Source organism: Tauraco erythrolophus, chromosome 3, assembly GCF_009769465.1.
Source record: "Tauraco erythrolophus isolate bTauEry1 chromosome 3, bTauEry1.pri, whole genome shotgun sequence".
NCBI lineage: Eukaryota > Metazoa > Chordata > Aves > Musophagiformes > Musophagidae > Tauraco > Tauraco erythrolophus.
Window position 1 is genome coordinate 49,336,484 of NC_141467.1, and position 144,179 is coordinate 49,480,662.

A 144,179-nucleotide genomic window follows, 5' to 3' on the forward strand; every position below is an offset into this window, starting at 1 on the left:
AGATTTGTAGAAGGCAGTTATGATTCAGGGTGGCATTTATATTTCTGATAGTACTTAATAAATAGGAGCATCGATTCTTCTTTGAGTCAGTGAGACTTTACCTTATGCCCAAGGTAAACTCCTGCTTAAATCCTTCTTGGAATTAGATGTTTCATGAAAAGGAGACATAGAAGAGCTGAAGATAGTTTTGTAACTAAAATACAAGACTGGGTTTAATGACATGGAAAGGGGGAAGGAAGTTATTTGCTTTCCTGTTTAACACCCCACAAGTAGGACAAAACTGCATGCACTGTGAGAATGAGGACAAAAAGCCAGAATTTCATGGACTAAAATAGATGGACTCAACGGAAAGCACACCAGTAAAGGAGAATGGTCTGTGGTGACCTCGGTAGAGGTGGTCATCATCTAGGAAGCTCTCAGTCCTAGAGCTGCCAATAGAAAATGAGAGTTGTCCTTGTCTACCTTGTTGTTAGGCTGTTTAGGAGCGTTATTTAAAATAAATTTGTGTTAACTGCATATTGCATATCTTCTGTGTTTTTCATTTCCTATAGTCAATGTATATTAAATCAGTACAATTAAACCATATTAGAGATTATGCATAGACAAAATAAATTAAAAAATTAAAACCTTAACTGAGATAAAAACCTTCAGTTTATGACTCTATCTGAAAACTAATTCTTGTCTGTTTTGGGCACAGCCTCAGGTACATCCCAAAGCATCTTAAATCCATAACATTTGGTTACCTTTGGTTCATAATGGGAGCTGGAGAACTGCAGCAGGAGATAATCGCTTGATAATCTGGTTAATGCTCCCAGTCAGAAAGTAGCTACAGATATGAAAGCAGCAAAGGGCAGCGCTGAGTTAATTGCAGTAAATCTTCTATAGGCAGGATTTCAGTTGCAGAAGCACTGGGGCCAAATATACTGATTGTTCCTTCAGTAGTCTTAAAATGAGGTGGATTTGGCACTGACAGGCAGAATGAGACTTAATTCAAACGACAGACCAAATAAATCCCTGTACTGAGGTCAATAAACCCGTGTCAAGAATAAATCTGACCTGCTGCGTCATTGGCGTTGCACTCAGGGATAGCTCACCTGAAAGTTTACTTCTTACATATTTGAAGGCAATGATAATATTGGCCAATTAGAGGTCTGTGGGCATTATGTTTGTAGTGAGGGAGGACAGAAATTGAAGATATGGTCTGATTTCTAAATCTTACCTTCATCTGCTGTCTCACAGTGATCGCTCTTAATTATGAGAATTTTGTTTCATTGCCATGCGGAAAGCTAAGCTGCATGAGTCATGGCCAGAACAGTTTGCTTTTAATATATTGAAGTGGATACGGTAATAAAATAAAATAAAAAAAAAAAAATCCGTTTGACTCCAAACCCATCTACCCGTCTAGACAGATAGTGCCAAGCTCCTGTCTGCTAAGAAATATCTTCTTAATAATGCTGTAATAATGCTACTACTTTTACAGTACTTGCTGGGTTTTTTTGAAGTGCTGTACCCAGCTAATTCATTGTTGGCTGGGCTTGAGACGGTCTTTTGCTGAGTTTGATAGCATTTTTTGTGTCTTGCTTTTCTGTAATGTGCTATTTTGAATGCCATGTCCAATCAATTAGGGAATCACAAGAATGTTTTAGGCAGCAGTTCCCAGGGCTGGGCAATAATCCTTGTCCCTGCTCTTCCAGGGTTGCCTATTCATCCTTTCCTGGCAGAGACCGCGTGTTTCCCCATTCCCCTCTCCTGTAAAAAAAAGCCCTCGTCATGGCCAAATATTCTGCACGGGCCCATTTTCATTACGGCTGCCCTGCTCTCACTGGTACTCATGGGGAAGGGGGGTGCGTGTGTTGGCACCTTCTCCTTCCCCACCTCTAATTTACCTGCTTCATGTCAGAGGCTGTCTTTGTGTTCATTCTTCCTTGGCTTTTCATGCCAGGAACTCCTTCTTTCCTCCCTCCCTTTGCAGGGCTTTCCCAAGAATGGCTTTAAACTGAAAGAGGGTAGATTTAGATTAGGTATAAGGAAGAAATTTTTTACATTGAGGGTGGTGAAGCACTGGAACAGGTTGCCTAGAGAAGTTGTTGATGTCTCATCCCTGGAAGTGTTCAAGGCCAGGTTGGATGAGGCTTTGAGCAATCTGGTGTAGTGGAAGGTGTCCCTGCCCATGGCAGGGTGGTTGGAACTGGATGATCTTTGAGGTGTCTTCCAACCCAAACCATTCTATGATTCTATGAAGAAAGTTGCCTGTGTTCACCAGAGGGAAGAAACTGGAAAACTGAAAGCGATGGATGGATGGATGGATGGATGGATGGATGGATGGATGGAAGAGAGAGTGGAGGGCAGAGCTTGGCTGCGTGTTTTACCCATTTCCCCAACCTAGTGTTGATCTCCTGGCTGACTCTGACTATTGCTCATACAGTTGAGTCCTGGCATCTCACTAGCTGTGTGCCTTCCTCCCCAAAGGATGGGGTGCTGGGAGCATCCTGGCTTCTGGATCAGCACGGAAGCAGTTTGAATGCGCATCTTGTTTCTTGCATGGGTAGGAGATGGATGATCCTGGCCTGGAGAAAATGCAAGGAAGGTATATGGCACAAGGGGAAGGAAGCTGCTTTGGAGAGGAGGAAGATGAAGACATACCTCTTGTAAGGGCAAAGAAGGAATAGAGAATTGGGAGGCCTCTGGCTGAGAGGTAGGGTGGTAATGGAGGGAGGGGGAGAAGGGGCTGAGTGGGGATGGAGAATGAGGCATGCTGGATATGGGAAGAGGAGAGCAGATAACCTGGCAGGAGCAAGCTGGGAGAAATTTTCTTCAGTCACTGAAATGGGGAGGAGATGATGTGTGGGTAGCAGCACACAGGGAGCTCGTGTCTAGAGCAGCAGGATGTGAAGAGTTCAGAGGCTGCGTGTTCAGGGCAGCCATGAGCATGTGCCATCCCACATCCCACCCAAGCTGGTGCTGGTTTTAAATGAGCAGACTCATAGAATCATAGAATGGTTTGGGTTGGGAAGGACCTTCAAGATCATCTAGTTCCAACCCCCCTGCCATGGGCAGGGACATCTTCCACTAGATCAGATTGCTCAAAGCCTCATCCAACCTGGCCTTGAACACTTCCAGGGATGAGGCATCCACAGCTCCTCTGGGCAACCTGTTCCAGTGCCTCACCACCCTCAGAGTGAAGAAGTTGTTCCATTTGTCTAATCTAAATCTACCCTCTTTCAGTTTAAAGCTGTTGCCCCTTGTCCTACATTCAGAATGTAGGAGTTAGTTAAAAACTTTTCCGTGGCAGGCAGCAGGGACTGTGACTGGCCGGCAGGGCATTTCATGGAGACGAGAAGGAACTGCCTTGGGCTGCACTGAGCCTCATGTGTTGGGAGTTGAGACAAACAGAAACTCAGATTGGGACCATTAAACTCATTTGCTCTTGAGGTCCAGATCCAGCGAAAATGAAACTGTTATCCCATAGCAAGGAAGGAGATCAGTCTCTTCTAGTGCTGCCTGGACTTGTTATCCAAGCTTCCTTTCATGTAGGTGGACACTTGGATAACTCCAGTGATGTGCGGGGAGATTATTCACACTCACAGCTGTGTGAGAAGAGTATGGATATGGGCTTGCTAAAAATTACTGGAAGAACAGTTTTTCTAAATAATAATTACAAACTGCTGATTCGTGGAAACCCTAAATTTCCATGGAGCTCCCATCTGACAGGAGTCAGAACAAGCTGGCCAACTAACCCACTTCAGAATTAGAAAGTAACATTTGGAAGAAAACGAAATTAAAAATACTGTGAGTGTTGAGAACTCGGAAATGGAGGCCCATCTTGGTAACCCAGAGGTACCAGCTACCTTGTATCTTTTGCAAAGATTTCCTGCTTGTAGGAGCAGGCTGTTAATACCACTTGATGTTTTGAGGTTAAATCACTGTGCTGAAAGCCTTCTAGATCCTCGGATGAAAGATGCTATTATATATGCAGTATATCCACAAAAGGGATCACAGAGTATATTGTAACTGGGGGGCAAATCCGCCCGCGGTGCGCTCAAGGACAACACGTGTTGCTGTGAAGCGCTAATGTTCCAGCAGCGCATCTCTGCTTAAAAGCGGTGTCGACACCTTCCTCTGTAACAGGCAGGACAAGAGCTGCAAAAGGTTGAGCTGGTAAATCTTGCATTGTTTTTCAAATAATATTTCTGAAGTCTCCTAGCTTGCTTTTGAGACTCGATTCAAACCAACTCAGTCCTTTTCTTACTTTTTGTCTTTTTTTTTTTTTTTTTTCCAAATCAACCCTTGTTAACTGTAATGTGTGTCTCGGATGTCAAGTCCATTCCCTTGTGATTCACGATGACTTCCAGAGCTCCTGGTGGAGGAGAGTATACAAGTCTCTCTATTTCAGCCGCGCGACTAGAGGTATGCCCTCTCTTAGTTGATGGCATGCATTGTCCTTTTGACGCCTCTCTCCTTCTTACGTGTGTTACGGTGAGCCAGATCTGCTAAATAGCACTCCTGCATAGCGGGTCAAGGGGGTGTGTGTGTGGGATGTGTGTGTGGGGGGGGATGGGGTGGGGGGTGTTTTTCTTGCTATTATTCTGCATTAGACACAGAGCAAGGCCGTTTTGCAGATCTGAGAAATGGTACATTCGCTGCTTACAGTCAAAACCTCTTTCCCTTCTTAAATCCCACAGAGATGCTGCTAATTAAAGGAGGTCTTCCTCCCTCCTCCCCCTCCACCTCGATTCATAACAGAGGCCTGAATATAACTTTGATCTTACCACTTTGGGGAGCTCTCAAAATACATGATCTAAAGAGAGAATAAATTGCCTCATTTATCCACTGTGTTGCAACAGAGTTGAAGGTGCAGCATGAGAGCGTGTCAGTCTGGCTACCCTTCGTTCGGCCAGTTCCTCCGCCTGGAAAAGAGTGAGTTCAGCCGCTTCTGGTCCCCCAGAGAAGCGAACGAGCAGTGCCTCTGAGCACCGTGGCGCGGCAGAGTCTCGGATCCGAAAGCTGCTCGTGTCGTGTGTAGTTAGAGGCTCAGTTATGTGCGCTAAGAGGAGCTACGTATTTACCAAAATGAAACGGTGAAAGAGGAGGATTATCCCCTCCCGAACAGCTTCTGTATGCGCTAGGAATTTTTGATGCTTTCTGACATGTGGTGTGTTGTAGTGAAAACTCAAAAGTCATTTTCAGTTTTACGTTACCCTTTTTGGATCAGGAGCCAGTGTGTGGCAGGACCTCTATTTATTTCTGGTTTGCTGATGTCGCTGAGTAAAATAGGGTCCAGATTTTAAGAGCATGTGGTTTGTCATTGGAAATTAAAATCGAAAAGGCTGCTGATACACCCTCCTCCCCCAGCAGAATCCCCACGGATAAATGAAAGCCAGACCTTGCCAGCACCCAGCTCGCTGCTTTTAAGTTCGCAGGGAGCCTCTCCATCGCTAGGGCTTGGTTGCAACTGCAGCAGCTAAACTCATCTGTCTAAATAGAAGAATTCATTTAGCTGAGCCAAAACCAGCCGGATCCCTCCGGACGCAGGTGGGGATCCCGGTGCCGGGCGGGGGGAGGCCCTCCCTGCTGGAGCAGCCGTCGACTCAGCCTCCTCGCACCGCAGCAGCGGGGTGGGGGGGGGACTGGCTCCAGAAACCTGCCGGCATCCAGCTTTTGCCGTTCTCCGCGGCGTGGGCTGCTCCCCCCCCCCCCTTTTTTTTCCCCTTCTCTCTCCTTTTTTTTTTTTTCTTTTCCTTTTTCCCTCCCTCTCTCCGGAGGAGCCTCCGCAGCCCTGATTTGCTGGGAAGCGGCGGAGGCTCGCTCTGGGCAGAGCCGGGTTGCGCTGCCGCTGCTGACGCGTGGCCGCCGCCGGGAGCAGCCCCGCGCCCCGGTACCGCCGCCGCCGCCGCCGCGCTCCCCCGCCGCTCCCCGCCGCCGCCACCAAGGTATCTTCCCGCCGCTCTCGTCCCCAGTGCGTGCAGTGTCCTCCCCGCAAGGGGAAACGGAGGATATGCCCGGGGGGGCGCGGGCAGATTGCATCCCCCTCTCCTTTCTTTTTTAATATATACGTGTTTATATATATATATATATATATATATATATATATATATATATATATAACCTCATTCCTAGGAGCCATTTTTAAGTTAGCAGCCGCGGAGGGGGCCGGGATGTCCGGGGGGGGGCGCCGGAGGAGGCAGCGAGCGGTGCCCCCTGCAGAGCGGGGAGGCCGGCGGGGGCTCCGCGGGGAGCGCTCGCTGCGGCCCGGCGGGGAGGAGGACACGGCTGCGCCCGTCCTCTCGCTGTGCCCGAGGAGTAGGTGGAGGGGAGGGGGGGAGGGGGGGTGTGTGTTGCAATTTTATTTTTTTTTTAGGGCGATACGCATTTCTGTGGGAAACTTCTGTAGGCGGCGGGGGGGGGGGTGTCTGGGTTGGCCAGGCACACCCCAAATCCCCCCTTGGGTGGATGCCGCCCGACATGTCCGCTGCCGCGCTCACCTTGGGGGGCACAGCACCTGGGCGGTGCAAGGGACGCCGACCCCTCCCCTCGCTCCCTCCTCTCCCTCACCGCCCGGCCGGGGCTGCGCGCCTTGCGGTGCCGGGGGGGCTGGTCCCCCCCTCCCCCCCACCCGGCCGTGGCTTCTGCAATGCGGTGGGTGTGGTTATGTACGGAGCACATCGCAGCCCCGGACCGCTGCAGTGGCAGCGCCGCGCCTCCCCCCGGCCCCGGCCGGCAGCCAGAGGCCCCGCCGCCCGCGGGTGCCGGAGCCGCAGGGCCGCTCCGCTCCGCCCCGCGCTGCCGGGGCCGCCCGCGGGAGGAAATCGCGCGTGGGGCGCGCCTGGCCACCCGCCCGCCCGCCCGCCGCGGCGCCGGCTCCCAGGTGCGCTGGAGCGGCGGGCCGGGCCCTGCGCCCCCCTCCCCACGCGTGTCCCCGCGGCGGGGAAGTTGCGGTGCTCGGGCAGGTCGGTGGGGAAAGGGAAATCGGGAACCCAAGGGTGTGGCCGGCAGGAAGGGTGCGAGGGTCCTAGCCTCTTGCATCCCGCCTGCGGCCCCTCGCTCCTGCGTGACCGAGGAGGGGCGAAGGAAAGAGCATTTTGTCTTTTTAGGGTTTTTTTTTAGTTTTCACTCGGAGTTGAAACTTTGTCATATACACCGACAAGCTTGGAAACTCGCACTCCCGCGATCGCTGCAACGTATAGCCCATCTGGCCTTGCGGTTCCTTGGGTTTTTTTATTTCTCTCGCGGCTGCGCTGGCGGAGGAAGGCGCTGGGTAATTTGGAGGTTATCGCTCCAAATGCTGTTCTGCAGCCTGTGCTGGTGTCTGAGGCAGGGATGGAAGGTATTTCCTCAACCCAACACGCGCATCGCTTGTAAGTCGAAGGGAAAGTGCCTGCGAGGTTTGAAGTCTTTTCTGTCAAACTGCGTGCAAGCCGGAGGCCTGCTTGCTGAAGAAAAACTCTGGGTTAGGTGTGTTCCACGTGCATCTGTCTTTTTAGAGCATGGAGATCCGAATGTCTTTTGCATTTTGCCTTTAATATTGCCAGCATTTGCATGTGTCCACAGAAAGCTGAAAGATTTGTGTAAAGAAAACGAGTATAACTGAGTCTCATAGAAAATGAGAAAATAAGCAAACTATGTAAGTTTTTGACCAGTAAATCTTAGTCAGATGTGATGGAGTGTATGCTTTTCCTTTAAATCTGTGGAGAACAGTCCTTTTGTAGAGTATTAAAAGGTGAAGATCGTCCTGCTGTGTGACCAGTGTGGTTAAATTCACGGGTCTTTCTGCACCTGTGTGTGTAAATCCATAATATATTACAGGCAAATACCGCTCTGCTGGTCTCCTTGGGTTGGAAAGTTTCAGCTCTAACATGAGGATGAGACCTGCATGGCAATAAGGGGAGAGGAGAGCACGCGAGCACCGCATTAGAGTAAGAGCCACTGGAAGTTTATTCCTTAGGGTACCACTGGAGCAGGAAGGCTCCTTGAGCTGTCGGCGTGCTGCAGACCTGCTTGCTGCAGCAGAGAGCACGAAACGCATCGGGAAGCATTAAAAATACATTGGTTTTATTTAATCAGACTGGTGCAGCCCGGGCCACTCCCTGAACTGATTGCGCACAGTCGCATCCCTCTGTTAATGATGCAGCTGATGGGCTTTTCTCCCCAAAGGCCGCCCCGTATGACCGAGGAGCTGGTCGGATACATGTTAGGAGCTCATCTGATGGGAGCCTGCTTCTGCGGTGGCCAGGTTTTGCCTTTGGGAGGAGGAGGAGGAGGAGTTGAGGGGGACGCAGGGTGTGGCACCATCCCCAGCACCCCCTCCCCTCATGCCTCCGCCTTGGCGGCTCTTCGCAGGGTAGGGCTGTGCCTGTCTGCTGGGGAACTGCAGCAAAACTGGAGAGGTCTAATTTTAGTTGGGGTTTTATTCTCTCTTCCGAGAAGGAGCAAGTGAAGGTGAAGCTACAACTTACGTAATTTTTGAATTAAACAGGGTGAGGTTTGTTGGGGTTTTTTTTGTCTGTAGTGGAAACCTGCTGAATGTTTACTCTTTGATGAAAAAGAATTACTGTTCACAGGTTTTTCTTTGAAGACTGGGGGAGGTTTATGGGTAATATGGGCACTGATGTTAAGTTTGACCCATAGTAGCATGCTCTCGCCTGTATTTGTTAGATTTGTTGTTTGTTGCAATGGTTGTGAATTCCTTGGGGGTTACGCATGGTTATCTTTTTAAATATGTAACATGACACTTCCTTGTATTTCGGGCATGATCTTGAGTTAACAGAAAGTTCTTGAAATGTGTTAAATGTGTTATTCACGGCGGGTGACATTCAGACTCGTTTCATGGAAATTTCATGTACCAGTAAATGAGTGCTTGTTGTCTCAGAGCAAACATCAAACCATTTATAAGCGGTTATAAAAGAATACTTGTTTCTCATGAGATGAAGCATCAGCTTTATCTCTCCAGCTACAGCATTCTCAACATGAAAGTATTAATAACTGTGTGACTTTTTCACATTGAAGTACATCCTTGGGTGAGAATCTATGTATGTTCAGTGCCCTTTCAATGCGTGTCAGGCTTTCAAAACAAAGGGTTGGTCTGTGCAGGGAGGAGTGTTGCGAGTCTGCAGGATTGTGCTTTTTCAGTGTGTATAGTGTGGCCCTGGGATACTGTGTTTTAGGACCATATTTATCACTTTTTAAACTGGAAATATGTTATGACTGCAGAGTTTGGATTTTCAAAGTGTTTTGTTCAGACATAATTTCTCTCTAATCAAGTGAAAATAAAGACGTGAGTATGACTGAAAAATATGATTGCTGTCAAGTAAGCTGAAAATTAAGCTGAAAATGTGTTCGTTCCAAAGGATCATGATGGATTGTTTTTATTTGGTACAAAAGTCACAGAGTATATAAAAGAGTGTTACCCAGAACTAGATGTAAATAAGCATCACTAAGTAGTTTAAATCATTACTGTAAAGGAAGCCTTTAAAAGAGATGAACTACTGAAATTATGATGGATTAGCTAGGTTTTATCACGTTTCTCTTAATTTTTAATCTCCAGTATTAGCCATTTCTAATGGTTGGGGAATGGTCCAAGTCTAAATGTGTGTATGGACACATAGTGCTTCCTCTTGCATTAGCGGGCTAGAAATAATCAAAGAGAAACATTTGTTTCTTTGGAAAGATCTCGATTTCTTAAAATGAGCAGCACAGGTAGTGGAGAAGAGTGTAAGCACTTTTCTTGGCTTCAATAGGAGAAACTCTACAAGCCCTTTGCTCCTGCCCCTGCCAGTCTCAATCGTTGTCACTGTAAGCATCGGTGCACAGGAAACTCGGGAGGATTGCCAAGGACTAAATATCTGTGGAAAAGCAGAAATGGGTCAGTATTTGGGACAACTGAGTTAATCTGAGACAATGTGCTGTATAGACAGCAAATCTACACCCTTCCTGAGTAATTGGTGTAATGCAATTTAAGTAATTGTCAGCTTTTTGTCTCTGGAGGAAAGTGAAATCTTTACTTTTTACTTGGTCTTTGACTGTATTAGCAGAGCTGGTTCTTTAATAAAGCGGACAAAAGCAAAAAGGAAATTATAATAATCTTCTAAATCACTTGTGAATCTATTGGCACGCTATGGGATGCAGAATATGAAAGGGTAATACATAAATAAAAGTTTAAAAAGTACGCAGAAGCAAAAAAAAAGGGGGAGAACCCCTTTTTACATAAGACCTCTTCAATTTTTACCCTTTCCTTTATAGATCTTGATAATATTTTGCGTGCCACAGACAGAGAATCCTTTTCAGTGGCTTCACTACCTATCAAAACTGATCCGTTGGCAAGCTGAGAAACAAAAGAAGTACCGAAATCTGCATGAGGATCACGTACCAGATGTTTGATCCCTCTGAGAAAAGTCTTCATAGTTTAAAGGGTTAAAGAAGAATGTAGAAACCAGGGACTCAGAGCGTGTGTGGGGGGTAAAGGGCTAGAATAAGTGGAAAGCATATGTGAATATAAAGAAGTATTTCGGGAAGTGGGGGCAGTGTAAAGAGAAAAGAGCAGGATACAATTTTGGATACATGCTCATGTGCATGTATTGGTATGAAATGTGTGTTTACTAACAAACGTGACAGAAGGGAAAAGTCGTAGCACTGCTTTAATGAGTTAGAGGTGGGAGAAGAAAGCTCCCGCATGGAATAGAGAATGGTTGATGTCTCTGTTTTTGGGCTACGTTAAAATCTGAACTACCAAGGTATAGCGTGTGTCTATTGCTTGGCTGTTACTGCAGCCTTTTTCCTAAAACAAGGGCTGAGTTTTGACCCCAGATGGGCTGCAGGTAGCAAGTGGGTGAATATATTTGAGGTGGGAACAGCCGACTCTGGCAGGCTCTTGGTTGGAGCCCTGTTGATGGACGATAGGATGTTCATGGGAGAGAGGAGGGGAAAACATCTGTCTCGGGCCCATGTCAGACCAGAGCAAGCCGCACGCTTATGCCTCTGGTTTTGCTCTTCTCTTTGGTTGTGTCCTGCACTCCCAGCCAGCCTCTTGCCTGTCACTCGCCCGGCATGTCCGCTTCCCCCCAGCTGCAGTCACTGGATGGGTGCTCCTTCCCTTGGGCTCCCTGTCAGAGTCCCTGCAGAGGTGGGAGCCTCTGGCACCATCCATCCTTCCCATCACCCAGGCAGGTGGCTGAGCACCTGCCCCCCTTCCCTTCCTCCCAATTTTGGATTGTCCCGCTGTGTTCCTCATCCTCAGAGCTTCTTCACCCCTTGCAGTGGCTTAGCCACTGTCCACCTCTCCGGAGGAGCGGAGGAGGTGAGTAAATGCCGGGAGGCAGCCCCGCGCCAGGGCACACCAGCAGCCCTTCCCCGGTGGCAGGAGGTGACGCTGCTCCCAGCAGCGGTGGAGCATGACATTGCTGGTGGCGGTGGTGCAGGAGGAGTCCCTGGTTGTGGAGGTTACTTTGTTTACTCCTTATGAATCTGAGGGCAATTATGTGTAACACCTCCTGGTTCCTTAGGACGTACTGGCTGCAAATAAAAATCTTGTTTAATAAACCAGCAAATGCAAACAGGCTGTGAAGAGGGAAAAAAAAAAAAGCTCTTCCAGACCTAGGAAACATATGTTTATGCTAACTGAGAGACCTGTTCTTGCACCCTGACTCGCATCGGGGAGTGTCTTTATCTGCTGGTCTTCCCACGGAAATCAGTACGCCTGTCTGTGAAGCAAGGCTCGATTCGGTTTAGATAGAGGTATCAAAATCTGACCCTACCAAATCGTAGCTTAGGTCAGGAAGCTGTAATCTCTCTAAGAACCCTGGAGATGATGACTTCACCAGGTCTGCTGAATTCATCACTGTTTTCTTTCAATTAAATTACCGCTGTTACAGAGCAAGGGTTGGGGCAGGCAGCGCTCAGCCCCTCTGCTCCCCAGCACGATGTGATTGTTGCACGTGCCCCACAGCTGAGCTGGTGTCAGTATATGGACATAAACATCTATGCAGAGAGAAAGATTGCCGCTTCCCTATGGGAATTATTTGCAGCAAAAAAACTGGTACCTCTGGTTCATTCCTAGTAGCGGTTCTTAACTTTACATATGAGTAAATACGAGGTTTGATAAACGTAAAGATGGTGTGTGAGATATGAAAGCGTGCTCTCAGGAAAGCAAGGTCTTTTGGTTTAGCCACATGGTCTTGGTAGTCCAAGCACTGGTTGCACAGAGCCCTTTGCATGGGACATCTGGCACTGGTGTTGGCTAGGGAGGTTGGGGAGGATGATGGGCAGCTGGCTTTTCGGAGGTCAGGACGTCACCTTGTCTCAAAGCAGGAATAAAACCCACCTGAGGGGCTGATGCAAAGTGGTTGCCTTTTTTTGTAAGAAGGTTTTTTAATTGATCATTTTATAATGGCAGTACGTGGCTGGTTTAATCGTTCATCTCGCTAGGCAAACGCCAATGTAAAATCTTGAGAACAGCCCTGGAAGAAGAGGCCCAGCTGCGGGGTTGAAAGGTGAAGTGAGATGTCAGGTTTTTTATCTTGGAATCTGTCTTTTCCACTTCTTCTGTCTCTCTCTTTTGGATCATTCCAGAAGACTGAAAGTTTTGGTTAATTATATATGCTTAAAGGGAAACACTGTAATGTAGTTTCCATGTACTGGAGCATTATTCTTGTACAGCTGGAGCTGGCAGCCTTTCATTCCTTTACCACCTCCTTTTTCTCCTAAAAATAGCAGCACACTACAGTGGGATTACAGGAGAGGCAGAAGAACGTTTCCTGAGCAACAATTTTTGCTGGATGGTGGTTGTCGTAGCATCAAGAGCTAGATTTTGGGGAAGTTGACGGGAGATATAAATAGGAACAGAACAAAATGGGACAGAGGCAAAACTGGGATGGAGAGGACGAGGCTGGAAGATGGGATGGACGGCAAGGTTCACTGGGCTGTGTAACAGCCTGCCTGGGGAATTGGGAGAAACCTCGGCACTTGAATCATTTAGGAGTTCCCAAGACAAAGCACTCGGCAGCACCGTACGGGTGGCAAACTCACGGTGCGGATAGGAGGCGCGGGCAAGATGACCTAATTTCCATCTCTGATTTCTATGATTTATTAAGGAGTTTTGCAGGCTTTCTCTTAGCAGGCTTAGAGCTGGAATTTGAGGCACGGCAATTAGGAGAGTCCTTTAATACTGTGCCAGCATGCTGTCTGGGTTTGGTGACTTACTTGTAAGGACAGTGAGCTAAGTGTGGGTAGTTCTCCCCTCCAGCAAACGGAGGTAGCGGACAGGCTCTGCTGGTGTGACAGTGGTTTATATTGTGCGTTCAGTCCTACCCTCAGTGCCACTAATGCTGTACGTAAGTTGTGTGCGTACACATAATGATGGTAAATAATATGTTACTGTGCTATGGTAGATATCTTGGAAAAAGTGAAAAAAGGTAACCACCACCCTCAACCACTTCTCGTGCCGCCCTATTTAATGGTACTCTCGAGAACAAGACAATAGTTAATTTGTCTTAGTTTATTTCAATCTTGAGAATCCCTTTCCACCTGTAATGGGTTGGTGAAGAACAGCCAGCAGACAATGCTTCCGCCCCCACTGGCTGTCCAAGTCAGGGAGAAAAGACAGCGCCCGCCTCCTTCATGTGTACATTTAAATATATTCAGCTAGGCTTTCCATCTGCATAAACTGTGTGCCTACTGGCACTTGCACGTAACTAAATATGCCACGCAATTAACTATTGTGATGGTGAAATACTGATACCACTAAAGTTACTTGAAAAACCTACCTTTCTCCTGAAAGTGTTGGTGTTAAGGTTATTATTTCTACTCTGTACCCACTGACCACAGCTTTTGCAAAGCCAAATAAAACCATCCAGAATTTCACGTTTAAAGTTTCAAAGAGTTTTATCCACATTTGCTAGTGGTATGACACTGATTTCTTGACTTGTTCTTCATTATGCAAACCCAAAACTATTTTTTTTACACTCACATCATATATAAACCGTGAATATTGTATTTTACAGCTTCTCTACTAACATGGTAATACAAAGCAGTAAAGTTAGTCCTTTTCTCAGCCCAAGGGGACAGTGATTGAATTAAGGATGCAGAGCTGAAGAATAAAAACAAGTTCCTTCTTTTAAAATTGTTACCAACTTCCCACTGCTGTGCTATGGGAACAGACATAGAATGTCTTTTGCCAGTATAGGGCAAATGGCGTGGGGTTTGGGGTTACTCACAGGGTCAAGGTCATTGTAGTTTCTGGTTTACACTGGCCAGAAGGATATCAGCAGCTTGTCTAACAGGAGTGTCTGTATTAAAGTAAACTCTCTGCCTGGTTTTGGACTCCCTCCCTCTTCAGCTCCAGTTTTGTTTTTACCTATCTGCTATGCAGATCTGATCACTGCATTCTCTCCATCCCTTGTTCTGAACCACCTCGCCTCGCCCCAGTGGCAGTTTGGTTATTGCACTTAATTTTGCTGTTTGCTCATGCCCTGCATTTTGCATCTTCTGAAGCACCTCCTCCTAAATCTTGCTGATGTTTCTTCTCTCTAAAAGCGAGGTAGCTGGTATGAAAGAAGATGCCCCCCCATGACCTTCTGATCCTGTGCTGTTGCTTTCGGGAACGCAATCGGTATAGTTATGCTTCCTTCTTCTAACCAGTTTGTGGAAATCAATACAAGTGTTTAGTATCTCCCTAGATTTGTAAGAAATCTCGCTGTGCCTTTTTTTCTTTAGTAAAAAAATGCTGGCATGCAATAGATGATGCAGCAACAAGCCATCGTGCTATAAAGCTACAAATTGCACTAAGAAAATATCTGTCATTCTCTAGCTTCCAAGCAGTCATAAAGGGATAAAACAGGTATATTTGCTACATACTGCTTTACATAGTTCACTAGAAATGCTTCGCTACCTTCTTTTAAGGCACATCAGGGCTTAACTGATGAGTTAAGGGCAGAACTGCAAGTCTACTTTATTGGTAGTGTCCTCTGTGCCTGGGATCTTGTTGTAAGAAGAAAAACTGCTGCAGGATGGGACTTGGCAAACAAATCAAGGTCTCGGCCAAGGAAGTGCATTGTCTGTTCATTTTCTAAACAAAAGTAGTTCAGCCGAAGGCGAGTGTTTTGTATCTGGTTTCCACTGGCTGTATTTTGCTTTTGTAAAGTAGACGTGATAAGCAATTACTTCTGCTTACATGCTGTTGTTTAAAAAATACTAGTGGTTAAATATTTCTTAATTAAATGTTGGCTGCTGAGCCTGAAAGAAACTGTCCAGAAATTCAGAAGGGATAGCACAAACATTAACAAGAGTCTGAATAAGTGTTTAAATGACGAATGGGATTATTTCCTACTTAAAAACATACTAGTTTGAGAAGTGGGCTGAGCCGAAGTCACTCTTTGACTAGTGGCACATTTAAGCCCAACATCTTGAGATTTTCAAGCAAGCAATCCTGCTTTCTGTTGGTGTTTGGCCTTCGTTTTAAGACCTTGTATAACCTACTGTACTTTAACCTAGCATTCTGAAATTGTGGCTTATGGAACACTATTTTAAGTTACTCTGTGGAAATTTTTAGAACTTTATTTCTTTCTGAACTCTGGTTAGACACATGATAAGGAAATTATTAATCAGTAATATTAGAGAGATACAAAACTAGTACATAAGAGTAATATTTAATATCGCTTAAGATGACAGCTCTGCAAAATGCATGGTATCTTCCAGAATTGGGGTGGCAAGGCATCAGGACAGGCGCACTTTGTTAGAAAAAGGCAACTCCTTGAAAACTTAGCAGGAGCTTGGACTATTTATTTGCTTTTGTAGGGAAATGAAGTAGTGACTGGTAATAGGTAAGGCTTTCATTCAGGCATGAGTGAAAAGCTACTCAAGCTCCGTGGTCCTCCCTGCCAGAGCTGCCAGCACAGAACAGACCGCTCTTTCCAGGTGCAGATAAAGCCCTCAACTTTCTCTGTCACCTTCCTTGGAAACCACAGCTTTTCTTATCGGTGAGGCCGCCCAAAGTCCTACTCTGCTTTTGAAATCTGAAGTGAGGAGGCAGCAGTGGGGGCAAGGATAAACGTCCTGGGCCGTCCCGACTGCAGTGCTTGCCAGGAGAAGTTCTTCACCCTGGGGTGCTGCAAGACGCTGCTTCCCCAACTCAAGGCTGTTCTGTAGTAGCTCCTGGGGCTGGCAACTGACTGACTGCTCCGCTTCATCCTTTGTTGTAGGTGCCGTGAAGATTAATAATTCAATTTGTCAGGTGAAAATTTAAATTGCATCAGTCACACCTCTTGTAGAGTTATCCTGTGATTAAAAATGACAAACAGCTTTCAATGAAAACACTGTTTTTATGTTCTCCTAACCTCTCAAAGCATACGTATTTGAAGCTTAAACATGTCATGTGCACTCTTCAAAATTCACCTTTAAAATGATATGTTTAATGTAAGAAGGGAGGAAAGTTTCATCTATGGTCTAGATGGAATTGAAGGCGTTTTCATTTCCACTTAAAATGTTGACCCTTCCTGCCTTGCCGCTAGGAACAAGCCATAGCTGTCCAAGCTTTGAATTTTTGCACCTGTCTGGTGTGATCGCTGAGCAGCAATGCTTTCAGACTTGACAACACTCAAATGATTGATCTTCTGGTAGCCTACTGAAATAGCCTTAAGGTAGCTGGTGAATCCCGCTCATTATTGAAATATTTTGCAACATTAAAACATTAATGTTAAATCTTTAACCTCGACCGGCATGATAAAATTGGAAACAAATGCGTTCGTTTCCTGAAGGTGCCCCTGCTTTGTTTAAATAGCGGATAACTTTCAGCAAGGCTGCAGCCTTCATCCCCTATGAAACCAGCCCGGGGTTGCAGAAACGCGAAGGCCGGATCTAAGCACCCAATATATCTCTGCCACGTGAGGCAAAAGGCAAAGCCAAAGCATGCAGCGACTCCTAAGAGGAGACATTGGGGTGGCTGACCTCGAACATCCCTGCGTCTTCATCAACAGGTGACGGGATAGCTGCGGTGCGCAGCCGGGATTTGCTGGTGGACGCTCGCCAGTCGTGTTATGAATGGAGCCCGCTCGCCTTTTGTCATGATAGTGCTTCGGCAGTCGAGCAAACGTTGCCCTACTCTGTAACAGATAATGTTTGGAGGTGTTTGGCGATGTTGGCTCCTGTTTCGCAGTGCACGGAGCTGCAGAGCCCTGGGATGGAGGATGCCGTGTGTGGTTATCCAGCCTTCATGTTTGGGGTGGGCAAGCTTTGCGGACTCAGAGGCTCAGCAGGTGTCCCAGGCATTTGGGGAGTCACAAAAGAACGATGCATTTGTGGCTGTCTGGTGAGGTTTTCTTGTCCTGGGTCTGCAGGGCTTGTGCATCCTCCTTCTCCTGTAGCCTCTGAGGTGCGTGCACCAGGCGTTTCGCTGCCCCGACCTGCTCTGTTCAGCTGTGCCCCAGAGCGTCGTGTTATGTGGTGTTACCCAAAAATACAGTGTTTGCTTCAGACATCTTCTCCTTTCCTTTTTCAACTGTGAAGCCAGTAATTTTCTAATACAATATCAAGTCCTCTTGAACACTGCAACAGTGGCATCAGGCAAAAAAGTTGCTAGCCATCTCTACCCTTCATGTAATGATCTACATGAATGTGAAAAACAGGTTTTCAAGATTGAAGTGCTAACCCCAATTTACTGTTGCGATCTGAAGATCTTTGGTCTTTTATTACATTTGTTCAGAAGGTGTTTCCAAATCCTAATTCTTTTGTTGCAGAGCTGCTGTTTAAACTTTGGGCTTTGTAAGTGATGGTGGTTATACAGTTCTTTCCACTGTATTTTCCGTGCAAAATATGGAAGCACTTGAAGCTTTTGCCCATCAGTTTTCAAGCCTTTGCACTCCACCCATTGGCACTATAAAAATGCATTTGTTTAATTACTAAGATAATACTACTTGGCCTTTTAATTTCCCTGGTAAAAGATGGGACACTTTGTAAGTGATTGGAAGGTTTTTAGCCTAAAACCTGTAAGCGTAAGAGGCTTTGGTCCTATGCCATGGTCTTGGAAATCGGAAAAACAGCTTTTTAGGGACTACTTAGAAACAAACGATGGATATTGGTGCCATCTCCGAGTGCAGCAGCTGGAAAGTTTAATTATAGGCTGGGAAGTCAGTTAGGGATTAAGGAAAGTGTTAGCAGAAGGGGTGAATGCTAATGACAGCTGTTTGCTGTAGGCTTCAGGGAGGCAAAGTATGTATAGAACATAAATAAAGTGTAGAGCCAAACATATGCTGACTCTGAACATTCAGAAACTTCAGGTCACTCCTTCCTTGAGATGTGATACAAACCTGGTTTGTATGAAATCATTTTCACGACTTGCACACACGGAGAGATGTGTGTAGAGGGGGGGAAAATTCCTGCCTTTGTTTCAGAGCCCTCAGCATGGATGGGCAAGCTTGTGTTCACTGCTGGAAAACGTCATCTGGGCCAGGGATAAATATAAACCCTGAGAGAAGCATGTGTCTGCGTCCCCGTCAGGCCAGGCGCATTGGCCTGAGAGAAGGAGGTCCGTACCATGAAACATTTGGGGCTGAGGACCTGATACCCACATGCTTTGCATTGACTTTACTCCAGTCCCAGACAGCACGCTGCCTGTGCCCGCCGAGACCTGCAAATTAAAACGAGTTAGGAAACCCATGCCACTGAGCGTGGGGTTTGTAAGCACACTGTAGCTCGTGTTGCAAACCCGCGCTGGTAGTTTGAAGGAAAATTCCACACCCTTTTGCATTTCAAAGCATATAGGTTGGGAAATAGTTTTGAATGTGCTTAGGGTACCTGTAAATCCTGTTGTACAGATCAGGCACTGCTGCTGAGATTAGCAGTGGTGCAAATTGCTTGGACAGTTATAGCCAATACAGCATCTTCCCTTTCTGTCATTTGTCTTAGGACTGAGTTTAGGTTTTTTTCGTTCAAGTATGTTCGGTCTGATCTGAAAATAGCTTTTTTTTTTTTTTTTTTTTTCCTTCTTTGGCACAGGTTTTTCACTATATAAATTTTGTTTGAATGAGGAGGAGTTGGAAGAGATGTGTGCCAGGCTTAAGCTTGCTATGTTCATATATGACTTAATGAATCTGCTTTCTAACCAGAGGTCATCCTCTCAGAGGACAAAGACTGATAACTTGAGCCATCTTTTGAAATAAAAAAAAAAACAACACAAACCATAAACAAAGCCCAAAATTCCCAAACACTCCAAAACAAAAAAACACATAAAAAAAAACACAACAAAAAAAATCCACCCTTTTTGTTTTGAAGAGTGTTTAAAACAGACATGCAGTAGTGACTTGGTGGAGTTTCTATACTTATGTCGAAGGATAATAGCACATACGGAGAAGTTTGGATTCATTCCTGTTGGACATGAGTTTTAAGATTGCTTTTTATTCAGCTGCAGTATTAGATCTGTTGTACCTTAAAGGCTGTTGTGGCCTAAGTGTTAAAGGAATAAACTAAGGCAATCATCTTCCCTATAAAATCAATCTAATTTGAACATGTGGCATTATTTATAATACATTTCATAGATTTATAGCTGTACATGATCTTCCTTGACAATTAAAAGCTTGTTGAGCACAAAAATGTGTCTAGTTTAATAAGCTACAAAACTGTCCCGCATGAGACTTCTGGGTGTTACAACACTGAGGTGGTTGTGAAAAGGTAATAATTCAGCCTTTCCATGCATAATTCAATCTGACTGGCTGTAATGAATGTATATATAGGGTAGTACAGCCAGCCGCTTGAAAAATATGATTTTCACACCAAAAATCAGTAGGTTGTGGGTACTTGCCAGTTTCGGTTACAACCGGAGCTGGTTGGCAGTGGAATGACACGGCTGGTTATCCCACTGATGGTATTTTCTATTCTTGCTCGTGGCTGGGGCATCACCCAGCACTGGGTGAGTGCCGGGGCATGCTGGGGCTGCTGCCCCCCTCTCTAGCCCAACTGCTTCTAGCTCGCCGAGGAGGGACAACGAGATTTACACCTCTCTCTCTTGGAGGGCTTACCATCCTTGGGAAGCTCTCTGGCAATGGAAAGTACTCGTGTGATATTTAAAATGCTGGACAAGAATTCACAGCAGGCATTTCCTCTCCTCTGAAGTGTGAGCGGAGGGAGAGAAAAAAGGAAAAACCCTAATAAAATACGGCTGACTTTAGGGATGGTGAAACTGCATACTTGAACCTGTTTTACTTAAGGTTATGTCAGCGTAAGTCAAGCAACGCACTGACCTGCGGGTGAAATAATAAGAAATAAAAAGAACCCTCATCTTCCTGAAGGCAGCACGCTTTTAGGAGAATGTAAAGGATTACAAATGGGGTGAAAGAGGGAAGAGCCTCAAGTACATGTGTTTTGGGAATTGTGCCCTTTATTGTATGCTTGCATGTGAGTGTGTATGTGTGAGCAAGAGAAGAAATCCTTAACTTGCCTGGTCTGCAAGCTGCTGGGGTGTTTTCATTTAGTTTTTTTTCCCAGTTGATTCTTTTCCCCCCTAGCTTGGAAAATCCATTAATTACAGCTGTAATTCTGAGGCTTAGATGCAGTTCTGGGCACGAAGGACCCTGCCATGTTTCTGGTCTTATTTAGTACTAATGGATTAGACAAAAAAAAAAAAAAGAAGTCTCAGAACCCCACCCTGAAATATTGCAAGCTGCTTTTCTTCTTAAGAACTCCTAAATATCCACGTCCACACTTGCATCTACTTAAGCCAGCTTGAACTAGCTTCTCTGCAAGCTTTCAGTCGTCTGAATGCCAACCATTGTCTAGCAACTGGTTTGAATGAAACGGTATCCTATATTGGCCTGTCAGCCCATTCCTTGGCATCTTCTCCCCGTGGCATGCCTACTGTTGGTACCAGGGATAGGAAGAGTAAATGTCCTTCTTAGTGGTGTAACTAAGGGGTTGGGGTTTTGTTCGCTCTTAAGAAACCAATATTGAAACTGTTCATAAAATACAGGTTAAAGGAATCGTCCTCAATCAGTCTTTTGATTTTTCATTTTTCATTGGCGAGGCGTAGCACGTAGTTTATTTCATGAGTGTATTAAAATGCCCAGATTAACCTGAAATTGCAGGGTTTCCTCACCATTTAACTTTTGGTTTAGTAAGTGTTGAGGCAAACATTTGCCAGCATACCAAAAGGGACCTGACACTTCTGTTTCAAATAACTTTTCCCCAAAAGCACTGCTTATGTTGAAACAGTTTGGGTTCTGGCTTGCAGCCATGGGTTCACCTAAGCATGTTACAAGAAGTGACAGGTAGACAGAAGTAATACATATTTTAATGTGCTTGACTCAGCTAGAGACCATAAAATGGGGTAGACTAGACTTTCCTTTCCTAGCAGATGTGAGCTGGCTCCCAATTTATTAATAAGTTACAACACTGCCAGCATTGCCGCTTGGGTCACCTTAATGGCCCTGGGGCTCTTGAAAGTGAACTAGAATGTTGAGTTCCTGCATTTTTTGGAAGATGTTCTCAGCTCCTGTGAAACTGCTACAGAAAACGTGCTGAGGGGTTGGCCCGGCCAAATTGCTAATGCCCCTAACACCTGCTGGAGACTGAGGTGACTGTTTCAGCAGTGGCTGGAAGCTGTAAGTGAAACTGGACATGTTTACAATTGGTACTCCCTAATATTTTAATAAATAGTAGAGTATCATGGCTTGAATGTACTTCGGATACAGGGAGATACAGTTGTTCTAATATAAATCATGTGTGCTCTGTCACTGAAACTGTATCTCATACATTAATAAATACTTTACTTGTTCGAATGATAGTCAGCACAAGAGGAGGAACTTTAAAAATATAAAATGAAAAATATCAAGTAGTATCTACCTAGGAAGTGCGTTTTTTTCCCCCTTATTTTTCACTGAATGTAATATAGTTAAGATAGTTTTCTTCCACTTGAGATATCTTTAGGCAGGAGCTTGGAGAAAACAGTGTGGGATTATGAACAAATCAAAGGTTAAACCTAAGCTGGTAAGTGTTGTGGTATGGTGAAAATACTGAACTCTTTGCTACCAGGAGGTATAAAGAGGAGTGTTGTTTTCAGACATAAAGCCATCCTTGCAATCCATTAAGGCACAATCGATCTTCAGCTGAAAGCAGGGGTTGGATGCTGTTGCTCAGGGAAGAGGTGGACTGATGGGAAGGAGAACAGAGGAGAGAGAAGAGAGCCTGAGAGAGGACTAAAAATGGGACTTTGTGCTGGGTTTATGTGGTGGGGTTTAGGTAGCGGGGCAGGGGCTACAGGGATAGCCCTGTGAGGAGCAGCGAGAAGCTTCCCCAGCTCCCAGACGGACCCACCTCTGGCCAGGGCCGTGCCGATCAGCGCCTCTGTGAATGGTGTATTTAAGAAAGGGGACAAAGAAACCTGTGCCGTGTGGGACCTGCAGTGAGGAGACAGGAGGCGGGGGGGCCTGGCCATGGCCTCCCAGGAGGGCGGGTGACTGCCTGCACCGGGCTGGCACCACTCGGCTGGAGGTGGCCACGGCGGTGCGGCTTGGAGAGCTCTGAAGTGCCCCGCTCCCGGGGCGCCCCCTGGGCAGAGTTCATCCTGCTGAGGTTCCTCGGGCTGGTCGGGCCTGGCACAGCTGCAGCGGAGAAAGGAGTGAGATCTGAGAGAAATGGCTACGCAGACACCAAGGTCAGCGAAGATGGAGCGGGAGGAGGTGCCAACATGGAGATTCCCTGGCAGTGGCCCCTCTGCTGCCCGTGGAGATTAACAGTGGAGCAGAGATCCACCCGCAACCCATGGGGAACCCCACACTGGAGCAGAGATGCCTGTGCCTGAATGAGGTTATAGGGTATGGTCTCCATTTGCTGCTGGAGACTGACGACGAGGCAGAGAGGCATCTGAAGCCCGTGGAGAAACCCACGCCAGAGCGGTTGGCAGCTCCCTAAGAAGCTGTGACTCTGTGAGGAAGAAGCCGGCACTGGAGCAATCCGATGGGTAAGGATTGCATCCTGCAGGAAGGACTCACGTTGGAGAAGTCTGTGGACTGTCCCGTGAGGAGGGGATCCGTTGGAGCAGGAGAAAAGAATGTAAGGAGTCCTCCTCCTTTAAGGAGTCCTCCTCCTTTAAGGAAGGAGCAGCAGAAACACCGTGTGATGAACTGACCTGCATCCCCCCCATCCCTTGTCCCCCTGTGCCACTGGAGGAGGAGGTAGAGCCGGGAAGAAGGGAGGGGTGGGGGGGAGGTGTTTTCAAGATCTGGTTTTGTTTCTTGTTATCTTCTCTGAATGTGACCGTTAACAAATTAATTTGATTTGTCTCCAAGCCAAGTCCAGTTTGCCCAGGACCGTGGTTGGTGGGTGATCCCTCCTTGTTCTTGTCTGGATCGTCAGCCCTTTTGTTACATTTTCTCCTCTCCACCCCACTGGGGGAGGGAGGAGTGAGCGAGAGGCTGCGTGGTGCTTAGTTGCCACCTGGCGCCAAACCATGACAGACTCGCAGAAGAGGCAGAGGAGAGAGTGGTCTGAGGGGGAGTGGCAGCCGTCTGCAAGCTGCAGAGCCATGTTATGCATCCGGTGTCATCAGGGAGAGGAGGAGCATGCCTACATATGAAGTAGCAAGAATTAGGTCAAACATTTGGGAAAATTTTCCTACACAGTAACGCTATGGAATCAACGGCCTGCAGGAAACATGGAAACTTCATCGTTGTGTGATTTTAGTAACAGGTGACATAAATACATACCTGGTAGAGTTTAGACAAGGGGGTTGGAAAGAGGACCATATAGCACTGATGTCAGTATGCAAGACACTTTGAAATAATGAGCCCCCTAATTAAGATCCAGCATTGTATCTGATGTGCTTGTGTTGTTAGTGGTGCTTTTGGCATACTTGCATGGCTGTATCTCTCCAAAAAGTTTGACAGCTGCTGCTATAGGGGTAATTAATGCTGTTCTGGATCTGGGGGAAGGATTAGTTGGATTCTTGCTTCTTTGAAAACCTTTAAAAAATTTATTTCTTAACGGTAAGGTTTCTGTGGCCCCAGCTGTGGTGAAACACATGCATATAGTGAAGGCGAGAGAGAGCAGAGTGGGTTGGACCCCAGCTGCAGGATACGGCTTCCCCAGGGCATTCATGACATCCAGGGAGGGGGTGGATGACTTAATTCATTTTTTTGTTCAGATGTAATGGCCATATGAATATTGGCATGGAGATTTCTGTCCCCGCAGAAAACAGACTACAGAGTGAAGAGAGGAGGGGAAGGAGAGGTGAAATGCAACTCTGTTGTTTATCTGGCATCAACCATAGCGACTAGAAGAAGTTTTTGGTTGTTGAACCACAGTTCATGATGAAGTAGAGAGTAATTCTCTGTATTTTCTGCGTATTTGTTAGCTTCTGAGAAGGTTGAATTGTGCACTAAGATATCAAAATTGATAAGTTTGATAAGTAAAACTTTGAAATTATAAACGCCTTCTTGAGCAAAGTTGTCTGGTAAGGAGCGAGACAGTTACCTTTTGTTTTTCCCACACTACCATGTAATGTAGGATATAAATAAGCTGAATTTTACATGCTGTGATCTGGAGGATACTGAAAGAAATGAATTGATATAAAATAATCAGTAGATACAACGCACAACAGTCCTTTGTCACATGTGCAGATGGTCTTGCATTGGGTCATGCACAGTGTCAGGAGGAAGGATGGAAAAAGCCATCGTTTATGGACCTGTTTCACTGGTTCGGCGCTTTCCTGGTTAGCACACGGGACAAGTTTGAAACTCAGCACATCGAACAGGGTCTGGTATTGGTCTTTCACTTTGTTTCTGAATTGTAGGATTCTCCCTTAAATTAAGGTTGATCGTTTAGATTATCCACTAGCTACCAGATTAGTGGTTCGTAGCCTTAAAAACACACTGTCAAACATTTAGCAGAGCTGTGTATAAGAAAATGTGGGGAAGAAAATAATTCCGTTTGTAAAGTCATTCATTCCTAGGAAATAGCAGCGTCTAGCTTAATTACCTTCACTTTTCCTTTCAAATTATCAACTTGATACAGAATAGAAGGGTTTTTTTTAAATACTCAGTTCCTGGTGAGTAATCTGGAATTATTTACGTGACTTTCTTTTTTGAATTCTCAGTGATTTAAAAGCTGCAAAGAGCTTTTCTTCCTCTCTCTGCTGCAAGAGCTTGTGCATTCCCTCTTACTCTCATTTTTGTAATTAAGCTGCATCACTACCACTTTCTTCTTTCCTACTCTTCCTCTCCTCCCTTCCTCACCCATTTTTTTCTGACCACTGTCTTGTGGGGACACTTTGAGCCACCTGGCTGTCCGCATTGCCTCAACCTCTTCTGTCTTCTCTGAGCTGCTGTCACTTCTGTGCGTCCAAGATATCATATCCAAGACAGTTATACACATTAAGGAGTAGTTGCCAGATCTGAGGAGCACCTCTCCTGTGAAGACAGGCTGAGAGAGTTGGGGCTGTTCAGCCTGGAGAGGAAGAGGCTTCGGGGAGACCTTCTAGCAGCCTTCAAGTACCTGAAGGGGGCCTACAAGAAAGCTGGAGAGGGACTTTTTACAAGGGCATGTAGTGATAGGACAAAGGGTAATGGCTGTAAACTGAAAGAGGGTAGATTTCAATGAGATCTAAGGAAGAAATTCTTCACTGTGAGGGTGGTGAAGCTCTGGAACAGCTTTCCCAGAGAAGCTGTGGATGCCCCATCCCTGGACGTGTTCAAGGCCAGGTTACTTTAAGCAGCCTGGTCTCGTGGAAGGTGTCCCTGCCCACGGCAGGGGGATTGGAACTAGATGACCTTTAAGGTCTCTTCCAACCCAAACCATTCTATGATCCAGTGACATCCATCTTCAGAGACAGCATAATCCAGTATCATACTGGGTCAGGAGTATGTCATGTAATTACTACGTAGCTGTTTATATAGCATTTCAGAGTTTAATAGGTAAAAAAGGTTAGACCCTCCTTAAAGATAGCTAATTTCTTTGTCAGGCTGGATGCTGGTCTTCAAATCCTCATAGTTTAGTGTAGCTGCACAGATGGTGAAAGGTTTGGGCTTTTGTTAGAATGTTACATGAAAATACAGAAAGCTTGCTCTTAATTTCTTATAGATCTTGTCATGCAAAGGACTTAACTACTATCTGTTGGGACAGCATGTACACGAGCTTCTCGTGCCTGAAAATACGTAACTAAAGTGATCCAAAAACACATAACTCAAACAGTCCTAAAACACATACCCAAAGTGTAACTGAAGCTGGGAGAGAATCCCGCTTACTCAGTGATTTTTAAGTGAGATCGCTCTACCCTTCAGACGCCTGGATCCGCCATAAATATTCTTCTTGTCCGTGCGTTTCCACTCTGACCAATTTGTTCCTAGAAGTCCCTGCTCTCACACCATCTGTAGGTCTTGGTTTGCATCCAGCACATTATTTAACAGCTGGTGGCTTTAAGGCGTCAGAGCCAACTGCTAGTGTTATGCGCGCTTAAGTTTTGGGGGGGACATGTTGAACGGCGTTTTCGGAGCTGGCAGTTTCTCCCGGTTGATGGTCTGGCACGGTGTCATCTGTGTAGGACTGGGAGGATGGTTTTGGAGTGACAGTATAACCTGGAGCACGGGTGTCACGAGTTAGCTGCCCGTGCCAAATGAACGGTATTTTTGTAATCTGTAGCAGGTAATTAAAGCGCTGGGGAGCGTGGGGATCCCAGAAGAGTTTAAGTATAAAAAGCTGACTGTCTGATGCCGCGGGTTTGGTTGTTTAGACTCGCAAGATTTTAATTTGTTTGGGGAGCCAGTGGTTTCCTGATGTGGTGTTCCAAACTGGAAAGCCTATTACTTGATATTGCAGGGTGTGTTTTACGTTCAAAACTGACGTGAATGCCCAGGAGATTAAAACCTAAATACGAAGTGAATAATCCATTTCAGAAAAACAAAAGTTATTACAACTAAATATGCTGCGATGCCTCATAACGTAGCCTTACTGCATCAGACCTGTTTAATGCCTTCAAAAGTTGAAAAATGGGATGTAAGATATTTGGGGAAAGAAAAAAAAAGAGGAAGATGAAGTAGAAGCAGTTTCGGCCCCAGGCCTCAGCACAATCTCTCTCCTCGCACAGAGCTGCTTTTATTTAACTAGGACCCAGTATGGATTCAGAGGTGATTCCTCTGTTTTTTCGCTGCCTGTGATGTCGTCCTTCCTTTCCTGTCTATCTGAGTTTGAAATTTTCCCAATTATTTTAATCTGGCATTCAAGAAAACCTGCAGCTCCTCAGTGATGAAGGGCGGGTGCTGTCTGGGGTGCCATGGGAGAAGCCATCACTCAAGCGCACCTGTCTTGCACAACCCGCGCCGGGCTGGTCACCCCCAAGAAGAAACGACTGATAAGCACTTAAAAAATTTAAAAGACTCGGTTTTAGTCAGGTTTATGGAAAACACTGTGGCCTGCTGAAGCTGAGCACGCTGCAGGGCAGCAGTACATGTGAGCCTGTGCCGGGGCTGGGAGCTGGGAGCAGATCTCTTGGCTGCAGTGTCTAATGTGTGTCGTGCTGGGATGGAGCAGCAGCGGAGGATGGAAACAGCAGTGGCTGGCTGGAAGGGGCATTAGCCAGGTGACTGCAAAACGTCTGTCTTCTCTGCCCCAGATGCTTCCTTTTTTCCATCTCTAAACCATGCTGGAGTGGAGAAAAGGCTACAAAAATTAAAAAAAATCCCTTCCAAACCATAAAAATGGATGAAAAGTATCCATTCACTGCAAAAGCGAAAAAAAATAAATAAACGTAATACTACATCACTTGTGCAAGTAATAGGCTGGAGAGGGTTTAATTCATCAGTGAGCAGTCCTTTGTGACTTTTTCAAGCACCACTCAGTAAAATAAAGGAAAAAACCAACTGTTTCTTTTCTGAATTCTAGTTAGTAAGATGTCCAGGAGATCAGAAAAGCCGTATTGATATTTTGAACCATAGTTGATAATTTTTGTTTTACTTTGTAGGCTTTTATGTCACCTGAGCTGGAAAGATAAATGTTCGGTGGGAGGGAGCAGGAAGGCTTCAGAGGAGATGGGCTTGATGCTCTGATCTGTACCTTGCCTATCTGATTCCCTTGTTTCTATGAGGTTAGACAGGTCACCAGCTTGGGAGCACTGCAGCAGAGTCTATTTAGGTAGTGTATGAAACAGAAAATATTGTTCACAGGTGTTACAGTATTTTGGCCTGAGGGTAGTGTGATAATGTAGCACACCTGCCATGTGTCAGCAACTTGTGTGACTTTTTTTGGTTTTAATTTTGAATTGATTCTATTTTCTCCTCAATACAAGAGAATATGAACTTTAACGATCTGATGCCTGAAGCACACTCAGTCACTGTAGCATGAAATACAACTTTTAAATAGTGAATGATGTGCAGGGGACCCATGTGAACGTTTGGCTCCAGAGTGATTCAGAAATGTCAAAACGTCACGTAAATGTAACCCAAGTAATCAAAGTCACTTGTCTGCAGAAAATCAGGGTGTGCCATTGAGGGCTCTTGCCTTTTCAGTTGCCGAATGAAACATTTATCAATCAGTTGTAATGACAGCACTACGAGCAGTTTTGTCTGTGTTTTCTTTAGCCCGGATTTATTTATTTTTTTTTAAACTGAAATGAGGAAGTGGTGAAGTTGGGCATGTTTCTATGCAATTCTGTCATGGCCAGCATCTGTGGGATGCTGCTGTAGTCTCCATTACCAGTTCCTTCATTTCCTTCTTCTCCTCACATCTACCTCTCCCCTGTAATTCCCTGTTGCTTCTCAGCATAATTTATTGAGTTATTTGTGTATTGTTTCTGCTTCCCCTAACCTTCCTGCAATCGCAGTATTTGTGCAGATTGAAGCTTTTCAATGAGCGGACACTTTGCTGAAGTCTGTTAGTCTGTTGTAAGATTCTTGTGTTTCTCAGAAGTCCTCCTTTTACCTTTTTTTTTTTTTTTGTGTTGTTAGTGGGGTTTTTTGTTTGGGTGTTTTTTTTGATTTTTTTAATGAATGAAATAGCATCAGGCTTGGGTTTAATTGCCGTGCACTTCTGTAGTTTCACCCAGCACTCCCAGGAAGGTGTGTGTTTGCCAGCTTGTGTGTGCAGTTCCTCCCAGACGGGAACCTTCTGCAGGACCCACGGCAGTGGCCGCAGTCCTGTTTTTGGAGCTGGTGGGTGAATCCTGGCACCCGGGGGCAAGGGGGGCAGAGCCAGCCCCCACTCAGGATGCAGGGAAGGATGTAGCAGCAACTGCACCCCGTGCCTGGAGACCGATACAGAGTTCAGAGGGAGAATGCAGTTCCCTTCTTCCTCCGGTAAATCTGGGTCTGCCCATGGGGAAAACTGCTTGAATCAGCAGGGCGGGGAGAAAAAACAGCCAAAGTGTGTTATGGTGGCCTGATTTTTTCTTGACCTGTTCAGAAATTAAGGTAGCCTTGGGGTTGATCTAGGTGATATGACCTCTAAAAAGTGATCTGGTGTCTTCAGGGAACCTGGTCAGTCATAATCTTCATAAACCTTGCGTGCAGGAGGGGCAACAGAAGTTGCAGTGATTCTGGGTTTTATTGCTGTGGGCAGCCACCCATCAAGAGAGGAAAACAGACCTGGGTAATTTCATTGAATCATAGAAATGAAAGGTAAACAGGAAATAAAAATGTTATTCTGTGTATCCAGATGCTCTGAAGCAGAAACAAACATACGCATTTTGTGAATTCAGAGTTGCCAACCCAAGTGGAAGGGGTAGCAAAATCAACAAAAATGTAATTGCTTAGGCTTTATAAAGTTGCAAACAGATAATTTTGCTGCTGCTGTTTATCTCTGCTTGTCTCCAGTGATGACTCCACATGGCTATAGATAGCCTGTTCTTGACTGTTGATATACCATCAACTCTAAATCCCACTTGATGCCAATCAAGTTCTTACTCCACTGTTAGCAAATGCTTCATTGCTTTCTGTCTGCAAGAAGCTTGGATGTACTGCAGGGCTCTTACCAGCTCCCCTCTCTCTCTTCCCTTTCCCAGGGTAAACAGATTCAGCTCCTAAAACCTTTTTCCACTGATCACGTTTTCTAAACCTATTCTCCTTCTTCCTACTCTCTTCTTGACACTCTCTGATATATATTTTCCAAAAAATATGAATCCCGAACTGAAATACAATATACTGTATACTTCTCCCAGATGCTGCAGAAGGCAGAACAGCTCCAGCGTCACGTCCCAGACTGAAATTCGTCTTGCTTAATGTGTGACTTCAGACCCTCATGCTGCTTCCTTCCTGCAGCCTAACCCATAGCTTCCCCATGGCGTTTCATTTCTGAGCTCCCCACTCCTGTTGCCATTACCCTCATGAGAATGTAGTCAGATTGAGTGTATGTATGGTTTTCTGTCAGACTGCTTTTCTGTTCTTTAAGCCTGGTGAGGATGCCAGCAGCATGCCCCAACATCCACAGTGTGATGCTGAGCATGGATCAGGCACTGTCCCTTCTTTCACTGATGCTCAAAGGGCTATGGTTCTTCAAAATTCCTAAGTTCTCACAGGTTGTCATTGTGCTACTGATAACTGTTCATAGGCTAGAGTTTGGCTTTTTTAATGACTTGTAAACATTTTTTTCTTTTTTATTTTTCTTTTAATCATTTAAGCTGTTTCTCTGGTTCACTCATAAAGAAGTCATGTGGGGCTGTTTTAAAAGCCTTTCTAAAGATAGGCTCTGTCATCTGTACCACTTTTTTTTTGTCAGCTGGGACAGATGCCCTGTTAGAGAGCAAGAGAGACATTACACTAGTTTGACATAACTTTTTGATGTATTCACGTTGATTGTGGGTTTTTTTTTTTCCTAATCTCAGTATTTTTACAGGATTGGCAATCCTTTAGCGGTGTGCCCCAGTAACTTCTCTGGTATTAAAAGTACACTGTAATTTCTGACTTTCCTTTGTAAGATCAGGTGCTGTTTTGGGTCTTTCCGGTTTTTTTAGACCTTACCTGGCCACTCTGACATCTGCAAGGCAGCGGCTAACAATTTAGAGATGATTGCTGTAGTTCCCCAAACAATGTCCCAATGTAGGGACGTTTCCAGTGGCTCCTGCTGACTTGAAACCACCTGGCTTGCTGATGTGTGTGCTCTGTTCTCCCCTTACTCCATCCATCCTCCACATCGGGTGAAAGATGCCCTGAGTATCTGGTCTCAGCTAGCTGCTGGGAAATGAGACACTGAATAATTCAGCCTATCCTGTGTTCAGTAACAGGCCTGGTTTTCCTTCTAACATATTTATAGACTCTCTTCTTATTGTTTGCTGCATCCCTTGCTAATTGTAAGTCACTTTGCATCTTAGTCTTTGTTTCTCCTTTTATGTTGATGATGGTCTTTTATATTCATCCCTGAGTCATGTGTCCTTGGTTCTGCTTTGGTGTACAGTCCCTTTTGGATGTAGTCCTCCTTGTCATTTGAAAGGTCCTGACGCTTCCCATCCCCACGCTTCCTAGGCAGAGGATAATCTCTCCAGAAACACTCACCTGTGTTTTCTTTAGACGTTGGAGCCAGAGAGGTGCATGTGTGCCTGGGGTGGGGGAGTTTTGGGTCCTTATGGGTAATTCAAGTCTGCCATTGCCGTTTTGTCCCCTCCGAAGGACGTTTGTTGGTTTTAAGGTGTCCCTTCCATCGCCTCCAGATTACATGACTCCTTCCTCAGATGTTGCTTCTGTTTTTCCTTCTTTCATCTTTATCAAGAAACTTTAAAGAAGCCTGTACTATGCACCTTCCTAGAAGGCCAAACAAATATTTTGACTCATGCTGTGTGTTGCAACACCTCTAACCAGCCTTTCTTTATTACAGCTTGTTAACACCTCCCTGTCCTCCCTGAAGTGTCTCTCCTGCACCTGTGCTTGGGCCCATGGCTGGTGCCACCAGATCCGTTAAGTCATTAACCTGCAGTGCGCTGTGCTGACACGATTGCTGCTCATCCTGATGCTTAGCAGCTTTCTCCTTTGATTTTCCTCTTGTCTCTCTTGTTACTACTTTTTTTTGACTTTCTTTTCCTGTTTTTTCCATGTGCTGACTCTAATGTGTTTGTGTTTATGCTGTATGTATATGTTTAAGGTGCAATGCTAAGCTCACAGCTGTGTTAGACAGATAGGGTGCCCACTGATGCCCAAAGGAGGAGGGCTGTTTCCCCCTCCCCATGCTGGGGGCAGGTTCAGCCCTCCCAGCTGAGCCGCCTGCCCCCTTGAATTACGCCAGTGCTGGCTCAAGAGAGGTGACAGGACCATGTGGTTGGGAGGGGGCATGCAGTTGCCCTTCTTGAGGTAGTTTCCCACCCATGTCTGTTCGTGCCACGTCTTTGCAGTCACTTTGGCTTGTTGCTGTTCACTGGAGAAACTGTAACGCCAGGGAGATGCCTCCTCCAGTTGCTGCCAGTGCTGAACGATAACAATGGGTAAAGAAAGAGCTGATGTTAGCTCCTGGTGAAGCGCAGCAGAGGTCCTGCCTCTCCCAGGACTCTGCGCCAGGCTTTTGTGGCTTTCGTGCCTCCCACACCTGAGGGCAAATTCACCCAAATTAAAGGGGAGCAACAAAAAAATGGTCGTTTTCCTAATAAGCTACCCAACTGGAATGAACCGAGCTTGAGACTTCAAGCAGTTTGATGAAAACAGTTTCTATTTCAAGCTTGGAAGTCGATGTTCTGGCGTGTATTCTTTTCTTGAAACATATATTGACATTTCTGTTTCTGCTCGTAGCAGCAATATTGCTCTCCATATGCTCTTCTCATCAGCATCTCATCATTATTGGATAAATATGTCTCTCGTTATGTGGAACATTATTTTTGAAGTATGGAATCATTATTTTGTTACATAACTTCCAAATTTGGACCTTTACAATGATTTATAACAATCTTCAGAAATTATTGTAATTAAAGGAGAACTTTCCACAAGGAGAATTAATTAGATCAAAGCAGCATTTAAATGTAAATCATTAATCTGTGCATTACAGGAAATAGTTAGTGGCTATGTATAGCTCATTTAATTATACTTGGTTCAATTTTGTTTTGTCATTACATCACAATTTATTTGGAATTAAATTGCAATTTCTTCTGTAATGTGATTTCTGTTTGCTTAATATAGCAGATATTTTCTCTAGCATGTATTTATATATAAATAAAGGTTTATTAATGACTGCTGGGGTAATTAAACTGTGGACTCTGCTGTCAATTAGCTATGAATTTTCTTCCTCAGTAGATGCAACCCAGAAGGTCTGTGCTCTGAGGAGGCAAGGAGTCAAATAACTTGTTGAAAGTATGAATATATACAGAAGATTATGACTGCCACTTGCTGGAGGAGACCAGGTGACATAGCCTGGGCTTTGCCTGCTCAGAGAATTATTAACAGAGGACAACATGATTTTGGTTCCCATATGGAGAAAAGGAAATGATGTGCTTTAAGTCCATAGCAAGTAGTTGGTAATAGAAATGGTAATCTCCCAAGCTGTAGTATTCTGGTAGCTGTAAGTAACAAGGACGAGGTGCATCGGAAGGTTTTGGGATGTAGGCTTCGGGCAAGTGGTTTCCAGGTTTTGCAGTCTGTGTGCAATGTCTTTACTTTGTATGGTGCAAGGGTATGAAAATATTTATTTTCTGTGATTTTGTCTAATAAAAATTATTTTTTAAAATGTCATGTAGCTTTAAAAAGTTGTGTTTTAATACCTTGATAGTATATTAATGTTTATCTTCCCTTAATTATTCTTCTGCAGCACTCTCGAACACTTGTATTTTAAACCTTTACACTGCTGAAAGTATATACATTTTTAACTTAAAAATTAAGTAGTCAACACAGATTAAAATTAGCTGGTTCTTGGTTGTTTTGTTTTGTTTTGTTTTCCTTTTAAGTAAAAGACTTGATTTTCATTCTGATTGAATTCTGTAGCCAAATTGACTTTGGCCTTAGACTATACAGTATTAGCAGCATCTGTGTAAAGTTTGAACTCAGCTAATCTTTTGGAATCTTTGAATATTGGGTTGTAAACCAAAACTGAACTATCCAAGAGCACATCTGGCTTGCATAGTATTACCTCATTTGTATAAGATCGTGCTCTTAGTTTCTTTTCATTAGTTTGTTTTCTGTTTGCTGGAAAGGGGAATTGCTGGCAACACAAAAAGTTTAAGGAACTTCAGTGATTTCTTCCTGTAATGAAAGTCACATCAGAAGTCATGATTTTGGTACCTAGCCAGGTATAGTAAATAATAAGAAAAATAAATTTGTAGCCAGTTACGTGTGTTTGACAAACATGTAGACACTACTACATATTCTGTCAGATTCACTGCGTACAAACAAAAGCAGAGTAATATTTATGTTGTTAAATTTCTTAAGATTGCTGTTATTTCTTCCAATAAATGAAACTACCTTTTCCTAGGAGGATTGCTGTGTCATTTATGAAAAATGAAATGCTTTCAAAGTTCTTTTGGATAAGCAGCTATTTGCTGAGGAAGGCAAAACAACCTATTCGTTTGCACTGAGAGAGGAATGTTGTTTTCTGTCATGTAATTTCGGTATTTTCAATCTGCACTAGATGGAATGAGATAAATCTTAACAATACAATCATCGAAGGAGTTTATAAGAAATTGGATTCAAAATATGTTTGCTTTGCTTCTATTTATAAGATAACAGCGTGAAATCAATAGTATTTCATTCTCAGTATTTGTTATTAAACATACTAGTATGCGTAGGGAAATATAGACGACGTTTGGAAATGGGTAACCTTGGGTTAATTAAATCCATCTGCTGTCTGACTAATGACAGGAATATTGTATCCAGGGAATCACTAGTGCTAAAAGATTTGATAACGCATGGAAAGTTTTCTAACAAAGCACTCTTAGAGCAAGCAAGGACTCACGTGTAACTGGAGAGAAAACTGGTCCCAGAGAGTAACTCCCAGTATTATATGGCTCTGCTTCATGCAGGAATGTCCCAGGAGAAGTTAAGAACCACATTTCTTGTTCCTTGAGATGTAAAATTATAACTGGCAAGAAAAGTAAAACTTGTTTTCATCTCATGCGACATGAAGTTGTGTTTTATGGGGCTAATTTAAATGGCTGTGTTTCCATGCTCATGAACAGCCAGGATACAAATGTTAGTTAGGAAAGAAGATATATAGGGTGCAACAATGAGCTTCCAGAGACGCAATGATGGCAGCTGAAGGAAGACTGTCTGATCCTATATAGATTAATACCTTAAGATACTTGGGGTGTCTGTTTCCAAACACCAAGTATGATAGTTGCTTTCTATTTATACTGCTCTAACTCATATCAAGAGGGGAAAAAAACCACTTTGTACTACAACTTCCATGTGTTACACTTTGTACTGGTCATCTATGCTGTTTGGTACTGTTTGATCAATGATTTTCATAGGTGTAGGTTAGTTTTTTGTTGCTTCCTAATTCATAGTTTTTGGAAAAGAAAATCAAATACATAGTTTGATTTTTATTGAATTAATCATTTGATTAATTTGCATTTCATATCTTCATATACTTGTACAAAACATGGTTTGAAAGTAGAGGCAAAAACTTGCGAAGTTTGTGGAGACCTGAGGTCTTTTAAAGCAAGGCAACCATAATAGCATCAGATGAAGAATTCCATGTTGATCTGACAGATGGGCAAAACAAAAATCTGAGAGATTACCATCGTTCTACAATTTAATTTTTAAAGCGTACAAAAAATAGTGGCTTAATAGAATTGAAAAGGGAGGATGGGTTTGTTTCATCTACGTCGAGGAACTTGTTTAGGCTTCCTTCATAGCGAGTCGGACGAAGTCATGCTAGCATGTGATTTGTCTCAGCTTAAAGCAGGCATCTAAAATAGGTCAGATGAATTGTGCTCTGAAACATCTGGTTTTCTCCTCTGTGTTTAAAGTGACCATCTCAGATGTGGGCTTCTGAAGTTTGGTTAGATGAATGCCTTTCTGACTGTCGCATTTTAAAAGACATGAGTTAATTATTGCTGTTTGTAGATGCTAATGACAATTTGTTAAACAATACATTTTAAAAGGTATTTTTGATACAACTGTGCCAGTTTGAGCATGGAAATTTATGATGTATTCCTAAACAAGTGTGTCACATGTAGGTACTTTGAAAATGTGGCCTGAAGCATAAATCTGCCATATATGCTTTCTAGTTCTGCTTCTCTCTTGTACTGTTTTGGCATGCAGGAGGTAGGAACATGCACCCCTGTCTTCACACGCAGTGCAAAAACTGAGCACAGGCACTTGCTTGCTCTACAGAGCCCTGTATTCACTGGAGAACTTAGCCTTGAAAGTGTAGAATACATAAATGAGTTTGAAAATAGCAATTGGCTTCATTTAAAGCATTTTCTGTCAAGCAGTGTAGCTTATAAAACATTTAAGTAAAAACTAAAAAAAAAAGCCCTGTATTTTTTTGTGATCTCTGATAAACCTGTTTCTACTAGTAAACATTGTAGTATATGTTAAGAGTTGGTAGTGACTTCCTAGCAGATGAATTAGCAGATGTATATTCTGTGGAACTGCTTATAATTACGTAGTAGCTATGGTTACCAGGTTAAAGAATTCATGGCCTGATGATGAACAGAAGTAGATTGCAGCAGACTGGTTTGGTTTTGAGTTGCTTAAAAGGAAAATGCTTGAGGATAAAACCATGAGGACTAAGTGCATATGAGTAACAAATGTAAGAGCAGAGTCTATTTGTTGAACTGGCACAGACTCTGCTTTTTCAAATCCTTGTTTCGGAACAAAACGATGGTATTTTTAAAAGTTGGGCTTTGTGTCTATATAGTTTGAGAGTTGGGTGCTCACCACATATTTGTAACGAAACTGTTTAATTGAAATAGTTAAGATTTGGAATGAATATTGCTGATACTTTTGTTTTGGTTTAGTACTGGACAAAGTTAAGTTCAAACACACTTTTCACATTTAAGAAAAGTCATATTAACTTTACTTAAAATCTAACACTTCAAGTGACTTAATGGAAGTATTTATCTTTTCCTTTGGATGCTCTGGCACTTAGAAAGAAACGACAGAAGTGTAGGTGAATTCAAGCAGCAAGGACAGAACTGTGCTTAAGGATAGTTGTACACTCACACTGCTGTTGGTGGACGCACTTCAGATGTTTCTAGTATATATGTTGCCTGGAAACATCGAAAGTACTTGAGTCTGCTTCCAGAAGAGAGTGCAGGTGTTGAGGAGTTGAAACCCTATTGATTTCAATGTAAAGATCAAAAGATTTAATGTTTGCAAAAGTTTCTACATGGTTTAGAAACCCAAACTGCAGTGAATTGCATTGGATTTAGGGCCCTCAATCGTACTAGCTCTTCTCAATGTGTTACTCTCCTTTTATGAATTGTGAACTACGTAGAACTGTATGTCTGTATGTAACTTCAACGTGATTCCTATAGCGTCTGTATGTTATAATGTAGAGTGAGATTTTGTGGCGACGTGCTCTTCCTCAGAGCATGAGTGCATTTAGACCTGGTCCTTTGCACCAGGGAAGCTTTCCTAGTGGTCCTCGTTGGGCCAATAATAACCACTTCAGTTTTAAAGGCCAAGCACACTAAGATGAAAATTTTGTGACTGATGTTTCTCCATTTTGTTAACCTAGCCTACAAATTCACAGCTACAAGAGCGTACTCAGTAGATCTGCCCACCTTGTTTTACAGAATAACCAACCATGACTACAGAATCGGGATCGGACTCTGAGTCCAAGGATAAAGAGCAGGATCAGCAAGAGAGCCCAGCACAGCAAGGGGCGGCGGAGGCTCAGCCTCAGGACCAGCAGCAGCAGCAGCTGAGCGAAGAGCATCAAAACGCGCTCGAGCAGTTCTCGACCGTGGCAGCCCACAGCACGCCTGTGAAAAAGGAGCAGGTAAGGGAGCCCGTGCTCGCTGCATGCGGCTAGCTGCGTGCCCGCTTATTGCTCCGGGGGAATAACGAGTCTGATGTGTGAGCAGTGGGAATATATATTCAGATGTGCATGGAAGGTTCTTTGGTGTGATGCTGTAGGTCTTGACTGGTTGGTCTTTTACATTTAAAAAATAATAGTTCTCACACAGAACGTTCCGAAATTCATGCCCTGCTCTGTTCTTTCAGTGTCAATTGGTGTTCAGCCCCCAGCCAGATCTGATGCAAAGCATAGTACCAGTATTTTATGGAAAAGCCCTTCTTAAAACCAGATACTGCTAGTTCATTTCTGCTTCCTGTGCTTAAATGTAAGGGCAGTCTCATTAACTAAGCAGGAAACATCTTCAATCTTGCATTTACATTAGATAGCAAACAATGCCAATTTTAAGGTGCTGAAATGTTTTCAGAGTTCATTAGTTCTTTGACACCTGCCAAAAACTGATTTCATGCTTGCTTGTCTGATGTGTGAGCCATGAAAAATCTGTGGTCCTTTAAGCTTCTTGTAGTTCTGAAATGACTGCATTGTAATTACTTTAACTCTTCATGCAATAGGTTTTAGAAGAGCTATCACATGGTTTTCCATTTGGTTCATTGTTACGCTTACTAAATTTGCAGGAGCTGCTTTCTTTTTTCCTTTAATAATTTCTGGTCAAGACGGTTAACGGACATTGTTCTTCATGGGTAAGTGACACGCAGTTAATGAGGTACCTGCAGACCACATTCCTTAGCTTCGTAAGGTTATGACCTCCATCTGATCGCATTCACCTTTCAAGAGTGGAGTAAGTCACTCTAACTCCTTCTCTCCTTCATTCTAAAAAATTCAGATTGTTTGAAGTAGGGTCCTGTTATTTCACCTAGTTGGACGACAGTGCTGGTGAAGCAGTAAGATGTAAGGCATTACTTAAAATCAGCACAAGTCCTCCTGTGGAAGGTATTTGGAGCTAGCTGTGGTCTTGGGTTATAAGCTTTTATCCACAGAGCTACAACCCAGACTTGCTCTTGGTGGTGAAAAAATGGAGGTGTAAGCAATTTCACAAAAAATGTTTTTTATCTATCTCCTTCATTTAGGGGAGATACCTTCGTTACCTGAATGCTTGGGACAGCAAATGTTTCTGAGACCAAATTAAAAGAGGTGTCTTATTTCTGACTTGTAATTTCTCAAGAGGTAGAGTAAACATGTCAGGGCAGGTTTTCTGGTGTTTATTGCTATTGAAGATCAACCATTTGAATAACTGCTTTTTTTTTGATTGCTAACCATTTTTACCATTGATAACCCTGATCAGCCTCTACTCCATGCCCACCAAAAAACAAAAACCTCTGCTCTTTCTCCAACACCCACCGATTATGTGTTGGGACAATTTCTATCTCTGAAATAGATCAGAAATTGCATGCAGTTAGCTTGGGGAAAAGAGATAGGACTGCTTGTCCAAAAGAGAAGAGTGCTGCACAAACTGATCATCAATTTAAAGTGTAATTCTATCAGGCCTAGGCATAAGTATTACTAATTTTGTTCTTCCAGACATCTTCAGCAATCTTTCCGCCTCAAGTTTCTTTTCATCTTAAAAAAACCCCAAAATAATCACAACACAAAAAAACCCTTAGGCAGGCACCAAACCTGTCCATCTGTGTATGCAGATGTGTGAGTTTGGAGACCTGAGATGCTCTTGTGTGCTGCGTGATCCCTTCTTTTCCCAAAGAAGATCAGCTGTGAGCCAGTGTCTGTAGAAGCATTGATAAAATAACTGAGTTAGTGAAGGGATATGTGAGACCTTCCCGTTCAAATTACCAGATTGAATTCAAAAGTCCCTGTTGTAAGGTGACCACCAAATCCAGCTGCAGTGATTTGCCCAGTATATTTCATAGTGGCTGAAATGTCTATGTCACAGGAAAGAACCACTTAAACACAGCACTAAGAGACAGCACTATTTGCAATGGTGTCCTTAAAAAAAAAAACACACCATTTTTTGCTATTGTTCATATGAGAGTGCCTTGGGAAGAAAGATGTAAGTTACCGATCCATGACAGTGACTTTTGGTTGTCATTCTATACGCATAAAAAAGAACATTCTAATGAAGACGAAAAGACTTCTTCATGTTGAGTTGAGATTAGCAGTTACTACAGAAATGAGTCCTTTCTATCAGGTGTAATAATGCAATCTTGCTGTCTTCCTGCCTTCCCATCTTGTTGAAAATGAACAAGAAGACATCACACGAGTTGGGCACTGACATTTCCGAGCCACTGTCATAAGTTGATGGGATTCATTTGTTGTGCAAGCTTGGTAATATCACTTCATACCCCAGTGAGAAGCTGTGAAGCAGCAAAGATCGTTACTGCTGAATCCTGTGACTCCAAAGGCTTACTTTGAGAGGAGAGTCTAGCTTCAGAAGAGGTTGAGCATACTGTGTAGTAGCAAGGTACATTAATATAGATAGAAATGAGACACCTTATGTTCAGAAACCACAAGCCCTGAAGCAACTTGTGCTGCACTAGAATTGAATCCACGACACTGAACATACTGCAAAATACAGCACAGAGGTATCTTGGGGAAAAATTTAGGAGAAAATGCAACTATGCTTGCAGAGCTCAAAATAATTCACTGAGCACATGGGTTTTTCACTGGCTTGGTTTTTTTTGGTTTTTTTTTTTTTTTTCCTAGATACCAGGATGTCAGGTTTCTTTAGGAAGAAGAGGCTTAATACGGTCTGAAAGTACCTCAATGCCTGAACATGTCAGCATAGTTTGGGGGATCTTCTCTAATAGTTCTTGGCATGTTTTGTTCTCTAGACAAACGACAGAAAATCTTTTGTATGATTTTAACCTAGACACATCCTCCTGATCTTAATGTAAACGGGAACCTTAACAAACAAAATAAACTCGATGCCATTTGAAAAATAAATAAGTCTATAAATAAGCAAATTTCTGCTGTAGTCTTGAGTTACAGAGTGTCTTTGTGTGAAGGAAAATAATCACCAATCCATAAGGATTCATAGAATTTTTTTGTAAGCTGAAAGTGCTTCTAAAATTTAAATGCTGCTGTGTTCCCTTGTTGTTATGGGCTTTTCTCTCAAGCAGCTTTCCTGTTTTCTTTAAAAAGATTAATTCCATGCATCTGTTTTTTTTGTTGGTTGTATTTTATTGGGGCAAAATGTTAGCTTTCTCTTGTGAAATCTAATGAGCCGCTGGCAATGACAGTATATTTCTACCACTTTTGCCACCTACACATGTGCATGTGTGCCTTCCCTGGCAGATTTCTTTAACAAAACCTATGGAAATCATCAAAGAGTCCCTCTGCCCATCAGCAGCAGCGCAGCTCTTCACAGAGGCCCTCGGAGACATCTTCAGTCTTGTTTTTCTCTTGGTGCAGTAGGTGGGACCGCTTGCCAGCTGGCCAAAGTTGTGGTGGAGGGGTAGCTGGCCTCAAGCTTTGCTGCGAGCCTGGGAGGACTCTCCCCCTTTGTCACAGCCGCTGTGAGCGTTTAAATGCTCAGCGAACTGCTAATCCACTGACGTACGCTGTGCCTTCATCTCCCGCCAGCCTTCAAGGTATGCAAGGACCTTGACTGACATCCAGACACAGAGCTGGTGTCCACATGCTGGAAGGAGAAAGTCCTTCAGTGCTGGAGCTAGATGGGGAAAGAGCCAACTGGTGCTGGGCTGCTCCTGGGGAAGAATATCCACAGCTCAGGGGATGAGGTGAATTTTAAAAGCAGCTTTTGCATTGCTTTTTCATCTTTCTAGTCTCCCCACCCAGGGAAGCCCAGGAGACCTTTTCTTATGTCCTCTCTCACAGGGAAAAGATGAGGTGCCTCACCTCAAGGTCTTGCCTCCACTCTTTGCAGTTGCCTCTTCACAGTTTCCTGGGGCTTTGGTGGGAGCTGGTGCTGTTACTGGCAGAGCTGATTCCAAATTCCTCTTTCTGCCATTCACCCGAAGGCAGAGGAGAAGCTTACGGATTGTTTATGTGAAATCTCTTGGGGAAAGTTCCCTGTGATTTAGTGGTACGCTCTTGCTGCTGGTTATACGATGCAAGGTTGTTCTGGTCTCCAAGCAGATTAAAGCCTTTGGATGGATTTGCTCCATTCTCCTGAAGGTTTATTATGTACAATGAATGGTAACAGACTTGGAGGATTAATTTACAATATATTTCCAGCAATGCTTGTTGCTTATTACACTGAAATCATTCAGAGCCAAAACAGTTATTTTTTTTCCTTGTAGTGAGATAATGGATAGCTGTTATTTTTATTTCATTTTATTTAAACTTTAGCTTAGGTATTACTTCACTCCTGCTGAGGTTTTGTTTGGAGACTATCAGAGGCATAGCTGATGAGAAAGGTAATGACTGCGACACAGTGCTGTTGCTAGGAAGGGTGAAATGCTGTAGAGCTGTTCTGGCTTTCATCTAGTGCCGTGGAGAGGACCACGGGCTGTGCTACATCACAGTAACTCTTCAGATGGTCTGACCCTCAGATAAACCCAAGCAAAAGTAACCACGGTTGTTTCTTCTTGCCCCTTTTCCCTGCAGTATATTTGTCTTTCAAATAGCACCTACTTCTTGCTGGCTTGAGGGACTTATCAGGCATCTGCAGAAAGCAAAATTCAACCTCTCATCCTGTACTTATCATCCATTAGCCAGACAGCTGCACATAAAAGTTGTTTGGCCCCTCACTTCCATCCTGTTTGTTTAACCCTTTACTCGGGGGCTTGAGGACCCTTTCGCTCTCCCAGGCACATCAACATCTCCCTGCGAATTCGCACTGTCACAGGGGGATCCGTGCACGCATTCAGGGGACTGTTTTCTCACTGACAGTGAAATTCGTGCAGGCCTGATGGTGGTGGTCTGTTTGTTATGGCACCATGGAAGCATCACAGGATTTAATAGGTATAGAACTTCAAAGCAATATCAACAAACTGTAGGAATATCTGTCCCTCACAAAGTTTACCAATTATTCAGCATTTCCAACTGACCAAAAAGCAGATCCAAGAAGTGCAAGAGGGATTTTGTACCTTTGGAAAAAGTAGAAGCCTAGAGTATTTTCATGCATGCCCTTCCTCCACAAGTATTCTGTACCTCTTGGAGTGAGAAGAGAGGGCTGGGAGGAACATGGGCAATATGGGAAATCTTTCCAACAGGTAAAGAAGACTCTGTCCAGCATCAGGGGCTTTCTTGTACAAGCCCTACACTAGGCTCACTTAAATGTCCGGGTGCAGGGTTCATAGCCTACTGCATGGCATGATTGGCTTATGTCACTTCAAAAAGTATCTTTCTTTCTCTTTATAGGCCACAGACAAAGAACAGGAGTTTGCTGCTGCGAGCGCAAAACAGCTAGAATACCAGCAGCTAGAGGACGACAAGCTCTCTCAAAAATCATCGTCTAGCAAACTTTCCAAGTCTCCTCTAAAGATCGTCAAGAAACCCAAAAATATGCAGTGCAAAGTGACGCTCCTGGATGGATCGGAATATGCGTGTGAAGTAGAGGTAAATTACGTTTTGTCTTCTTTTTTTCATCCTGCCTGGAGGAAAATATTTGAAATTAGATTTGTAATTTAAACGAAAGTATGACTGGCCTGATATCTCACCAATGCCAAGCACAGAGATGCTTCCATTGTTTTTTCTGGAGATTGAAGACGTTGCACGGATTTGAGCTGTATGAGGGATTGTGAGCAGTCCCTGGAACAGCCAGAGACTTTGGATTAATTTATGTCAGCACATGCTGCAATAGAATGCAGAAAATGAATTATCGACAGCAAAGCCCATAAACAGAAGAATTTGATCCAGGGCTTCTCTTTTCCTTGATACTCTGCTGAGTCGAGACTCATGTTGAGTCACTGTCCAAACAGTAATTCTGACCATGGTGAGATTAGCGGGGGCAGGAGTGACACGCAGGGGAGGCAGGGGAAATCTCAGAAGCGAATAGCAGGGAGAGTGGCGAGTTTTGTGTGCTTCTCCGTGATGTCTGTGGGTCATAACTGTATCTGAAAGTTACTGGCAGAAAGTTGATGGTGGTTTTCTGTAAGGAAACTTGCCTTCCCTGCTGGGACTTTGCCAGGAGCCTACTTTTGGGAGGAACAGTCTTTGGTCTTTGCTGCACTGTCACTTAGGAACTGGTCTGTGCCTGCGGGTAGACCCATGCTAAGAGGATGGGTTCAACTCCAGAAGGCCATGGAGAAGCAGAGCGTGAGCAAATTCAGCATCTCATAGTGGGCATGAGCAAACATAGCATCTCATAGTGGATCCATCTCTCCATTCAGCCTTTCCAGCCATGTCACCGAGGTGGTCTTTGGGCAGTGGACCAGCCTGTCCTGAGCCTGCTTTAGGTCAGGAGGCCACAAGCAGTGGCCAGGAGTGGAAGGATGTGTGTTGGAGGGCTTGGCAAAGCCAGCCCTCCTTTGGGCCACCACAGAGTGCGGCAGAGAAGAAAAGCCGCTTGAGGAAGACAGAAGAGTATAAAGGGAGAGATGGGACAGTCTGCAGGCTTGAAAGGGGAACCCACAGGAAAAAGAAGAAGGAGAAAGGGTGGAGGAAAGCAGCATCTGAGTGGGAGCCAAATCCTGATGTCTTTACAATCGGATTGCATTCAGCCCTTTCATCTTCCAGCTGCTCTTGTTTTAAATGCTTTGGAGAATGGCAGGTGAGGAAGAACTTAATGATTTTTATTTAACTGTGGCTTTACAGTTTGGGCCAAATTGTTCTACGTTAGCACAGGAGCTGTGATTTTATTACTCTTACAGCAACTTACCGGTCATGCTGTTGAGTATCTTTCAGTTTCACTGGCCAAATCCTGTGTTGTTTCCTATTGTGTTGCAACTATTACATTGTTATTTCTTGACCTGCGGTCCCAGTTTTGCCTGTAAAGACTAGTGTGCAAACTGTTAAGCTGGAAGAATGACTAATACTGGCTTTGATGGAAAGAGTCAAACTCATTTCAGCTTTTGCCACTTGGTTATAAAATGTGAGTCACTTTTTGGAATACAATCAAGCAAATTTTACCAAATAGGATTTCTATGGAAATCTTGCCTAGCAGGCTGAGCTTTATGAGAATATAAGATAGAGCCGAAGGGGAGATTTGTTATGTTAAGCTTCCACTTAGGCAAAAAAAATGCTGTGAATAGTACTTCCTTTTAGGAAGTCTCACTTTTTCGCTGAACTTGGACTCTGTTGGAGTTGAAGTGTCAAAATGCTAGCATATAGGAGCCATCATGTTTTATTGCTTGTCACATTTCTCTGCTTTGCAAGTTCTGAATAGCTCTTGAATACTGTCCAGTATAAATTTTGTATGCGTTTTTTTCTACTTACACTGCTGAAATATTTTTGAGTTTTATTGACTGTCATCAGTAATCACTTTATCTGCTTTTAAGATGGTTAGACTTCCTAGGCAGAAAGTAATATTGATGAGAATAGAGCTCCTAAAAGGATGAATCCTCAAATTACAAAGCTATGCGGATGAGCAAACCATTCAGTGCACTGAAACAGAAGTTAGTATGGAGGCATAAATGTTTCAGTGAGTGATTTAGAAGGCACAGGGAACAAGTGCAACTGAAGTGATGCATGCATTTATATACCTTAAATGGATGATCCACACCTTGCATCCTTCCTAGGTGGTATTGTCAGCATACTGTGTGTATTGAGGATAAAACTGCAGGTACTTCCTTGGCACAGCACGCACTGGCCCATGGGAACACTCAGTAGATCCTCAGGGGAATCCACCTTCCATGTGCATAAAGTTCAGCTACAGCAAGAGGATGCTGTGCCCAGCAAAGGGAATTGACCTGACTTTCACTGTGTTTTTTCTCCTGGAGAGAAAAAGTATATACAAAGGGAGTTAATAGGGCAGGGAGACTGATGGTCTGTGTCAGGAGACATCTCAGGAACCATGTAGGAGGCTGAAGGTGAAGTTCTCCTAGAGAAATTTTGCATAATAACAAAGTTCTGTGGCTGTTTCACAGATACTCAGTGCTGCAGTATAAGAAATAATGTCACATTTCAGAAAAATGCCATCGTATTTTAAGGATCATCTATGAGTGAACTTACTGAATCTCTTTAAACTGGGGGGGGAGGTGGGGGGAGAGATATAAGAAGTATACTAAAAGACCTAACAAATTATGAAGGGCAGTAAATTCCCCAAGATTAATTCCTTAAAAGAACGGGCAGAGGGATGGACAGCACATGACAGTCAAATGTTTAATATTTCCATTCCTTATGTTGAACCCACTTAACTGCATCTTTCGGGTGGACGGCGGCCCAGGGTAGGTATGTGACAGTCGGTGGATGTGAGTCAGAAATGTCATCCCATCCTGTCTTCCAGCTCTGTCTGTGTGTCATCTTCTACCCACTGACGGCTACAGAGCAGTGTGATCTAGAAGGACCAGAAACTTAGAAACCTAATTCTGAGCTAGAATAATAGCTCTGTCAGTGAATCTTGATTTGGACGTGGGCCAGATATTTATCCCTGTAGAATTGCATTCCCTAGTCTGGGAGTTGAGGATCATTATAGAAGCCATCAGTTACTCTATAGAGTGCTTCATAAATGACAAATGCTTTTATATATGTTAAATATTAATATCACTTAAAGGAGATTATTACTCTCAAGTAGAGTGCAACCTACAGCTTATCAATTATGTGTTCATCCAGTTAATGACCTGACAGCCAAAATTGCATGTACTCACAGACTGAGATGCTTCTGAGGCAGGTTTGCTTAATCCATTATTCCCTTGGTGTCCTTTGTTTCAGAAGCCCCTTTTTCTTATTCCATATTTAATGCTGAGCATCTCCACTGCCTTCTGCTGTATCTTTCAGTCTCTCTCACATCCAGTATTTTGCATTTGTGACACCAGGAGTTTTTCATATTGTATGAGATATATCTAGAGGGGAAAACATAGCAGAGGTAACTTCCAAGCTAAGGTTAATAGCATTCATCTAATGTGGTATCCTTTCGGAGAAAGGTTCTTAAGCAAACACCAGGTGAAAGCTTTCTCTTGAGGCCCCACCGCGTTACTGCCTGTGTGCTGTGCCTGTCCTGACCCAGAAAGTCTTTCATGCAGTAAGACGTTACGAGCCAAAGCCAGGTTAAGTAGATAACTCAACCTGTTCGTTCATCCTCCTCCAAAACCATAAACCAGAAGCTTTACCATCTGTACGCCCACTGCCATTCTTGTCTGGGAGCCTACAGGTGATAGTGGTGAGCTTAGTTAAGAGGGGTGTTTCCTTTCAGAGGTGGGATGGCCACCTAATAGTGCTTCGCCTGCCCGGGGACAGCTGTTGGCTTTTGGAGCAGAAGTATTTGCTGTATGCTGACATTGTCCCTGATACTCCATCAAAGAATGACAGCCTCAGGGTAGCTACGTGGTTCTCCCATGTCCTGCAGAAGCTGGAGATTTCTAACAGGCACTCAGTCACAGGAGTCAGCACAGTCTGCTCAGAGGGATGCTAAGCGGTGATTTCCACCTAGATGTCCGCCTCTGCTGGAAGCAGTTCTCCTTGTGCTCTTCATTGCACTCTCCCAGTCAGCATCAGGATCAGAAATACTCCTTGTCAAAAACGGCCAAGCACACAGCTGGGGGCAGAAATGCACTGCAAAGAGGGTGCTGAAGACCTCTCTGTTAAGCAAGCTGGACCTATATTCTGCATTTGTTGGTTTGAAGAACCAAAGATAAAGCAAGATCCAAGACTGCAAACTGATTTCAGATAACCTTAAAAAAAGTCAGTGAACGCACTAGTTCGTGTTTTTCCTAAGATACAAGAAAACAATCAGAAATAACTTGTTTCTGGGTTCTTCCCACTCTAAGTAGGGGGTTTCAAGTGCTATAGTACAATTACGCTATTTCTAGAGTTTAGTTCCCTTCTCTTCCCTCTCTGCCCCATCTCAATTTTCTGTTATCTAGACTACTGCGTTTTAATTAAAAGATGCAAGTGGAACCAGCTGTCATCTTCTCCCTTACACGTAGCCTAATTTGAAGTGTCTTCCTAAAACAGGTTGGAATTTGCCTTCATCGTTTCTGCTCTAAACATATACATGTTATTAATCGCAAAGTGAGATCAGAAAGCTGTAACATAATCTGTCTAAATAAATGGTAAAATAATTAGATTTCATTTTCACAGGCTCAGCTAGCTGAGACCATTGGTAATTTATACTCTTTCTTCGTTCCTCTACGGCTCAGACTTCTTATCGTACAGGACACCAATAAATGAAAACAAATGTTTCCATGGCAGCCTGTCTGTGGCACCTCTGCAGCCCTACTTCAAACAGAGTGAGTTGCTGTAGGATAAAAAATAGGCTGCAGAGCATGTGGAAAACCAGTGTCTCAGAAAGCATTACTGGTATCTCCTCGTCTTGGTGGATGGGGATCAGCTGAGGCAGGAGGAGATTGGTAGAAATACACCATTGGTTGGGGTTTTTTCATCCAGTTTTCTCAGTCAAGCTGCTGCTGGGGCCTGGCAGTAGTCCCGTGCCGTAGCCCTTGCTGCACCTTTGTGATGAACATCCGGTGACTCCCTGATGGAGACCCCATTTTCTTATTAGTGGGTTTCCCCATGTTCTCAGGTGACTTCAGAGTAGCATGCTTGAGTTGCAATGGTAGGATGATTTATTTCCATACATTTGAAACCAGAGTTTATAACATGGACAGAGGCAGACTGAAGCAAACAGGTCCCTTTCTGCCCTACACAATTATGTGCTGGGACTCCTCTTTGGAAACAAAATGGGCATAGAGTATTCTATTTCACACGAATTTTTCTTTTTCCTGTAGAAAAGCGAGAGCACATGGATGCTTCCTTAAAAAATACGTTGTTAAAGATGGTCGTAGGACAGGCTTTGAAGAATAGAGAACAAGCAGAGGTATTTCTCCTCTGCCACCATTGCCAGAAATGAGGAAGAGCGGTGGCAGACTTCAGTGCTACATGTGTTCCTTTCCTGATTTTTCAAATCTGCCTTGCAAGACTGTCTCTGGAGGAAAAACCCTTCTGTGTTTCTGTATGACAGTGGGGGATCGCATGACCCCGTTGTCCCTCTCCCCACAGAGTGTCTGAGCTAACCCTGCCCGGGGAGCTGTCTCAGCCCGGACCTGCACGCCGCTTTTGCACGGGGCGTTTAATAACATTGAATTTCTCATCCGTTTTGAGGTAGGGTTAAGGTCAGGAAGGAAACCGTTGTAATAAGGTTCACTCTGCTTTCTGAAGGATACAGTTTCAGTTACCCCCTGCACATTTTAATTGTTTAATGAATTCCACAGTCTTTTGCAAATGGCTTTACGTGTGAAACTGATTACTGAATGCAAGAGGGAATTTTTTTTTTTAATAAGTCTTTTCCTTTTGACCTACTCGTTGCTTACATTTCAGTTAATTTAATATGAAGAGCTTTGTTTTAGGTTTTTGTTCCTTCCCCGGGACGTGTTTCAGTAAATGTGACTGGGCTGAGATACATCGTTGTCATTACACAGAATGTTTTCTGTCCCCAGACCTGCTAATTAGGGCTGACTTAGATTAGCCAGGGGATTCAGTTAAGATCTATGTTACCTGACACATGTCAGTAGGAGTCTGAGTATTGCCTGAATGTCTTCCAGCTGAATAGAGTTAATGTACAACTCTTCTGGCTTGCTTTTTCCAAATACTGTAGGCAGCTTTTTTATGAGTTAAAAATACTTGTCAATTCAGGAAGCGTAGTATTGTGGAAATCGATACTGATGTCCAGCTTACAATAATCAACTGAAGGGCTGAGCAGAAAAAGGCTTTTTGCTTCTGTTTGGTAATTGAAACAAGAATGAACATGTTAGGGCTACCATTTTAGTGGTTTTTACTATTACTGTATTTTTTAAAGGTTTTTCACTGAAGCTAAAGAAATGTAAATTGAAAAAAAAGTCACTTCAGGTTGAGTCAAGCGTTTTGGAAGTGCCACAAGGTGTAGGGAGGATGCTGGAGTGGCACTTGTGGGGCTGGAGCGTTTCCTCCTCGCAAGGAGAGCTCAGCTCCCCCAGCTCCCCCCCCTCCCCCCCCATAGCTCCGTGCAGCTGGGAACATCTGGGCTGCGTAGCATTCAGGGAAGAGGTCTCTTATAACCGTGGTAGGAAAACACACCTAAGCAATTAGACAGTTGGGGTCTTTTGTATTTCCTCCAGTTAATATGTAAGTATTTTACAGAGACTGAAGGAGAAACAAGAATTAAACCCAAGTCACTCTTTCAGATGTCACACCAAGCGAACAGCAGGTTGAGCTTTAAATTTCACCTTTTGGCACAGCAGAGGACATGGTTGCAATTGAAATTTATGCCAAAAGTTTAAAATTAAAAAAAAATATTTTTGTGTGTCCTCTCCACATCCATTTTCTGCATCTATTCCTCTTATCTCTTGCCTTTCATTAACAGTTTCTGAAAAGATTTGGGCAGTGAAATGATGGGTTTAGCAGACAAAAATCTTCATTTTGGTTCTTTGGAGGCACCAGCTGCTTTTCGTAACGGTGAAAACTATTGAGAGAGGTCGACCTACATTGACAAATACTTTCAGCTGACCTGAAACTGCATTTTCTAGGGAATAAATGATTAGCTGAAAACTTCCTAGTGAAATGTTGCCTCCGGTTCCCTCCCCTTGGTGCACCAGTTGGACACAAGCCAGGCAACAGGAGCTTGTACTCCATCTGGTAAAGTTTTTAAAAATTTTTTGGTCATGCACACTCAGACCTAGGTAGCGTAGGGCTCATTGCTGGGTAACCTGTTTGCAAGAGCGCACGAGAGGATGATCTTTTACCCACCTCTTACCCCAGACGGTTAGGGGTGTGTTGGCTCCAGGGGTCCTGTCCTCAGCACTGTCCTTGCTGATGGCCTCACCAGGATGAGACTGCATCGAGCCTTTGAACATTTGAAGAACATTTGTCTTCTCCAAGTGCATCACCAGGTGTGGTCCTCACCCCAGAGAGCCTGCTGCTTCTTACTGGGGTGCCTGGTGCAGCTAGCACTCAACTTCTGCACTCATTTTTAGGCACTACTGGAAGATAAATCACAAACAGTGGATGAAGGGCTTTGCTTACCCTTTTCCTTTCCCCAAATGGACAGTCAGATTTTAAAGCCTCCTGCTATTTCTGGACAATGTGTCCGTTCCCCCCTCTGCCCCATTCCCATCCTCCCAGAGAAGTTGCTGATTTTCTTGTCGCTGCCTGGTCACGCTTCTGCCAAGCCTCCCTGCATTTTGTCGTGTTTCCTGCCCCATTTCTGCATCACTGGAGTGCCTGTCACCTGCTCCAGCTCCCAATCGAGCCGTCTGAATTCATGTCCAAGTCTGTTGCTAGTTGCTCCCATTTTATAGGTACTGTCCACATGGTAACACTTAAGACTTGCTGTTTCCAGACCCAAACTAAGTAAATGTTCACTTTATTATCATGCCCTAAAAATATTAGCTGTCATATAAAATCCTAACACCTCATACGGGTGATTTTTTCCCAGCCGAGGCCCATGCAGTGTTCGCTGGGCTGCTTTTGTGTTTTCTTATCCCCATCTGTAGATCAGTGAACAAACTATCAGAGATGGGACTGAGTGGTGAGGAAATACCTTCTTGCAAAGCAAAGCATTGATAGGCAGCGAGGTCTGTCTCTCATGGTTTATCTTGCTCTGACAGAAATGGTTTTGATCTGAATTGAATAAAACTTGGATGTAGTGTGAGAATAGGCTGTGTTATTTTTCTTGACAACCCCAGCACCGATGGTGTGATACTGTTTAATGTACCCCAGATCTAAAAACCTGATCGTTGTGCTGCTGCTCCTGCCTCAAGAGCATCTTTCTGTGCTACGGTTTCTGTGTGATGTGTTGTGGTGGGTTTTTTTACACTCCAGCCTGGCAATGTAGGTCAGGGAGAGCTCTGTGGCTTTTAAATTCACATGGCAAGATTACTCTGTAAATCGGACTATGTTGACAGTAGAGCTTTTTCTCAGCTGAAAATAAACAAAATGTTTATGGTTGATTTTTGCTGATATATGCCAGTAACTATTCATGGTGCAGGTAGTGGTTGGTTCCCCGTGCTGTGTCGGTGCTAGGCTTGTGCATAGTTAGCAGTTACACAGGAGAGATGAATGTTTGCTGAGCTCATCCAAGCATAGGTAGAATACAGAAAATATTTATATTTATAACCCCTGCTGGAAAGCTTAACTGCTGTATTGAATCCCAGGAGACTCACTTGAGTTACTGCAGAGCGTCTTGCAGGAGGTAGTAGGGCAGTCAGGAGGCATTAAGCCAGTGGATGAGCTGCATGTCTAGTTAAAATCCAAGCTCAAACAATCTGTGTTCTTAAGAAGAGTGAGCAAGGGGGGTGCTTTCTCTGTAGAAAATCCTCCAAAATCATTGAATACGGTTTATTGTTTTATGTCAGGACTTAGCAAATGTATGAGAACTGCTGTTTGAGAAATAGTAGCCACTGTTTTTTCCCTTTATCAGAGAATAGTGCTTGCAAGTTGTCACCAGATCTCAATTTCTACAGTATGAATTCTGTTGATGCACTTGGGATGCCCAAGTATTTGATAATCATCACATTTGACAGGTGTTTCTGTAGCTGTTGTGCACCTGTAGCTGTGGCTTGTTACGCTTCCACATATAAAGACGTGCTCCAGAGTATTTATTGTTTCTCGGGTGCCCCCTTTCGCTGCTTTCCATTGCCATGAACGAAGTTCCCGCTTTATTCCTAAGTGTGCCAACTGTGTAGTGCATGTCCGTACGCTTAGGTCTCATGTGATGTCAGTGCTGGTGTGATCTCTGCTGCCGATGTAGAGGGCAAAAACCCTAATTTGGCTTGATGCCAGAATTGGGACTAGGTCACCAATCTTCTTACTGGGATTTAGCAGTCCTCTGGGTTTTTTTAGATTAGTGCTGGCTCTTCAGGATTGCGAGCTCAAACGGCATTAAAGAAGGTTGCCCCTGATAAAAACTATGTCATGTTATACAATGCCATTGACACTTGCTGCAGGTATGTAACTGTAGCATAGGTGGTGTTATGTGTTTATCTAAATGCTTGTATTAAATACTTAGGTGTCAGAAAAGGTTATTTTCAGGAATGGTAATACATTTCAGTGTGCTATGTTACAATAAATATCAATAAGGTGATAAATTATAGTACTACCATGATGGGAGAAAAAAGAAAATGATCAGTCATCACTGTATGTTAAGATACCTTCTAGTCTACTGTAAATTTTCTTATATGGCGTTCATTTATATGTATAGATCAGTATGGGACAGAGTTCTAAACTAAAAAGCAGAGATAGGCAAAATACTGTTGCAGTTTTTATTTCAAACTGCTAGAATATATTAGTCGCCTACTAGGATGTGTACGCAGATTCACACATTAAAAAGTTCGTAAAGAAATAGAACATTTGGAGAGCTTGTATTGGCATGGAGCTTTCAGGAAAAGCATTCCCTTATATAAAATATATTCACATTGAAAAAAAAAGTCTTTTAACACAGCTTTTATTCGACCAAATCTTTCTGAAATTGCCTAGTTCTTAGTTCTCCCCACATTTGGCTAAATAGTTTATTCAGTAAATTGTATTTAGAATTGTGACCTGGGACATTTCCAAATGCAGTTTACCATTGAATTATGTAAAATTTTAAGTGGTATTTCCTTTTAAGAATGAAAAAATGAACGCGTTTTGCTTTGAACCTTTTCTTTTCATTGCCTGTGGTGTTTTTTTCCTTCTGAAAGTCTGGCAGAAGAGTCTTGTTCAGTATTTCCTACACATGCTGGCGGACTGCTTACAAACTAGATGAGAGTATTATGTCCATCCAAGGGATATTCATTCCTCATGAATGTTCATTTATAATACTCAGCGTATGCCAAAGCCAAGATTTTTCCCTAACTTAAAATAGTTGGAGTAAAAAGACCAGATGAGTTTATTTCTTTTATCTTTAAACTTTTTTCTGTTTGTTTGTGTAGGAGAGGGGAGTGGGGTGTTTGTTGTTTGCTTTGTCACTCTGTCTTTGGTGTACAACCTTGTACTGGTAACTTCAGCAAAGTTTCTGTTCCATAGCAGAATTGACTTTCTTTAAAATGTTTTGTATAGTGCCTAGAACATTACTCTCAACACACTGAAATTTCAGAGGAGCTAAATATTGATGTTTCTGGAACTGTCAGTGTCATTTTCAGGAAGCACAGCAGGGTACGTAGGGGCCGAAATTCCAGTGGTTAAATCATGTCATGCTTTTAAAAGCTCTCATCCTGCAAGTTATACATGTTGTCTGTAAGATGTACTTCAGTAAACCAGAGGAAAACTTGCTGATTTTCTGCCAATTTACACTCCAAGAAAGATTCTCCATCCTATTCTTCTTCTTGGATGCTCCTCACTTAGCATCCTGCTGGGGACTGCAGTTGAGAAACGATAGATTTGAATAAATTTGGTGTTTCTTTTCTTCTCTCTCACCTTTATCCTTCATCTTCTTTTCCCTGTGGAGAAAAACTGTGGAGAAGTGTAAACAGCACAAAAGCAAATCCTCTGAAAATGCAAAATACAAATGTGTATAAGTGAAATGAAGTTAAACTTCTTTGGAATTACTTCTTCCGTTTGTCTTCCTTGGCAAATATAAACCCTCTGCTATTTTTTTCATCTTCTAATCAAGATTTGTTAAAAGAACACATTCTCCGTATTTGGAAATTTTCTGGCCGAAAGTGCAGTGATTAGCTTTTAGAATAGTTCAGTTCAGCCCTTCGTATATTGACCAGCTCAAGCTTTCAGAAAAAATATGGAAACTGTCATAGTTTTTTATTTCATTTGCAGATAAAAAAGCTCTCCTTACTAGAATAACTGTGTGAGTTTAGGACCTCTGACTGACTCTCCGTAGATGGTGAAGTGCTGTGGTGTGGTCACCAACTCCTCTGCATTTGGAACCACACTGAACGTTCACTTACTTATAAATTTGTATATGTTTGCATGTGCACATATTATGTGCATTAAATTATGCACGTATTTGCTTATGCATATTGAATTATGACATATTTGTGATGGCCAAATCCCTCCCCCAGAAATGAGGTTCGCAGTACAAAAGTGATCTGGGAAGCTTGCATACACTTGAACTTGCAAGTAACAACTATTTGCCCAAGTAATTTTTTTTTCTAGGATTGGGTATATTTTTGTGTAAACCAGGTATTCATAAGGAAAAAATGAGAAGGTATGTTGTCAGGAGGCTGGAATTCAGTAGCTCCGGAGACTCAGCTGGGGGAATTTGTGGGAAGAGAGTGCTCACTGTGGCGAGTACAAAATATTCCTGACAACCAGTTAATCGTTTACACTTGTTTGTATTGCAAGAATAATTGCAGAAGCTGCAACGTGGGGAGGGAGAAACTTCCCCTTGTGAATGCTGGTTGTTTGTTGCCATAAACATTTTAACTTTTATGGGTGTTTTCCTTGCGTTTGCAGAGAGGAGATCGCCATGTGGCCCGTGCAGTGTAGAAACCAAATTGTGTACCAAAATAACTTGCAAAATGCAATTAAACTTGAAACAGTAAAATGAAATAAAATCAGTGGTCGGGACACAATTGGAATTTTTTCATAATGCACGTTGCAAATGAAGAAATTTGCTAGTAATTCCCCACGAGAAAGAATGGGGGGAAAGGAAGAGGTTAGTACAGCCACATGCCAAAAGACATTACAGCATGCAAGGCTAGAGCCAGCCCACACATTTACACAGTGCATTGTTAAGATCCCTTGGAAAGTGCAAATGCTAATTAGGAATGTGAACCAGATAACCTCAACATCAGTTAAAGTGCAATTACTCCTACCGGGATTCCATGGTACTAATCTGTTTGTCCTTCTTCCAGCGGTCGTGCCCAACTAGAGTTACGGCACCGACTGTGCGGAGTTCAGCGCCCGGCTGGCGCTGGTGTTGCGTTGTGCGCTGGCAGCTCGCCAGCTTGTCCCAGGAAAGTCGCGATGTCGTGTTTGCATATGTATTCTCGCAGAAAGATCCGTGCAAACTCTTTCCATTCAAAATCTGGGCCCGCAGCTGTGATGCTTGTTCGTCTTGCTGTGCTCCTTGACTGGGCAGAAAGGTGGGCAAAGGTTCGGTTCGTTGGGGTGCCCTGACCTTCCCAGTGCTACGCGGTGGAGTTGATGGTTATTGGTAGTGAAAATGAATCCCTTTATAGCTGTTTGGCTGTGTGTCGTGGTTCAGCCAGGCTGGCAGCTAGGCTACCACGAGGTCACTCGCTCACTTCTCCCCCTCAGTGAGGTGGAGAGGAGAAAATGTAATAAAAGGGCTGAGGGTCCAGACAAGAACAAGGAGGGATCACACACCAACCATGGTACTGGGCAAAACAGTCTCAGCTTCGGGACAAATCAATTTGTTAATGGTTCATTCATAGAGGAAAACAAGAAACAAAACCAGAACTTAAAAACACCTTCCCCGCACCCCTCCCTTCTTCTTGGCGCTACCTCCTCCCTCAGCGGCACAGGGGGACAGGGAATGGGGGAGTTGCAGGTCAGTTCATCACACGGTGTTTCTGCTGCTTCTTCCTTAAAGGAGGAGGACTCCTTATGCTCTTTCCTCTGCTCCAGTGGATCCCCTCCTCACGGGACAGTCCACAGATTTCTCCAACGTGAGTCCTTCCCGCAGGATGCAATCCTTACCCGTGAGATGGCTCCAGTGCGGGCTTCTTCCCTACAGAGTCACAGCTTCTTAGGGAGCCTGCCTCCTGCTCCATCCAGCATAGGGTTCTCCATGGGCTTCAGATGCCTCTCTGCCTCGTTGTCAGTCTCCAGCAGCAAATGGAGACCCTTCCCTACAATCTCCTTCAGGCACAGGCATCTCTGCTCCAGTGTGGTTTCCTCTCCACAGGCTGCGCGTGGGTCTGTGCTCCACTGTTAATCACCACGGGCAGCAGTGGGGCTGCTGCCGTCTCACCACAGGCTGCAGGGGAATCTCACTTCAGCACACCTCCTCTCGCTCCATCTTTGCTGTCCTTGGTGTCTGCACGGCCATTTCTCTCTGGTCTCAGTCCTCTCTCCGCTGCAGCAGTGCTGGGCCTGAGGAACCTCAGCAGTCCCGGCAGGACAAACTCCACCCAGCAAGTGCCCTGGGAGTAGAGCACTCCAACCATCTCCAGTCGGGCAGCAGTGACCCAGCACAGGCAGCCACCAGCCTGGGGGGTCAGTGGGCCAGGCTCCCACCTGCCCGCTCTCTTCCGTGAGGGTCCAGCCCCGGTTTGGGCTCCTTTGTCCCCTTCTTAAATAGGGTGTTCGCAGAGGTGCCGATCGGCTCAGCCCCAGCCTGAGGGGATGAGGGGTCCAGCATGGCCAGAGTTCGGTCTGACCAGTTTTGGAGCCAGGGAAGCTTTTCAGAGCTACTTACAGGGACTGTTTCCACAGCCCCTCCTGTGCTACCCGAACCCCATCACGTAAACTCTGTGGGATTCTTTCTGCCTTCAGGTTTTCCCATGCCTGTAAACCTTGCTCTGAATGTGATCTGTTGTAATTGCTTTCAGACAGAGTGGCATTCCTGCGTGCTGCAGACAGCCTCCTCCCCCGGCCCTTGCTCAGCATTTCGCATCCACATGGGACTGCAGCATCAGATGCAAAAATAGAACCGCTCCAAAATGCGACACTTTGCAGGTTGCAGTAGCTTTCATTTCTGGGAAGCTGATGGGGCTGTTTTTGGCTCTTCAGCTCCTTATCCTAGTTCCCTATCAGTGAGAGGAAGGTAATCTGCTTGTGAGTAAAAATAGAATATGAGAGTAGACTAACACTCTACGCTTTAATCAGGTATACGCCAGTTAACTCCTTAGCGTCTGTGGAGGTGCACAGAGATCTCAGTATCAAAGCCATGCTGGTTGGAAAGGACTGGGGAGGCTGGCTGACTCAGCCCCTGATTTGAGCTGGGTGATGACTGGCATTGGGTTGGGCCAGCTGTGGCTTGCCTGGCCGACGTCTTGAAACCCTGCAAGGACAGAGGCTCCTCAGCCTTGCTGAGATACCTGTCCTAGTATGGCATTGGCCCTCCAGGGAAGAATTTGTCAGACAGAGAGTGGGATTTGGTGTGGAAGAAGCCCGAGTGGTGGTAGGTCCTTAGCACAAATGCCTGCCTCGCTACTGGAATTAAGCTAGTAAATATGGCCGGTCTGGTAGGTTGGACGTTACCCAGCAAGCAAAAGTGTGTTGCTCAGGCTGAAGGTGCATCAGAAGAGAGGCTCAGGCTGTGTCACCAAGGCAGGTGCCAAAATGCCCCAGAGGCATTTGCAAATGGTTGTGTTTCAGTAGCAGGGCAGGATAGCCAAACCAGGAGCCACACCAGCCTGAAGGAGGCGTTTCTGAGAGATGGTGTCTCCTGGCTTGAGGAGCCAAGCCTACGCTCTTGCACCGAAGCAAAGTTTGTCTCTTGGAGGCAGCAGTTCTGGATCCTGATAAATATTCCTCTGGCCCAACTAGCTTCCAGCCTGGGAAGCACTGTCTAGCATGCAACATTTGAAATATTCCTGATCTCTTCCCTGTATCTCACTAAATAGCAAAGAAAGTTCCTGGGGTCTTACTCTAGCACCTGCATGACAAGGAAGGTGGTGTCGCATTTGTATTACATTGTTGGTTGCTCATTTCCCATATAATTTTCCTCATTGCTTATGACAGTACAGAGACATATGGTTATGGTGCTTTGATTGCTGCAGTACAGGGTTTATTACTACCAGAGAGTCCTGGTGGACAACAAGGTGAACAAGAGTTAACAATGTGCCCTGGCAGCAAAGAAGGCCAGGGGCATTGTAGGCCACATCAGGCAGTGTTGCCAGCAGGTCGAGGGAGGTGATCCTACCCTTCTACTCAGCACTGGTGAGAAGCCCTTGCAGTCCTGCATCCAGTTCTGGGCTCCTCAGTACAAGAGAGACAGGGGCATAGTGGAGAGAGTCCAACAAAGGGCCTCAAGGATGATGAAGGGACGGAGCATCTCTCCTGTGAGGAAAGGCTGAGAGAGCTGGGACGGCTCAGCTTGGAGAAGACAAGGCTCAGGGGAATGTTGTCAGTGTATACAAATACCTGATGGGAGGAGTAAAGAAGACAGAGCCAGGTTGTTCTCAGTGGTACCCAGTGCCAGGACAAGAGGCAATGGATGCAAAGCGAAATACAGGAATTTTCATTTAAATGGAAGAAAAAAAAACATTTTTTCCTGTGAGGGTGGTCAAACGCTGGTGCATGTTGCCCAGACAGGCTGTGAAGTCTCCATCCTTGGAGATATTCAAAACCCAAGTGGACATGATCCTGAGCAACCTTCCCTAGATGGCCCTGTGTGAGCAGAGGGGTTGGGCTGGGTGATCTCCAGAGGTGCTCACCAGCCTCAGCCAATCTGTGATTCTGTGATTATATAAATGCACAATACCTATTTTGTGACTGAAGCGTGACAACATATCTGTAACAAAGGCTTGCGTTTTTTCACTTTAATGATGTTTGTTTACAAGTATATTACAGCTTATGGGCTTAATCATAATAAAGGAAAACTTTCTCATTATCTTTCTGCATTAAGAAATACCAGACATTGTACCCAAATGCTCATCAATGAGAATAACTGTTTTTATAATAATCTTGTTACCCACACAGAGCTAAGGTGGAAGTAGTTAATTTTTGAGCTCCTCACTCAGTGATGGACAACATGTCATCTTGGTCTGATGGTCTTGTAAGGGCATGAGGATGAAATGGAGGAATATGGGCTGAAGAAGCTGACATGGAGGGATTTGAGTGTGGACTGTTTCTGGAGAAGCTAGTTAAGGGACAGGAGAGCCTTTTGTGGCCTTTGGCCTCCCAAGGAGGGAGAAGCTCAGCTCCAAAACCGGAGGAGAAGCTGGCGAGGAGAGACGCTGTTTCTCCTCTCCCTTGCATGTGGGAATTGCTGGTGGGCACAGACGTGCCAAGTTCACTGCTGCTGGCTCCTTTCACTGGGAGCTTGACCAGGAGGCTGTTTATTTCCATTCCAGCTTCAAGCGAGAGCCCTGGCCTTTATAGAGCTGCAGGGAGCGGGCTGTGAAAAGTGTAAAGTTTCTGCTCCCGGACTTTTGTACTCATTTACACTGTTCAATCTAAGTTTTGCATTCTTTCTGTTGCCCTGATTTCCCAAAGCTTAAGCAAAATGTCTCCTTCTTTGCATCCGCACGTTTCATTTCATCCTATTCATGCCTGAAAAATGGCTAAGAATATTTCTGCAGGAGTCTTTTGCCATATTTACCTTTCAGAAAAACTCTTCGTTTACATGGCCAGTATTTTATAGCATGAAGTCTGATGTTTTTAATTTTTTTTTAAATCCACATTTTTTGGACTGCTGAGAATTGCTTGGCATTTTTGGCATTAACCTGTGATCCATAGTAATTGACAGACTGTCAGTCTTTCATCACCTTACACTTGCCACCCCGAGGTGGTGGAAAGGAAAGGTTTAGGATAGATGGAGAAACTGTATGAATTTGTAACTGGACCTTTCTCCCCTCCTTCTGCCATTCACCCTCTGCCAAAGCAATGATACCCATGCCTTGTCTGGCATGCTTATTCAGGCACACAGTAAAATAAAAGCAATTAGCAAGGACATGGGAGGTCTGTTCAGTTGCTTTAATTATATATTTCTAAGTAAACCTCTTAATTTCCCATGGTTTAACGCGATAGCCTCCCCTCACTGTGTTTTTGTGCAACGTTGTTTTGGAAAGAGAGTGTGCATGCTGATGCTGTGTGGGTACGAAGCTGCACTGCTGCACATACGCAGGTACGTGAGGTTTCAGAGGGCATCAGTGGTGGCTCCATTGCCAGGCAAGTCCCACTCCCCAGATGAGAGGAGCCCTCTAAATCCTGTTCCCATGGGTTGACTCTGACATGGGAAGAGGCACTCAGGGGCAGCGGCGGGGCTACAACATGAGGCTCATCTGCGACGTGAGGCTCATCTGTCTGGACACCGATGAGGTGTTTCTCTGGAGGGCGAGAAGGAAAGAGGTCCTGGTAAGGCTTCCTCTCAACCATCACCACTTCACACCTGGTGTCTGGGGAAGAGAAGACCCCAACTGAGAAGGGCTCTCAGTTACACGTGGTATTTCTGGCATCCTCTCACAGCACTGGCAGGGCTTTCCCCTGTCTCAACGCAGCAGGAATTTTATGGCAAGTGGCTGAGTACAGCGTGAACATCTTCCTGCAGGAGGAGGAGGATGCATTTTGTCACAGATAAAAAATGAGCCATGGGAATTATTCCAGGCTTGCCATACTTACTCTCACTTGCCCACTATGTGTAGCCAAACAAGACATCCTGAGCATTGGGGTTTTTTTGGTTGGTTGGTTTTTACTACAGCACAGCCTGACACAGCTGTTTCCTGCAGTTCTCTACTAAAACATCATACCTTGCAGCTGCTAGCTACTATTTCTCAAAGCTGACATCTGTGTAGCTGCACAGATTGGCCCCATAAAACAGCTCCCATGTTGGCCTTGTGTGACTCTTAAAATTAAGAGGACATTGAGGTGTCACAGTTAAAGTACGTGTAAATGGTGCAGTGGTGCAGGCATAGTGTCTCTGAAAGCAAGTATCCTATTGAGCTAACCTAGTTATTTCTCTCCATTCAGTAAACCCACTTGGTTTGTTATAAAGTAGAAAAGCAAGAAATTTGACCATTTCTGCTTATAGCTTGAATTTTGGCTTGAAGGCCCTGACTTTGGTCCTCTCTGCATACCAGTAGTCACGTCTTCTTTATCCTCCTGATCATCTCCATGGAGCATCAAATATAAAACCAGCAACTTCTTATTATCTACTTCCAAGTTTGGGGTGTGTAGAATTAACTAAACATTAGTTTGAAATTATAAAGGAGCTGGGGTTTGTTTAGTCTTCTTCCTAGAGGGTAGAAAGCATGTGACAAGCAGAACAAGGCCCTGGAGCTGTTTCCTCAAATGATGCTGGAAGACACAGTAAATGAAGTTACTGCAATATGCTTTCAGTGCTCTTTTGTGCCTGTGTTTTTCTCAGCTGGAGAACACTTGTTAGACTCTATCAGCCACACTCTTCAGTTTCCCCATCGATAAAAATGTAGAGGATATTTCCCTGCTTCCTGTCTAACATACCATCAAAGCCCCAGTAGAAATACTGAATTTAACATAAATTAGGTTATGCTGCACAACTCCCTCCATCATCTCTCCTAATATTTTCGCAGGGTGTTAGGCTGCAACTCTCAATTCTTTCTTTTTTTTTTTTTTTTTTTTTCTTTTCTCTTGGCTTGCTTACCACTTCTAAAATAGTTTGAGGCCAGCATTGGGCTCCACGAGTTTGTTGGCACAGCTATGTCAGCTTGGATTGTGAAATATCCACCCCTCCAGCCAAGGCTGCGGGGCTGACAGCGCGGTCCGGGCGCAGCGCTGTCGGCAGAAGTGCGTAAATTCGAAGGCTGGGTTCTCTCCTCTTTTGTGTAAGCCTCCTGCGTGGTGTTGGGAGCCAGCAGCGTATTTCCAGTCTGCTTCAAGTCACGTGTATACTACCGATGAAGAAAACGCGGTGCTGACAGCAGCTGAAATATTTATGTACCCGTGTGTTCGATATGAAGTGGGGAGATTGTTTCCTTACGGCTGAGTTGCGCTTAGGGAAGCAGAACAGTGGCCCAGATAATTTTGAATTGTTTACCGTAACTAATGCATATCAAAGTTGGCGCACATAGCTTATAAAGAGGACGCTTCTGTCTGCGTTGTTTGGGGTTTTTTGCGATTTTTTTTCTCAGTGTCACGTATAATGCTGAGACCTGAGATGACCTGAATTTTTACCGTCCAGTGTGAGAGATACTATGAAGCTTCTGCTAAGGGCTCTGGCTGTTGAGAGTGAGCGATCTTCTCATCTAACGCGTTAGCAGTAAAGGAGGTTAGTGGGACACGGGAAAGCTGCTTCCTTCCCAGTGAGACACTAGGCCCTTTCAGTGATTTCAGTAGATGGTGTGTCCCGTTTCCTTGTATATTAGACAAAAAGGGATCTTGGAATCAGTCCGCATTCTTACCGAAGCAAGAAATAGCTCCATATGTTTGATTTTTCCTCCAGTGGGTCACCCCTGAGCCACAGCTCTAATAGTCCATGACCAGGAATATTTTGTACCATTATTTGTTGCTACTGTTGCACACAGAGAATGCTCTGGTTGTCTGAACTAGGACCTCCGCATGCTTTGGAAATCGCAATGTCTGAAAGACAGAAAAGATATTCTCATTGAAACATGACACGTACTGACTTATTTTTGACTCCACAAGAGGACTTGAACTTTTATGAAAAGCAGATTTGCTCCATTCAGCAGATTCTTATGAAGCTTCAGATCAATAGGTTTGAAAGACAGATGAATTGAATTAAATCATATTTGGGTTATTGATTTGTGGATTAAACAGAAAAAGGTGTTATTTTAATGCTTATATCACATTATTTTGCAAACTTTTTTTTTTTCCCCCCAGAAACGTTCCAGAGGTCAAGTGCTATTCGACAAAGTGTGTGAGCATCTGAACCTTTTGGAAAAAGACTACTTTGGCCTAACATACAGAGACACGGAAAACCAAAAGGTAACCCACAAAACTGTGGCTGGCCTTTGACATGTGGACATCAGAGCTCCCCTGAGATACCCCCCTAGACAGTTACAAACAGTCTAGAGTTGTTTTTATCTTCCTTGCCAAGTTCCATAGACATAGCTTGAGCTATTGTGTTTTGTAACTCATTGCCTCTCAAGAGCATCCCCTGTGTTTCCCTGGCTTCCCTCTGTGTTGGCTATTTGTGACATAAAAGAAGTTAATCATATAGCTAGTTCTCTTTCTAGTATGATTTATTTTGTTACTGCCATAGATGAAAGTCAGATTTACATTCACTGCTAAACTGTGAATGCTAAAATACAGCTTAATAATGCTATAGTTGGGATACAAATAGGCAGGAGTTGATTGACTGCTCCTGCTCACTGCTGAGATAAAGTAAGGCTTGAAGTCTTGACTTGCTTTATCTCAGTGTTATTGATTTGGCTAAAGACATAAGTCTTCAGAAGCAGTTGGCAGCAATAGTGAATCACATTCCACTTGTCTGCATCTCAACTTCAGTATTAAATAAGCTGTGTATTAACAGTGTCCAAGATGATCTAATGTGCAGGTGAGATAGATATATATATATTGTTTTGGACATGTTATCATGAAAAAGTATCAAAGGATAATTTAAAATATGCTGTGTGTTTTTTGCATTTTAAGATAAATATTTTGAAAGAAACCAGTAACAAAACTTTTTAGCAATATATGCCATAGCCCAGCAGAGCTCACCAGGTGATGGCATTTTGTGCTTTGCGTGGTCTGAAAGGTCTTCCTTGATGAAGCTGGAGCTATTACTGCTTCTTTGGCTGTTTATGTTTTGTGAGAACAAGTTTTATTTTCTAGGCTTCCCTTTGTTTCAGTTATATATGATACAAAAGAAATCAGTCCTTTTTTGTCTCTTTTTCCCCTTCTTTACAGGCTTCTAAATATAATGATTTTGTTTCTGATTCAGAAAATCACTTAGGCAGGCACTGGGTCCATGCCAGTGTAAGATAACACTTCAGCATATGCTTAGTTTTGGGTTGTGGTAAAAGTTAGGCAGATGTTTAAGTGCATTTCCAGATAGATGTGCTTTTCTGTACTGGAAAGAGGAGAATGTGTTCATTATTAACAAGTGGTTTAGAAGTACTAAACATGTATAGATCGCCAGTCACTTTACAGAGCTAAACAGCTAAAAGAATGCTGCCTGCCACCGCATTTATTGATCAATAACATGCATGATTTTAATATCAAAGTATGTAGCAACTCACCTCCATCCTCTGCCAGATAACTTCCAGCCAGACAATATATGTGCCCACATCACATGTCATCTTTGAAAATAGAAATCCTGATGCATCTTTAATTTCTTGGTGCATAGTGTGCTTTCGTGCTCAGCAATAGCTGGAGCTTTGCAGGCTCATGTTTTGCACTGCAGACCAGATTTAGACAGCTGCAAACTGGTTGTTTTTGTTGAGGAGGGATTGTTGTGTTCTGCTTTGTTCGATATTTCTTTAGTATTTTTTTTCCTCTGATACATTTGTTTATCTTTCTTTGGAGAAAGTGGAACTTTCCTAGGGGAAGCGAACTTTTTGTTCTGGGCTGTGTGACGCATTTTAAATACTAATTTGATTCTGTTATAGGACAAGGGCACTAAAAGACCCCAAGCTGCTGTGTGCCTCCTCTAGGGCAATTTCACCTGCTCCTTGGCTTCCATGGAGTAGTAACATATCGCTGTGAGAATTCTCCACCTCCTTGGCAGGGGTTTTGCCTTGCACAGTCATTGGGCTCTGCACAGCATGGATGGGGGCAGCCCCGGTGCTGTAGTTCTGCCTCTAGTTTCGCTCCACACTCCTCTGCCTCTAGGGAGCCCCTTGTACGAATGGTAGCACCAGGTTGTAAATGGGGTAGTGCTCTATGCCATGTTTGCTTATCCTCTTCAGCTCTTCTAGGATTAGAGCAAAAAAACCCACAATGAAAAAAGAAAACCCAAACCTTCTTAGCAAGCTTGTAGAAATTTAATTTTCCCAGAAGATACTCTGGAAAAAGGTTTCTGTGGGTTTATTTTACTAATTTCTATTTTTTTATTATTTTTTATTTCAAACCATTCAGCCCCTCAATGTCTGGGAAGGTTAATAAAAGTCCTGCTTCTACCCAGGGCCACATCTTGAAAGTCAGTGTTATCTCTGCCTATTGCTGCTCCAAGGAGAAAGTGGAGGCAGACCTTCACATGTTCTAGCTTTGACTCATAGCACTGTTTTAAAAATAATGTTTATTGTGTTTTCTAATTCAAATTGAAAAAAGGAAATATTTTCTTTGCAGAATTGGTTGGACCCTGCCAAGGAAATCAAGAAGCAGATCCGAAGTAAGTTTGTTATAGTTCATGTGTTTATTTCAGGGGGTCTGGAAAACTTTCATTCTGGTGTATCCAGACCCCAAAAATCTGTACAAAGAAGTCTCTTCCTCTGCCATTGGTGTTTGTGTAGGCGTTGGACCCCTGTGGCACCGAGTGGGGATGCAAGAGGCAGAGGGGGCTCCCCAGCACACAAGCTGGGCGTCATGGGCACCAGGTGCCTGTGGCTGCCCAGCCCCTCTGATCCTTTGGGCTTGCTCCTAAATGGCTGAGGTAACTCGCCACTCTTGGGTTGAAGGGCTCGTCCCATCGGGCTGCCCCCAGGACCAGGGATTCATCAGCCCCCTCTCTCCTGCCCCTTGCTCTGTCCCCACTGCCCACAGGGTGAGGGGGCAGGTGGGATGGGGCCATGGCCATCTTCTCGATGCCTTCTCCCAGGAGAGCGCACTCTCCCCGGGACGACAAAGCCTGTTTCACAATCTTCTTTTGCATCCAGTTCTGAGTCTCTGGCAAAGGAATTACCTGCATCTTTTGGATATTTTACCCCATGATGAGTACAGGCAGTTACTGGGGCTCGTAACACATGAACGTACCTTGCTGAAAACAACTTGACATTTGCAGAGATGCAAAAACCTGAAGTTTGACATTAATAAACGTAACCTTAGGGACTAGGCCACGTATATAAATTACTTCTTTGCGTTACTGATATTTATATCATATCTAGGAACGCTGCTCTTGCCTCATACTGAAATACTTCACTGATGCAAAGATAGCACTCTATCTAAAATATCTTTCCTTCCTGCATTTCAAAAGCTTGAACTTTGCTCCTAAAATGACCATTCAATTCACAGAGAACCAGTCAATTTTCTGCTTCACATGAATATTTTAAAAAGCTCAGTTGTTAAATTTAGCCGCCTGCTCCATTAGAAATTTAAAAACCTCTTGAAGGAAAACCTTGTCAAGACTGCCAGGCTCAAAATTTGACCTGCCTTTTTCCCTACCCCTCTCACTTATTGAAATTGATGAAACGTTTGTGTATGAGACTTTTTGGGGCAGGAGAGCCTTGGTAGTTTTCTTCTTTGCACATTTTGTAAATGATCTCTTCTAGCACTTGTGTTTTCACAAGCAAATACATCCAGTAGTTCGTACTTGTTGGGTCAGGCTCAGCAAATTAATCGCTTCCCTGTCTAAGATTCAAAGGGATAATTTACACTGGCTGGTGAACTTCCCCACTTACTATGAGCAACCACACCTTTCCACCAGTATTATTTTCATTAAAAGAAAGTGATCTGCAATCAAAAGTAATGAAAATCTGCCTTTTTTAATCTCTTGAGAAAATGGATCTGGAGAGGAAGGTCCTATAGACCTCAATGAATCGGGTTTTGCTGATGGTCAATGCAAGTAAAGGAGCTCAGCTCCACACCACTGATTTGAAATGCATTTAGTATATGCCTGAGCCATGAGATAGACAATGAAAGGTTGTGACGGCAAGAGATTAACCGAGGCAGAAGAATCTCGTCCTGGACTTGACGCAGGGGACAGTTGGTTTTGCAAAAGATGAGAGCGATAATTTGCTTGCTCTGTACAATTCACCCCAGAAGTTTGGAACAGGACAACGGTGGAAAAGTAGGGCTATTACGTATGACACTTTCCGAAACACCTACATATAATCCTGCAAAATTCTGATTGAGTTGTACAACACTCCAATATCCGTTATTTCACCGCAGACCACAGGGATTTCATCCCAGTGGCTGAGAAATGTGGCTATCACTATGTGTGCACCCCCTGATTCACACCCTATGAGTTATAACCTGCTAACTTGTACAGTGTTTGGTTTTGTTTAAACCCCTGTAAGTAAGGGGTGAAGGCCTCTTACTCTGGTGTCTTAACCGTCCATGCTATATGATAGGCTATACCATAGGTTTGATTTATTTTGTGTATGCCAGAGGAAGAGATTCTCAGGCCATGGCCCCTTCTCTCTGTCGTGGGGCCCAGGTGTCACCCACAGGCTCTGCTTCCACCTTGGGGCGGGTCCACTCCCTGGTGAGACCGTGCGCCATCCTCGCTGCCAGCAAAATCTTCCTTCCATGAGCTTTTATGGCCCAAGAGAGTGAAAAAGTTCCTAGAATCAAGAAGCCCAAAAATCTCACCCAGGGCTGAGGTCCTGATGGTAAATGTCAAAACTCTTCTCGCACATTGAGCCTGTTTTCTCAGGCATGTGGATGACCAAAGTGGATGGGATTTCGTACAGGATGAAATTTCCTTGTTGTCTCTAAATAAATCATAAAATCATAGAATCACAGAATGGTTAGGGTTGGAAGGGACCTCAAAGATCATCTGCTTTCAACCCCCCTGCCATGGGCAAGGACACCCTCCACTACACCAGGTTGCTCAAAGCCTCGTCCAACCTGGCCTTGAACACTTCCAGGGATGAGACATGCACAGCTTCTCTGGGCAACCTGTTCCAGTGCCTCACTACCCTCAGAGTGAAAACTTTCTTCCTTATATCTAATCTCAATCTGCCCTCTTTCAGTTTACAGCCATTGCCTCTTGTCTTACCACTACATGCCCTTGTAAAAAGTCCCTCTCCAGCTTTCTTGTAGGCCCCCTTCAGGTACTGGAAGGCTGCAATGAGATCACCCCGGAGGCTTCTCTTCTCCAGGCTGAACAGCCCCAACTCTTTCAGCGTGTCTTCATAGGAGAGGTGCTCCAGCCCTCAGATCATCTCTGTGGCCCTCCTCTGGACTCACTGCAGCAGCTCCATGTCCTTCTTGTGTTGGCGGCCCCAGAGCTGAATGCAGTATTCTAGGTGGGATCTCACGAGAGCAGAGTAGAGGGGCAGAATCACGTCCCTCGAATGCTGGCCAAGCGTCTTTGGATGCAGCCCAGGATACGGTTGGCTTTCTGGGCTGCCAGCGCACATTGCCGGCTCATGTTGAGCCTGAACACCCAATTAGGACAACTATACAGTATCTCCAGGCAAGCAGACTCATCCAGCATATGAGATATCTACCGGGGAGTGCACTAGATAGATCGTCAAACCCTATTCTCCTTAGGAGGTACCTAGGCACAAAGTGCTCCTGAATTGAAGATCATGGGAAAGCCCTACCCTATCAGGTTTATAAGGAAGAGTCCTGTTTTTCACAATATTCACAAACACTTCCTCATTACATGGCCAATATGGACTTTTCAAGGGAGATCTATTTATTTCTAGTTACATTTGTGCTTTGACATCAATGCATTTCAGAAAACAGAAATAACATTACTTTGGCTTTGGGTTCTTGACTACAGAAATACTGTAATTTATGTGGTAGAAGTACATATAAGAGGTATATCCCACAACAAAGGCCTCAATGAAAAGTCTTCTTCCTGGAAAACCACTGTGTTGCTTGTGAGAACTCTGTGGTTTGGGGTTTTGTTACTGCTTTTTATTTGCGTTTGAGACATGCGCTAGTATACTTGTCCCTTTTTGCAGAATAGCTTTTATATTTTACATACTATGTTCAACTCCTCCTGTTTTTTCAGTCTTGATATTCTTTCTTTACGACATTTAAAGCTAACGCTCAAAAAAAATTTCACGAACTGTGGTGATGCAAACTAGTATCCATCCTATGGGTCACCCAAACTTACTGAAGTTACTAGGTAAGAATTCCCCAGTGTTATGCACTGCTTTTCAGTCACGCTCTCTGTGTTTGTCCTTGCAGTTTTGTCTGCACGATGGTTTATGTCTGCTGGAGACAGGAACTATGTGCTGAGGCAGCACTCTGAGAGGATGCCGTGAGCTGGTTTGGGCAGCCAGACCTCGGCACATCACCCTGCTCTGGAGCCCACTCCTGCTCTCACTTGCAGTGTTGCCAGCGCCTCTGTGTTTTGGGTTATTGGTTTTTAAAGCTTATATAGGCTGTGTTTTCAGATGGTTAATTCCAGTAAACATTGAGTTTGGACAGAGGTGGTTTTTTAGTGTTAGTAATAAATTACTACTCCCTTAGGGTCCTCACTTCAGTGGGAATCTTACTATATAAGAAGAGAGCTGTAAAATGTGATCTAATACTGTAATTGTGAGAGGGAAAAGTATGGGAAAATGATACTCTATCCTGTTCTCATTAATTGCTTGGCTGGAGTATTTTTAAGTCTGCTGGTAGTCAAACAGCATGAGCATCTCCATTTGCACTTACAGTGTACTTTCAGTCAACCTGTGTTTTTTTCCAGGTGGTGCTTGGCAGTTTGCATTTAATGTGAAATTCTACCCTCCAGACCCTGCCCAGCTATCTGAAGATATTACCAGGTGTTTAAAACATTAAATACCTTTCTAGAAGGGGCTTAAAAGCTGTTCATAGTAGCGCTTGCACTCTAATTATCCAAGAAAAGGAATGTTTTGTATTCCCTTTGGCTTCCTTTCTCTTATGCACTTACGGAAAATATGCAATGCTTTGGCAGAAAAGACGCGGTGAACAATGTCTCTCCTCTGAGCTAAGACAACTTGTTCTTTTCTGCAATTTAACCCCAAACCCAAGCTTTTCCAATATGCATGTTCTTGAGCGTTGATTTTAATTTTCACAAAGATGCCTGATGCCCAGTTTTTCCAGTGGTAACAAGTCATTATTTTCAGAAAATCATAACTATGAAAGGAAAGAAGTGGGATGAGAATAAATTTTGTATGTCATTTGACTACGTAAGCAGTTGATGTGCACAAGTACAGGGAATATGTTACAAGGAATATGTGCACAGGTACAGGTAATTAATGGCTGCTCCCTGCTATCCAAGTCAGTTAGCTCTGCCACCTGTACCTCTGCTCTCTGGTTTTGTATACTGCTTGCAAGCACAACTGAAAAAAAACCACAACCCTCATCTGGTTTCCTCCTTGATACAAGGCAGGAAAACCTTGGAGCCATGGCGAGTTTTATGCCATCGGCAGGCTGTTCCCTAGCCTGTTCTAACATTCTGCAACCTGTGGATATTTTTAACCTTCATTGCTTTGTGGACTACTTTTTGCTTTTAAGGTAGCATGAAGCCTTTGGCTTAGATCAGACTTCCCTGTGCTAGGCTTTGTTCAGAAAGACAGTGTGCCAAGAGTTCACATTCAACAGAGGTCTTTCAAAAGAAAGAATTGGGGTTTTTTCCTCTTACCACCCTCAAATCTCCCCTGGGAACTCCATGCCTTCACCACCAGGCCAACGCTCTTCTCTTTTTTTCTGTTTTCTTCTATCTGGTGATCCCTTGCACTGCTTATCACCATGGTTTTAACAGCATTTACTGTTGAAATGTGTTTTTGAGAAAGCTCAACAGTTTGCTAAAGAGACAAATTGCATTTTTTGAACAACTTGGAGTTCAGCTACCCTTCAATGAACAGTATTTGGAGTTTTTCATGATTTTTTATCCTTAAAGAAAAGAATTATCAGATAGCTATATATGTTAGTGATTTATGATAGAAACCTGGTATGTTTAATGGGTAATTCTCCATCCAGGTCACTAAACAAAGTAATGACCTATTTTATTAAGAAATCTCCATGCTGCTTTATAAAGATAAATTAGGCATTGCTACCCATAAGTTAGGCAAGGATTTTCTTTTTTCAAAATTATCATCATCCGTGTTATCACCTGAAGAACTTTGGGCTTGGGAGTTGTCTGCAGATTCATAGAGGAGCCGAGGCCTCTTGCTGGTCCTTGGGTGGCACTTTCTGAGCTGCCTTGGTGCTGCCTTGCAGGTACTACCTCTGCTTGCAGCTGAGAGATGACATCGTGTCTGGTCGGCTGCCCTGCTCGTTCGTCACGCTGGCCCTGCTGGGCTCCTACACCGTGCAGTCGGAGCTCGGCGACTACGACCCCGATGAGTACGGCAGCGACTACGTCAGCGAATTTCGCTTCGCACCGAATCACACAAAAGAGCTGGAGGATAAAGTGATCGAGCTGCACAAGAGCCACAGGTGGGTAGAGGGCATCGGTGCAGGCTGTCGCCTGCATTCAGGTACTGACCGGGTGCATCAGGAAATGTTAAAACCTGCTGCAGTATACCTAATAAGAATATTTTTGGACAAGACTCCTCTGCATGTCTTTGGTCAGAGAAGGGCTTTGCAGCATGAAAGATGATGACAAGAGTCTGCACCAGAACTTTGGCTCTGGTAGGTACCCAGCTATCTAAGGGGCACAGCTGTAGTTCTGACAGGCTGAAAGTGTTTTCCAGGTGCTGGATTTTATTTCTGTCTCTGTTTCCTTAACATTGATGGTAGAATTGGTTGCTTTTCCTCAGGGGAATGACACCTGCGGAGGCTGAGATGCATTTCCTGGAGAATGCCAAAAAACTATCGATGTATGGAGTAGATCTCCATCATGCAAAGGTATGGACTATAGTTCTGTCACCAGTTGTCTCCCTCCTGTGCCGTAGTACTTGAATCTGCATGGACTCCCTGGTTTATTCTTTCTTATTCTAAGACTGGCATTTTGTGGGATAAATCATGTGTCAGCATGAGGAAAGATGACTCGTGGGATAAACATCAATATATCTTGTAACCATAACATAACTTAGCCTAAAGATTCCAAGATATGTTGCACATCAACCTTTCATGCTGGTTAAACAACCAAATCCTTTGGGAAAATATTGAATGGATGGAGTAATGAGGAAGGATATAAGAAGCTGTCCAGAGAGTGATCAATTGTCATTTCATTCAGCTACATTTTCCAATTTAATAAGGCCTGGAAACCTAATCAGATTGATAGTAAGGGGAAGACAGTGGCTTGTCTCTCTTCCGAAGTGTGATCATTACAGTTGACTGGAAGGGCAGCAGTTCTGCTGGAAATGTTCTCCCATGATGAAGTAGTTTCTCTAATCATCGGCAGGTTAAGTTATGAATAAAACATGATCATTCTTATTGTGGCTTGGGAGAGCCTTATGTTGGTTGCCTGGTTTTTGGTTTGTTGTTTTTTTTTTCCAAATAAATAATTACTATTTTTTTCTTCGCTTTTCAAAGTCAGGCTAATGGATTTTAACATCTTTGAGGTTAGCAAGCATCCTTGGCAAATGAGTGCTGAACAAAGAATCCTGAGCTGTGGAGAGCACTGCATTTTCTGTAAAGGTCAAATTATTGTGAGCCTGTTTTTGTGCTGCAGGAGATCCTTTCAAGAACTGAGATAAATTTGCAGCTCAGATCTCGAAAGGGCCTGCAGCCATGTCCCTGGGGCATTTTGTAGAAGCTGTGCATGTGTGTTACAGAATTCAAGGCAATCTTTTGTGTTCTGTTGATTGCCTTCACTGAAAATGAAAAATCTGAGTATGGCTCAACGGGCAGCGCTCTACCAGGAGGCATGCTGCTGCTTTCCCTGTGTCTTGCAGATAGGCACAAAATCTTGAGGCACATTTGGAGCAGAGATAGAAATGGATCGGCGAACATCACTCAGTAGTGTTTTTTCACCATCCTTTGTCCAACACAAATCTGCAAAACAGCAACAACGTGAGGTCCTGTTTTAATTGAAAATTTAATGTAGCATAACATTAATGCCCAAGTATTTTTTTCAGAATATTGGAGAAAGACTGTGAAATTTAAGATAGTATATCCTGAGATAACCAGTTCATTTTTTTAATAAAAATACTAGTATCTGGTTTTACTCTTCTGTTTTTCGTATGGAAAGACTCAGAGCAAGAGAAGTTGATAGACAAGCTGATCTCTCTTTAAAGTGATGTTCTTAGTTTAAAAAGCTGCAGTGCTAACCGAATTAGGTTTCTCTGCAGGTTAAGAAACAGCAGTAATCTTGGTGGGAGAGCTGAAGGTGGGAAAAGTAGACTCTACGTGAGAAGTAATGTTTAGTTTTAGTTAGGTCTGCCAGTGAGATCTGATGGTATCATCAGGCCAGGGGACAAGTATCTCTGTGGATGCCTTTTTGAAGTCACGCTGTGGCAGATGTCTCTATGTAAACGTAAATTCGTTAAGGCTGTGCCAGTATCTTAGGTATTCAACAGATGCTGAACTCGCCAGCTGCTGTTAAAACTAGTTCTCAATTATCTAACACAAGGCTACAATAAAAAATGTGTTCAAATAGACATATTTGTCCTCTGGGCTGTCACCGCTCTGATAAAACCCTCATTCGTATGCAGAACTGCAGAGACGTGCAGCTCAGCGTCTTCTGCCTTGGACATGAAAGCGAACAGTTTTCTCTTCCATGCAACCACATCGCTCCTGAAAAAAGCCAAATTCTTTTATTTCATTTTCATTTTACGCCAGTAGTACCACATTGAAAAGCAGTCTCTGACGAGTAACAGAAGCTGCGAATGGACTTAGATCTGCTGCAAAGGTGGCGATGAGGGAAGAAGGCATTTCTTAACAAGTTTTTGAGAAAGTATATCAGAAGAAGGAGCCCCTTGCACCTGCAGCTATGTGCCGTATGTGAACACGCTTGCATTTCTGGCATTTGTCAGGCAGTGGGATTACTGGTAATGAGACTTACTTTTTCAGAATGTATTCACTGTATACATTACTCTGCTTAGGAAGCTGTGACATTGAAGTCCACTGAAAAAACTTTTCTCTTCTGTGGTACCTGACAACAATATCACATGACAGCTTTATTCAGAAAAAAAAAATCTACATTTAAGGGGTGATACGACCGTCATTGTTAGAACATACATCCTCTATTGGTGTGTTTTCTAGCACTGAAGTGACTTTGTGGCACTAATTCTGTGTTGTATCTCTGATTTTAAAACTTTTTTTTTTATTTCAAGCTGTGCCGTAGCCTTTTCATCATGAATGACCATGTTTGCCTTTGTGTTCATCTTAAAATGTAATCATATTTTCACTATGTACCTAAAAGATGGCTGGTCAGGAAAAACAGAGGAAAATGATGAATTCATTTCATGATTATCATAGGGTCACATCTCCATAGCTTCTGTTGTCAGACTTTTGTAACTTTAAGTTATTTTAAAATAATTACCGAAGAACTCTGTGCCTTAAGGTGGATGCTTCTTTTCGCAGCAGCATTAGTATTTAGCTAAATGAAAAAAACAGAATTATATGGTCTGGTGGTGATAGCAAACACTGGAGATGGTTTTAGACTATTAGAAGGCTTCTGTAGGAAAGAGAAGTATATACTTCTTACTTAAAAAATAAGTATTTATGGATATATTCTGATAAGATGGTGGCCAAATCTTTTATAGTGCAAATGTGTCTGACCTACAGCTTCCTTGTCAAAAATGGGTTATAGCACAGGCACAGTCACACACTTCTGAAATAATCTTTCTGGTCCAAATGCCCAACTTTTTGCCTGCTGGTCGTTTCAAAGTGAAAATACTGGGCATAGGCACAATAGCATTAAAGAAATTAGCAAACCAGCTAAAGCCAAGATGAGCAAACTACAGAAGAAGAATCTATCTAAGGACGCACAAGGCTTAGTCATGGAGATGACTGATGCTGGGAGAAGTAAATTTGTGTGCTGTCCTACTTACTTTCAATCTGGTATTTATGCTAATAACACTTTTCATTATTATGCTAATAAAATTTTGCCGTATGGTGTTAATATCATTCTTTTAATAACATCTAAAATTTTCCCCCTCCTTTTGGAGTCTTTCTAAAATATGAGGAAACATTCACAACAGTCGGTTTCTCTCACCCTGTCCAACCTTACTATTACTTGCATGAATGCAGTCAATGACTAGGGTAGCTCTCAGAAATCAGGTCACTACAGCTGATGCATTAAAAAGACGTAGCTCAGACAGAAACACAGTATACAAGAATCTGTAGTACCGTGGGATGTAAGGAAAGAAATATTAAACAAAGGGCACTGCTTGCTTTTCCAGGATTCTGAAGGAGTGGAAATCATGCTAGGAGTTTGTGCAAGTGGTCTCTTAATATATCGAGACAGACTCAGAATAAATAGATTTGCCTGGCCCAAGGTTCTGAAAATTTCCTACAAGAGGAACAACTTCTACATCAAAATCCGACCAGGGGAGGTAAGAGCATCCTGATACTCTTTAGCGAATGAACCTTTTAAAAAAAAAAAACATGTTCTTGTGGATTGGTTGATTTGTCACGTCTTCCAAGCCTTTAACATTCCTCTCCATTTGTATTTTTTTAATTTGTGCTGATTTTCTTAGGAAAGATTAGATAAACACTGTATTTAAAATACAGGTAAAATCTTCTTTGGTGTTTTTCTGTTTATATCCATGAACTAACATAAAGGGTAAATATGGCCATCTGCATGGAAAAAGCATATCCGTATTATGATTACTTTGGGAATTTAAGTAACATATTGCTTATTCATGGAGTGCTCGTCATCCACCATCATGTTGCATATTAAAGTAGTGTCTATTTATCTTACCCACTAAGAGATCTAGACAGGCCATACCAAATTTTATAAGTGTATCAGCCTAGTGTGTCTGGAGTCTGAACAGAAGTCTGGAGACTGATAAAGATGGAGTCAAGCATCCATCATTCAGCGTTTTTGGTAGCTCCACGCGTTAGCCCTCCCAGGCCACAGGAGCGCGTGTTCTGGCCCTGGAGAAGGCGATGTGAAATCTCGTACAGTGAGTGCCCTCTGGTGGCTCGGACGGGTGAATAGCAAGTACCTACCTCATGGGTTGAGCGTGCACCGGTGCAGAAATTAGATGATAAATCTTAGCAAAAAGCCCAGGAGAAGTTCAGGATCATCAGAGGCAAAGGAGTGTCTCCATTGTAAGTGCTGGTACAATAATCAGTCTGCGATAGGTGAAAAACCTGTGTCTGTTTTAGAGGGCGGAGCTGTACAGCAGGACAGGAGTCACCTGGATGAGGACTGGCATTTCTCCCTTAGTGCACTATGGCAGTTGGGAGTCCTGAGCCAATGTCTTCAGTACTGGCTTCATAAGTGACCTGGAAAATCCACTGGGGCCCCCCACTGGCCCCAGAGCCTGAGCTTTTTTTAGAGTCCTAAACCAAAATCCACAAACCTACATCTTCGGCCTCTCAGCAGACACAGTTTTAGTAATGAACTTTCCAGTCTTGAGTTTGATTTTTGAAAACAAACAAACAAAAAAACAACGAATAGCCACCAATAATCCCAATGCCTGCACTCAAGCACTCCATCACTGAAGTCCTATTGAGCTCTTCTGATCTTGGTATCCTGTGACCAGGTCATAATTCCTTATGCAAAATAATTAATGCAGTCTCCTTCCAAATCACATTTGATGATAATGTGATTCACCATCCCATGTGTCGCTTATATCATCTTTATTGTTTTGCAGTTTCCTGCCTTGTTTCTCTCTGTCAGCTCCCCATAGGGATCCAGGCTTCCTTACAAGTGCCCTTCTGCCTACCTTTCCCTGGTCACAGCAACACTATTTCACCTACTCAGCTATCTGCATGTAGCCATCAACATGTTAACAGCGGTTGTAGTTGGCACAGCTTTTGCATCTGGCTTATAAGTCTGCAGCACAACCTAGAAAGTTACCGTAGTATCCCCAGCCGACTCTTTCAATTACCTCTCTTTTCCTCATCCTCCCCAGGAGATAAATTAGCTAAAAATACTGTGATTTACTAACTCTAGTTCTCTCACTGTAAATCTCCTTAATCTAAGGCTGTGTGAGACCAGATCAGTCCCTGGGGACTATTGCTCCCCTCCAGGATATTATCAAGCTTCCCACTGTTTAAACTGGCGAAGTTAAAACAACAAGGTTAAAACACTTAAATGATGTTTTTCTCAGAAGTCTCCCAAGTCTTAACTGATCTCTCTGTTACTGTAGGGCATAAAACATCACTGTCACCATCAAAAACATCTTGCTCATTATCTGGGTTTCCCCCAGAAAACAATCCTCAAAAGTTGCCTTTGACTATCACTCACAGCTTCCTTCCCAGGCAGTAGTCTGTAGAACATGTATATATGCGATTATATACATGAGCATATACATTCACCCTTGCAATGAGATATCTATAGACAGAAGAAATAAAGGTCAACCTGTGTACTCTGTCTGAAAATAGATGCACAACATCAAATACATACTTTTTCTTTTTTCCTACCTAGTTTGAGCAGTTTGAAAGCACTATTGGGTTTAAGTTGCCAAATCATCGTGCTGCAAAGCGCTTATGGAAAGTGTGTGTTGAGCACCATACATTTTTCAGGTATGTGGATTTCTTTTCCTAAAGGTGTGATACAAAACACTACAGAAAAGACCAATTTTGTCAGCAGAGGCAAAACCCTTCAAATCAAATTGTCTCTTTGATCATGAGGTATCTCTGAGCAGATCAGGGAAGGTTATTGCTTCTTCAAAATTTGAAATGTTTCACCCAAATTATTCATACAATTTCAGCTATTTACTTGAATGTTTAAAAATCACCATATGGTCTCAGTTAATAATTTTGCTTTATCTGTGCCATGATATTATCAGCCACTATAATTAAAGAGATGAAGGACTCTACTGCACTTCTGTACATATGCTTGTACCAGGGAACGACTTATATGGAAAGTTATATGGAGGGATGTGGGTAAGAGTTTTCAAAAAAAAGTTTTTATTTAATTACATATGAAAATACAGACAGTAGTCAGTGAATATCCCATCCATAGCTGCAGTTTTTATATTACTGAGGAATTTTGAAGCTATGTATTTGACATCTTAGGACACCTGAGAAAAGTTTGGGATAGTGGAATAAATGCTGTAATATGGGAGGACTGAAGAATTTCTCTTCTTTCTCAAAACTATTGGTTCACGCTGTCAGTATGTTTGTATGAAATGCAGTCTTAGTAGCAAAACATCTAAAAAGAAGTTGAGTGTCCATTTTTTGGATGTTTTCTGATTTTTAATGGAAAATCAATGTCTAAAGCATAAACTCCATAGCAGGAGAATGGCTTCTTCAGCAAGCTCCGTAGCCAAAATACAGAGGGTGGGAAGTCTGTAACCTGAAAAATGTCTGCATCCCTGTGAATGAATACCGCCCTGCATTCACTGGAAATCTGTTCTGGCCCTGTCCTCAGCATAGCAGCACTGTCATAAATTTCAAGTGTGAGAGATATATCTGTATTTCAGCCCGGATCAGAGTCCCTGGTACAAGGAACACCTTATTTTTAGTTTTGGTGATTAGGAACTAATAAATCTGATTTTCAGGCAGGAAGGGACTGAGTGGTTCTTACCTGTTAGGAAGAAACTCAGCTCTTCAAATGCATTAGCTAGGCAGTTTTGTCATGCTGTATGAGGAGCCTCCTTTGATGCCCTTTTAGCTGACGACCCGTGAGGCACAGGTTACGATGCTGTGATACCAAACAGTCGCCTTCTGTCCTCTGCAGAAACAGTGGGTTGATTTTTGGAGGAGGGGGAGTAACAGATGCACTGTTTGGTGTGTTTCAGGCTCCTGCTGCCAGAAGCACCTCCAAAGAAGTTCCTCACGCTGGGCTCCAAGTTTCGCTACAGCGGCCGGACGCAGGCCCAGACGAGAAGAGCCAGCGCCCTCATAGACCGTCCTGCACCTTACTTTGAGCGGTCTTCTAGTAAACGTTACACGATGTCTCGCAGCTTAGACGGGGGTAAGGTCCTCTTAATTGACTTTGTCAGAAGTTATCCTCACAGTGGTCACTGCTTTAGATTAGGTATAAATCTCTCGGCACCTCATCTCCTTGAGCTTCGGCAGAGCGGAGGCTGTGAGTACCTGCACGTTCACTGCAGGGCTAGAGGAGGATGCACAGAACGACTGTGCTAAGTGAACTGCTGCACTCCTTGCAAAGCCTTTGCCTGGAGGAGGTCCTCGGGAGCCCATTCTTTGTGGATCCCCTGTCCTCTGTGGCCTCACACCTGCAAAGCACTTCCCTGCTTTTGAGAAAGGACGGGGTGCCTGGACCTGCCTGCCCGAGCAAGTCAGGGTTCAGTGCTTTTTCAGAGTTTGCAAGAGTAACTGTTTGGGTTTTGGTTTAACTTGGCTTTTTTTCCTGTGTAAGTTTTTCATTTAAGTATATATTACAATTCATAAATGACTTCTTTCCCTCGATCAAGTAATAACACTTGCTTCCGATTACCTCGCATCCTAGTCGGATGAGCACTAACAGGCTTTTTCCATACATTACTTTTGAAGGTGTGAGATAGAGAGTAACATACACAGGTTTATATTATGTCCTTCCTCTTCCTCTCTTTCTCTGCGGTTCATGGAGGTCACGGTTCTGCTGCTCCCTTAGGTTAAACCAGCGTGTGATTCAGAGCCTCAGCTACTTCATCAGCTGTTACTGTTGTCAGCTATTGAGTAAAAAGAGGTTATCGTTTATTTTTGTAGAAAAAAAGACTGAGTCTAAATTCAGAATTGCTACAGTGTTTAAAAAAAAAGGTGAATTCTCCCGCAGAATATCACAAACAAATTGCAATAAGTGTAGCTGATGGTGGGGAGGGGGAGAAGCTTTAATTTAAAAGTATGAGTGACAAGCCGCCTTTTCTCCCCCTAAAGGTGCTGCTTGTCATTAATTATTTTGGAATCTTCTAATTCTGTTGTGCATCTTGCTCGTTACCAAGCAACTGGTGACCTGATTGCTGTGCATGTGTCTCAAAGCAGAAATTATCCTTCTGCATTATTTTGTTTGTAACATCTAAACAAGATGTCTCCCTCTACTCCCTTTGCTTTCTCCTGCCTCATCCCCAAGAGACAAGATATCTGAAACGCTTTTCCCCAGCATTTGTTAAGACTCCATGAGGTTTTTATGATGTTAATTTGCATAAGTGGAAATGGGGAAAAGAGGATTTTTAATCAATGCTTATGATTTCTTCACTAATGTTGTTACTATAACACAGACGTGGCTGTAACATTCTGCGTCACGATCACACTGTGATCCCGGCCCTGTCATATGTTACAGATGCAAGTAACTTGATAAATTTGAGTAGTCTTATCTTCTTACTAGAAATTAGTTACACAGTAGTCAAGAGCAGGGCCTGGGTATATAGTAATGTTTTGACTACATTCTGTCTGTAACTTTATTATTTATATCAAAATCATTTATATATATTTAAGTTTCCTGAATTATCAACTGTTTACAACCTAAAATATTCTGGTTTGGTCCACTGAATTGAATGCCATCACTTCCCAGAATTTTTTAGGATAATGAGCTTACTTAACTGGCAGACTGTAATACTCGATAGTACAAAGATCCCATTTCTTGATTCTCAGATATCATGCCTGCGTTACATCAATATTGTCATTTCCTGCAATGCATCACGTTACTTACTTACCATGCATTTGATCTCCGTTGTTATATTCTGACAGATTTAAAAAAAAAAAATCTCTTCCACCCCCATGGCTGATGTCATAGCTGGTTTTCCTTATGTTTCCTGCCTGATAACTGTGGCAATGCATTTATTTTTTTCTGATGTTTTACTACAGAAGCACTTTTAATGGCTTGCTAACATTTAACAACTGTGTAATGCACACATTAGCTACGGTAATGTGTGTATACACATCCATAATATATGTTTATGCATATAAAAGCTACAAGCTTTATTTCAAGTAAACAGTTTATTTAAATGTATGCACATGCTTCTGATTTCCTGAAACATGACATAGTTGTGTTTTCAGCAATATCTCCGATGTTTTACTAACCCAGCTTTTTAATTTTACGCAGCTTCTCAGCAAAAGCTATTTCAGACTTTCCCTCTTTAAATATTTGCTTTTAGCATCAGTGAATGAAAACCATGAAATGTACATGAAGGATTCTGTGTCTGCTGCAGAGGTTGGTACTGGCCAGTACGCCACAACAAAGGGCATCTCTCAGACCAACTTGATAACCACTGTGACTCCAGAGAAAAAGGCAGAAGAAGAGAAGGATGATGAAGAGGGCAAAAAGAAAAGAGCAGAGGAGGTCACCCCGGTCTCGGCAATACGCCATGACACTAAGGTAGAGTTTTGAGGTTTTTCTGTTAAACTGACCTGCCTGGAGAGTGCTTGGAGAAATGCAGAATCATTAGGGAAGGAGAAGATACTTAATCTAGTGAAATGAAACTGGAATATACATGGTTGGATGTACGTGTCTTGAATCAATGTTTTTATAGTCCTTCACATTTCGTATGATGTTGTAAAAGTTAATTCCTGCCTCAGAATGTTCTTTGAAATGTAAATCCATTTAACAGTCGGTGCAGTGTTTATTACATAGCATTCAAGAGCTCTTTAGAAAATACTCCAAAGTAGCCTAGCAGTGCACATTTTGCTCCTTTGGTCTTCAGTCATATTTTGACTTTAGTATGGGCATCATGTTTTTTATTTTTTGACAAGGCAAGAAAATAGTTCTGTGCTCTTGTATGTAAGTCTGTGCTTTAAATGATTGTATTTTTCTCATTTACTTCTTATAACGCTTCAGTTCCTTGCATGTATTTCAATGAGCGTTTTTTCTCTAATAACTTTTAGGTATTAATATACTATTATAAGCTTTTTTTTTTCTGGCTTACAAAAGCATTTGCTTCCCTTATTTGAAGTTTTGCATTGAAGAAAACTGGTTTTGTTGATGATTCTCTGCTCAGTTGTTAAAATTGATTCATCCGTCACCATCTCCAATCCCACCACTACTGCATACACATACACACAAGGCTGTGCATTGTATCTACTGAGTTATTAAGAAGGGTTAAATCAAACAGAGGGACAGAGAAGATACTGAATTTCAGAGCTTGACAGTGATGAGAAATAAAGTAGAATCAGAAATGATTGGGTGTAAAATGTCCTGTTTCTTCTACATTAAGGAGAAGAAAACAGAATATGAAATATTGAATCTAATTCAAAAAGTGTATTGTGGAATGCACTTGCTAAACAAGTAAGATTTACCCTCCTCATTTATGAGGAAAAACCTTGATGTATACCTTTACACCCACAAAACTGTCATGCATGCGAATGTTAGAACTTGAACTTCTAGCCTTATCATATAAGGCCACAATGAGCTACATAGCTGAAGGGTCAAGACCTTAAAAAAGTTGCAATTAAGGTACCAAAAATCGGAACAAATTGAATTACTGAAAATTGCAGATGAGAAAAGATTTTTCTTTTGAAAGTGTGCACTGTAATTGTAGCATTAAAAAAATAATCTCTCTAAAATTTAACTGGAGTCTTCTTGAAACTCCATTAGTTTCTGCGTGGAGAAAAATTAATGAAAATCAAATATGCAGAAAACATCTAATAGAAACTAATTCTGTTCCAAATGTTTGTTAATTTAGGTCAATGGAGAGATCAGCTGCTTTTCAGAGGTCATCTGTTCCTTATACATTGCAAGAAATAGTCAAAGATATTCTTAGGAGAATATTTTGATGGTGCTTAAACATGCACAAATGAGTGATTTTTACCCCTCTCCCCAATAGGTGGGTTCTGTTTAAACTGCCCTTTAAAAGAGCTTCAGTTCTGTAAGCCTATAGAGATCTCAGTCCTGCTTCCACTGGACCTGCTAACACTTTCATCATTCATTGTAGAGAGAATAGAGTCTCGAGAAGCATAGGACAAATTTGAAATCAAATTCCTTTTTAAGCGTATAGAAATTTTATAGGTAGGTTTTCAACTTTTCCACTAAGACATTTTCCTTTGTTTTATCTGTATATATTTAAGTACCAGAAGTTATTCCAAATATTAACACTGCAAAGATGTCAATAAGCGAATAGCCTGTATTAGCAAAGAATAAATTTACTTTGACTTTTTCGCCTTTACAATGTAAAGAGAAGTTCTGTGTATTCAGCTCACATGAAGTCCTGTGAGTCCATCAGCATTAAATTTCGAGTTGAGCTTACTACATTAAGCCCATAAAGAAGACATTTGTAAGCAGTGTGAAGTTAGGCTTGGTTTTGGTTGCTTAATTCAGGAATACAGATTGTCTGAACTGATAGATTAGTTTTTTAACTGTTCTGGTTAGAGAAGAGGGAGAAGCAAAATATTAAGGGGAGGAGAAGGAGCTCTTCTGTGTAAATGTTGGGCTTAAATCTCATTCCTACTGTTAATATACCTGGTAAAGATTAGGTTTAGTAGCTAGGATTGGTGCAACCTCTGTCTACATCTTGCTTGTTGGCTCAGATTTGGCACCAGCTTGTCCAGGCAAATGCTGGTTTGGCTTCAAAGTCATTCTGCTCTGGGGAGCTGGGAGTGGCAGTGGCAGTGGCAGTGGGAGTGAAATGCCTTTTATAGCTCCTCGGGGAGATGCATGGATGGAGCACTTAGGGTTTGGTCATGGAGCCAGCATGCCACTTTAGCTAAGTGCACCCAGATGACTTTGGCCAAAACATCTCCGATCCATCAGCACCACGGCAAGTCTGTTGTACTGGGGTATTTTGATGGTGATGGCTGTTGTTCTTCTAAAGAGCCGTTGTGGCTGCCCACAGGGAGCGTGTTAGGTGACAGTCAGCTAGTTGTGAGCATCCGTCCTGCTGAATCACCTCCCTGCTCCTACCAGTTTTTTGTCCTTCAGTGACCTTAAAGACCTGTTGAACACCCTACAAACGGTGCATCAAAGCAAATCCTGCTTGTTGGTAGCCGATATTCTTTGCATTGTGGTAAAATCTGTAGCAAAAGCATTGGGTATGTTTTTACCCCTTTGCTATGGGTAAAGAGTCACTTTTTGACTATGGAGAGATGTGGCTGTGTGGGGCACAGACCTCTCTGATCAGCCCCGCTTCAGATCCCCAAGTGGGACAGCACAGGGTCCGCCTAGCCAAAACACTCAGCTCCCTTCTTTCAACCTGCTGCCAAAGCGATAGAGTGCAGCATAGTGGGGGGCAGCAGGGTGTGTGGTGGGCAGGGGCCAGCCCGCCGGCGCTGCCTGCTCCGGCTCGTGGCGGACAGAGGTGAGGGCAGGGCTGTGCAGATGCCCAGCGGAGGCCAGCCTGGGCGGCGATGGGAGCTAGTGTAGTTTTTTCCGTCGGTAACAGCTGACGTATAGATTTATGCTCTCCTCAAACCAGAACGTGTTTTATTTCGTTACAGGACCTAGATTTTTTTTTTTTAATCTTGTAGTAGAGGAAGTTGAACACACATAGTTTTAAAGTCCTTAGGGTTTTAATTATTGCTGCTGAGGTTGTCCAAGGCATAGATGGGAAGCATCTGGCCTCCACTGAGTCTCCTCGTGACTGCAGGAGTCCTGTCGCAGGCAGTGTTGGTGTTGGAAATATGTTCCCTCATTTCTTTGTTGCTCTCCGTATACTTCATGTTTGAAAGCTCCTTATGATCTGAAGCCAGTCTTACAGTAAGTGGAAACTGGCAGCACCTGAAACTTCACATATGGCCGTGAAGGTTTCTGCGTAAATCCTGTGCTGCAGATGACTAGACAAATGCTGAATCAAGAAGTTGCCTTTTGTAAGCTGTAACCCTGATTCACTGATACCCGTGGTGTCCAGCATGGGAACATACACCGTTTAACTCAGTGGAAAGCTGTGGTGTTAAAGTACTGTTTATAGTTTTATATATATATATATTATTTATCATCACGGAAGAAAATTAACTAATTACAGTTTTCTTTTTGTCCTTTTGCTTTTGCGCCTTGTTTGCTGCTCTTTCTCTGTCACCAGCCATCTTTGCTTGGCACTGACTCCCGCCACCCCTCGCCATCCTCGCAGCCTGGCCCCCATGCATCTTCAGCAAAGCTTCGCAGGAGATGCAAGGAGAGCGCTCGAACAAAGCCCTTAGGTTGCGAGGCGCCCAAAGAGAGTGCTCCGAAGCACGGCGAGCCGGAGCCGGACTCTGACAGAAAGGGGCGAGTTTGCTCCGCCGAGCAAGACGCGGCTTTCGGCTATAAGCAGAAAGCCGGCAAAGGCGGAACGCTGTTTTCCTTCTCCTTGCAACTTCCAGAGTCATTTCCTTCCCTCCTGGATGACGACGGCTACCTGTCGCTCCCTAACCTCTCCGAAACCAACCTCCTGCCTGCCAGCGTGCAGCACTACCTTCCCATCCGCTCCCCCTCCCTGGTGCCTTGCTTCCTCTTCATTTTTTTCTTTCTGCTCTCTGCCTCTTTCTCAGTGCCATACGCCCTCACTCTCTCCTTTCCTCTGGCTATGTGCCTCTGCTACCTGGAGCCCAAGGCGGCCTCCTTGAGTGCCTCACTTGCCAATGACCTGAGTGACAGTTCAGAGGAAGAGGTGTGTACCTCGGCATCGAACACACTCTTTTTCGTGTTCAGTGCTTCAGTCCTAACCAGTGTTAGATTGCTGCAATAGTGGTCCTACTTTCAGAGCCTCATTTCTGTCTGTGCTGATATGTTAGAAGGGGTGTTTTTGGTTTTGGGGTTTGGGTTTTTTTTTTTCGTTTGGGGGTCGTTTTTTTCCTTCTTTTTAATTTTTTTTCTCGTGTTGGGAGTGCAGCTTGGGGCCCAGGGTTAGGCACAACACTGTGTGGAAGTGGCTTGGTTTGAACTGTGTCAGCTGATGCAAAGTGACTTGCACTAAACAAATTGCCACTGATCAGCTCTGAAGTATTGTATCTGAACCCACCGAGGCCTTTTTCTTCCCCCTATCAGTTTATACTAGGGTTAGAATAGTTATCTAAATAGTGGGGATTAAGCACAATTTCCTACATAATTATATATGCATGCATGTATGTGTATGTATATACCTTATGTTTATATAAATAGCTAGCCAATAATACTGGACACCCTCATAAACTTCAGGGTGTTGGAAATTCAGGTGGACTCAGCTTTTTGCAATACGCTATCAGCTATAGCCCAAGCCTAGTAGAGGCTTTCTGATCCGGCGAAACCTAGATGTGGGTTTTCGGCCTTAATCCCATCTCTGCTGCAGATTAAATTGTTTTGCCATGCTTAAATCCAGTGTATCAGTGAGAGGTCAGATTGGGACAGCTGTTCTGCAGCTGTTGGGTAAACACGCCACGCGAGCCGCTTTGCCATTTGCAGTGTTGTATTAGCACTGCCAAATCCAATGCCTCAAGCCACCAAGGTTATCTCAGGCAGATCAAGCAACTGGAGGAGTCCACAGTGGTCTGGGAACTGTGGCAATGATAATACATCCAGAAGGAGAAAAGGAATCTGCTTGTTTAAGTAACAGAGTAACTGGCATCTCAGTTTCTGCTGGTTCCTGGTTATTCTTTGTTGACAGAATAAAATGTTGAGTTTGTTTTTTTCTAATTTTTCCTTTTGCCCCTTCATCTTCAGATGCAAGAATACGGTTTTGCTTTGTATGTAAAAAAAGGCCAGATCAGATAATCGCAGACCAGTTGGCCTTTTGTAAAAAGCCGTCTTGGCCTCTTGTCGATGCCATTGCAGTGGTTGTCTTCAGTAAGCCAGCTTGCACATCTCAACATTTGTGTAATCTGCTGCCATTGGTTTTGTAAGACTTGGTGCAGGATTTCATTTCCTTTTTGTGGAAAGCCAAAAGTCACATCAGTTTATCTTGTGAAAACATTGTCTTTAGATGCTTTTGGCTCTGTGACGCCTAACAACTAAATAATAATGTGCAATTTCTGATAAAAGGCGTCCAAAATGTTGCTGTCTCATTTAGAGATAGCATTTAGGTCTCAATTTGCATTAGCTCTGCGCTTGGATTAATCTAATAGCAATAACAGCTTTAATACAGTGCCAGCTTCAGAGGCAATAACAAGGCAGTGTTTATGTAATACGTTGGTCTGTTCCTCTTTCAGAAATGAGCACTTCTTTTTGTTAGTAAAGTTAGGAAGTATTGAGCATGAAAACGTGTAAAATAGGCTTTTTAGTGTCGCTCTTTTATGAGGGTGATTACTCTGGCAGTGCTTCCTGGCAGACAACACAGACTTGTGCCTAATCCAGGGGTTATTTCTTGTTCAAAATATTGCATGAAAGTGAGTATGTTTTAAACTCGGGCATGTCTGCATTACATTGGCAAAACAAATCACAGCAATTACGATCGCAAGTTAGAGGAGGTGCAGCCGCAGCATCTCAGGAGATTGCTGCCTTCCCCTCCTGCTCCATCCCTCGCCCGCCCACGAGCCCCACCAGCAGCTGCACTACAGCCCGTCTCGGAGTTGAGCCCAACCTTTCTTACTCTCCATTCTGGAGGAGACCTGCCTTGCTCAGGAAGAATTAAGACCTGCCTTAATTCGCCGTTCCCTGCTCTGGGATAACTCCAGATCTTTATTTCAAGTAACTCAGTAACACTGAGTTCGACTCCATGGCTGTCAATTGGCTTATTAGCAGACATGTATGTTGCAATAAAGCAAATTTTATGCCTTATTTAGAATTTCATTGCTGTTATGGTAAAAGAAATAAAAACCTTTTTTTCCCCCAGTTCACAAAAGATTGCACACGGTGATGCAGAAGGCTACAGCCAGTATCCTGAACCAGTCTCATACCCTGTTGAGCTCTGTTCTCCCTTGAGCAGTGCATCTGGAGGCAGTCCATGCAGAGACAGAATCTCACCCCTTAGATTTCATCAGCTTCTGTCTTCGTACCTTAGCAACTAATATTTCTATTGACTTTTCTCTAATGTTCCCAGCTTCGAGTTCTTAAAGGAACCCTATGTGCCAGACTCGTGTTACAGTGCCTTGACGCAGATCTTTTAATTCCTTTTAAATGCCTAGAGTAATTAATTCCTCTTTTTTTTTTTTTTTGTAAATAGGAGTGACAACACATAGGGTTTTTTTATATTGCCCTGCCTTTACAACCGCTTGTAATGTTACAAAGATGTGAGATCCTTCACTAAAGAAAGTGAGATCCACTAATAAAGAAACAATTTTCTAACACTTTAGCGAAAACAATTCGACCAGCTAGGTAGACTTATTTTGGCATTACAGTTTCATTTAAAAATAATAGCAGTCTGTCTAGTGAGTGGTTATTGCTTGAAAAATTGCATGTAAATTGCATTCATGCTCTTTCCAAATAGTGCAAAATGCCTACTTATTCTTCTGCCTGTCATACAAGCAATACAAATTGCTCAAAGGAAGGAATGGCGGAGAGCAAAGCAGTGAAAAAATATCCAAAAAGTGGTTTGTGAAACACTGCAGTTGTCAGAAAATGACTGAAGATAGGAAATTCAAAGTTAAGACTGATACTCCATCTACCAGTTGGTTGCTTTTTTTCTCTTGTTTCATGCTGATGTGATTTGAAGATGAGATGTATTGTCCTAGCTTTAAAGTACCTGCCTGGGTTACTTTAGATTATCTAAGGACCACATAAAATCACTAATCAAAACCAGAGCTTTCACTGATGTTAAAACAACTTGGATGTGCCAATCTGGGGCAGTAAGGAACATTTCCTTTACTTGCTAGTTTTTCATAAGCTTGCAGAACATCAAAAATAGTCATTTGAACTCTCTTCTCTGCCTGTAGTAAGCTGCGCTCTACTCTCTGTTTATTAAATCTCAACACTTGCGTTCTCCACTAAAATGTTCTTCCCAGTGTTGAGCAAAGCAGGGATAGATCAGTCTGTGCAATGCTGTGCTTTGTTTCATTTTTATCACTTGTACCTAGTAAGTGTTTTTCTTTTGGGGAGGGGAAGTTACTTTTATTTATCTCCTGCTTTCATCCATGTTCTTAAATGGAATGAGAAGTATTTTTGATTCTTTTAATGACAGTTTTCTTTCTTTTTACTATTGTTAACAATATCAGCTGCTCTTTATTGGAACCAAGTGGGATCTGAGCCTTACCATTACTCTACAGACAGACAGTAGATGGGCTGGGGGTATGGTTATTGGAACTCCTTGGTAATGCAGACAGCCTCATGGTGTATAAATGTGGAGACAAGAACAACTTCTGTACAAATGAGGGGCTGAAAGTCAGGTGACTGTTAAAGTAGCCTTTTTTTTTTTATTATCTTTTCCCCCTCTAGATAAAAAGTCAAATATCACATTAATCTATATTGGCTAGAGCAAAAATTTGATGAATAATTTTCTTTTAAAAAAAACATTGTGGGAGGAAAAGTTTGTTTAGAAAAATATTAGCTTTTTTTTTTCCCCCAGATTTTTTTTAAAGCCCCCTGGCTTTCTTACGAAAACAATCTGCTATTCAAATAACACTTTTCCAGTAATGTTTTGTTTGGCTTATAAATTTGTTCCAGTAAAGCCATATACTGTGTACAGTACGCCTCGAGTCTTCCTCTGAGTCTGTTCTGTTTACTAATATAGCATTTTTATTTTGCTTCTTTGAATTGTGCGTGGTTTGAAAAGCAATGCTAATGCAGTTCACAGGGATGTTGAATTTAACAGTTCCGCGTGTGAGCCACGTGTACTGATGAGCTGGGTTTATTCTTTATTCCTGCCTTCCTCTTGGGACCCGGTTCCTTGTCTAACCAAATAGACTGACAGTGAGCAGACGGATACCGCAGCTGATGGTGAGACCACTGCCACCGAGGTTTGTACAGTCGCCAGCACCCAGCTATGGCAGGGGAGAGCGTTTTGCCTCACCTCTTCCCGACCCTGGGTGTGAGGGCTAAACCGCACGTCTCCTGGGGCAGTTGAGGGTCCCTCTCCGCGCATGTGTCCATGTGTGAGTGTGAGAGTTGTGCTTGGGGAGTTGAGTTTTCAGTGCTCCCTGTGGGTTCCTCTTGTTTCCGTGCTCGGTTTGGAACCTGCGAGGCCTCTGCGCTGAGCAGATAGCGGGGCGGTGGCAGTGTCACCCACGCCAACGCCACCCACCTGCATGGTCGTGCTGGCCAGATTGTGCCCTTGGTTTTTCTACTTGCTTCTTTGCTCATATAATCTGCAGCCTGTGTGAGAGAGAGAGGAGGGGAAAGAGGCAGTAAAAATCAGTTTTCAAATTTTCTGAATAAAAGTATTCCCAGATTATAAACATCAAAGGTTTTCCTTGAATGTAATTTCGCTTGGCATTTTCACATATTGCCACCAGTAGTCAGGTATTGTCTTTAGAGGAGGCACTGCCGTGTTTTCTCTGAACTGAGAAGCCTCATATCCACAACATGGTATAGAGACCGTGCAGGCAAATTCAACCCTATGTGACTCCAGTGAAGTGCATATAATGCTTTCATAATTAATATGGTTGCAGCTGCAAACATGAGCTGAATTTGGTCTGACATCTGGTAGAAGACAGAGTCTTACTACAAGTACTACTGTAGGTTTTCAGTAGGATCCCATTAATATTTCAGACTGTTAAAATTATCATCACAGAAAAATTCTCTGTGTGACACATCAGGATAATTCGGCCTTGGCTGTAAATAGTATAGATTTGGAGTGGATTGTAAACTAATCAACAGATTTTCCCATGGGTCATTTGACTAGTTAGGGCTACGTGAAAAATTAACAATAAAGTAGCGGCACGAGCATTAAAAGAAGCCAAACAAAGCAACAACATAAAGTCTGTTGAGATGAGTCAGGAGTACAAAATGCTTTGAAGTACCTCTTGCACTCGATAGTTTCATGCCTTGAGCCCTACAGGAAGTAAAACATGATCCTAAACCCGTGATATTTAAAATGTTCAGTTTATTACTCAAAAAAGGATAATAATCTCCTTAGCTGCTATCTTTATTTTAGGGGAGAATATTTTGTGAACCTCAGATTTCCTTATGGATACCTGATTTTCAAAGCATGTGGTGTACTTGCCATCTGAAAATTCAACCCTCAGAAATGGGGCTGCTTGGGCCGTCCTTACTGCATTGCTTTTGAAAACGTGAGCTGAAGTGGATGCAATGTGTGTGCCATTCCAGAAGACCACCATTGCAGATAGGTCCTGAAAGAATATATACAGGCTAAATACGAAAAAAAAATATGTAAATACAGAAAGGGACTGAGGTTAGGGAAATAGCATTTTAAGCAAATAAGATGTGCTTCGTTCTGGAGAAAGTGTTGTGGGTTGTTTACCTATGGTGAGTTTATGCAAAGCTTTGCCTGTGGCCTGGGACATGTTATATATTTAAACTCTGGGATTATGGACTTCCAAAGAATTTGTTGTTGCCGTTCAGTCCTAAACCAGCTGCGATCTCAGTGAGAAGGTTCAACTGCTGCTCTGTAAATAGAGATCTATGAATGTGGAGCACACCAATATTCATAAAGTGAAGATGTTTAGTACTCCTTTGTTCACAAATAACAAATTTGAAAAGAGGAGTCTTGCTCTGAGTTAGGAGAACCGTGCAAAATCAGCCAGTGTGTGTACTCCTTCCCCCTAAGCCCTTAACATAGAGAAAATGTGATTTTAACCTAGTGTGCTCCTCTCACCAATTTCTGTAAAGCTTTCGGTCATACGAGTGGGTAAGGTGTTGTTTTCCAATCTTTCTCATGCTGGCAGTCGGATCAAGAGGAGGACGGAGATCTAAAGGCACAGGTACACAAACAAAAGGCCCAGATGCTGCTCAAGTATTGGAGGTGTTCACCTCTCTTAGCATGTTACTGTCGGTTCTCTGTGAAGAAATGTGTAGAAACAGCATTTTGTATCCTTTCAATACTGTGTCCCTTACCTTTCCCTTTCTTTTTCACTTCTTTCAGAATAGTCTGATTAAGCGAATACAGGGTGAAAATGTGTATGTCAAACATAGTAATCTTATGTTAGAGGTTGGTATTGGTATATACCAGTGCATGTACGTACATGTGTGTTAGTTTTAGTGGTAAACTGTGAATCTGCACTATGATGCATGAATTGTGTATTCCCACCTGCTAATAAATCAAATAGATACTTTTTTTTTCTCAGATTATGACAACTCCTCTAACTTATACTATAAATATATATATGCGTGCACGTATGTGTGTGTGCGTCCACGCGCATATGTGTGTTTGAATCCTCTTTATCAGGTGTAAATTATAGCAATACAGTTAAGCTCTTTAAGAGTACATTTATACTCACTTGTACGAGATATGCTATGCTGTTATCTTTCAAAATGCCACATTTTCACAGAGTGTTGTGTTAGTGCTGTGCTCCCCGGCTCCCTGAGATGTTTCTTCCCCTCTTTACTAACCAAGTTCTGTGTTTTGGCTCTAAAATTTGGTTGGCTTAGGATTTATTACAAACTGCTCTATTCTTTTAAAACTGTCCAGGACCTAGACAAAACCCAGGAAGATCTGATGAAACATCAGACCAATATAAGCGAGCTGAAACGCACCTTCTTGGAAACCTCCACAGAAACGGCTGTGTCTAATGAGTGGGAGAAGAGGCTTTCCACATCTCCCGTTCGGCTTGCAGCAAGGCAGGAGGAAGCTCCTATGATTGAACCACTAGTGCCTGAAGAGGTCAGCGTGAGCTGAAAGGCTTCATTACGTATTTGTCTATTCGTTTTTACTTACAATAGCACTCCGTAGATTAGAGGCCATAGTTAGAGGCCATCCCCCGCTTGCAGGTACTCCCTTTTCTCAGGACTCAGGCTCTAGCAGCAGAGATGCAAGGAAGAGCAGATGATAGAATCATAGAATGGTTTGAGTTGGAAAGGACCTTAAAGATCATCTAGTTCCAACCTCCCTGTCATGGGGAGGGAACCCTCACCTACACCAGGTTGCTCAAAGCCTCATCCAACCTGGCCTTAAACACTATCAGGGATGGGGCAGCCACAGCTTCTCTGGGCAACCTATTCCAATGTTTCACCACCCTCAGAGTGAAGAATTTCTTCCTTATATCTAATCTAAATCTACCTTCTTTCAGTCTAAAGCCTTTGCCCCTTGTTCTATTGCTGCACACCCTTGTAAAATGCCCCTCTCCAGCTTTCTTATGTAGGCCCCCTTTAGGTACTGGAAGATACCTTTTTGAGAGAGAGAGAATGAAACTCTCTGTAAGCCACATAGCAGAATTGGATCTCTCTGAGGGTGCGAAATACAGGCTTTGTTACAGGTTCGGTGAGCTTGAGGAAGTCCAGTCATGCATGAAAGAAACCATGAAGGTGATGGAGAGAAAATTTAAATAATGGTGACTGGTTGGGAGCAGCGGTGTAGCAGGATGGATGGGGGTGTGGTACCAAGCTTGACAAGAAAATACAGAGCAAAGTGCAGAACTCTCTCAGTCTTTGAAGATGAGGAAAAAATAATGATGATAATTAGACCTGCTTAGCCAATTCCATAAGGGAACGATAGTTGCTACAGTCTGCTGAATACCATGTTGTTAAAGACTCAATGCACATTGCTAAACGTGCATTTTCATGCAGAGTGCATACATGAAAAAATCTTGCTCACTGTGCAGTCTTTAAGTATTTGCAAGAAACTTGCCAATTAAAAAGCTGCCTTTTGGCACCCAGTTTGTGGGTAGATAATGAGATGTAGAGGTAACAATGTGACATTCTTGTTGCGGTAAACTGCATAGATCTGCCGTAAACTGCATAGATCTTAAAAAAAAAGAGAGTCTTGGTTTAAATCCAGTGGAGCAAAAGGAAATATGCTTGTGTGGTCTGCATGGATATTAATCTTTTTATTCTGTTGTGGATGGATATCTACTTTCTGTCTCACAGGAATAATCTGTATGGTTACCACTTGTTTTTAGAGTTACAGACCAATAAATGGTCATAAAATTTGCTCCTCTCCCCCAGAACTGATGTGATGTTGTAAGGAACTCAGCAAAAGTTGGCAGGAAAGTCTAATTCAGAAGAGTCTTCTGCTTTCCCACCTTAAAGGTTAGCATTGCAGACCTGCAGCTCTCTGAGGAAGGGAATCCCTGGAGGCACCCAGATAGCACGTGTCAGCTTCTCCTCTGAGGGAAAGGAATGTTGCCATGAAAAAGGCCCCAGCTCCTCTTCTCCCACATTGTACCCATCTAACCAGTGACTGATACTGGCCTCAAACATGCATTAAAGTGGCCATCAAGTTGGATTAAAATTCCTAAAAAGCAGACTCAGTGCCCAGAGCTTACTTTTTGGAGAGAGCGCTGAGGAGTCTTAATGTTGCTCTGAATGCCTTGTTCAGGAATCATAATAGATGCTCCAACCATGTTTAGTTGTAGTTGAAAATATGGGGTTTCTTCCTTAAAAGTAGAATTGTAAATGTAATAAGCTAAATGCATTTAACGTAATGTAAGGAACTATTGAAAAGGGAGAGGCTGTGGCTACCTGAGTTTGAATCAGAGGAATGCAGGTAAAGCAAACTTGGAACCCCCTCACTTCATGTCTTTTTTACTTTAGAAATTTGATAACAATTTTTAATTAAAACACACAAGCAGTAGCAAAGCATTACAGGCTTCATCCTGAGAAAACACATCCGGATTTAACCATTACTTTGGAAAGGAAAAGTGCAAGAGATATTACCTAGTACCTCTTCTCGTATGGGAAGAGAAGGATTTGCTCAAAAGCAATGCCCAGTTACTGTGTCTTATATGCATCTAAGTAAACTACAGCTGTCCCACAGAATCTCATCCAAATGAAGGCATTTCTGTGGAAAAAAGTGAGTGGATTTGAGCTATGAGAGCCTAACTCTGAGGTGACTTCTGGCACTAAAGGACCCCTGCTATAGATAACCTCTGACCATCCTTTTTAGTCCTGCTAAGTAGGATGGTTTCAGTTCCCATGTCCTGGTGAGAGAGGAAATTGCTAGGGAAAAAATGAAGTCATGTGTGGGTCAAAATCAGCACCTTGATGTCTACTAAGAAATGCGGAGGCAGTCAGGATAGAGACCATGTAGAAATGCGTTGTAGTCGCTTCTTCTAGTCCAAGTTACATGCTTAACTTAGCATATCCACTTTAAAAACGTATTCACTGCTGTTACCTGTAGCTCTTTAATATAATGAGAACAGAAGGAAAAATACACATTTTCAAAACGCATGCTTTAAGCATTTGACACCTGTGTGTTTTCAGTCAGTTTGACTTTAAGTCTGTCTAGTCACCAGTTAGTTTCTCAGAATAATAGGGGAAATACTTTGTTTTTCCTTAGTTATGAAAAATACAGTTTTAAATATCTGCGATAATGGTGGCCAAATATCTGCAGAACATGAAAGCCATCATATTAACAAACTCCTTGACAATGCTTAGTCTGACCTAGATTGAATTAAACCAGCACTTTAGAAATAAAGAAGTTATGCATCTCATTGCAGTCAGGTAGATGAGTGGTTTCTCCCTCTCTCTCTCTAGTTTCTAGTTTTGTATCTTTCTTTAAACGCATCCTTTCTTCTTGAGTACATCGAGTATACGTATTTAAAACAGTACCCGTTTATCATGCCAGTCATAGGACTTCCATTGGCATATCTAATGAGTACATTAGCTGTTGAAGTGGCTAGAAAGGGTTTGGCAAGAACCCTGCTTTGCTCTGCAGGGGCTCGCTTGCTCTGGCCAGATGAAAAAGGTGGCCAGCCCAGAAGCAGGGCTCAAAAGGCTTAGGAAATTGAGTCTTACCATCATGTAAAACTTTCCCAGTTGGTGAAGTGACAGAGATGCTCTTACCAGTCTCACAGCATTGGCAAGGCACAGAGGGGTTAGAAGTGAGGAGGATTTTGGTGTGACACTGTAGTGGTAACACAGCAATGGTTAGCGTCCTGCATTGGAAAAAGACTCTGTGACCTCTTGTACCTGCGAGGAGAAAAGGAGAGCTGAAATCTCTGCAGGGCACACCTTCTGCCTGCTTCAACAGGGAAGGCTGCAAACTCAGGAAAGAGCTAAAGCCAGGGTGAAGGTGGAGGGACTTGTTCTGGGATATTGATGGAAGCCATGGAAGTTGGCACCAGACGCAGTTAAGTGAATAATACAAGGTGAAATGAACACAGTGCGTCCACACCCAGGTGTTATTCAATATACTGTTTTTCCTGCTATGCAAACAATATGCTCATGTCTGCATTCATCTCAGAGAGACACTGATTTCACTCACTGGAAACCTCTTTGCTGCAAAATTATTCTGTTTAATACTGTTTCCTAATTTACCATGCAATTAATAATTTTTAGAGTAGAGAAATATGATGAGCCATTGTAAAGTATAGTGGACTTTATACCCACCATTTACTAAAACCATTTATTCCCCTGACATTAGACCAAAGAAGAAAGAGAAAAATCAGAAAAACTCATATTTTTGCAGAAGGGAGGTACTACATTCCTTGAATTGCAGGTAAAAACAAATAATACTTTCTTGAAATGCAGTCAGATAGGCTGACAATGATTTTTATTTTTTTTTAATCTTTTTTCCTTTCCAAGCCACTTTTTTTTTAAATTTCGTAAGTTCCAGAGATAAATGTAATCTGGGGGCCAAATTCTGAGGAACAAGTCCCCTCCAGAGTTTATGGCCTCCTAATAGAGACTGATTTCTCTACTAGTTAGAAATCTACTTGCACGGTGCTGTTTGTGGATGTTGTTTGCAGTTTTGCATGCATTTCCAGCATAAGCCTCACTGGGAACGTTACGGTGAATGGGGGCACTTCTGTCATTAGAATGCATTTCCTTTATACTGTCAAGTGAATTCAGATTATGCTGAGTGATGGTGAACTTTGTATTCTTATTGGTTTTTCTATTAGCCAAGTGTGATAGAGAAGAAGCTGCAGGAAGGAGAATCTGCTGGCACTTTGGTTACTTCTCATCAAATCATTATCCAGAAAAGTATCCCATCATCCCTAGAGGTTATTTTCAATTCATTCAATTTTAAACTACCACATTTACTTAGTTAAATACAGAAGTTACAGTCTTAAGGTCAAATAACTGGATGCTGATTGCATAGCCAAAGCAAATCACATAGCATATTTGCATAAGGAGGAAAAAAGATGCTTCATTAAGTTCGGTTCAGTATCTTTAGCAGTATGGCGCTTACTGTGTTGTACTACTCAATTTAAGCAATGGCATTTACTGTGTTGTACTACTTAATTTAAACAATGCTGAAGGAGGTTGATGTTATTCTGATGAAAACAAGGAAATTCAGTGCAGGCTACAGCAATATATAAATGCATACTATTCTAAAACCTCATCAGCAGCGTGCTTATGACAACTGGGGAACAGCTGAATGGGCTTATTTACCCTGTTTTTGTAATTTGTTTTTGACTGTAGCATTATGAACTGTTGTGATACATGATTTTTAACCTCAAGATTATTCCAATTATCATTTTAAATGATGCACTAAAACTCTACTCTGCTTCAAATTACTACAGAAGTAATGTGGCAAAAATAATAGTTGTCTCCACATTATATGGGCCTCTAAGGGGAGGGAATCTACAAAGGAATCATACTTTGCCTGAGGTGATGCTGCTTATTTGTTTGATAACTGCACTAAGATGTACAATGGTAAAAGTTATTATATGCTTTCAGAAGAGGCAGCATTGTTTTCTTAAAAGTCTTCATACTGTAGTGCTCCTGAAGTACAGATAAACCTTCAGATATTCTAATTTAGCTTTTATATCTCAAATATAGGGCACTGAGGATTGGGTTATTATAGACAAAATACCCTCTGAGGTAGTTGATGGTGAATCGAAAAAAAATCTGGCATACAAAATAGTGACTGTGAGCAGTAAAACTACGTTTCCACCTGAGATATTAAAATCCAGTACCATTCTAATGCAGAGCTTTGAGGACTTGGAAAGTGAAATACAATCCAAAGAGGAGAATAAGCAGAAAATGTTCGCCCTAGGAAAGTCTTATGATACTGTATCCGGGAAAATTGTAACCATGACAAGTAAAGCTAAAGAGGGTGAGAAAACAGTGCAGCCTTCAGTAGAAACTTTGCAAAAAATGGAAAGGGAAGTGCAAGAATCTGTGAAAATCATTCCAGTAGTGGCTGAGTATGAAATCCTCGAGCCTGTCGCTGCTGACAAAGCCAGGCGGGGATCCGACGTGCAGAGCACGAAAAGAAAGCTGTCCGACTCTCTGACACCCATAAAGGAAGCAGAATCTCAGTTGCAAAGTCCTGAAGAGGAGAGTTTGAAAAAGACGCTAAAGACGGACCAGGATTTGCAGTTACATGGCGCACTGGGAAGCTCGCAGCTTGGCAAAGCAGAAAAAGACCTTGGCAGTGAAGCTGTAAAAGCAGGGGCATTTGCCCGGAGAGATAAGAGCCTGTCTGAGTGGAGATATTCCAGAGAACAGCCATTTACCATTGCTACTGCTCACTATGTTACCGAGTCGTCTGCATCAAAAGTAGTGGTAACAAGTGGCTTTGACTTCGTGCCACGGTTTAAAGATTAAAGCATGACTTCTTTTAGGCAATCCCCTCACACCGCCCTACCTTTCGGTTCTCTTGCTGCCTGGCTTTATGTTGACAGCAGCCGACCCAGCTTGTTTTTTTTCCCCTCATACTTTGAATCCGTCCCACGGTCTGAAGCAGACATTATATAAGGCTTTCAACCTTTCTGGTTTATTTAAAGATCCATGTTACTGAAACGTAGTGTTGCTGCTGTGGCTTGTTAATATAAAGGGAAAAAAAAAAGGTTTGCTTGAACCAGCAAAACGCCAACGCTAACAACTGTGCTTTGTAACTATTGCTTACTACAGCCATTATGAATTTGCTCTGATTTATTTTCCCATTCTTTTCCTGTTTCCAATCTCTCCGTGCCCTCGCAACCTTCTCTTCCTTTCCTCTGTCTCTGCCTCCAGTTTTGATAATTAATATGTCTGTGCATGTGGATCTGCCTTTCTTCTGTGTATGACTCTACATTTCTTTGTCTGTTTAGACTAAACAGTCCACCAGTGAAAAAACCTTGGATGGTTCAGATATCTTCAGTTTAATAGAGTCCGCCAGAAAACCGACTGAGTTCATAGGAGGGGTTACTTCTACTTCACATAGCTGGGCTCAGGTGGCTGTTTGATTCCCTCCGTCAGCGTTGCAGTTGCACACCGATTACTTTTGCTCTTCTTTTGTTTCCATTTTTTATGCATAACTAGGAACCTATATAACTAATGCATGTATCCGTGTGCCTTTTCCTTTGTTACAATACACCATGATAGAATCTGCACCGAAAAGAAAAACAAAAAACCCCAGATTTTCTCTCATTTCACTTTATTTTGGTCATTTTGCAGGGTGCTGTATTTTGCCTTTATAAAACTCACGCAAAAATACCAATGAGAAAAACACTGGCATTTCTCTTCACTTCTAAAAATTGTGATTCTTGCTTTGTTTTTCATTTCTTCTATTCTGATAATGTCCTGAGAGCGAAAATCCATGCAACGTGAGAGAAATAAACTGGCAAAATGTAATGCCCATTTTTTTATTTGTGTTGACAGTACATTAGGCTGAGGAGCCGTTGCAAGTAGTGTTATCTGCTTCTGACGCTGAGGATTTTTCTCCTTCTCTGCAGAGAATAGACACGACAACATCTCAGGAAATAACTTCCAGTGAAATGAAGCAAGCAGTTCAGCCGCATCAGGATACAGTGAAGAAGGTTGTACAGGAGACTGTGGTTATTGAGGAGAGACACGGGATGAATGTGCATGCAAGCAGGGATCCTGCTAAAGCAGCCGGACTTGTGCTGGATGCCCAGGCTGAGGCAGCGTCGGTGGTGGCTGCTGGCCTGAAAGGGAAGGAGGGCTCTGCTGGGATTGCGGGGGCGAAGGAGGAGATAAGGGAGGCGGCTGGGAAAGCCCTAACGGGACAGGAAGGAGTCACTGCTGCTGCTTCATGTGAGCCAGCGGAGGAGCACAGTACAACAGTCCACCTTTCAGAGTCTCTGGAAAGAAAATCTCATTTTGAGGTAACTTGTTTTTCAAGTCGGTCGTGTTTGTGCTGAATTGTGAATGCAGGCAATAGCAGATTGAGTTAATTCCTGTCACAGAAAGTAAAGTGTACCAAGCTTGTGTGATGGCATCTTTGCAGCAGGCAGTTTGTTTCTCCTCTTATTTCCTCCTTGCGTGGCAACTGCAAGGCTTGTTGCTGGTTTGCATCATCGGCAAAATGCTGTGCCTATTTTACCTAAAAGCGTTTTTCATGCTACAGAGGAATGCATATTTCAGTGGCATTTTATGAAACGGATAACAAGGATTCAGCTGGCATTCTCTTTGGGAGAGTCTATCAAGATTGGCCAAGTTTGTGTGTCCTCAAAGACAGAAAATACATTGTTTTTTCCATGCTTAGTACAGTTGTAAATAAGTGTACTGTGTCTTAAACAACACAGGTTCCTTATTTTAGCCCCATTAGCAGAATTGCAAGAGCTGTTTTGCAGAGGGTTTAAAAAAAAATTGATCTTTTTTCTGAGAGCTGAATGGAAGAGTAACCCTGAACATGATTAATTCTCTTGTTATTTTAAGAAAATGTGGAATCACAGAATCACAGAATAGTTGTTAAGGTTAGAAGAGACCTCTGGAGGTCATCTGCTCCAACCGCCCCTGCTCAAGCAGAGTTACTAAGTCACCCCAAGTCAGTTGCCCAGAACTGTGTCCAGACAGCATTTGAGTATCTCCAAGGTTGGAGACTCCAAAATCTCTCTGGGCAACCTGTGCCAGTGCTCGGTCATCCTCACAGTAATAAAAGCATTTCCTGACGTTAAGATGGAACCTCCTGTGTCTTTCAGGCTGTGCCCATCACCTCTTGTAGTGTTTACATCTTTTCTGAAGTTTTTTTTTCATGAAATCCAGGATAGTGCTAAATGTTGCCAGCATTATGTACCACATGTATGTGCCACTATAATGAAGAGGATTTTATCCCTTTTTTTTAAATGCAGAGCACTTTTTAGTGTTCTCCAGCTGTTTCCCCAGAAAAAAAAATATTCTGAGAAATCCATGAGCTTTGCTAAATGTTCCAATTCCTTTTTTTTGTTCACACAGTCACCAGTTGTGAAGACTGAGACTATCAGTTTCAGTAGTGTTTCTGCTGGTGGAGAAAACCTTGAAATTTCAACAAAGGAAGTGCCGGTAGTACATACAGAAACAAAAACCATTACGTATGAGTCTTCTCAGGTAAGAAATTCTTCAACAACCAGGGTCTAATTTAGTGTGGCCTTAAGGAACCCATGTTTCTTCACCCATCTTTAAATGTATGCCTTGGTGTAAACTGTTCTAAGCTGTTCAAGTATGAAGTATTAGCATGAGGGCCATGTACAGGAGTATAGCTTGGCTGAGGGTGACTCTTATGTCCTGGTGTAGGGCCTTTTGAGAACATTGATGAAGCTACAGGTTTCAAAGCCCCAGCTTCTCATCTGTCCTTCCAGAAGTGGAGTCTTCAGATGCAGAGAGAAATACTGACACATGATCACTCTAATAGCAGTTACTTCCCTACCATTAGATACTCACTTTATGAAGAAGTGTAGAAATAGAGAAGTTCAGCCAGCCCAGTTCTGCCTCCCTGTGCTCAGTAGTGTGTTTTTGATGACTGGTTTTCTCTTTCGGTTTCCTAGGTGGATTGCAGTGCTGACTCAGAACCGGGTGTATTGATGAGTGCACAAACTATCACGTCTGAAACCACCAGCACTACAACCACTACACATATCACCAAAGTGAGTCCTCAGAAACAGGGACCTTTTTTTTCACAATGATATATGTTTTCTTAACTTCAATTCTATTACTTATTTTAAAAAGTGGACACATGCTTATATTCTCTGGACAAAATCCTGTCTATTTGGGTACCTGTCTTCATTCACCTGTCTCTGGCTATACTGGCTTCATTAACGCATCATTCAAGGGCTTGACAAGAGTTCTGAGAGTCACAAACCCTCAAGGTATGTCTGTGCAAGCACGAAACGTTGCTGTGCAGAGACTCTTGACAACTAGCTGCAAATACTGTCTAGAACTGGATGCGGTGTAGTCACGTCGCCATCATATGGTAGCCAGGAAGGAATAATTTGCCTGAGCATGAAGCTCCATTGACATGACTATACTGCCTTTGAGTCCTGAGCTATTATCCATGCACGGTGTTGAAAGCACATAGTAAATCTGTATCATGCACGTAGTCATAGTAGGACAAGCAGTCAGCTCAGATGCCATGGACGCATTGCTGAGTGGTACCCTAAGAAACTCATAGCCAGACAGAAAGCTTATGGTTGCACAGACAAATGATGTTGGGTCTTCCAGGTTCCAAGATAGCATCTAAATAACAGTTCTTCTCTAAGCAGGAACCCTCTTAGTGCCGTAACAGCTCTTCTAGCAATATTCACTGAGAACATGATTTCATCTTTCTGCAGTGAAATTCAGCCTTCAGTAGATGAGCTATACAAAGGCCATACCATCCTGTGTGTCCTTCTGAAGCCTGCAGCTAGACTTAACTAGGTCTTAATATGAGCTGTCTGTATGTCTGTTCCTTCCTTCATGGAATGAATTTACCGTAAATACCTGCCATTTCTCACATAGAAGCATCTCTCCTGACACATGTACAGATTGATTAGAATAATAAAATTATCTGTGTTGGAAGGACCTCTGGAGGTCATCGAGTCTGTTCACAGCAGGCCAATTTTAGGGCTGCTCTGGTTGCAGTTCAGGGTTGTCCCCTCTGCACGTGCTGTTTGAGATAATTCAGTCTGTTCACGTCTGGGTTCCTGCACTGATTGTTCTCTGGATGAGTAGAAGCACTCTTTAAAGTTAGTTACTGACTTGCATTTGTCCCTCTCATCTAGACTGTGAAAGGAGGCATCTCAGAGACAAGAATTGAAAAACGAATAGTCATCACAGGAGATGCAGATATTGATCATGATCAGGTAAAATCTATAAACTGCTACGGGCTACCCTGAAGACTGCCAAAGGAACATTCTAAACATTGCTTTAAAAGATACTGTCTGTACTGGCATGCCTTAAATTAAACTGGATTAGCAGTTAAATCAGTGATGGTATATTTCGTATTTTAATCATTTTCCTCATTTGTAAATTGTGTAATATCTCATGAATCTCTCCACCTTGCTACTGATCATGCATGTTCCACCTCCTTTTTGTTTTTGCCCTTCTGTGGTTTCCTTGGGATAGGCGCTGGCTCAGGCAATTAAAGAAGCCAAAGAGCAGCACCCTGACATGTCAGTGACCAAAGTAGTGGTACATAAAGAGACAGAAATCACACCAGAAGATGGAGAGGATTGACCACAGGTAAGAGGACTAGATGATTTTCCTAGGCATTTACTGGGCTGGCATGTTGCAAAGGTTGTTCTCCTACCATAATTCACCTCTAACTCTTTGCTTTCTCTCGCTGGCATTTGCAAGTTGCCTTTGTGCGTTTGTTATCAGTTCTGTTATTTGAATGTAAACCACATTTGGCTCTAAACGTCTGTCTTCATTTAACGATGCCAGCTGGAGAAAGAGAAACTACTCATTAGCTTTTGTTGGCTCTCTGGAAAGTCCTCATTGTCCATGCTTTGGTATAGTCTTAATTTTCTAATTCTGAAGTCAAAAAAATCTGTTGTCTGCTTTTATGTCATTTAAGAACAAAAATAATTTGTTCTTAAAGGTATGCATTTTGTTTAAAAATGCCAAGGGAGAAACCTACAGCTGCTTTTTAAGTGTCCCATGCAGATACAAGTGAGGCTTTAGTTCCTAACTTGCAAAGATATGGTCCAACTTGCTTTTGATTTTTCCTTTAAACCCAGTGAATTAGTCTGTCGGTATTTGGATGTCTTGGCTTTCTTGTATTTGAAAGAACATTCTGTGTTTTAAAGCAGCATTGTTTATCAGGATGAGATGATAATGCAGCTTTTCTTGTGTCAAGCTTTTTTTTTTTTTTGGTAAAGGCATGCTCTCCAATTGTGGCTGGCTAAACAGACGTCATAATATTACTATACTTATTCTGTGTGCAAGAACATGTCGTGCGTACTAACCTGCTATGCAAAAGCCGTTAATGCCAGCACCGTCGCTTTGCTGAATGCAGAAGGGAAAAAAAAGCTGCCTGTCCGATTTGTTTAAATCGATAGCAGCGTTTTATTCTCAAAACAATATATATTCCCTGACATTTGGTGTAAGTAACAGAGTAAGATGCACAGCACCTTTTGAAGCTGTTCTGCTCTCCTGCTTTCGGATGTTGAGGCCCTAAAGAAAACTGAATTTCAGTATCTGTTATTTATTTGGAAGATGGAACCAGTCACTGAGGAGTGAGTAGCTGTGATTCTCATGGTACTCTGCTAAGTGTTTCAGAGACAACGTAACGTGGCTTCCTTAAAAGCCTATTGATGTCACTGATTCTTTCCATTGGCATCAGTGGACTTTGGATTTGGGCCAAGTCGCTTGTGCTGGGATGATGCCGTTTTCAAACAGCTTTTGTTCCCCGAACAAATTGGCAAAATCTCTTTGCGAGAGTAGTTGCTTCAGATAATTAACTCGGTTTTCTTTCCCGCAGGAATAACCTAGATTGCACATGAATCCAGACATGCACACCAGTAGGAATACGAGAGCCTATGCGGAGTCTCCGTTCCAACCTGACTGACTTGTATCTGTCTCTGGAAAATTTCAGTACAGAAGAATTGATCTTGACCGTTAATAAAGAAACTGGCAGAGATACCTTCCCATAGAAAGCAATCCGAATCAGCAGCAGTTAAACAATATTGCATGAAGCAACGATAAAATTACAGAAAAGCAGCATTTTTAATTTTCTTAAAATGTTTAAGTTTTCAGCTATACCTGCACGTTCATAAACAATATAAACAGTGATCTCATGTAACACATAAACAGTTCATGCCTTTCACAGTTTATGAAAGTCTAAACAAATTAAAATTTGTTAGGTGGCAAGCCTTTTGTTTACGGATACTGTAAATGAAGATTACCCCCCAAATGCTAGAAGCTGTAGAGCTACTGTGTATAATGTTTTACCACACATTAGATGTGCCAATAACACAGTTTATTCAGTAAACAACTTGAATCTTATATTTGTTTCATCTGGTTTTATTACTGCCCGACAAATGATGACGAATCTTTACTCTTGTCAAAATATTTAAATGCTTACAAAGTGTGCTTTGTATACCTGACTGAATACCTTATGAGGTAGTAATGATTTTAGTATATTAACTTTAATGATTTTTGTCAGCCTTGTTCAGAGTCAGCTTCCAGTCACCCTTCACAGATCCTAACCTTGTAAATTATATGTGGTTATTTTGGAGAAAAAAAAAATCTGTATTTTACTTAGTTTGCAGCATTAGAAAATTATTAATCTGAAATAACCGTGATGGTTTTCTATTGATTTCCCTTTTGTTCTCAGAGGAAAAAAAGAGAAAAAAAAAAATCTGTTTGAGAATCTGGTCAGCATTTACTATCTAGTTCAGAGTCAAGCCTTAACCTGTACAGAACGTCCACTGAAAACTCGTTAGTGTCCAGCTATAATAATACCCACTGAAGGGATAGCGTCCATTACACTGTCAGCTGCATCACAACACATGGTGAATGTATGTTTCTGCATAGTGAAATAAAAGTGGTAAATGCATCCAAAATCGTATTGTTCTGTGTCTAAAAGCACCTAGTGTTTTTTAATATTCGAGACGTTAAGTTACGTTTGTAAAGACACCGCAGGTTTTACACATCTGCACAGTAGACGTGTGTTGTCTTCAGCGGCTGACACTGCACTGTGCAGACACTGGGAGTTAGCGGAGCATCCGAAGGGATGAGTGCTCACCTTTGGGCGAATGATGTTTGCAAGGGTAAAGGAGTATTTGGTTCCTTCTGTTTTCTCTGGTTGTGTACCGTTTCACCGAAGCTAAATGAAGGATTTTGTGGTGGCTTAGAAAGCAAAGGCCAGTAGCGCTTGGTTCAGATCCACTCTCTTTTTATGCTTTTGCTCTGAAACATGGATAAAATTCTCTTTAAAGCAGTGCTTGCTTATCTGTTCCTTTTTCTTACTCCTTTGCCACATCTCGTTGATGCTCCCCTAGTAGTTCAAGAGAAATTCATTATAATTAATTCACCCTTCAATCTGTATTTCCGTGCAGGATTGGAAGAAATGGGTACAAGCAGACTTTTCAGGACATAAAGGGCCAAATTTGCCCTTCGTTGTTTACACGGGGCTCCCTCACATTGAAGTCAATGGATTTGGCTTCAGTGGAGAGCAGGATTTGACCCAGTGACTTGTTAATAAATGTTTATTTTCTTAATTTAGAAAGAAAAATAGTATATATAGAGAGAATAACCTGTAGATAATAATTAAAAGTAATATCCTAAGGCTTTTAAAGCTTCGCCCTTAGTCTCTAAAACGTCTTCCTTCCACCAGCCATTCGTCATGCCTTTAATCCGAGTGCTAAATATGTAACTCCCCTGCCGCCGTCATTGCTTTCCTCTCGCCTAATGACCGGTGCAGAGATGACTGTCTGTTGTCTTCTTTGACTGACCTCTCCTCCTCCTGGTCCAAGAGCATCCACGCTCTCAGCCCTCTCGGCGACGGTAGGCTCAGCTCTCTGGTGCTGCCGGCGCCTGGCAGCAGCCAGGGGTGGAGGAGGTACTAGCCCTTGAGTCTCAGCAGACGGCATGCCAGGTTCTCGCTACTGCATCAGGAGTTTAAAAATAGACTCTGAAGCCATATCGATCTTCCCTCAGGTGCCCCTTTTGTTGTCAGCTAAGAAACAGCATTGTATTACCTCAGAGAGACGCGAGGCGATCGCGCACAGCCTTCTCTCCAGAGTTAGCGTTATATTTTAGCATGGCTTGAGGAGATTGTACTTTGGTGATACTGCGCAGTATGTACGCTGTCTAAAGATGTTGTATCTGGAGAAGTTAGTCTCCTTGGAAAGGACGCTCGCAGCTAAGATACGGCCTAAGCATATGCAAACTACGAGAAGATGAGAGTGGACAGGCAAGGACATCTCAGTGCCACTGTTGGCAGTAGACCCTTGTTTCGGGGATGGTTCCTGGAAGTGATAGCTTTGGTTTTTGTTAGAAAATGTTTCTTGGGTTGTCTGCCTAATGCTGTGCCACGTGAAATAAAGAACACCTGCCTGTTTCTACCAACCATCTTTTGTCTCCGTCTCTTCTCATTTATTACTGGTCTTTGTCAAGCTTCTCGACATAAAACAGCTTAGAAAACAAACCATCAAATGATGTGTTATTTGAAAGCACCGTTACCGACACGGACACCAGTACAGGAGACAGCCTGCTGTGCTACAGCTGGAGTCACAGCTTCAGCCCCATGAGACCTGACTGCTCTGCACCGTTGAGATCAGGGACCAGTGTGGCCCGGCAGAGCTGTGCACGTCAGGCAAGAATGAGCATAGCGAGCAATCACATCAGATACGGAAAGAATTAATACGTTACCTTGGCATTTTTGAGGCTGTTTAGAATCACTTAACATTTATCCCTCTGAAGTTTTTTAAGGTTGACCTGTCACAAATGGCAAGTAATGGTGTTCTGTGTTCAAGCATCTCAAAAAAATTTAATGGGCTTCTAAATCCAGATAGTAGATCAAAGCAAGGGTTTAACAGCTTAGTCTTATTTCTTCCCAGAGCAGATTTAGGCAGCTGGTGAGATTATATGTCTCACCGGTACAAAAGTTTTTATCTGCTGAAATTATGGTTCTGTATAAATAGTTTGTTATAGCAGATAAAGTAGACATTGAGTCCAGGCTTCAGCCTTTACACAGAAAAACAATCTCGAATGAACAAAATTCAAACTAATACCAAAAGGAACCCCATTTTCATTTGACTATTACAAAGCATTAAGAAAAGTGGTGTTTTTCAAGGTACGTATGTCCCAAACTACAGTTCACTGTTTTGAAAATTAGTCTCAGCTCTTCTATATTGTAAACATTAAGGAAAATCCTTAATTGGGCAGTTTTCCATTCCCAAGTCTTAGATCCACTTTCTCCTGAAGTACATAAAAGAGTAAAACTTGGCTACTGAGAGATTAAAAACAATTGCTAGATTCTTTTCTTTCCCTTCTCCATTACATAAAGAAGCAGATAGTTGTTTTCAAGTATTTTATAGAATCATAGAATGATTTGGGTTGGAAGGGACCTTAAAAATCATCTAGTCATTTTCTCTTGGTACTGAACCTCCTTCAGTTGACTCTACTGATCTAATCTCTTGAAATGCCTTTGCAATTTCTTTTGCTCCGGAAATCGACTATCTCTAGTTGCAGGCTTTCAGTTTTATGTTTTCTGTGGCGATGTGCTAATGAAATGACACCAAACAAACTCTTCATCAAAGGGAGTAAGACCAGAGTCCTCTCAAACGGGATCTGAGGCTGGGTGAACATGAAGAAATGCTTCGTATGGCAACAGGAGGTGAACTGGACCTCTTGAAGTCCTGTGTAGATCCTATGGTATACTAGTGGTTTGAGGTACTATAGGTGGACTATGAGATGACTGTGGATGGACTAATTCATGAATATGTGAAACATTTACACCATTGCACACTTCTTTTAAAGAAAGAGAAAATAAAGCACTTTTCTTAAATCTGTAGATTCCAAAGGTGATAATCAGTCTTACACTGCAAATGATGAGTTGCCGTATCTTTTGTCATTAGTGTCATGCCACATCAGGGAAGAGGTTGGCCGTGGTTGGTCTGAGTTCCCTTAGAGCAACACAGAATGCCAGCTTTCCTAGTAGAAATGAGGTCATGCGCTTAAAAAGGCTGTTACTAGTTGTGCATCTTTTAGTTCTGTCTCAAATAGGCATTTAGGTTTGAATAAACAATGAGGCATATTGCTGAGGTTTTTTTTCTATAAAAATATTTTCCACAAATTACTGTATTCATTAACTAAAACCAGATTCTTCTATTATCTCAGAAATACTGTTAGCCTTTGTTCATACCCTAAATTATTCTGGTTTATGACATTCGATTCCCTCCTCCAGCCTTTTTTCTGTCTCCCATTCAGCAGCAGTCCTGCTTCTCATCTAGAACTAATGGCTGCTGTAAAGACTGTTAGCAGCAGAATTTCAAAAATCTGTGCCAAGTCTCTTCCTTCGTCTCATGCTCCCAAATAGAGCTATAACCTCTATAAATCAATGACCTCACTCTTGCAGCTGAAATGACCATCACTCACTGTAAGTAAGATTAATGGCCTGTCTTTGAGAATGACTACCGTGACACAGAGGGAAAAAGAAAAAAAAGAGTACTGACACTATAAATTATTTTCATTTTTAAACACATTTGACTTTTATCTGTACAGTCTATCAGCTCTGTTTTCTCCAGTACAGAACTTAAATAAGAACCTTTTATTCTCATTTCTTTTTCTCCAGAGTTGACTAGGAATTTCTTTTTAATTTTCTAGCAGTATCTTTGCTGGCTGGTTCTGTGGTGAGGTGTACCATAGCTCTTAACTTCTGCGCACAACCAAAGCTCGGGCAACAATGTCAACTAATCTGAACTGCAAAACACAGATCCCGGAACGCGTGGAGCTTTGGAGCTGCCTGAATTGCAACCCAGAGTGGGTGTTTCCACAGGAGTCCTGCCTTACAGTGCACGTGTTGCTTTTAAGTACTGGGCACGTGTTCTTTGGTGGATAATCCTGAGTGACTATAGTGTAAAAGATACAATATTAGACAAAACACATTAAAGGTCTCGGGGAAGGATGTATCATAAATCATCCAACAGAGCAAAGAAAAAAAATGAAAGCAATATATCTGAAAGTACAAAAGTAAATTATTAAGAAACCTTCAAAGCTTCTTCCAGTAGGGAGAGTCCAGCTAATATGATGGTCGCTCTTTCCTTTAATCAGGAATGCTACTAGCACAGATATCCTTCCTCGATGGATTAATGAGGTTGTTTCTCAGACATACTGGCTTTCTGGCCAAACTCAGTTCATGGGTTTGGCATATGAAGGCTTCTAGAGGCATTTTTATTCCTTAAGTCCAGTCTCCAATCGATATACAACTTAGAGACATGTGAATCTTGTTATATACTCACAGAGGTGTTTACAGTTTTCACCACTTATCCTTAGAGTTCTTAAATCCCAAGCTACTGAACAAATACACACACACAAACACACACATATGTTTCCACAGGACATTTGCTCTAACCGTTTTTCTATGAAATCATCCTTGAACATGCATTAAACAATAGATTTTTTTGTTTTGCTTTTCCATTCAAAATGCCATCTGGTGATTGACATGTTACAAAATTGTTTTTTTCCTGCAATCAGCTGCAATATGTCAGTATGAATACTTGTTGTCATGTTGATCTATAAAAGTGAATGTAACATGAAAACAGTGCAACGTGTGGCCTGCCACAGAAACAAAGGACTGTCTTGAATATCTGCATGAGGTGGTCCTGAGACAAGGAAGCTTCTGCAAAGACAGGCTGTAATAGTGGCTTATCCCACCACTTCAGTTGTTTTAAATTCTCTTTGTCCCTTCTTGCTGTCTTTCATATTCTCTAACTTAACTCATCTATGTTTGATCTATCAGGCTTCTCTCTTCTGCATCTTCTTTCCGACTTTTCTCCCAGCTTTTGAGCAGACTGCATCTGCTGCTTCTCTTTCCATTCATTCTGCTATTACTTCCGGTCCTACCTATCAACCTTCTCTAAAGTCTTGCTAATTCTTTCTGTCCTGCAGTCTTCCCCACTCATCCTTAACAACTTCAACTCCTACAATGATGTCACATCTAGCCCTTAAGTCCGTATTTCTTTGCTTTCGTATCTCTCTTCAAATTTCAGCCTTGGTTCATTCTTCTCTTCTTACCACTGCTGTCTTTCCCGTGACTGTTTTTATCAAGCAATTCTAGCTCTGTGTGGCGAAGAGAGACTCGGCTACAAGGTCCAAGCAAACGGTTTATTTGCACTGCGCTTACAGGTTTAACTGTGAGGTTCAAGATAACAATTCACTCGAACTGCACTTGCAGATTCAATACACCACTATTGCAGGTTTTTATAGATATAATGGAGGAATGCACTATCGCAATTTAAGACAAAAATATACACTATCATAACACACAAGGGAGTCACGGAATGCACTATTGCAGCACACAAAAGAGACAACACACAAGTGCCCTAGACTTAAAGCACGCTAAATAATCACTTACCCCTCCAGGTAAGAGCTCTCAATCCCAGGGAAGTTACCTTGGCCAGTGTCCCAATCAAGGGGGAAGAATCTCCTCACAGACCAGCTGTGTAGTTGGAGAAGCAACTCCCGATTCCCAACTCAAATCATAGGGCTTTTATCCCCTGATTTACTGTGTAGGTACCATGTGACTGTGTAGGTACCATGCCTGAGAGGGTCTTTGGGGGTGTGACAGGGAGTTCCCCTTATCGATTGTCCAAATACAGGAAGTTGTCTGAGTACACAAAGTTGTTGGCTGAAACAGCAACCTTCCAGCTTCTCTTTACCTTATCTCAGGCAACTGGACAATGGTTGGATTGAGACTCAGGTCATATTCTTTATTGAGGAATTTCAAGGCTCAAATCAAGCTTCGGTTCTTTGAATAATGCAGCACTGCTTCGTTTAGTCTGGGACTCATCAGACAGCTCAGGGCTGAGCTATCTACACAGCTCCCCATGGGTCGTCTCTGCTTCGAGGTGATACAAGGCTGGGTTGATTCTACAACCCCCGTGTGTGTCACCTGTGTGCTAGACATTGAGTCACCTGTGTGCTGGACATTGCCGAGAAACTTGATTTGGACCTATGAGCCGGATGATCCATACACTCTGATATTTTATAGCCACTTTCTCCCTCTTCAGTCATCATCTGATCTCTTTCAGCATCAGCCCATTCTCTCTCAGGTTGACATTTGGCCCTTTCATGTTTTCTGGTCTATTAGCTTTGAAGAGTTGTCGTCTGCTTTCAGACCTTTCAAACTCTAGCCCTAGTTTCTCTGCTCCTCTTTCCAGACAGTTTACATGCTGCCTTGTTGCCTCTACTTCTTTCTGCATGGGTTCCTGCCCATACCTTCTAAGGAGAACATATTTAAAAATCAGAATGACCTTTAGCACCCTCTCAACTTCTGTCCTCTTCATCCTCAGCTTCCAATTGCCCTTTTCACAGGCATAGAAGTTTCTTCTCTGCTTCAACTTCTGATAGCTCCAACATATCCTCATGATTGCATCCCAAGGGATATTTCTCTTCATGATATCAGCTTTATTTTTTAATTCTTTAGTTCCTCTCGTTCTATAAAGTGCCTGCTCTGGCCCCCACCAACTCTTCCTTTCACATCCAGGACTATGCTGTTGGTATTACCTAGAGCTGCTCTCTCCCACTCCAGGCCAGCATGTTTCCTCCCACAGTAGCTACCACAGTGCCTCTGGTTGTCTTCTCTCGGCTCTGGACCGGTGCTCTACTGTCGTTCTCCATGACCTGTCCTCTCTGTTAGACACATGCACCACTTTGGTATCTGAATCCTGTCCTCCTTTCTGTGCTCAGTTAAGACCTCCTGACTCTCCAACCTCTCTTCTAGCAACGGGCTCCCCTCCTTTCACTCCACCTTTCTATAGGAATCCTTAGATCTCATGGTGTGCGTCCAGTCTCCCTTTATACCACCTTGATGTGATCTTCCCCATGAATGTGAATTTGGCCAGCTCATATTTCTGTCTCTGTTGTTCAAAGTAAGGTTAATATAAGCTTCTCTTTAACCAATTTGTGTGTAGTTACAGCTGAAGCACTATTTAGTGGAAGTTACCGCATTACGACCCCAGTGCGAAGGCAATGTGGAAACTGTGAGATTTATTGGAGTATGAGAATAAAGAGGTAACATCATCGCTATATTTACACCTAAACTGTTCTGGAATAAACAGCCAGTTTTATTTCAGCCAGTAAAGAAGACCCATGACCTAAAGGGCATATTTGCTGGGGCACAGTGGAGCTGGTTTCTATCTGATCTGCTCAGAGCAAGGGCTGAGGAACAGGACTGTCTTCTCCCGTTCTTGTACACATGACCCTACGTAAACCCTAGGAACACAGTGAAATTATATTATCCATGTGAGGCAGGCTGCTGTGACACAGGCTGAAGGAGTCAGGTATCAACTCACTGATCATATGCGTCATTGCATTTGTACTGACATGATGCATCAGCATTATTTATTCAGTCATTCCACTAAGCTCTCCTTCAGTGCATTTAATGCCACACACGCATAGAAGTCCGAGTGGTTTTAGGAGGAGGAAAGACAGCAGAAGAGAGACAGGCAGAGCAAAAGTTCTGCCATAGCCTTGCGGGGGACGGAAGCCTTGGCTGACACCCGGCATGTTCCATCTGTGTTGTCGAGTACATCAATCACTCCAGCAATTAAAGCTAATGTGTGTTGGGACAACAGTAGCACCAGTTGGCTCCCTACCCAAATTTTATCATTATATGCCCTTGTTTGGCCAGAGATATGAGTACATCATGGAGAGCTGATTCCAGTTTCTCCAGGGAAGTAGGTTAATATCCTATAGACAATTTCAGTGTCAGAAAAGCCACCTGGTGCTCTGGCAGACAAAAACCCATTGCTCTCCTGATTTGGAACAAGGTTTTTTGTTATAGGAAACCCAATTTGGCCAAAACAAAAAAAAAATCCTGCTAGTGATAGGGAAAAAAAAAAAACCAACCACAACACCCTACCGGCTGCCTTAACAAAATTCCTCCATGAGCAGCAGTCTTGTTCACACATTACGGTGGGAAAATCAATTCCTATGGCTGCCTGGGGGCTGATCAGATGTACTCCCCCAACTGAGATAATTACTAAAGGAGGGAGGAGGGCTAACTTAACCTGAGGCTGATGGTTGGCTCTCACTCCAAGGACCAAGAATATAAGGAAGGTCTAGATGAGATGAAATAAAATTTGTGTGTGATGGAACTTATTTGTGAGCCTGGGGAAGACAATGTGACTGAAAGGTAAGGTAGGTGCTAATAGTTCAAGATCAAGAAAGCTGCTTCATATGACCCAGTCTCAGTAAAAAGACTTTGCTATAATGTCAAACTTTGTGCTGTATCTACAACATTAATTTGGTGCTACTTTAAGAATGAGATTAGAAAAATCTTGTGGTTATTCATAAGAAAAGTGTTGTGGAAAAAATAAAACCTTCAGATAAATGCAAGTAAAATAAGAGAGTAATGTTGTAGTACTGGGTATTTCAAAGTGGTACAGAACAATTAATAGCTAGGTGGGTTTTGTGAAACTTACTTTTTTTAAGGATAAGGTAGGGGGTACAGTGCTAATTCAGGATCCACACAGAGAGAACATAACCTATCTGTCTAAGTGACACTTGCCAAAATACTAAATCAGCCAAAATGTTGTACTGCGGGAGTAATAAAATATGTTCATATACGCAACAGAACATATTTCTTCTGTTAGCATGTATCCTATAAAAATAGCTTGATGTGCTCTTAGTGTTCATTGTGGTCATAAATTACTAGTGTTGCTTTCTCAAAAAAGAGTAAATATAGTGGTGGACTAATATCCATCCACATGTGAAACAGGCATATTTTACCTTTACAGGTTATTACTTTAAAGTCATGATGAATAGAGATAAGAAGCGAAAAGGCCATCCCCATAATGCTGCTGACTTCCAAAGCATGTTTTCAGTGTATACAGTACTAAACCATACCTCTAATCATGCCTTTAGGTACTGACAACTGTCTTATTATTTGATGACATTTTTAACATGTACCAGGGAGATACTAGGGGAAAGAGTGTCTGTATCCAATGCACGCACAGCTCCAGTTGCTGTCGTAGTGAAGGTACTGCTGATGACTCAGTCATGAGCACAGATGTCAAGTGGTGTCTAGATTCGTGATGCAGTAGTATGCTCATTTGCATTTGCTCCTACATAAACAGGCATGAAACTACAAATTTGTGTGAGCAAGCTCAAAATATTTCTACACTAAACTAGTAATATCTCTGTACCTACATGAAATTATGCAAAGCAGCTGTTGCTCAGACTCCAAAGTGATCTGATTCCAGCTGTACATCCTTGGCTTATGACGTCCATCATAAAATCTTTGCTTGGTCAAAGCAGATCTTTGTGTGCTCAGCAACGCTGGCAAGTAGATTTGTTATGTATCAATCAGTAAAGCAAACATTACTGGTCAAGATTGATGTGCATTGTGTTGGCACCAACAATTAAAACTCTCCCATATCCTTCTTGCCTCCAGCAATGTCTTGCTGCTGGAGAGAGGAATAATGACCTTTCGAGACAATAGTTATGCCTAAGACTTTCTAATACATATGTCTCATCCTTTGCATCTATTTCTCCCCCAGGGGAGGAAAAATTAGACAAATATAGCAGGATTTCTCTCTTGATTCTCTTGGGAATATACTTACGGATAGAAATCATAATCCCATGTGGCCTTTACTTCTGACAGGGCAAGTCTTTGTCTTCAGAAGATGTAGCATTTGAGAACATTGGATCTTCCGGTGTCTTTTCTATCTGGTTTGCAGCCTTCCCTGCTCAGTTACACCTAAACTAATCTTGAACTGCAGTGGTGAAAACCCAAGAAGCCTGCCTTTCCTTGTTCTGCTTCTGCTTTCTATATTTCCCCTCAGCTATTCTTCAATTATTTCTCATTGCACGTATTATGGGCCCCTTGGCATTCATCACCCATTGTCACCTTTCTTCCAACAAAGCTTTCAGCTTCATTTTTGTCTTTCCTCTCTGGGATGGAGTCAGGGCCATACTTCCTGCTGAGCTTTACCGATGATTTTCTGGTAAAAGAAAACAGTGACACGAATCCAGGACCTGAAGACCTGACCTTACTAGTCTTCTGGATTCGACCTGCAAATACAATATCCCTACCACCTTGGTGACAGAAGCTTTCATAGGCCTCCCCGTCCATGCAGGGTTGACAGGGAAACTTTCCTCGTGCCTTCTTACTTGCCAGCCAATACCTGCAGCCATGACAGTTCAAACCCAAATAATGCAACTCTTTCTTCCATAATTTTCAATATTTTTTTCAATGAGAGATATCTGTAGCAATTTATCTCTACCCATACATCAACAACTATTCCCTACGAATGTCTACCATCATTCGTTGCTATTCATACCCTTCTGCTATGGCCGATGAGCAGAAGTTCACAAATGCAGTGTGTGTTACTGTCAGCTAGATTCAATCAGAAAACTAATGTCAGCCTGAATTAAACATATCCATTGCAAATATTAAGGTATAAATGATGTCATGGCTGATGGAGAACAAGTTCAATATTTCCTTCAATATATTTAACAGGAACTTCTTTTAGACTAAGCTCAGTCATTTGGCGTGCAGAAACAGCCAGCTTCTCAAATTCACATACAAGTGACTTCAACAGTAAGAAGAATATCCCCAGCTCAAACACAACAAATGTGAAAAGGTTCGTACCTTTCCCCAGAAAGTTGTAGTAACTCATGAAAAGGCCAGAACTGTCAGGACCGATGAGAAAGGGCACTTCCTACTTTTCAGCAGTAAGAGAGACATGAACCTCACAAATACATTGTGTGTATCTGAATGTATTTTTGCTTCCCTCGAAAAGAGATGCCCATCCTGTTCACAACAGCTACCTGCTGTCATTCAAGGGTAGATTCCTCCGCAAGCCCATGTTGTATGTTATGCTGTTCAACTGCATGGCTTGTCAGGATCTTGCTTTTGCAGATCTTAGAGCTACCAGAAAGAACATTAAAAGCAACTCCTTTACTTCTCCTTTCTTTTTATATGTCATATTTTAAATAAAATCCTCTGATAGCTATCAGATCAGACTTACCAAAACCTTGTTCTAGGCCTAAAATACATTTGAGAGATAACTGCCAGCTCTCAGGTCTTCCAGAGGGCTTCCTCTGAAGTAGTTTCTCTTTCTAGGTCTTGCTCTTGGTGACTCTCTCTGTCTTCATTGCTCTGCAGCACTCAAATGGCTGCTAATAATACAATACAGGGGAGCTCTGCTGGAAACTCAGCAGAGAAGGTTAGATGGCAATTTTCCTGGTTAATTACCGTCTTCATCTGATGTGCAAGCAAAACGGAAGAAGAACTTAGTTGATGAAGTTTGCACTTTGAATGATGACAGTGTCACTGTCCTGCAGAAGCTCAGTGGGTTCACCTGCTAGGGTGGATTTCGTGCTTGCAACAGAAGTGGTTTGGGGGCACAGCTCTAAAAAGCCATGCTTCAGTCAGACAAAGTTATCTGTGACTGGCAAGGGTAAATATAGGAGATTAGAGTGTGGATATATTTGCCTTACAGGCCGCACAATGTGTTCTCCATGGTCTCATCATAGGCAGCCAGAAGTATCCTATGACAAAGAAATATCAGCTGGATGGAAAACCTGTCATTTTGATTTGATATTATTTTCTGTGTCTTTGTCACACTGCAACTACGAATGAATTAGGCATGACAGTGGGAGTTGGGAGGCACAGCTTCAAATATGCAGGGGGAAATCTTGCTAGGGAGATGTTATCTCAAGACACGAGAATGTGTAATGTGGGTATTAAAGAATGCATATTCCTTTCTGCATTGCCTGACAGGGAAAGAGTTATGATAGATCTAGAAGAAAATATATCACGTAGATAAACAGAAATATTTGTCTCTAAAAAAAGATTTGGTTTGGAAAAGAAAGTCTCCAGACCCTGCCTTCTGGGATTCAAAATAGCCCGAACCAACAGGTCTGAAGGATATAACCATAAAAGAAGTCTACAGCATACAACAGATGTATAGCAGATACATCAGGTTCTAGTGAAAGCAGGAAAAGTCATTTGGAACTGAAGTTTTAGTATGTGTTTGCCCTGTAAGAACAAAACTTGTGAACAAAACTTGCAGGAGACGTTATTTGTGTTATTAATGAAAAAGAGTTGGAGCATGACTTGAAACCAAATGAGAAAAGAAGAAAGTAATTCTGCTGTTGCAAGTTGTGTCTGGGCAGCAAACAGAATCGTGCAAGGTCTTCCCATTTCTAGATACAATCTTTTAGGTATTTGGTAAATTTTATATCTTTTAAAGCCTTCTTGCCCTTTAAAACCATAGGTCTTCAGATGTTTCATGAAACTGTTTGTGTAATATTTCTTTGAAGTAAGATCTTGCCTCAGAATTTTACTTCAGAAGCCCAATATTATTCCTTTAAAAGGGATTTTTCCACCTGATATCTGGCAGTAATCCAAAACAAATCATGATAACTACAGTATGAGAGCAGATTCATAATTACAGCACAGATTTCAAATGAAAACAAAACCAGACGTTGTCTGAAGTCCATAGATATTTGAGGGCCTGAATTAGTGAAGCTGATTTTACCATGTGAAGGTTATTCATAAGGCAAGTATGCTTATGCTTTGAACTTTGATAATATTTTCTCCCATGGGAAACAGTGCAAACAGACAATCTAGAACCTCCTAGCCATGCCATTAGGTGTGAGCCAATGTATTGAACACAAGTTGTACATCTGGCATGATGTTTGTTGACTTATTTCATATTGAAACACAGTAAAAAGAGAGGAAATAATAGCAAATTAAATTCATCATCATAACAGTATATAGTTTGTTTCACCATACTGTCTTGGAGCTGCGGTCATGGACCAGGACTCCATTTCGCAAGACAGAACACAAATACAGAACAAGAATGTGGATTCTTCCAGCAAACAGCTTACAGTCAGTGATGCAAGCAATGACTGGATAAAGACACACAGGTGAATACAAAGGGTTATTAGTGATAAAAGATCCCAGTGCACATGGCTTACCTACTATCAAGAGTTTTGACAGGGGGATTTTTAAGATGGGCTTGAGGAATACTTTAAGCATGTTTATAGAGAATTCCCAAAACAAACCCAAAATGGTCCCACAATGGGCTGCCTGAGAGAAAAATACAAGGACTGAGAACATGAGGGGTTTTTAGCCAGAAAGGTGGCAGAAGCAAAGGACACAGAAATTAGTTTAGAGTGGGAGGACATTCCACCAAAGACATTCTGTAGAAGTAGAGCAGGAGCAGAGAAAGGAATGACAAGAGTAAGCTTCAGCCAGGGTCTGGCAGACCTCAGAGTGGGGAGAAAAGGAGTCCTCCCTGCAAAGGTATAGAAGAATTAAACATGAAGAAACCAAAGATCATCTCAATTTAATTTCCATGTAAACTAAGAGAAATTAAGATACAAATTTTGATAGGCTGGACTAGCGACAGAACATAATGATGGGGTCCAAGAGCAATGACACAAGAGATTGAACCATTCCAAGGTGGAACGGAGCCAAAGATCACAGAGATCACAGATTCAATAAAGAGTCAAATTGGATAATTAGCCTTGTGGGGAGTTCTGAGCTAAGCTTATAAATTGAACAGAGGTGAGGATGAGGAAATGGGCAGCTAAGGTGGGTCATCAACAAGGAAGTCACTGACATCTGAGCATGAGGGGCTGTAAGAAGAGCAGAAAGACATTCAACAGAGAACTGTAAGTCAAAATTAGAGACAGTGGCCTACAGGGCCTAGGTGCCCAGGAGATAATAAGAGGAGAGTCAGGTGAGATTAAATGCTCTGAAAGTTGAGGAGGCAAGAGTACTTGAAAATAAGAAGAATGGAAAAGGAAAGCTGTCACATCCTCGCTCTGGTCTTTCTGCACAAGTGATCTCATGAGGGGGAAATGTCACCCAAGTCTTACTGAGTTATTGCTGATGTGGGACTCCTGTGAGCAACATACTGTACGTTTCAGAAAAAGCAAAGTTATTGTCTGAGTAGAATTCACGGTTAAATTGCTCCTGCAAAATAAGCAAGCCAAAAGTTTTAATATTATGTTAAAGGACTACAAAAGAATATTGCTGAATCAAAGCAGCCTGCAATGCCTAAGGCTGTTATGATATATTTAGCCTCTGAGTTGATCATACATAATCCTGTTGATCTTGTAACTATTACAGCAAAACATATAAACATATATAATATTCTTAACAATTAGTGTAGTAGGCTAATAGGCAGCATACTGATCCAAAGCTCTAACAGGTGTTTCTGACTTGTGTGGTGAACAAAATACGTAAATATTGTGAGCATAAAGTCACTAATTAAACTCGAAAAAAAAGTAAAAAGTGGCATTATCTTGCCAAGCTGTATGCTCTTAAGCTAATACATTTACTGCCTTTTTTTTTTTTTTTTTTTAAGTACAGCTGCATCTCAGCTTTTAAAGCTAGTAGGCTAAGAAAGACTATTCTAGGTTCTTGAGAAACAAGATGACAATTAGATTAGCAAATTACAGTCTTGGAGAATACACACATATATTTGGTGATCTTAAAACAAACAAACAGAAAACCACTGCTAAGTTTCTCTAAATTTGGCTTTGAAGAGAGTTAAGCTAACATAGCTAAGTGTGGATTGTATGTGGTACATTGCCTTACAAGCACTTGGCCTCCAAAGTGCCAAAGGCTGCGACAGAATGTGAGGTACCACACAGGATAAAAATGGAATTATGATGGTTACTGAAATGCTTTGTGGACATCACACACCTAAATAGAGGGGCTTCTGCTACTGAAATGAATGACATCTGCAGAACCTATACCAATATAAGAGATGATGTTTACAGGTGCTGTCATTTCACTCTTGCTTTTGCCAAGTTTCAGTCTGTTTGAACGAATTCTCTGAAATCAGGGCTTTTACTGTTAAGGTACCAATCACATGGCCTAAGCTGCTTCCAGCGCATGCTAGGACAAGTCCTGTAGGCACTGATGGGAGAAATTAACAGGACGATCTAACAGAAACAACAGCCACATTCCCTCATATGAATATATTAGAAGCAAGAATTATCCTAGCACTTTGATTTGCTTAGATGTGTACGGAAATTTGCTGTTGTCACTTTATTAGCTATGACAGCATGTAATTGCATGCACACAAGGCTAACAAAAATAAATTTGGTTTACTTTCGTTACTAACTGTATACCTTATTAATACAAGAGCAAATCGGGAAATTGCTGCAGTTAGAAGATCCTTTTAACTAAAAAAGTGCATAAATAACCCTGATTATCATTCCAGTGAATGCCACCATTGTGGACAGCACTGGCCAGCATATGGAAAATTCTGTCTTGTTGATGATAAGTTCAGAGAATGATAGTCCAAAAGCAATAGCAGTGTACCACGCACCTGCCTTATTTGCATGTGTCTCCCCCTAATGGGTGTGAACATCATCAATGGCTAGCTGCATTTGATTTAGGGAGAGATGATACTTGAGATGGAAAAGCCTATGAAGGGGCAGAACTCCTTTAGGCTTTTCATTGACTTCACTTACATGAGACCCATCAACCAAGGATGGTCCAGACTGGAAGTATTAGTTTCTGTAAATTGCACTACTTAACAGACAGTAGCCGGAGCTACTATGCTATGAAAATTGTTCTTCTGTATCCTCCGTGTTACTTCCTTCTTTAACTTATGTTACATACAGATACCAGGACTGAGAAGGGCTGTAATAATCATTCCTGATTATTACAGGAATATTGTGTATTGTGTATTCTGTATATTACAGAATATTGTGTATGCATATTGTGCTATTTATGCAAAGTCTTTGAGAAGCTGCTGTATCTTTTCCAGTATCATAGTCAGGTGATTGGTATCTTGGTTGTGAAGCTACTCTAGGGTTTTCCAAAAAGAGACTCTTTTTTTAGCATGTGTTTCTCTTCCCACTTTTCTGAGATCACCCCTCTGCATTCATATCAAAACAAATGGGTAGGAAAACTGCAGAAACTAGAAAGCATAGAACGATGCTTAACCATCCACCTTGAATTCCATGAATAAGAAATTGGGATTGAACAGTAAATACAGATTAGTTTAGTTGCCAACACATAAAATGATCCATCTGTAAGCTTGCAAATTCTGCTGCAGATGTACCATAAATTATTAATACAACCCTACCTTATTTTAATCATAGCACATATCAAGCAAAAAGTCTTGTTATATTACCATCACAGGCTGTAGTTACATCACTAACAGCTTTGGCTGAGATGTTCGTGGACATTCAAGTCCAAAGCATGCACTAGGTAAAGCAAAACGAGTAATGTTTGGGATGACCCATAGGCATGGTTGTTCTTAAGTCTCTTTATATTTACAGAGACTGAGGATGTTCACCTGCTCCAAGTAATTTGGCAGTCACAGCTGCTGGAAATATTTGTATGTGTTCTGTGGAAAAGACTCTAACGGGCTGTGATTATAAAACATAGATTGTTCAAAACAAGCCAATGTAACTTCTAGTTATTCCCACAGGACTAATAAATCATATAAGCCTATAACTTATTGCAAGTTTTGGTTTTGTTTCCTGTATTTCATGCAACTTGTACAGTACAGAAGCACACAACCTGATTGTGACTGCAAAGTCCAAGTGCATCCAACATCGTGTATCAGTTTGAAAAATAAATAAGCATATACTGGGTACACAAGCAGCTAAAAGAAATTTGGTCAAATGAGTTGGTAAGAAAAGTCTGTTTTGACAGAAATTTTGACAATCCTGTGGCTGAACCACCAATGCTGTTCTCAGACCAAGTCCAACTGTACAACATCATCACACCAGGAGAAGTGGCACACCACAGCCAATTATTCTAGCCTGCAGCAGCTACATCCCATAGATCTTTCTCAATCTTGTCCTCTTATGCAAGCTCTGTAGATTTGGAAAATTCATAGTTTTCCTGTCTCAGCAAGAAGCACTCAGCAGTGCTAAAACTTCTTGCTGCAGCAGACCAATTGCAAATTGAATTGTTTGCTGTACCTGTTGCACTTTTTTATGCTGTAGTCATTGCATTTCTAATTTTGGTAACAATGTTTACCAGTATAGATAAGGACATACGTTATCCCTGGGGATTCCTGTACATCAGTAATGTAAATGTTACAAGCTACCATATATTGGGATATTTTCAAGCTTCTCCAGTGGAAGGAAAGCCAACCTTCAGCTATTAGGGTGCCCTGAAATACTGTTGAAGAGTGCTATGTTTAAAGTCAGTAGCAAAATACAGGCAGACTTGAGCTTCAGAAAGCCATAGTATTTTTTTTTTTGACATTGAACTACTGAATAATGTGATCCCTTGAAATCACTTGTGGCCACCTGTTGTACCTGTCACTATGGTCCACACTGACAGTGGAGGAAAGTGTTTTGTTGACTATTACATACTGTTCACTCATAACTGCATTGTTTTGCAATCCAGCAAATATTGAGGACACTTTCACATGCCTCTGGAAGATGCTGAGCAGCCAAGAAACAGATGAAAGGGAAGAAAAGGGAAGAGCTGCTTCAGTTGTATTATCTTAAGTTAGTATTTTCTGCACATCTTCACTGTGATATACTTATCTTTGGATTTCTTAACAATTTAGAAAACTGCGGCAAAACAATTTGTTGAAGATTGCACAACAAAAGAAGTATTGATTGTGGTTCAAATCTATTATGCCTATGAGACAGTCCTTTTCCTTTTGGGTATGTTTTTTGGATTAAAATTCAGAGCTATTAATTTGGATGTATTCAGGAGATTATTCAAAGTGTTTATAGGGAGAATGGCTGGTATAAACAAAGTAAGTGATTGCCAACTATTTTTCCTTAGCTATCCTACCTACAGTTCTCAATATGACACTAAATTCCGATCTTATTTAAAGGTGTTTTGGATGCTTCTGAGACTATGAGAACCATTCTCATCCATAGTATATATACTTACAAGGCAGTAAGGGTTTCTTTGTACCCATCAAAACTCATAACCAATAGTTAATCTCTCTTCATATTGAAATATCACAACGAGGTCTAAAAATTATCACAGGCATTTTTTTTCTATGTGAAAGGCAATGTCATTGGAGCCAATGCCTCTTCTGATAACCTTTATAACCTAAGCATCAAAACGAGCACAGCTTAAGGGAAGAAAGAGAAGGAAACAGGTGAGTGACCAAGGTCATGACCTCTTAGAGAAGAATCAAGGGCAGAACGCAGTTTTCTGATTCCCAGACAAGTTCCCAATCCATCACCAAAGCAAACACATTTATTTTTGTGTTATTTTTTAATGCCTATTAATAATTTACTATTTTAATTTCATGTAAGAAGCTAATGGTCTTACTATTTTTTATTTCTTTAGAAAAGCAATGAAATATAAACTTGTATTACCTACGTAATCCTACACTACTAAAAGCAAGCTCCAATATTCTGACATGGTAGAATATTTTTTATTTAAAAATAAAAATATTTGGGAATTCTTGGGGTCTGTAAACTTTAATAGAGGGATGGAGTCAAAATCACCAAGCAATTAATGCCTTGTTTCTTTTGGGCAAGATAAGCAGCCATATGATACAGAGATGAAACGTACACTAATAATGCACATTGGAGGAGATTCAGACTAGTTCACAGGGGATTGCTTCAGTTTTAAACAGTAAATCTAGTAAGACTCAGCATAGTCATTGTATTATTCCGCAAACTTTGTTCACATTGAGTAACACAGAAGGATGCAAGTAGCTTCAATACATTTAATAGAAGTACTCACTTAATTAAACACAGTTTTTGCAAAATCCAGTCCTGAGAAAGCAGACAAAGGCCGTAATAATACTTATATTGATTCTAATAGAGGATTTTTATTTTTTCAAACTCTCATCAAAATAAACAGACATGTAGGTTTTTTTCATCTTATAAGAAATGAGACTGATAATTTACAGTAATATCTTTAGATTTATCAGAAAAATACTCCGCTACAGGCGAAGACAGCTAGGATATGCTCAATCCTATCCTTAACACAGCTTGATACTCTCTCCCATGGAAATTGGTGGGAGCCATTCTAGTTGCTTTAGTAGATGTTGGATGAGATCTCTGAAAACTATGACGTTTGGGAAGGGCCTAAAAAATAGAGGGGCACACTAGAATTAAAGAAAGTGTAGGTTTAGGTTTTTCTTCTATAATGTTCAACTTTTTAATGTAAGGTAATTTAATGTAAGGTATAATGAGGCAACATTATAGATTAAAACCCTCTTTCCTCTCTCCCCTAAAAATGTTCTTATACCATTATTTTACTTTAAACCAGTAAATCTATTTCCTAAATACTGTTATGCACAGAGTCATAGAAAGGGATATTTTTATAATGGATTTAAAAGGTAATGACGTAGCTCTATACGTTTTTTCAGTCAAAATTTGATACTACTTTGTAAGTATGAAGTGACGTGTTCAAAAATCCATGTTAGTAGATAAGCCAGTTCTATCTATTCACTGGATTATAAATTATGGGTTCACATCTGCTTCTCTTATGAGTGGCAACATTCCCACTGACTTTAAAGAGAATGGGTTCAAGCAAACTGCTGGGCAGCACATTTTCCCAGTCTCATTCCTTTTCCTAATAGGCATATGGTAGTTTCATGATGTTCATCTGCATCTCAGGTAACACCCAGAAATATGAGAAAGAAAATCCTCCCTGCAAAAATACACTGTATTCTGCAACTAGGCTGTGACCAAAGTCCTGTATCTGCATTTACAAACAGAGTATTTTGTCTTAATATGGCAGGATCGTGGCCTCTCTATACCCATGCTGCCTTTCAGAACAGGCAGGACAAGTTTGATGGCCTAATGGGGTATCCTCTCTCCTTGAAGATCCAGAGTTCCCATACTTTCATTAACTTGACATTGACACAAAGTGCCTTTCATTATGCCAGTCCTTTATACAATTATTTGTTCACTGCACCCCTTGCTAAGGGCTGACCCACATAAAAGAGGTAGGAGCTATTTGTTTAGATCAAGCAATAGAAGAGTCTGATTTCTAAGGATTTAGGATTATAACTGTGGTAATGGTCCATGCTGAAAGGAAAATCTGAGTGACTGAGCAGTTAAGAGTGCATCATAATGCAAATACACAGAGGATCATAGCGAAGATTACTATAGTAACCTTAATTCTGCCTTCTTTACCCTTGGAGTGCTTAACTTCAAAGTATTACTTTTCTTTTAATGTAGGCCTGTGGCAGTTGCAATATTTCATAGACTGGCAAGCCAAAGAGAACTATTATAACCATCTAATTTGACCTCCCATATAAAACAGGACACAATGTCACTTGCTGCTTTTACTTTGAGCTAATTAACTAGCGTGTGACTAAGCATAACTTTCAAAGGCATTCATTTTTTCACTTGAGGATTTCAAGAGATGGAGAATCCATTAGTTTTCTTGCTGGTTTGTTCCAACAGTTAATCACTCCCTCTGTTTAAAAACCTGTATGCTTCATTGCCTATCTGAAGGGTCTCATGGTCTCAGCTTCCAGCTATGGGCAATTCGGGTCTTTTGTCTTCGGACTAAAGATCCCTTTATTCACTCAGTATTTTCTCTCCATTAAGTTAAGTAAGTGTCTTAGTCACTGTAATCAAATCATCCTAATGCATTCTTGTTGAGGTAGCTAAATAGCTTGTGCTTTTGAGGTCTCTCATTGTAAAACACTTCCTGCAGCCCTCTAAATAATTTTGAAGCTCTCTTCTGCTCCCTTTTTTTTTTCCTAACATCCTTTTCAGAACCTGGGAACCAGAAGTGTGTGCTGTATTTCAACAGCAAATGAGAGACTGACAGCAGTCACAAGTCTACCAACTGAAACCATGCACACCAAGCTCAGCTTACACACATACACTTTATATATATGTATGTATTTGTTCTTCGGCAAAAATTATGCAGCCTCTTTGGGACAGGTACCAACCTATCACGTCGATGAGATTAATTTTATATTATGGTATCTGTCACATCCCCTTCTGCAAAACATTAAATACAGAAAACCAAATTAATCCAACAACAAGGCCTGCTGCCACCAATAGTAAAAGTACAAGCAGATGGAACTTGTCACTGCTCCAAGGCCAGGATTCATTGTGGAAACACTGGTCCTTGCTTCAAGGATGCTCTGACCAGCCTAAGCTGGTGGGTGCCACGCTGGTACCGCTGCCTTTACCAGACCTGTGCCATTCTAACTTTAGATTTCACCTTCCTACTTCTGTATTACTTTCCTTCTGTACCTTAGCTTTTCCCCTTTCATTTCTTTTCCTGTTTCTCCTCTGCTTGACAATCATTTATGCCTGCCAGATAAGACTCCATCTTCTGCAACGTTCTTATAAACACGTGGCCAAAAACACCAGCTCAAAGTGGTATCTTAAACAGCTTTAGTGTCCGTGCATGAGAGTTACACCTCAGAGTTGCCTGACGGCCATGTATGAGGCTTGTTCTTCTGAAACAGAAAGGTTGCAAGCAAGAGTGAGCACCAGAACAAAGTCAATTTCTATTTCTGGGTTTGCTATTATTTTATTTATGCCTGTTCTTACAAGGTAATTAGAATGAAGTGAGTTTGAATAACTGACATTACAGACCATGAGAATTAATTCTTTCTCCAGGACAGTTAATCTCACCTTTAATACAACCAAAGAAACTGTCAGTTCAATGAAGAGAAGCGGATATCAAAGTTATTACTTCTTTTTCTGTACTTTTAATGACTGATAATAAAGGTTGTGTGTTTGTCCATGGAACTGAGAAAGCTGAAAAAACAAATCTTAACTCCTTAATGTGGTACAACATCAGGGTAATAACTCTTTAAGCTTTCTAGGCCCATTCATTCCCTCAAAATAACTCAAACACTTCTCCCATTGTCTAAATCTTTCTTATTATTGAACGAGTTACAATCAACAACATTTAACAGAGCACTGAGCTTTTTTCCCTCTAGCCTGAACCCAGCTCAGTTTAAATGTTTTCCTGGGGTTATGAGGTGTTTTTTGGTAATGCGTTTTCCAGTGATCTTTGATGATTTCACTGTTAGATAAGATCAGTTCTGATTTCCACTTTCATTATCATAAAATTGCTTGCATGCTTTCTACAAATACTCAGATTCAATAATGAGATCAAAAATGCAGGTGTTAACAAGCTAAAATCTTTCTGATCTCCTTGGAAAGTACTGATGAGAACTTGAAATGTGCAAACTAGATTAGTCAGCAAAAATGCTCTCCATTCTAAAATCTGCACTTTTTTAAAAGTGAAAGTTCATGGTTATTAGTAAAGGTGCAGAAAACTCCCTTACCTTTACATAAAATGTCATACATAGAGCTGCATAACTTGTTCATTGTATGAAACTCTGCACCTCTCTAAGCATATGAATGCCAAAATACACTCAACTGCTTAGAAAAACATCTGCAGATAAGCATCTGCAACCAAAAGTAAAGAAAGCAGCTGTATCACCTAGAAACAGGCAAGCTATCTGCTAGGGGGGCTTGATTCCTTTCTGCTGATGGCATTTTGTGAGGTTTGTTCCTGAATGCAGGAATCCTGGTTATTCAGTCTCAGCTACAGAATTTCACACATCTTGTGTTGTGTGGACAAGACTCCATTTCCTTCTGTTGTTATACGCTGTGCAGCTGACTGATGTGAAACTATCAAATCAGATACTGCTTTTAGTTTATTTATAGAGCATTAAATAACAAAAATAGCAATGGAGAATTTAAGGAGCTATTCTCGCTGTAAACAATAAACATTTAACTTTCAGGAATAACAAAATATGAGGTTGACAAAGAATGAGGGTGAAAGGGGACTGAGGACTGTAGCTGTGAGATGATTGATTTTTCTATTGTAGCCTATCCGTAATTGTGAGGGGCAGTTTCCAATAAATAAACAGAAGTAAAAGGCTTGGGTTTTTTGACAAAACAAATACATCCTAGTAAATAGTATTCGTTTACATTTGGCAAGCTTGGCTTTTTTCAGAAAATGCCATGTTCAAAAGTTCACGTTTGAATAGAAATTAGTTTTGCATAGCCATGACAAGATCCACAATAACTTAGTAATCACAGCTCCATCTCAAAGAAGAGTTTAACTATTCTGCTCTGCCTATTATCACTCCAGCAGATCTTTTATCCAAAAAAAATTGTCTGCCCTACTTACACAAACTGGCCATCATGTAAATAATTCACAGAATGGCAGACTCTTCTATGAACTGCATACTGACTCTGCCTTGAACATGAAACATGGCGGAAACTGAAGTCACCGTGCTGTTCTCGTAGGACTAGAGAGTGTATGTGCTCTGTAAATCAAAAATACACCTGACCTGTGAATGAGAAATCTGTTCTTTTTGATAGATCAGACGTGAGGAAGCTGTTATATTCTTGTGGACCAGTTGTTTCTTAGGAGAGTGTTCATAACGTTAGCAGATCTGCAATACAAACAGGAATCCAGTACGGAAACAGCTGTTACCTAGAGGACATTAACTCACTCACCTAAATGCCTTCTGTTCCTCTTATAATGAATATTACACTCTTAAAAGTCAAGAAATATCCAAGTTAAGATTGAATGTGTAATTTTAGGCTTTTGTTCATTTGATACTGTCTTTACCTAGGATGAAGAACCCAAACATACGTAGCACTCTTTCTTTCTCCTCTAGGACCTTTCACATCTGCTTGATGTCCTCTTTCCTTTGGGTGCTGTGGACGGCAGTATATATTGCTGCTCCCTAAAGCCTCTACCTGTAGGACTCATTAGCTTCAGCACCAGAGTACAGGATCACAACTGAATAAGGCAGAAAGACAATGACACAAGAGTAAGGAAATACAGAGAGAACACTGCAGGAGAGGATGAGAAAGCAAAGTTTCATGACATTCCTCTGGTACTTGACAGTGGAAAGCAGCATCCATCCTTCTTCACTCACTGTTCATATGGTTCCAGTCAAATAGGGATGTCAGACAAAGTCAAGGATCTGGTCTACAGTAAGGTAATTGACAGTGAAAGAGAAAGAAAAGGAAAAATGAGGGGATGGTGGAGACAGAGGGAAGAAATAGAAAAAATTAGTGAAGAAATAGAGAAAATTAGTAAAGAAATAGAGTGCAAATCCCAAAGCACGAAGAAACATACCTCCAAAACGGGGAGGAAGGAAGACAGAGAGTCCAACAGGGACAGTAATAAGGTGTGTAAAATTATGCAAGTTACACCTAGACCTGACTATTTTGCTTAGAAACAAGAAGCGTACAGACTGCTTTGTGCACTCACAGGGCGTGAACTGCTGTGCTCACACGGCCACATCTCTTACCTGCCACAACTTCTGACGATCGTATGTCATCACATATTACTATAGACAACTGTAGGTAAACACATCACAAGGTGTACTGGAATTAATCGGTAAGAAAAGTATATAATTAAGATGCTCTTCTACTTAGAATACAATACTATTAAATAAGATTTTAGAGATCAGGGTCTCTAGAGAGGACTTGTGTCTCTTCCGGCGCAGGTGCAAACTATGAGTGCTGTTGGGTCGCTGGGGTGGTGAGATGGCCTCTCGCCATCTCTTCCTGTTCGTACAGCTTAGCCAGGGCTTGTGCCGCCAGCCTCCATCATCTATGCTCAGCTCCTCCTCATTTGTCTCTACTGTTCCCTCTTTTGTGGGGATACTTGAAAATACAGAAGTGAGTGATGCAAAAACATGACTAACTTGCACGCAAATTTCTGCTGGGAAATTTGCCAGGTTGCTATGGGAAACACACACTGCAAGGAGCATCTGCTCCCTGACTGTCCTCCTCTGTCCTAGCGCATTCACCTACACTCTCGGGAGGCGTACATAGACCGTCCTTGCTGACACGTGGGAACAGGCTCTGCAATTCCATTTCACAAATACTGGACATTTTGTATCTTCCATTTTCTTTTGCCCATTCAGCCTACCAAGAAATCCAACCCATGGAAAGCGAACACAGAAAATCTATGTCCTTGTAGGATGACTGTTTCTGCAAGACCAAGATACAATTTGAATACATGAAAACTGGCCACAATGTTAAGATGTCCACATCACTGCTTGTAACTCAGGCTGACTTTATAAACCTAACCATCACAAACACACAAGAACCCACTGATGCTTAATATCCAAGATGGCCTACGAGAAAGCTGGAGAGGGATTTTTTACAAGAGCATGTAGAGATAGGACAAGGGGCAATGGCTTTAAACTAAAAGAGGGCAGATTTCGATTAGATACATGGAAGAAATTCTTCATTCTGAGGGTGGTGAAACACTGGAACAGGTTGCCCAGAGAAGCTGTGGATGTCCCATCCCTGGAAGTGTCTAAGGTCAGGCTGGATGAAGCTTTGAGCAACCTGGTCTAGTTAGTGGAAGGTGTTCCTGCCCACGGCAGGCGGGCTGGAACTAGATGGCCTTGAAGGTCCCTTCCAATCCAAGCATTCTGTGATTCTACAGAATGTCACTGTAGAAAACCAGTCACTACTTAGATGCAAACCTTCAGCCCTTCCTGCAAACCCTCTCCCACACTTCACACATGGTTGCCGAAAGTGGCACTTGTCGTTCTTCACTCCTGTTACACAATTTTCTAAACAAACGAGCACCCTTTTCCCCTACAGATATCCCTGCGATCCAAACAGTCTGGAAACAGCCTATTGGTTCAACAGCTCCACAGTAACTACAGTCTGGCTCATCAGAGAGGAAAACAGCAAAACTGCTTCAAAGCCTGAATGCTAATCTGTGTTAGCTGGGTACAGGGTAATTTAATCGGAAGTGTGTTTCAGTCAGACACATGACCACGACATTTTTTCCCTCCTGGTTACACTTTCTCTGCAGAAGGACATTTTCCGGTACATTGAAAAAATACTTGCTTTTGGCAACTGACATGACAGAATATATTAGCCCACAGACATGCCAGTGGAGATGTGCTTTCTTACTCTTATGCTTCACCTTCAATAATACATATTTTCTGTTGCTCACCAGCCTGGGCTGCGGCACCAAGGATGCTGTTGCATCTTCCACAGCCAGGAGGAAATGGCCTGCCTCTTGTAGGCAGGGTCGGTACCTTGAGTTGATTAGTTAATTAGTTCATTATCTCAACTCAGTCCAGCTGGGTAATAATGATTGGTTGCCATAATTCCCCCTTTTTGTTTTGCCATTTTTGTTTTCACAAAGGCTTTAAGGTGAGCAGAGACCCGGCCCATTCATCCAACTCCAGCACGCTTCCCTCCCGCGAATACCACGTTGGGGCTTGCGGCTTTACCTTCTTCTCCGAAGGACTCTCGCTCGGGCTCCCGGCTCCGGCTCTTTTGACTCGGGCTCTCGGCTCCAGCGAGGGAGTCGGGGCTTCCCAGGGTCTCATCGATGTATCACGTCGGGGTCATCAGTTGTCGCTCACCAGCCTGGGCTGTGGCACCAAGGATGCTGTTGCATCTTCCACAGCCAGGAGGAAATGGCCTGCCTCTTGTAGGCAGGGTCGGTACCTTGAGTTGGTTAATTAGTTCATTATCTCAACTCAGTCCAGCTGGGTAATAATGATTGGTTGCCATAATTTTCAATCCCAGATCTTTTCAGAGGGAATTTCTGTGACCTCCACCTTGTCTTTTATTTCCAAAACCTAGTTCAGCATGCCCAGATTCAGACCTGTTATCATCCTTCAGTTTTATACATGCAGCTATTCTACCTATGATTTCTACACACCACCGCTTGAGATGACCTGTAGGCTCCTCTGTTACTTTTCAGCGTAGGATGTTCATGATTTATACAGGGCATGTGTTCACAGGTGCACGTTAGACAAGCAGGTTTCACCAAACTTGGATTCTCACGTGACACAAGTTTCTATTTCTTGCCCACTTCAATCACTCAGCAAAAGTAGTCACGGGGAAATGTGTAATTGTCTCACATGCAGTGGTTTAAATAAGCCATTTATTAGCAGCTGCTTGAACTGCACCTGCAGTTTTCTTATTATTACCTGGTACTGCGAAATTTTAACAATGTTTCCTCCTGCTGCTCACTGTGCACGCTTTATACTACTACTTATAGCATCCACAACCCGACAGCGTCCCAGCACTTCCACATAGAGATGAGGAAGTAATTCTCTCAGTTTGCAAGCTCATCAAACAGCACTGCCAACTTAAGACCACACAGCAAATACCTGGGACATCACATGTAACAAAATATATGACACAGTTAGGTGGTAATGGTGCTTTATTTTTCAATCTCCACAATTCATAGTTAACATGTCTGGATATTGAACATACACTCCCTCTATTTTAGTATCTCAATGACAGCTACTAACCATACAATTTGAAACATGCAGCACACATTCAAGAAGTAGCCTCTGGCACAGAAAAGCAGGGAGAAAAAATGGATAGCCATACCTTTCCTACAGCACGTTGCTTTTCTCCACCGGGAGTTTAACTCTGATGACTTGCATTACAGCAGAACCCGGCCCTAGATACTGAGCATACCCATACTGTGCCGGACGCTGCACAGAGAGAGCAGAAACAGAGAGCGTAACAAAACAAAGAGGCACGATTTGCTGGTCAGTGCGGTAAGCGCAGCAGTTCCACGTTTCTCAAGAAGAATAAGGGTATCACAGGAGCCTCCGAGGCACTGTTGAAAAAAGAAACAGCATGTCAGGAAATTGTAAAAGGGAAGCTCTTTCCGCACTGGAGGGAATTCTTGCACAGGATTCAGAAACACTTAAAGATTTAAGACCGTCAGTTCTGCCTTCGGAATGCAAATCAAGGATGTTACTACAGAAGCAAGCCTGGCAGTTTGGACTACACAGGCAAGATATGGACTTCATTTAATCATATCGAAAAGTGAGTAAAAAAAATAAAATCTTTCAATTAAAAGTTTAAAAAAAGAGAGTGATCTCGCTGAAGAGCAATCCACTACATATATTAGTGCATCATACAAAAACATCAGAGAGATGACTCAGGAAGGGGCAGGGATTATCTATCCACCTGATGAAAAACTTGCTATGTTGCTTCCAGAGGTGGATTCCACTCTTCCAGTACCTTGTTTATATTGCTACGATTTTCCACACAAGTAGTTATTATATTGAGACTTCTTTTTTTTTTGTTCTACCAGAACTGCAGCGTTTTACACTAACAAGAAAGTTTAAAAGTTTTATTTACCCACAAATAATTTCACTGAACGCTGTGCCACCAGAACTGTTTTCGAAAAGAAAAACCGGAGGTGGAAGATGAGAAGTGCAGTAGCGGCTTTTATTTCTTTCGAGTAATCGTGTTATTTCTCTAAAACTCAAACCCCCAGACGTTTGAACGCGGCAAAGTGATGGCGCACAGCGGATTTTGGCAGGCAGCCGCGCTTCCCTCCCCGTGACACGCAGAGGAAGCGACAAACGCGGAGGGACAGAACCGCACCCCTGCCCGGTAACCGCGAACCCGAGCAATAGCACAGCGGTACCGCACCCGGGACTCCGCCAGCCGGGGGGAGCCCGCCACCACGCACCGGCCACACAACCGCTTTTTTAAAATCCCGCCTAAACTAACCCCCCCCGCCCCGCCCGGCTCCGGGCCGCACCGCTCCTTTCGGGGAGCCGCGACACCCGCGCGCCGCGCGCGGGCCCCGCATACAGAACCTCGCCGCCGCCGGGCGCGAGCGCCCCTTCCCGGTCGCCGGGGCGCGTGGCTCCGCCCCTCGGAGCGCCGCTCAACGGTCACGGCGCGCGGCCGCCCCCGCGCACCCCGCTCCCGCCCGACTGCCGGCTCAGGGCCGGGCCCGCGCTGGGCTCGCCGCCGTGCGCCGCCAAGCGGGAGGGCGCCGACGGGCTCGGGCTCGCGGGCGCAAGCGCGGCGGGGCGGGTGCCCGCGGCGCGGCGGGAGCGGCTCCCCGTCGCCCGTTCAACGAGGGCCGCCTCCAGGCGCCGTGGCGCGCGCCACCGCTCCCCTCCCCCACCCAGCGGCCCCAAGGGCCGCGTGGGCCCCCCGAAAAGGGACATGGAGCCGGCACGCTCCCCCCGCTCGCTTCCCCACCTCCTCCTCCACGCTCCCCGGCACCGGCGCGCCCTGCTCGCACCGCGCATGCACGTACCCCCGCCCACGGCGCGCGCGCGCGCACTGAGTGCTCGTGCAGGAGGCGGCGGTGACGGCTGGAGAGACGCGCGCAGACCCCCCCCCCCCCCGGTCCCCCTCCCCAAATTCCCCCCTCTTCCCTCCCTCCCTTCCCCCCCCCTCCCCGGCCCCCTCCCGCGCGGCGGCGGCGGCAGCGGCGGCCCCCCGCGCTCCCTGGGAAGTGCGGTTCCGCGCGCGCGCGCGCGGGCGGCAGGTAAGCGCGAGCCCTTTCCCCATTCCCGCCCCCCCCCTCCCCCTCCCGCCCAACGGCAAGGCCGCCGTTGCGCTGCGCGCGCGCGCTCTCCCTCGCGCGCGCCCGCCCCCCCTACTCTTCCTCCCCCCCCCTCTGCTGCTGACGGCCGCAGCCGTTACAGCCCCGGCGGCTCGCGCCGGGTGAGATGGAGGCGCCGCGGGCGCGCCCGCTGCCGCCGCCGTCGTCAGCAGCTCGGAGCCGTCGCGCGCCTGCCTCCTGCGGGCGGGGGGAGGGCGAGGACGAGGACGCGGACGCGTCCAGCGACGGATGCGCACGTTGAGGCGCGCGGGGCCCGCGCGGCAGCGGCCGCGGCCGCAACAAAGGGGCGCGCGGCCGCGGCCTGGCGGCGTCCGGCCGCCAGTGGCAGGGCGGGCGCCGCGCGCGAACCGCTGGGGCGAGGGGGAGGGAGGGGGGCGCCGCCGCACCCGCGCAGCCCCGTGACGGGGCGCGGGGCGGGGGCGGCGCGTGGCTCGCTCCGGAGAGGGGCCGCCCGATGCTCACAGCTGCCCTCGACGACGGGCCGGGAGCGCGGGCGGCATCTCCCTCCTGCAGGGCCGCGCCGGCGGCGGCGCGGGTTCCCGCGGCGGCGGCGAGCGGGCCGCGCCGGCCCGGCAGGGCTGGGCCCCGCCGGGAACCCGCCTGCGCCGCGTCCTCGCCGGCGGGTGCATGGTGCTGGCGTGCGCCCGGCTGCCTCCGCGGGCACGGGCACGGGCACGGGCACGGCAGCCAGCGCCGTGGCGGTGCGCCGGCGGAGCCGCGAGAGCTAACGTGGCGAGGCGCCGAGCGCGTCTCGGGCGGCGGCGGCTGGAGCTGCGGGAACAGTTACAACCCCGGACAAATTCCACCCCGTTCCTGTGGTGGTAACGGCGGTGTGAAAAGTGTGCGCGTGTGGGAGTAATTAGAATCGCCCCGAGGAATAAGTAACCCCGTGGCGATCGGAGCTTCTCCCCCGGCGTTGGCTCAGTGCTGCAGGCGCTTTGGTCAAGTGTCCTGCCGCACTCCACTCGCAGAGTGGTAACTTCGTTTCTTTCACCAATTACCCACCCCTGTGTACTCGGCAACACTGTTTTCAGCCAATTACTTCCCCTATAATTGGTGCTCGCTTAGTAATTCTCAACAGAATTGCAGCAAAATTGCATATTGTTTAGCAAAACAGGGTGGGATTGCTGCTAGATTGCTAGCAGAAACGCTTTGCTGTTTACTTAAAAAGGAAGCAACATTTTTCACGGCTTGCTAAGAACTCTAAACGGTTCCTGTTGAACTAGTTGTTTGTCCTGCTCTCTTCGGTGCTGGATTGATACCTCGTCCTGAGGCCACAGATCCAGACAACCCGTAAAAATACACACAGTGTTTCTTGGTTTTGTTTTCTTTTGTGTATTTCAAATATTTATGCACTTCCTCTCTGGCTCTCTTAACATCTGATTATGTAGTACTAAGAAAATAACTTTGTCTTTCCTCAGTCGTTTGTTTTTGTTTTAATCAGTGGCACCCTATGCTAAGATGCCAGACCTGCAAAGGTAGTTGTAGGGAGCCGGGTGTTTCCGTAACAGATTAAACACCCAGCGCCAAAAGTGAAAGTTGCATACCTGTCAGCTGCTTCTGTTTCGTTAATGGTCAAGGGTAAATTTGAATTTAGGAAAGGAGTTCACAGTAGCTCCATGCCAGATGATGGAGAGAGGTGTCTGAACCAAATATTAAGTTTCCCTCCTCTCTGCTGCATTTCCTGCTTCTATCACAATGAGATCGCTGTGGGATATTGGGATTGAAAATTTAAATTATGTGTTTTGCATTATCCTCCTTCTGTTCAAGTATCTCTGTTGTTTGGAGATCTGGTATCCTTGGTGTCACTTTCCCTGGACCTGCATGTGCATCCATCCACAGCCCAGTCTGCTGTCCTTTGGGATGCTTGCTCTGCTCGCCAGACACTCCGCTAGACTTGCTCAGCTCACTAATTCAGCGGACAACTAATCACCTTTTTGATGGATTGGTTACTGGGTTAACACTATTGATTCCTGTAGAGGTTTTTCAGGCTTTTAGATCTAGTGCAAAGTGAGGAGTGGGAAAGTGGAGTCTGGGAAGTGAAGTAGCCAGAGGAAAGTAAACACATAGTTTATGACAACAAAGCCGTTAGATCAATTTATGCAGTCATCTGTAGAACCAGTCAAAATAACTGGGTATTTTAACAGTGCATTTTGTATAATTTTAAATAATTGAAAATGCTATTTTTTAACACACTAATTTAAAACAATTTTTAGAACAGATTTGATAATTTCTTAAAATGTTGTCTTCCTGTCTTTCAGGCTGAAGGTGGCCCATTGTAAGGGTTAATCATCTGTCAAATATTTAATAATTATTTGTTCAGAAAATTTCCTGCGTTGTTCATGGTAAGGCTTATATATGATATTTCACACTTAGTTTGTTATGCTGATACATTTAGAGTATTTCTTATACATTTTTTAGTATTATCATTTCCTTTAGCTGTAAGAATGACTTTTACTGCAGTTAGATCTTATAGCAGCCTTCCAGTACTTAAAGGGGGCCTACAGGAAAGCTGGAGAGGGACTCTTTACAAGGGCATGTAGTGACAGGACAAGAGGTAATGGCTTTAAACTGAAAGAGGGCAGATTGAGATTAGATATAAGGAAGAAATTTTCACTCAGAGGGTGGTGAGGCGCTGGAACAGGTTGCCCAGAGAAGTTGTAGATGCCCCATCCCTGGAAGTGTTCAAGGCCAGGTTGGATGAGGCTTTGGGCAACCTGGTGTAGTGAAGACTTTCCCTGCCCATGGCAGGGGGGTTGGAACTAGATGATCTTTGGGGTTCCTTCCAACTCTAACTATTCTATGATTCTATGATTTACTGGGAATCGCAAGTTCACAGAGAAAGTTTCCAATTTTGGATGACTGAATCAATGCATGTTTGAATAAATTAATGTAATGATACCAAAAAAATTCTTTTACAAATCACTGCATATCCTGTAAAGTGTGTAACCTAAGGAAAGACCTTTATGTATTCACAATTTTAAAAGACGTTTAAGAGTAATGCTTTTATAATCAGAAAGGCTTTTTTTCTGGTCATATTAAGCAAAAAATTTTGTTTGGCAGTTCTTTTAGTGTGTAAACGACATCGACTGTTGGGATTTTATGACTTAGGCTACTTTATAAAAATGACAAAACTTTCCCATGTTATTTTACAGGAGTTTTTCATCAGTATGTCTGAAACCATTAAGTATAATGACGACGATCACAAAACTGTGTTCCTGAAAACATTAAATGAACAACGTTTGGAAGGTGAATTTTGTGACATAGCTATCGTGGTTGAAGATGTTAAATTCAGAGCACATAGGTGCGTGCTTGCCGCCTGCAGTACCTACTTCAAAAAGCTTTTCAAAAAACTGGAAGTTGATAGTTCTTCAGTGATAGAAATAGATTTTCTTCGTTCTGATATTTTTGAGGAAGTTCTCAATTACATGTACACAGCAAAGATTTCTGTTAAGAAAGAGGATGTAAATTTGATGATGTCTTCAGGCCAGATTCTTGGTATTCGATTTCTGGATAAACTCTGCTCTCAAAAGCGTGACGTATCTAGTCCTGAAGAAAACACACAGTCCAAGAGCAAGTACTGTCTAAAAATAAACCGTCCTATGGGGGAACCTAATGATACCCAAGATGATGAGGTGGAAGAAATTGGAGATCATGATGACAGTCCGTCAGACGTGACAGTGGAAGGAACTCCCCCGAGTCAGGAAGATGGAAAATCACCTACCACGACCCTGAGAGTGCAAGAGGCGATTCTGAAAGAGTTGGGAAGTGAGGAGGTTCGAAAGGTAAACTGCTATGGCCAAGAAGTAGAGCCTATGGAAACCACCGAATCAAAAGACTTAGGATCTCAGACTCCTCAGGCTTTGACATTCAATGATGGCATAAGTGAAGTGAAAGATGAACAGACACCAGGCTGGACCACAGCAGCTGGGGATATGAAGTTTGAGTATTTGCTTTATGGTCACAGGGAGCACATCGCATGTCAGGCTTGTGGTAAGACCTTTTCTGATGAAGCGCGACTGAGGAAACACGAAAAGCTACACACTGCTGATAGACCATTTGTTTGTGAGATGTGTACAAAGGGCTTTACCACGCAAGCTCATTTGAAGGAGCACCTGAAAATACACACAGGTTACAAGCCTTACAGTTGTGAGGTGTGTGGAAAGTCTTTTATTCGTGCACCAGATCTAAAAAAGCACGAACGAGTTCACAGTAACGAGAGGCCGTTTGCGTGCCACATGTGTGATAAAGCTTTCAAGCACAAGTCCCACCTCAAAGACCATGAAAGAAGACACCGTGGAGAGAAACCTTTTGTCTGCAGTTCCTGCACTAAAGCGTTTGCTAAAGCATCTGATCTAAAAAGGCATGAGAACAACATGCACAGTGAAAGAAAACAAGTTACTACAGCCAATTCCATCCAGAGTGAAACAGAACAGTTACAGGCAGCAGCTATGGCTGCGGAAGCAGAGCAGCAATTAGAAACTCTTGCTTGTAGTTAAAAACTGAAGCAGAAACTTTATCAGAAATAATATAAGAAACTAAATTGAGCAAAAGCTATTGTTGGTATACGTTTAGACTGACAATTATCTTTTCAAGAAAACCTATTTTTAGAGGATTTGAATGCTGCATAGGAACACATAGCATTGCTTGGTTAGGTATTTTAAAGCATTTCAGAGGTGGATATTCTAAGAATATGAAATAGTTTTGTTGTCATTAGCAGTATAATGCACTAATACCTGATTTAATTTGAGAATATGATCAAATTCTCTGTAAAACAGGGGTCATCACTGGCTGATGTTTTGCTCCATCCAGTATGGAATACTGCATACAATGTAGACATCGAAATCAGTGAGTTAGGTTTAAAAACGCTGAAATCTCAGAAAATACCAACCATGGAAAGGAAATACTTGTTTTCCGTAATTTTGAAAGTGTTACACCTACAGTTTTTGAGAAACAGACATTGATTCCCTAAGCTTTTTAATTCCTCCTTTTTTCACCTAGTGTAGGTGCTAGACGTTGCTACAACAGTGTGTAAGGGGGGACAGTGATCGAAACGAATTTGCTTCTTATTCCGTTCCCTCAGATATTCTCTTATTTTAATCAAGGTGGCAGGTTTAATGAGATACTTGCTTTCCTGAGAAAACTGCGTTATTCACAGTGGTCCTGGCTGGCAAAGCAGAAGGGTTGTGGCATTCACCAATCCCTTCTGTGGGGAAAAGACTCTGCTTCGCTTGTTTCTATGTTCAGTTTTATGCAGGACCTCAGAGATGGGACAGAGCCGCAAAGGAAAAAGGGTGCAACATGGAGAAGGTGGCGTGTTCCTTGCTCAGACCTAGTAGAAATTAGTTGAAGCTCATACAGCCTGGGGCTGTGGTTTTTATCAAGCAGCTTTCCGTGCGCCTAACCTAGCACAGTTAAGGCAAAGGAGCGTTTCTGGCAGCACAGGAGGGCTGGCCGTGCTGACGAGTGACCGGGTGTCACTGCAGAGCGCAGCCGCGAGCCATCGCACGCCTGCCCGCCGTCTTCAGGCTGGGTTTTGTGTCGGGGCTGCTCGTGCCAGCTAACAGAGCCTGGTCAAGTTGAAAAAATTCCACCTCCCTGCCACCTCTCAGCAGAAGGGAGACTTTATGAGTGATTTCAGTCATAGTTGATCCAGAATCAGTGTTCACTAATAGCCTGTTACTTAGAGGTGCCTATTTTATTTTTTTTCAGACAAGCTGGGGCAGGTGCTGCTAATTTTAACTGTTAACTCACAGAGTCAGCAAAATACCTGGTCTTTGGATTGCAGTCTGTTAAGTGTAGTCAACAAGAGAAGACACAATAACAGTGGTAATGTAATCCAAAGGGATATTGAGCATTTATTTTAAATTTGTAAATATTACAACTGTTGTCAGAACTTCATTTGAAGTTGAAATGGGCAAAAAAATGCACTCTTGGGCACGTGATTGGAAACCATTGGTCACTTGCGATACTTACAGCATATGAAAATGTTAGACCAGTTTCTGGTAAGTTCCTGTATGGTAGATCACATCTTGCTTTTCTAAATAGAAATTGAAAATAGTGGGTTTGGAACTGTTATATGACATTCTGATTATTGGTTTTTTTGTTTGGTTGGGATTTTTTACAGCTTCATTTTATTCATATACTCATCAGGTTAGGCAGTTATCTTAAAATGCCAATAATTGTTTGAAAGCTGGTCTGTAAATAAAACATGAACTTAATATTTTAGAAAATGTAAACTTTGGACATTTACCAATATATTTTTTTAAAATGTTGCTTCATTTTACATTCAGTAATATTAGTTTGTAAACAAACTATACATTTTGTATCTGTGCAACATCAGAGGATGTGTATTCATTGCATTTTATTGGTTCTCTTGAGGAACATGATAAATGACCATTGTTAAAATGTTTTACTGTATATGATCATAGATATAAAGCTAGTAGGTCCAAAATGGGATCTACTTTTTTTCTAAATATATTAGTCTTGCAATGTTTTCTATCTATAATTGTGTTCAATTTTTCTTAGGTGATAAAATTGGGGGCGATAAGTCTGTACAAAATAGATCTGTTGTGATAAGAATTTAAATGAGTAAAAGGTGAAGTAAGTAAATTATCTGTAGGTCTTCTATGAAGAGTGCAAGAAGTAATGAGCTTAAATTATAGCAGTGAATGTTTACATTAGACATTAAGAAAAACTTTTCAAGGATTGAATAATGAATTATTAGAACAGGATGCCTGGGGAGGTACCACAATCTCCACTAGTGGTGATATTCAACAACGGGTTAGACAAACATCTGTTAGGAATGGTTTAAATATAGTTAATTCTGCCTTAAAGCCGAGGGATAAGTTAAATAACCTCTCAAGAGCCTCTTTACCTTTGGGGGTTTTTTTGAACACCAGGAGAGTAATAAATGAGCATGGAGCTCACTGGGACAGCAGACGCTTGAATGGGAAGACAGAGGTCAAGGCTCTGAGGCAAGAAAATTGCCCTCTGAGGTTTGAGCACAAGCAGTCAGGCCGTGGATTTTACAACGTTGCAAAAAAGCAGGATGCATTAAGACAGACGACTGAAAGTGCGACAACGTTGTGTGTTTCATCAGACTAAATTTTACTATTGTTAAAGCTTACAGCTGTAAGAGTTAATGGGGTTACAGCTGTGAGGGTTGCATGTTTGTGGCTTTTTAAAACTGGGACGGATTGATATCGCACATACTCTAATGCAAAAGTGTGCAGAGGCAGGAACAAATGTTACTATCTCACTTTCCTTGGGCTCAGCATAAACACCCTACATGAGACTTGTCTTAACAGCCTGTCATAGGAACAAATTCAGTGAAACTAATGGAATTGCTCCTGTGTCATAGGCTACGAAAGGGGCCTCAGCCTCTACCTAGTTTTTAGCTGCTTAAGAGCCAGAAGACTGCTGTGTGTTCCTGGGGCTAACAATGGCAATATTGATTGAGAAGGCAAAGGCTCAGTTATTTTTGTGAAGTTGAGAGTTTTATTGGCACTTTCTACTACCACTGTTTTAAGGATACGAGCTTACCTTGTATTTTTCTTTTTTTGAAAGCAAATTGATAATTTTTTCTTCCCTTTCCCATTGTTTTTATCAAGACAGGGAGAAGGCGTAGAATACTTAAGCTTAAAGTTTTGGAAGAGGTTTCAGAAAGGAAGTGTGGAGGTAACCTTAGCTGTAAATTATTGTTAATGTCTTCTAAATTAATTCCGTTCATGGTGTACATTCTGAAGGGATTTTAGCTTATATGTTCTGGGGGCCTGTTGCTGAAGTTCAGGTAAGTCTGTCTGCATCTTAAGACACTACTGCTCCCAGCTTCTCTCCTGTCTGTGCCAGAAGATGCCATGTACAGAAGCAGCTTTATGTCAGCTCCAAGCCACAGAGATTTTCCAGCGTGATAAACCCTAAGCTATGAGCTGTGTTGATCGAGGAATGGGCAAATTTTTATTTTTACTTTTACAAGGATGTCAACTTCTTTCAGAGCTTACGGGACAGTGGATGGGATTCTGTCCAATTAATGGGAATTTTGCTGTTGACTTTATTGGGACCAGACTAGTCTAGTATTCCTAACAAGGTTTCCAACAGCTGGCAAATTAGTTAATTGGCATATGTGCAGGAATGACAGAATGCTATAGAAACAGGTGGCTAAAATAACATTTAGATACGAATTACTTGCTTTTCTCAGATTTCAGTAGCAAAAATATCTTGTATGGACTTAGTCCTAAACATACATTTCTTCATCTGTAGTATGTGAAATTGGAGTCAGTTACGTCTTTAATATAAATAGGATAGCAAAAACTCTGTTACCCTTTTTAGCTTATACTGAACATCTGTCTGTGTTATGATGTTAAGTGACTGAGTGTCTTCAAGGGAAGTCTCGTACTGAAATTAAGTGTATGAGTAGGTGTTTGTGTGACCAGGGCATACGTATGTAAAATGCAGCAACATGGGAGCTTATGTGAAATGAGGTTCTTTTGGTGACTCAAATGGGTCTATGAGGTCACCACCAGCTGAGGTGCTAAACCAAAGTTGCAAAAAGATCTAAATATTAAGCAAGTATAACCCTTTAGGTAAAAGACTTTGTGTTTTAAAAGACTAAATAACTCAGAGTGAGAAGAAATATTTGAAATAAGAGCTTTGCTATTCTGCGATCTTAACTGTGTGTTCTTAAAAACAGGGTGATTTTTTTATAAAGAGAAAAAGAACAAAGAGACCACATTTTGAACTCTGGTTCCTGATTAATTTCTGATGCAAATTGTGTTAGCTGTGGGTATGCTGCTGGTTATTAGACACAACTCAGTTTGGAAACTGCAAAAGTTCAGGAAAGAATACTTTCTAGCCCTTCTTCACTCCCTGCTCCCTCTTCTACGCACCTTTCTACACACAAACATTAGAAGATGAAGCAATTTACAGTTGAGTACTTGTGTTTTAATTTTTCTGCTTTAATATTTGAAAAAGTTTAGGCCTGGAGATATGAGTTTTAAAAGTTGTGTGAAACAAAATCCTGACTTAAGTAGCAAGATTTTGAAGACTTCAGTATTGTATTTCATGTAAACTGCAGAATACTAAATACTTCTCAAAATCTTGCCATTTAGGTACCCA

The 144,179-nt window shown here is 42.7% G+C and overlaps 2 protein-coding genes across 15 annotated transcripts; both read left to right on the forward strand.

Annotated features, from left to right (window-relative positions):
- The first annotated feature begins 37,617 nt into the window (after window positions 1–37,617).
- Window positions 37,618–103,321, forward strand: EPB41L3 (erythrocyte membrane protein band 4.1 like 3). Of its 14 annotated transcripts, XM_086609202.1 has the most exons (25): window positions 37,618–37,812; window positions 43,126–43,323; window positions 63,217–63,321; window positions 65,626–65,668; window positions 69,866–69,941; window positions 71,362–71,580; window positions 71,904–71,991; window positions 75,435–75,587; window positions 77,633–77,730; window positions 78,951–79,126; window positions 81,249–81,469; window positions 85,101–85,667; window positions 89,809–89,862; window positions 91,750–91,785; window positions 91,947–92,012; window positions 92,493–92,684; window positions 96,384–96,458; window positions 96,862–96,963; window positions 97,745–98,473; window positions 99,001–99,123; window positions 99,625–100,017; window positions 101,087–101,218; window positions 101,656–101,754; window positions 102,868–102,948; window positions 103,211–103,321. In XM_086609202.1, exons 1-25 carry the CDS (start codon window positions 37,618–37,620, stop codon window positions 103,319–103,321), a joined length of 4,332 nt encoding a protein of 1,443 aa, XP_086465328.1. The 14 variants fall into 14 exon arrangements, with proteins under 14 accessions (XP_086465328.1, XP_086465330.1, XP_086465331.1 ...); XM_086609204.1 differs by lacking the exon at window positions 97,745–98,473; XM_086609205.1 differs by lacking the exons at window positions 91,947–92,012; window positions 96,384–96,458; window positions 96,862–96,963; window positions 97,745–98,473.
- Window positions 103,322–138,223: 34,902 nt separating this feature from the next.
- On the forward strand, window positions 138,224–140,510 carry ZBTB14 (zinc finger and BTB domain containing 14). The gene has a single exon (XM_009988549.2). It carries the CDS (start codon window positions 138,233–138,235, stop codon window positions 139,559–139,561), a length of 1,329 nt encoding a protein of 442 aa, XP_009986851.1. The 5' UTR covers window positions 138,224–138,232; the 3' UTR covers window positions 139,562–140,510.
- Window positions 140,511–144,179: the final 3,669 nt, after the last annotated feature.

Excerpts from the sequence above, each read along its gene's own strand:
- EPB41L3 (XM_086609202.1), top strand. The coding sequence starts at position 37,618 with ATGACTACAGAATCGGGATCGGACTCTGAGTCCAAGGATAAAGAGCAG. Across the intron at positions 65,669-69,865 it reads AATCAAGAAGCAGATCCGAA|GTGGTGCTTGGCAGTTTGCA; the intron begins GTAAGTTTGTTA and ends GTTTTTTTCCAG. Across the intron at positions 92,013-92,492 it reads ATAGTAATCTTATGTTAGAG|GACCTAGACAAAACCCAGGA; the intron begins GTTGGTATTGGT and ends AAAACTGTCCAG.
- ZBTB14 (XM_009988549.2), top strand. The coding sequence starts at position 138,233 with ATGTCTGAAACCATTAAGTATAATGACGACGATCACAAAACTGTGTTC.